Here is a 144,179-nt window from a genome sequence, read left to right as displayed (position 1 = left end):
GAAATGTAGAAAATGTTTTAATTGCAGGAAGTGTTTTAATCTGAATTTCACAGCTATGTGTTTAACAAGTCTGACCTTTGGCTGGGTTTTGTTTCTGGACCTTTTCCTGAAGAAGAGTTAGATATTTAAAACCTATTAGCTCCTTTTCAAAAATAAATTAAACACTTAAACAGAATTTTGAGATGAAGCTTTGGCATCTGTTCATTGAATCAAGTGAATATTAAAAAATTCCTAGCTAAACCACAAATAGTTACATGAGAAATACTGAAAAGAAAAGCAGCTGAAATGCTTCCAAACACATTTTTAAAATTTAAATTTGTTTTTATTTTGCAGCTTCCTTCAGAAGTCTTCAGTACAGGTTATGCTCAGTGTTCAAATCCAATTAAGTTATTTGGATTTTTTTGTTTGTTTGTTTGTTTTATTTGCTCCTTGATTTTTAAAGATTCAATGAATATAAAAATTGTATTGAATATTTGTGGTATTATTATTTAACACAGCTTAGATGTGGCAACCACCGATACCGATGAGACCGAAGTTTATGATTCGAGTCAGCTGCCTGCCGTCGTGCATCAGGACCTGTGTAGTCACACACACATCGCAGGCACGGACGCAAGCTGCAGTTTGTTAGCAGCGTAACCTCATGGTTTCAGTAATGAGTACAGATGCTTTGCAGACGATAGTCTTGGAAGGGGCTAGGGGACCGTCGCCCTTTTGCTCTCCGCTTCCTCTCCTCTCTCACACCCTCGGCCTTTACGCTGGGAGGCTCTGCCAATATTTCTCAGCTCCCTCCTACTCTCTGGGGTTGCAGTCAGCCTGAGAGCTGGCAGGTTTATTGCTGATGTTTCTTTTTTTCCAAGCTAATTACAAACAGCCTCATTAGTATCTTGTTCTGCGACTATGTCAGATTGTTACTTTTTTATTCAGAAAGGTACTGTTTCAGAGGCCTTCTTTAGGCACTGATCTCCCAGCATTAAGGTGACTTTGAGCAGAGATTCAGGTTGTGCTGTATTCCTGAGAATTTGGAAATAGTCCTGACTTCTAAAGTATGGGAAAAAACTATTTTAGTGGTATTTGTTTATGCTAATACTGCAGTCAGCACACACCTTGTTTTGTTTACTAAATATCTTCTGAAGACTTCAGATTTTGTTTGTTTTGATTGTGAGAAATGTAAGTGTTAGTCCCTGGGAGGTTGCTCTGTGAATTTGCAAACTGATAAAACCTGTAAAATGTGTTAGCTGGGGAGATCATCTCGTCTGTTAAATTGTTGGTTGTATTTAGCTGTTGAATGAATGCAAATCAACAGTAAGAAGACTTAAAAGCCTTTTATGTAGATAGATATAAAAATGATAGATTGTAGATAAATTTAAAAAAATATTTTTGTGTATAAGGCCATCAAGAAGTTATGTAAGATCTAGCAATGACTTGGAGAAACCCAGTTGTTTATAATAAAATGGATATTACCAGGAAAACCTTTGTTTGATTTTTTTCCCATCTGGTCACTCCTGTTACTACAAGGGGAAGGAGCAAAGGGATTTGTTTGTTTTAGGGCACTTGAAAGAAGCTGCAAATCTCAACCTTCTTGCCCTGCGTGGGAGTTACTAGCTGCAGACGGTAGCACCTTCTTTAATGCTTGTACAGAAATGGTCTGCAAATAGCTGAACTGGTTAAGACACAGTTAGTTCCCTATTGAGAACTGAATGGCTTAGTTTTTACTAATCTTAATACAAGTTGGGATGGTTTTTATTACCTTGGGATCAAATACCATGTGCCTAACTGAAAATGAATGAGAAAGCAAACTGGAAGCTCAAGAGATATTTAACAAGACGTTAGTTTCCACTCCTGAGTGGAAATACTTATTTTCTATTCTTAGCGTAGAAAACTGGAGAAACCAGAGGAAATACTGTAATAGCAAGAGTGAGACAATCAAAAATGAGAAGATAGGTGGTACGTGGTTGGCAATAGCAAACCAGAGGTGTTTGAAGAAGGTCACAGCAATGTCAGTGAAGATAAAGGGATCACGAGCTCGCATTAGGAATAGACTGAAATAAACTTCGCATTTTCACTTTTAGTTTTATCTCCTCCACACAGTATTGTCACAGTTCATCTAAATGCATCAGCTTGGATTTCTGTTGTTTCTATTTGTTGGGTTTTCTCCTCGTTATCCACATGTGGTTTATTTCATAAGAATAAATTACAAGCATTACGGGTGCTGTGTGATCATGTGGGTCACTGACTGTGCCTGGACAAGTCTTTAAAAAGACCTTGCCTTTCATCTTACTAAGCACCTCTGCTCGGCTTGCTCAACTTTGCGAGGGTTATCTTGCAAATTGTTATAGAAGAAACAAATGGCAGATTTGGGCATCTAGATGTAGTGGCCTGCTTCTACTTATGGGTCTGCAGAAGACATCACCGTCTGTCGGTGATGTAGCGTATTTGTTATTTAATTTGCCTGTTCAGTATCACTTTTTAATTTTGGCTTTAGACAGGGCCATTCCATCTTCCCTTGCTATTCGAAGCCAAAAAGAATGCCACTGAAATAAGAAAATACATGGTCATTTAATCTGAAGCTTGTCTCTACAGAATCCTGCTTCAGTTCCTCTAACAAGTGGCCAAAATTGGTCCTATTGTACATGGTTAAGCCAGAGAGGAGGGGGTAGAAAATGGCATGACTGAATCATGGAGAGGATGTGGGTTTGTGGAGCAGCTCAAGAGGCAGTTCAGACCTGGGTGGAGGGGTGCTAAACAGTACTCAAAACCCAGCTTCAGTTGTCTAAGTGTTCATTTGCATGTGCTGTCTGGTTTAAATTGTAAACCCTGCTACGTAAAAACAAAGTTTTAAAGCAATGGATCTGGTTTTAACCTAGTAACCAAAGACCGCAAAGTAACTTAACTTTTATTAGTCTTGGAGAAAATTCTAGTGCTTGCTGGCTTGTGGTTTGGATGCGAAACATACAAAAATAGTATTATTTTTTTCTGATGTTGAATCTGGTTTTTTCATATTAATAGACGTCCAATTTTGTTCCATTATATAATGATTCTTCAGACAGACAGTAAGGAGATGCAATTAACTCTTGAGACATAGTTATTTAATTTGATAATTTTGTACTAATGCAAATGCCTTTGCATTACACAGTGTGAGTTCACCAAGGTAAAAATGAAGTAACTCAAATGAGTTGTGAGGCCTCTTGTGTTCCTGGAGTTTGGATGAACGTGAGTTTTGTAATTTTTTGAGACAGCAGCTGTGCTTTTATGTAGGAGTTAACCTGCATCAAAAGGACTTACATGTAGCTCCTAATGGATAAAGTACTTTCTGTCTGCAGCGTCATTTTTATCCTCATGTGCCTTCTCTTATTTTTACCCAAGTCAAACTTTGAGAAAGCAGAGAAAAATCATGCACAGACTTCATCTGAAAGTGATATACACAAAACGTATGGGATGCAATGCTATATAATCAAGGCACCTAGCACTGCTTGCCCATCTCATCCTCCTGCCCCCTTGCCTCCACCATCCACCATGTGTTGAGGCAGCAGGAAGATTAAGTTTCTCTCTTTTAACATCCCTTTATTAAATTCCTTTGTTCCCACATAAGTGTTTGTGCTACTAAACATTTGTACCTGCTGGTGGTGTGTGATTGAGGAAAAATATCTCTTTTTATTGCTAAGGGTAAAAATCGCTGATGTTTTGAACGGTAGAGTGTGATGAGTATAAACAAGTAGCACTTCAGGCTAATTGGGAGAAAATTTCTAGCAGTTTAAATTTTAAAGTGTGGAGTCAGAGTGCAGAGTATGCAAAACAGTACAGAAGCACTGGACTTAAAATTATTTGGCCAACCTTTGCAGTGTATGGTAAAAACAGATGGTTGGAGAGTGTGCTGGTATTCCTGTTTCGGCTAAAACGAGCCAGCTCATACTCAGATACCTGGTGCCTCTTGTCACGTAAAAAACCAGCAATGGCAGGATTGATACCAGAAGAAAAATTAGCTTTAAGACAGATTAACTGGCATAGCTAAATCAGGTGGTGGTTGCAAATGTATCAGCACATCAGTCTTGGCATAATAACATTGGTTTTCCAGCAGTCTCTCCAACTCCATATAAACCTTTTCATATTCTGCTGAGCAGTCTGCCCCTAGTCATGGAGTGATAAATTAGGAAGCATATTCAGAAACTGGATTGACTGAGATGAAACTGTCTAAATTTCAGTGAGGTGTCAACTGATGCTTTTGTAGCAAATAAGCCTGTGTCGGTTGCTTTTTTTGTGTTTTTCTTTTTCCCCTCTCATGGGAAGTCTTAAACACTTGCCCTTAATTCCAGATGACAGGTTGTTATCAGACAGCTGTTCCTGGTAGCTTGCCGTAGGTGACTGCTTCTTCCAGCTTAAGCTGGGCAATATTTAGCACGAGGGGTTTAGAATTTGCACCTATTAGAGTCAGGTGATTGCAAGAGATACTTTTAATTTTAGCTAGGTAGAAAGCAGCTTTGGGTTCTTCCTGAGTTTCGCTTTTAAAACATCACAGAGGTTATCATCTTAGATTTTAATATGGCTTTGGTGCACTTGGAGACTGTCAGGATTGAAAAACTGTATGAGCGTGTGAACTCAGCAACAAAGCTCCTGCTGTCATGCAAATACCTTTTCACATTAAAAAACAAGTGAAGAGAAATAGAATTTCCTCTAAGTGCATGCCTTCTCAAAAGAATGTTGTGAGGTGTTGTCCAAAAAATTTTGGCTGATACACAGAATATCTGTATTATTTAAATACATTGTAGTGGGGGGTTTTATTTTGGGAGGGGGAGTGTTGTGGTGAGGTTTTTTTGTTTTGGTTTGGTTGGTTTTTTTCATGTTGTCGATGATTTTGCTTGTAGATTAGGCAGGTATTCCTGTTCTGACAGTTCTGGTTCATTTTCCTGTTTACAAGACAGTAGTGTTGTTCCATGGTTAGAAGTACAATATTACTGATGAGTGCCACATAACATTGTCAATACCCAGGTGCTTTTTCATAAGAACGGGGAAAGTTGTTGATACTTATTTGCCTTTAATTTCATCTACTATTTGTATGATATGTGAAATTTGAAAACAACTTATTTAGGAAAGTAACTTAAACTTTATTTCCCTTTTTATGTAGTCATATGTTGAATGAATGAATCGTTTCAAGATATCTGGACTTTTATTTATATCAGATTTGAAGGAGGTTGCTCAGTGTACACAAGTATCGGGAGGTACATGGAAAACCAATGTGTTGATAAAGAACCTCAATCAATCATGCTTTTTCCTCTCATTTTGACAGCTGAAAGTTGTGAATTAATCAAGTAATTCTGAAAAGTGCTTTGCAGTCCAACGGTGATAATATTTAAGTATATTTTTCAATGTTGAGTCCTGCCGATGCTTCATGTTTAAAGTAGCATTTGAGTTGCCCTGTTGGCATGAGTGAGGTACTCCGGATTGGTGGCATGAGGGAAGCATGAAAATGTTCACAGGACAGGTCTGATTGTGCCGGGGAAGCAGCCAGCTCGAAAGACTTCTTGGAATTGTAGAAATGTAGCAAATGTTTTGAAACTTGCAGTTCTTACTGTTTAGATTGGAAATGTTAAGCATGTTTTTAATAGGCTCCTTTTCCACTATTAAAGCATTACGGTGAAATAATTACATTCCTTGCAATCCATTTTAGACTTTACATGGTTTCCACTAACAGTAAAAATAGAAGTAACAGCAATTAAAATAGTTGTCGGGTTTTCTTCTCTCTTCAGGAATTTATTTACTACAAGGCTAAATTGACAAATTTTGTTGAAGGCAAATTTCTTTTATTCCTCTGTCTGTATTTGAACCAGATGTTTAATCTAATTGTTCCTAGTATTTGTTTCACCCAGCAATAAACAGGGAAGAGAAAGCGTGCTAGTGCAGCTCATTGATTTGATAATGAGAGGTTGCTCATTCTGTGCCTTCCTCCTTGGTCAGGTCAGTCATGGCTTTAGCGCTGATGCTTCTGGAGCTGTCGCTGCTGGTGTGCTGCATAACGGATGAGCCTGAACTGATGGAGGCAGCAGGTGCTCTAGCAGTAGAAAAGAGCAGTGTTTGTTATTGTTGTAAGCATCATCAATCCTCTTCCCTTGCTCCCACTGTTCTCAATGTCCTCCAAACAAAGACTCCCTGTATCTGCAGCAGCAGGGGAGAAAATAGCAACAACCCACCCTGTGTAACATTGCCGTTTTGTGTCTCAGGGGCAACCTTGTAAACAGGTCTTGATTTGATGCTCTGGATCTGTAAGTGACGTGTGTATCATTGCAGGGGACAGCAATACTGATTTATGAATTCCATTTAGCAGAAAACTCTATCAGTACCTACGTGTAACTGCCCTATTCCAGCTAAATAGGATGAATGAAAAATGGCTTTCAATTGTAGTGTTCATTATGCACGGCAAGATTGCTAGCTCTTGTGGGAGCAATCTGCTGAAAGATAGGTCTAAACATTCTTCAGTTGGGGACAAATGTAATTTGGGGAGGTTGGGAGGAGGAAGGGAGAGAAGTCAATATTGCAGAAAGGGGAAAAAAAGAATAGGAGGTTCTTTTCCTCAGTTTTATCTAAGCTGATGCCTGCTCTTAGAAGTGCCTTTTCAAGAATAGGCTGTGATTTGAAATCTTACAGAAGTACTTTCTTTTCTATTTAAAGGCAGTCAAATCTACCACTATATCAAGTCCACTTGCTCTAAAACATCAGTTGATTCTAGCTGTTCTTAAGAGTTTCTCTTGTCTGGAGCACTAATGGCAGCCACTCTTTCCTTCTGCAGGGCTATTGCCTCTTCTTCAGGGCTTGGGACATGGGAGGCCTGGAGCAGTGTCGGGGAGAACAGAAAACCAGTTTACTCCAGTAGAGGCTGCAGTAGGCTTTCTACTCTGCTTGTAATGTCATCATAATTTAGAGAGAAGTAGTTGTTCTGTTTCAACATATCTTCCTATTTCTTTTCTGGTTTTGCTTCTTCCCCTTACGGCAGCATTCTCTTTGTGGATGTGTTATCCTCTCCAGCTCTCATGCAAGATGTGAGGGGAGAAGAAAGTGGTTCTTCCATTGCCATAAGTTGGGTGAAGTGAATCAGAGTGTCATTGAGAACCAGTAGTTGTCGTGGATTACAGGGGTATGACCAATTCTGTTGGTATCTGCAGGTCTGGAGTATCTGGTAGCAGAGATGGCATTTGCAGAGCGAGCCTTCTGGATGCTCATTCTGTTTCTTGCTCCTTGGTCAGGTTTGTCATGGTTTCAGAGCTGGTGCTTCTGGAGATGTTGCTGCTGGTGTGCAGCATAATGCTGTGGGTACCTTGTCTCCTGGATGGACCCCTTTGTCGTGGTTTAACCCCAGCCTGCAACTAAGCACCACACAGCTGCTTGTCCACTCCCCCCAGTGGGATGGGGAAGAGAATCAGAAGAGTAAAAGTGAGAAAACTCGTGGGTTGAGATAAAGACAGTTTAATAGGTAAAGCAAAAGCTGCGCATGCAAGCAAAGCAAAACAAGGAGCTCATTCACTACTTCCCATCGGCAGGCAGGTGTTCAGCCATCTCCAGGAAAGTGGGGCTCCATCATGCGTAACGGTTACTTGGGAAGACAAATAGCATCACTCTGAACTTCCCCCCCTTCCTTCTTCTTCCCCTAGCTTTATATGCCGAGCATGACGTCATATGGTATGGAATACCCCTTTGGTCAGTTGGGGTCAGCTGTCCCAGCTGTGTCCCCTCCCAGCCTACTTGCTGGTGGGGTGACGTGAGAAGCAGAAAAGGCCTTGACTCTGTGTAAGCACTGCTCAGCAATAACGAAAACACCCCTGTGTTACCAACACTGTTTCCAGCACAAATCCAAACCATAGCCCCATACTAGCTACTATGAAGAAAATTATCCCAGCCAAAACCAGTACACCCTTGTACGTACATTGTAGGTTGTTGTGGTGGGTTGACCCTGGCTGGATGCCAGATGCCCACCAAAGCCACTCTATCACTTTGCTTCTCAACAGGACAGGGGACAGAAAATATAACAAAAAGCTCATGGGTCAAGAGAAGGACAGGGAGAGATCACTCAGCAATTACCATCACGGGCAAAACAGGCTCGACTTTGGGAAATCAGTTTCATGTATTACCAATCAAATCAGAGCAGGGTAATGAGAAATAAAACCAACTCTTAAAACACCTTCCCCTCACCCCTCCCTTCTTCCCGGGCTCAACTTCACTCCCAATTTTCTCTACCTCCTCCCCCTGAGCAGCACAGAAGGACAGGGATTGGGGGTTGTGGTCAGTTCATCACTCGTTGTCTCTGCCGCTCCTTCCTCCTCCGGGGGAGGACTCCTCACACTTCCCCTGCTCCAGCGTGGGGTCCCTCCCACAGGAGACAGTCCTCCATGAACTTCTCCAGCGTGGGTCCTTCCCACAGTTCTTCACGAACTGCTCCAGTGTGGGTCCCTTTCAGGGGGTGCAGTCCTTCAGGAACAGAGTGCTCCGGCGTGGGTCCCCCACGGGGTCACAAGTCCTGCCAGCAAACCTGCTCAGTGTGGGCTCCTCTCTCCATGGTCCACAGGTCCTGCCAGGAGCCTGCTCCAGCACGGGCTTCCCACAGGGTCACAGCCTCCTTTGGGTGCATCCACTTGCTCCGGCGTTGGGTTGTCCACGGGCTGCAGGTGGATATCTGCTCCACCGTGGACCTCCATGGGCTGCAGGGGGACAGCCTGCCTCACCATGGTCTTCACCACGGGCTGCAGGTGAATCTCTGCTCCGGTGCCTGGATCACCTCCTCCCCCTCCTTTTTCACTGACCTTGGTGTCTGCAGAGTTGTTCCTCTCGCATATTCTCACTCCCCTCACCGGCTGCAGTTGTGCAGGTTTGGGTTTTTTTTTTCCTTCCCTTCTTAAATAAGTTATCCCAGAGGCGCTACCACCATTGCTGATGGGCTCCACCTTGGCCAGCAGTGGGTCCAGCTTAGAGCCAGCTGGCATTGGCTCTATCGGACAGAGGGGGGGCTTCTAGCAGCTTCTCACAGAAGCCACCGCTGTAGTCCCCCCACTCCCAAAACCTTGCCACACAAACCCAATACAGTTGTGTCCATTCCTTGTCTTTGGTCCTGGCTCCTGGATGAGCTTTGGACCCATGTTGTAGCCTTGTTTCCAGTTCTCTCTCTGGCCCCATCTCCTTTTGCTGGACTCCCTGGACAGAGTGCAGACCCAGTTCATCACTTTGCCACGTCTGATGCCATGGATGGACCTTGTTACCAATACCTGGCTTTACCTGCCAGTTCATGCCCTGTGCAACTGTCCCCCAGCCATGAGGACACAGCCTGTGCTGGGGCCACTCTCATCTCCTGGCTCGCCTGCCTTTAGGGAGCAGATGGCCCTTGCTGCTCCCTGGCAGCGCTATAAATGCAGCTCCACCCTGGCTTGGTGGCCAAATGGTGTTTAAAAACTGGCTTAGCTGGAAAAGCATTCAGAGTGTGAATGCTTTTCCTTAATTCTGTCTCTATAGAGGCAGGAACAAAATAGATCTACTTCCAAAGAGTTATTAATGAAGGCCTCAAAAGTATATGACTGAATTAAGGTTAGCCTTCTTTCTGCAGGAAAGTGGATCATTTTTCTTCATTCTGTGATTTTTGAAATGCACATTTTTTCCTGTTTAGAAGCTGGTAGTTCTGCGGTTTGTTTGCAAGTGACTGCAAAGCTGTGGCACGCAGCTCTGTTCCTGCTAGAGAATGTGCCAAGTGACGATCCAGAGTTCAGAGGGAACATCCAAGGAGCTTGGATATTGCTCTCAGAACTGTTGGGTTTTTTCCTCTTTCCCTTTTGTTTGAAAGGAGCAAAGTTTAGCAGAATTATATTGACAGTAGATAGAATTATGCTTTTCACCGGTGTCAATATGAAGTGACTTATTCCCCATAGGCAGTTTCCTGCTTTGCTTGCTCTGGGCTTCCAGGCTTATTGTCTGGAGAACCAGGTCTTAAAATGCCTTGCTGAGCTATACTTCTTTATAAATATAATTTAAATTGTACAGACTGTAAATGTGACACTTACATATGGACTTGTCTTGATATGACTTGATGACATTAAATTTAAAAGCTTCAAGGTAGACTGGTGCCTAGTGATGCTCATCATTGGCATTTCAGAGGCTCCACTGAGACCTAAGTGTCATCCTTAAACGGCTGGTTAAATTCAGTAATGGTTTGGTCAAGTGAACACCTAATTTCTTCAAAAAGGGAAGCTGGTGTCTCCTAGCAGACATTTTTCATTGCAAAAGCTCAGTAATTATTGAGCTTTGGTAGTCTCTCTGTTGACAGTGGTTAATGACAAGCTGAAGTGCTTCTAGTGTTGAGCCTCTCTAACTTGGAGCTTCTTGGATGTTTGTATTTCTGTCTCTGTCCAGCTTTAAATGCGTGCAGTTTTAAAGTTGTCTGCCAAGATGCGCATTCCTGGCAAAAAGCAACGCGCTGGTGTCAAAAATTTGCTCATCCAAGAAGTAGTGGTGCAGTGGTCTTGTAAAATACAAATGCAGCGATAATGTAAAATAGGTTAGAGCAGTGTGAAGTGGGGATTAACGAATCTAGATACTGCAGCGATCCCATCATCTCCTACAGAGCTGTTGATCTCTTCATTGCTCTGAGGGTGAGACAAGACGTTGGGCTCAATGAGGAGTCTGCTGCCTGTGTTTTGCTCTGCCTCTGCAGCTGTAATTAGTTGACAGAGCTTTAAACACTTCTGATTCAGGACTGTCTAAACTTTCTAAAGCTGGAGGAGAGAAAATAGAGGGTTTTATTAGCAGATGCGTTGGTTTCAATATGTAGATGATGCAATGTAGCATATATTTTGGAGGAACAGTTTTTTGAGACTGTGGGATACTGCAACTAGAAAAAAGGAGTTAAAGGATAAAACAATGTCTGTTCTAATTCTTTGCTCTTTTAGAGATGGCCAGAAACCCAATTTCCTGTTTTGCTTGATAGTTGCTAGTGTAATCAACATGAGGCAAAGGAAAAAAATTTTCCTGGCCTTTGCTAAAAAAGCTTTGGCTTGGTGATAAAACATGAGGCTGACATGTATTGGTCTGACAGCTACTCTGAGTTCAGTAGCCAGAGCTTGAGTTATCTCCCTCTTCAAGAAGCATCACGTTAGGGAGTTAATAAGGGCTAAATCAACAGTTACTGCTTTTGAGAGTATTTCCCTGTATACGTTTTTTTTTCTGCAGGCAGCTGAAGAGGGACAATGGAAGGCAGTGCAGGTGCTTCTCTGCCCGTGGCAAGCCCCAGGGGATCACATTAAAGAAGTTGGAAAATTCATAATAACTTTAATCAGCCTTTAATTTTTCAATAAGCAGACTGCTTGTTTAGCCTGGTTGGGTAAGAAAGTTAAGACCTTGGGAAAAGGTGTTCATGATAGCTAGTAATTACTAGTCATCTGCTCCTCTTCCCTTCAAAGGCGCAGGAACTACCATTAAGTACTGGTTCACCCTGAACTGGGGTAGGTTGTGCAGTAGTAAAAGGCATAGCCGAACAAGGAGCTTTCTCCAGACGGTGCAGAGGAGCAAGGCCAGGCTCTCCAGATGGCCAGGACTAGATTGAACGAGGGCCTCGGATTGAGGAGGTGCATTCTGTGCTCTTGCCTTCTGGTTCGTTGTACTAGTTGGCTCCACATTGTACATGCTAATCCTGATCTCTGCTCCTCTGACCATCTGCATGGGGTCTTGTTACAGAAAAGAGTACAAAGCTAAAGAACATATCATTATGGTAAGATGTAGCTTCCATCAAATACAAGTTATTTTCCTGAAATAATGCTTTCTTCCTCCTTCTCCCCAGTCAAGGAGGAGGATGAATACTTGACTGATAAATCTATGGCAGGAGCCTACAACCCCCTCTTCTTTAAGTCACATTAAAACTAACAAAGGATGATGAATCCCACAGTACAGGAAATAAGTTTTTCTCATAGAGTCCTTTTTTTTCCTTTTCTCTTTTTTTTTTTTTTGTTTTAGCAATAAAAAGAACCCTAAATTGAACCACTGATTAAAACTGGGTATCTTAGGGTGTTCTGTCATGTCTGTCATCTGGTATCGAATTTTGATAGTACTGCTTGAAGTACAGATAGGAAGTTGGCTACCCATAAAACAACGATGGTATACCAATTTACTGACTGTCAAATACAAATTTGATGTAACAGATGACCTGCTGCTAGGTGAAGCTTTCAGGGCTTGCGCTACAGCCGGGAGAAGCATGACAGAAGTTGCTTCTAAGTTCTCTCTCGCTGCTCTTTGCTCTCTTTCTCCACAAAATGTTCAACCTTGAATGAAACATTTTCTGCCCCACCCCGCCCCAAAGGGAAGGCTGCAATGTTTGGCAATGCACCTGGGAATGTATACAAACGCCATTAGGGAAGGGAGATGAAAAAGGAGGCTGATTTTACTCTATCATGAAATTTTAACGCTCCTTAGCAGCTTGCCAGCCAAGCGGGATTATACTACCAGATGCCCTGGCAGAAATCTGCGCAGCTCTCCGAGATCATAAATCCAAACAATGTATGGCAACCCTGTGTGTATAATAACTACTGTTAGCAATGCAGAATTTCAGTGTGGAAAGCTCTGGTGACGGGCAGGATTAGTAAGGACAAAACTTTCCCAGGCTTACCTTTAAAGCCTTAGTAATAGCTGGTGATGGCGGCAGTACGTTAGTGGGAAAAGGAGGAATACAGTGATGCCTGTGCTTTATCAGCAGCAATAAGCCTCCTTTGCTTGCAGTTGTCTTTTCCCATCATGTCTTGGCCTTTCAGCAGGCAGAACTGTAGTGCAGGTGCTCGGAGGCTGATCTCTCTGTTGGTGTATACGAAAGCACTGAGGGCTTGTTGTCAGAGACCTGCTAAACTCGAGGCCTGAGTTGCCAGAGCAGCGCTGCTCTGTAGCAGTTCCGAGTTGGCTTGTGGTTTGTCTTGAGTGTCAGTGGGGCTCTGTTGTCTTCATGTTACTAAATTCTTGTTTAATAGGAATAATGGGGATGGTGGAGGCCTGGTGTGGAAGTTTGTGTCTGGTGCATTTGTTTTACTCTTATTTCTGTGTTTCTTTTGTCATGTTTCCTAAATGGAGTACTGACTGAACCTGTTCTTTTAGTCTACACATTAAATATGAATGCATGTGTCCATTCATAGGATCATTTCCTCACTAAACTATGCAAAGAATTGGAAAAAATCAGCTGTTGTGGTTTTTTTTTTTTTAGTTGTCTCTTCCTTCATGGAAAAGAAAAGGCAGTCACTGGTATCCTATAGCAAAGAAATAATGTGTTTGGTGAAGACTTAAAATTGGGTCCAGCAAAGCTGTTGGGAGTATGTTTGCATCAGTGGGTACAGTTGTCGCATGCTATATGTTGACACCAAACTGTCAGCTAACCCAACTGACAGTGTGGCAGACGGAAATTTAAAGCCAATGGAGGAGAATATGCTATCCCCTATTTTATTTTGTTGTTGCTAGAAAAAAATTGAGTTCCTATGAAGTGTGAAAAAGAGCAAGTCAACTCCCTGGCTCTTTAAAGAATAGTACAGGGGTGAATAGCCAGAGGAAAAGAACAAAGGGGACTTCAGCATGGCTAGTTAACTTTGCAAATTGCAGTTAAACTTAAGTGACCAGAAAGTGGAAGATCTAAAAATAAATAATGTTAAGTGCTTTCTTTGCAGATTAATCTTGCTACCCAAGTGTGAAATCTTCCCCCCTTCCTCCCATGCATTCTTTAAATTTTCACGTTCCATACCACAGAATTTCAGGTGGTTCATTGCTGGCTACATTAGTCATTCTGAGCTCATGCTGGTTTTGTCCTTGAGAGTAGAAATACATATCAAAGATATTTAAGTTGTTTGACCTTTTATTGATTTTAGTAGTAAATTACCTCAATACTTTAATGCCTTGGAAGGCTTTGTGCAGAGTGCTTGTTATCATTCAGCTTTCCTGGAAGATAGGTACACCCAGACCGGTGCTTGTTGCTCTTAGGAAGCTCCATTCATGCATTCTTCACGTTTGTCTGTGCTAAATCAACTAGCTTCCTAATATTTGTAGTAAAGCTGTTTAGGACTGGCTTATATTGCTCTAATTTTAGCAATTTAAATCCCTCTGCTGTGGAGTAAGAGGGAGGGAGCTCATGCCTAGATGATGTGTTCTGTCCACTTTTGCAGACAGAGCAAAGCCTTGCATGTGCAGGACATGGCAGAACCAGGAGCCGGTGAAGGGTTTCCAAGTCCCATTGCGCTGCCATAGCAACGTGGTACAATTCTGGTCTGCAAATGTAAAGCTGGCTTTAAATTTGTCAGTATTGTTTAGTTCAGAATTTTCTTGTCTATGCTACATGAAAAAGGAATTTAACTTGCATATTCATCTTCTTAGTTCAAATGGTATGTCAGAGATAGGGAAGTAGGAATTCATTACTCTAGAGGCACCAAATTCTGATGCCCTACAAACTCTTATGCTTCTTTTGGTGATTTATGTTCCCTGCTGCTTATATGATCCAGTGCTTTCTATTTAGATACCCATGATTATTACAGTTTAGGCCTTACTTTCACATCTCCCTGAAGTAAAAGCAGTATGTTTTCTAGTTAAGTAGCAGGGTGGGCTTTTTTCATTTAAGTAAAAAAAATTATATAGGGAAAAACAGTGGTTGTACAAAATTGAAATGCAGCGTACCCATGTACAAAGACATGAACAACCTCCCAAACTTTTTGAAAATCTTTCTTTCCCTACTGTCATGCTTCACAAGCTCTCCAAAATGTGTAATGAGCAACAAAGACCCCTCCCTGCTGTGTCTATATTTTTGTTCGCTGCTTTACATGCTGTTTTCAGATGTGTACATAGAAAATGAAGCTAACTATTTTCAAAGTGTTGTCCCTGATGACTTAGTGTTTATTCAACTACTTACGTCTTGTTGGCCAAGATAAATTTCACCTGAGGCCAGCATCTGCTCACTAATTTGTCACCTTTTCTTTTTCATGCCCTTAAGCTGTTTTGACACCAGAGGCTTTGCAAGCTCCATCTCAGGAAGCACCAGCAGCAATGCAAAATGCAAGGAAAACAATGTGAACCGAAGCTTAGTGAAAATAGAGTTGTGTAATATGGCACTGGTTAGTGGCTGGATGACAGCCATCCTCGATGACATAAATTTAGTGGCATGCGTAACTGCGAAGAACAAAGGAGTTAATCAGCAGCAATACTGTATATAAGAAGTGTTACTGTGTGTAAATACATATTAAAGTTGTTGCCATAAGCTTGTGATAGAGAGTCAGTGTGCTGTGGTTTAATCTCCTAATATTCCTTTTGGAAAAACCTTTATTATTCATTTTAGGTTTGTTTTCCGAGTTGTTAAGTGTCAGGAAAACCGAGAAACGCGTCCGGCAGTCAAGTAATTGCCCTGGTTGAAAACACTTGCAGCTTTTTACAGAGAAGAAAATATCATCCAGATGATGAACAAAACCAACTCCTCCTCACATAAATGAAGCATAACAATAAATTTATATTATGTTTTGCTTCTGTTCTCTATTTTTTAAGATACAATATGATATAGAAAGGCAGCTCTTTTCCTCTCGGCGTTATAGAACTTATGAAAGAAGTGGCAGGCTTTTTTTAGTAATGATTACCAGGATATAGCTTGCGTTTTGCCTGTAAGGTGCTTCGTTCTAACTTTTGTACCCCTGCGCTGCGGAGAATTACAATGTGCTGGCATTGCAGCAGTGACTAGGGAACTCGTCCATGTATCCTGCTTCCTCCTGTATTGGCCAAGCGTGCTGCTCTGTACCTTTGACCTGGGGGTTTCATCCAGCAGTCAAACTGGAGGCTTTTTTCCAGAGATGGAAGAAGATAAGCTAGTAGGAACAGACCAGTGCTTAGATTAACAACATGAACGCAATCCTGTGACACCTGCAATGGTTTTGGGATACGGTGGCTAACGCACGTGCTTTACTTTTTACACGGGTTTGGGCAAACGTTAGTATGCGCTTAGCTATGCAGGACTCTGTTTGCAAATATGAGAGTGCTAATCCTTTTGCCTCAAGTCACTTTAAATCCTCGTTCCTCCCGCTGTCAGTGCGCAGAGCAAAGGTTATCTCGGCCATGCGTAGGAGGCCGGCCCGTGGGCCTGCTGTAGTTGTTCTTGAGGGTATGGCCCAAAGCGGCCTCCTGCAGACAGCGGGGGGGTGTGTGTGTGCACGTGCATGTGCATGTGTGTGCATACGCCAAGAAACTGAGCTCTGATTTCCTCTGGAAAAGGTGGACCCAGCTTCTTGCTCCTCTCAGTCCCCTTTTGGGTTATCTTTGTAATTTATAATTTCATTTTCATGCTTATTTTTAGTTTCTAGCCTTTCTCTGTTGAACTGTTCTTACATTTTAATTGGCTAAATCATGAGACTTGTAGCTGATTAATGTTTCCCCTCTGCAGCTGGATCATCTAGAATAGGCATAAACCTTTCCATGCCTCATTTGCTTCCAGTTCCTTTTCAAACAGACAGGCACTGTTCCTTGACCTTCCCATCTTTCCTCACCTGCTGTCAGTTTTTGTTGTACCTCTTGCTGGATGAATTGTTGTTCCAGCTGTGAATTTGCATTTCATTATTTTATTTGTGTGGCCAGAAATTATGTATGAAACCTTCCTACATCAGCAGTAATGACAGCAATACTCAGGTGACAGCTTTTGGCAGGTAGATTCTTACCTGAATTGTGTTAACAGTTTCATTACTGCTCCCTGCTGAATGAGGGTTTTCAACAAACACATAAAAAGATTGACTTCCATAGCTGGAATTTTTGATGTTGAGGAGTGAAAAAAGAGACTCTTCCCCCCCCCCCCCCCCCCCCCGCATAGATTAAAAACCCACTACTAGTCAGGCTGTTATGAAATAGCTCTTCCTAGTCCTTTCTGTACTGTGCTTTATTCTATGGATGAAATAAAAGTCAGTTTTGATGTGCTCCGTCTATCATTCATCCCAAATGCTAATGGTTTTATTGTCATGATTTCCCTCTGTCCCAGCAGATCAAGATTAGAGATGATTTACTATGATTAGAGATAGTTTAAATGATTAGAGGTCATTTACTACTGGAAATTGCATCTGGTTTCCTCTGAGGTATGAGGGCAACACAGTGCCTTGTTCTACTTTATGCATTTCCATAAGATATGATTGTCAACTGATGTATTTATGATACACTTTTCAGAGTATGGAGTGTTAAAGTTTGCACACTGTCATACCAGTTTGCTGGGAGAAGATCCTTCACATTGAAAAAAAAAAAATGTTTATAATCAAGTAGGGGATTAGGTTTTAGGCTTTGCATTTGCACTTCAATTCAAAACAAGAGTTGTTCTCTAAGACTGTGTGTAGCTATAACCAGCATTTGTGAAGCCGATGCATTCACTAATCCCATGGGAAAGTGCCAAACTTGTCAGTTTTTATAAATTGCTGTCTTTATGACAGGAAACTGGGAGGGGAAGGGTCTTGTATCTGAATGGAACAGCGAGGAGAAAATGGGGACGTAAGGACAGATGTGTCCCCAAGTCACTATTCTCTATGGTGGAAGCAACACCCAGAGCAAGGGTCTTGCTGAAAGATTGGATGCAAGCCATGAGAACTCTATAAGCATCCGGTAAATGTTTTGGCTGGGTGAGGAGAAGACCTCCTGAAGGACAATTAAAAACTAGGCAGGCTTTTTTTGCTTTGTTTTGTTTCTGTTCAGCACTCTCTAAACATAGCAACTATTTTTATATATTTGTTGGTGGTACTAAAAAGTATTCTTTACTTTTAACTGAACACGTCATCTGTTGAGAGTGATTTGAGGATGAATGGCAAGCCATTGTCAACATGGTAGTGAGTCATAAATGGGGGTTCAGTCATGCTTGTAGCATCTGGCACCCTCAGGCAAGATTGGGATTCCTAGACAGTTCCTAGGTGGTCCATCCCTAAGCAGCACAGACTGGCTTAACAGCTCATCATGCAAAATGTACCTCCTGGTCCGAGCATCCCTGACAGGCTGCGGACTGTGAGTAGGTGCCTAAACCTTAGCTTCCACTGAGTTTGTATTCATGCTCACAGCTGACTTCATGATGTGAAGTATCATTTACTGTCACCAGGAGTATCGGGGCATGTGTCTAAAGGGCTGTAACTCATATCAGTGCTTCCAATTGCCTTTGCTGATTCTATAAAGGTGATAGGTTAAAGGCCAAAAGTTCAAGCCCAGTGCAAGATTTTTAACATGACGCAAAAACAGCAGTAAAAATACGTAGTTTGTCTAAATACAATCGTTTTAAAATTCAAAATGCTATAGAATAAAATTTTAAAAATATTCTGAAGGTTATGTTGTAGTTTTTGGTTTGTAGTTTTTGGTTTTTACTTCTAGAAAACAGCTCAATTATAATCTGTAATTGCATTGGCCATTGTTCTATGTGTTAAATAGCTCAATGGAATGGGAAGGAGAAAACTGGTTGATGGACACAACTTAGTCCTTTGGCAAGGCCTGTAAAGCTCAGATGTTTCCTATGCAGCAGATGCTTTAACTGAATGTTATGAATTGCTCTTGTAAAGTATACCTTCTAATAGATCTCTCTCTTCTGTTTCCCCCTACTTTTGCAGCAAGTGACGGGCAGAAGTTTTGGCGAGAAAGATTTTCGTTCTGGATTAGAAAACGGCATTCTTCTGTGTGAGTAAGTAACACTTACAGTTTTGAGCCTTGAATACAACCTTGACTAAAATGGAAATGAACTTTAACTAGTATGTCCAATTGTTGGTTTCCTTCTGCAAGTTTTGACAATTGTGCACACGGGTATTTCACTGCAGCATCATTTCAGTGCCAAAGCTATTGTTATGGTGAGGACTGAAATGTGGCTTAAAGAAAACAGGTTTTGCAAAGTGCTTCCCTTACTCTACCCCAGCTCCTTAGTTGAGTTAGGTAAAGTAAAAATGATGTTTGCTTTTGGGTTTCCTTTTATTTGAAGATGTTAACCACAGATTGGCAAATGGTGTTCCACACCTGCCTGCGGACATCTCTGCTACAAGTGAGGTGTTTTGGACCAACTCCAGGTCTGAGCACTGTCAAGAGTTAGCCATCTGAATACCATCAATACTCAGCTGCTTTTATAGTTTCTGGAAAGGTTAGGCAGCCTCTAAATTTTACCTAAAGGTGTATTTGAATGATGTGTTTTGTAATTTTTGGACAAGAGACACAAGTTAGCTTTTGCACGTTTCTCTCTGGTTTTAATAGCTAGTTTTTAGGCAGAGTCTTCCAGAAGCATGTTGTGGGCTTAGGTGCCAAAGCTGGTGACTTCTAAGAGCAATTTGGAAGTGTGCCGTAATGCCCGTAGTCCTTTGAAAATCCCATGCAGGGTGTCAGGAGTTTGGGATCTGAATCACCTTTATGGACCAGTTTCTTTCCCTGGGCATGCAGGGTTGTCACTGAAGTTGGTACAAGCTGTCTTTGCACACCAGAAGGATGAAGCTTGTGCAGAACTGAATGCACATTGAACTTTAGAAATGAGATCTCCTGAGGTGTTTAGCTGGACTATTGCAGTTATTGGTTAAGTTTTATACTATGAAAGGTACTGGAACTTGAAAACTGTTTTCAGCAGTAGAGTTGTTAATATCCTGTAACTCAGCTCTTAGGTAGCTTACGATAGCTTTGAAACCTACCTGTGTAAACACTGCTGTATATCTCACTGGTGTCATTAATCAGGCAGCTTGAACTTTAGCTGTTAAAGGGGAGAAAAACATAAAGGAAATGATATGATCTGGTTTGATTGTAGTTGCATGTCTTTGCTGAGGAGTGGCTTTGGGAGGAGGGAAGTAGTTGTTATTGTTGATTGAAAGTTGTGTAACTCGGAAGGAGCATGTAGTTTACCTCTTTGTATTTAAGGGTTGCCTCTTGCACAAGGTCTCTCTGTGCATTCAAGGGAAGTACTGTGTGCTGAATCATTTCACAGTGCTCTTAAGGTTGAATTGTGTTGCATGAAAAATAAGGAATGTGTGCTTCGAGATTAGATTGTAATCTTATCTGCAAGTAAGCAGAGGTAGTCTGATTTAAGTGCTGTAAATCTTTAAGATGTAAAGCCTAACTAACTAATGCTTTGCTAATGAAATGCATAAATATGTGTTTCTTAAGAGGCTGTGAGCTCCAGTAATAAGCAGGTCAAGGGACACCACTTGGTTATACTACTAAATTGCTCTGTGATGTTGGGCAAATTGCTTGTCTTTGTTTACCACCTGTGGATCAGTGCAAACCAATCTGAAGGGATCTGTCTCCTCAACCTCAAATCTGAGAGGCGGTGGTGTTTGTGTTGCATCCCTCTCCTGGCAGCTGTGCCTAGTGGATAAAACCCTGTAGGCTACAGAGCATTAACCAGAGAGCTACCAGTTTGGCCTTCAAGTTTGGCTTTCTGATGATGAACAAATTATGAGGTCAATAATAGAAGCATGCTCCTCGCTGGTTCTGAGTCCACTGTAAAATACAGAACTCAACAGAAATTTGGGGTGTAACACTGAGAGCTCTTAATGTATCTTCAAAAAGCACAGGTTTCAGCAGGTGGAGCATCGATAGCTAATTTTTTATCTCTTGCTCAGTGAAGAAGTGCTAGTGAAGCTGCCACAGGCAATATTGTCTCTGTGGACAGGAGTTTTTTGGTTTATCACAGACCTACCTGGGTACCTCATGAACAAAATCTAGCAGTATTCTCTCTCAGACTCTTTCCAATCTGTTGTGCTTGCATCGCAGCTGACCTCAACAAGTAGATGACAATCTGATCTCAAAGTCTCTGATAAGCTACTGAAGGCAAGGAAGAAATTATAGCTGTCTTAAGTTTCTGAAGATGTAAGAATTCATTGCCTTTGGTCTGGTTTATCTGATTTGTTGAAATTTTAGGGAGAAGCTAAACTTGCCTCAGTTTAGCTCCACAGGACAGTACTCACTGCTAGTGTCATTAACTGGCAACTCATAGCCAGACACTTGTGTGGGTGATGTCCCTGTGAGCATGGAATGGTGCTTACTTCCACATGGCTGTTTCAGTGTTTTCCTTGCCTGTTGTATTTTGTGATCAGGCCTGAAGGCGAACTCGGGTCCTGAGCGATCCCAGCATCGAGGACTGGAAACTGATGTCAGGAATGGGGACACAGCCAGTATGCTCCGAGACTTCCAAACATGTCTCAAGCCACCCTCTGACTTTGCAGGCATTTTGCAGAAGGGAGGGGATGGGGGGGTAGCCACCATGCCAGAGTCCATTCCCCAGTCAGACAAGCCATGTGCAAAATGGCACAGGCGAAATCTTTCTCTATGTCTAGAGCAGGACTGTTGGAGCTTTAGGCACGGCAATGCCAGGCCTCCGTCCAGTTGATCCCGATGTCTACGGCCTACACATCCTGCAGACTCGGGCAGACATCACTACACCGTGATTCATTCACATCTAACAACTATCCACGTATTTTAATAAATGAAAACTAATACAACTGTGCGATGCCAAAAGCTTGGACTCTTGGGAGGGATGTGTTGCAGACCACCAGCCTGACTAGCAGAGCAGCTCTGCACGCGTGTGCTAGCCACAGGCACCCGCAAGCCTCGTGCCTGCCTCTCTGGTAGCGCTCACACTGCGGATGGCATCTAGATCTGGCCTTGCTATGACACTTTTATAGCTTGCTGCGCTCAACTCGGGAGCTGAGGAGCATATTTAAACAATGCAGGATGCCATAAAGTGGCAAGCTGCCAGATGAGAGTAACACAAGCCCTTCCTTCTTTCTGGATATTTGAAAGCCCCCTTGTGCAGTTGCCCTGACAGTGTCGGCTCTACTTGTTCACCCAGCTGTGCTGAGAAGCCAGTGACTACGACTTCTGTTTGTCTGAAATGAGTTCATTCATGGCTTTTTAGCATAGCTGTCTGACATCAGTGCAGATGGTGATTTCAGCAAGGGACATCATCGCTAGGTGAAGGCAATTCTTGCTCTGTTCTCACTTTGTGTATTAAATTTTCATATGCGAATACGGAGGAGTTTCCTGGCTACACTTCTGCATGGGTGGGCAAATGTGCCCTCCTGGGGACATGGTGGAAAGCTATATGAAGCAGGAATACAACATCAGTAGCAGGAAATATCACTAGAAATCCCCAATTTCCGCTCCAGCACATGTTCTTTTTTTTTCTTCTAACATAGCTTTAACATTTAGGTTTGACCCAGATATCATAAGAAGCTAGAGGATTAATCAGGAATAAATTAGATCTGTTTGTTGCAATGCTTAGGTGCTCCTATTCTACGGATTCAGACATTTGAATGAAGGTTGGCTGCAAAAGCAAAAGTATATGCTGTCTCCATCCACCTGCCCCACTGATTTGGGTAGTTCTGTTGCTTTTCTGAAACAGCAGATAAGGCAGTTGAAGTTGCTTTTATTTCTAACCATGCAACTATTGCTATTAATAAGTTTAAAAATTACTACATGAAGACAAAAATGCATACGTCTTCCTGCAACCTTGCCCAGTTGCTACTGCTCTAATATTCTTGCAAGTGTGGTTTTAAGGTGAGTAGTTCTTTTCCGTTCTCTTTGCCATCCACCTCCCCTTGCCCAGCATTTCTACTGCAGGATTCCTTCTTTCACATTGGGCATTCGGCAGTTAGAGAGGTCTCTGTGGGGATGTGAGACTTGGCAAATCCAAATTATTTACTTGCTTTGCTATGACTATCTAAGGGTGATATAGATCCAATATATCTGTAAGCATTTCTGACATGCAGTTGGGATCATATTTTTCTCTCAAGCTTTCTCTGGAATTGAGCAGTGTTAGGAGTCCAGCCACCCTGAAAGTTTGTATTACTGGTAATGAGAGTCTAATGTCAGGAATAGGACCAAACCACAAAGAAGAGTAACAACAACAGTTGGGACATGGATCCTGGGCAAAGGACTTTAAACAACAAACTCAAATTGATTTAGGTATTAGCAGAAATGATTTGGCTTTGCATTGGAGTCCAACAGCATCATGATTGTCTGTAAGACCTTGGGTTCTGTACGTAGAACAGTTTAGCTGCATGTCTGGTTTATGTATGTATGTCTATCAATTTATAGCAGTAAATGCAGGTGTAATAAATCTTTGATTTTTCTCAAGCTTGAAAGTTCCAACGAATATTTCACTGCATACCTTGAGAAGTCATGGCATAAACATAAAAGTGAAGGAGGAATAACCATATGTGGTTAAAGATGGATGTCACTTGCATATACAATTCTGGATACCAACTTACGAGCATTTTCCCAAACTTTTTTTTGCTTCTTAGAGACACTTATTTTGTATATTAGCACATGGTGTTATGTAACTTAGTAAGATGAGCAGAAACTGTGCTTATTGTTTGAAAGCAGGATTCTTTGACTCTGTAACTTTATCTTTTGAAAGAGCAGATTCAAAGGTATTTTATTACTTTTAAGTGATCTTGGTAAAATTGGGTATGTACAGTGAATTAAGGAAAAAGCTTCACACTTTTTCTCATGTAGGACAATATCTAGGAAAGGCAGTTCCCTTCAGTTGTGCATGTTAGGAATATGTGCTCTGAAAAAGTACAAGAAATTTTTTAGGCTTTACTTTTAAATAATAAAAAGTGAGAAGTTAGTCATTCACATAGATTATTTTAATAGTATTTAAAAAAAATGAAGTGTGGCCATAAGTCTGAGTGAGCTGAAAGTGATTGTGATCAAGAATTACTTAATAGAATTTATCGTTTATTCTGTCATGAGAATGATTTTCTTTTATAAATAAGAAATCTCCTTAGCTTGTGTTCTTCATGTCACTGGTGATGAATGAGCTGCTTTTTCTCAGAGAGCAGAGTTTCTTTGGTCTTGCATCATGGTTATAGTGCATCTGACCAAGCTTTGGGCTGACATGAATGCTGTTTTCAGCAAGGGCTGGATATGTGCCAGATTGGTGCAAGTGTAATGCTATGGAATAGTAAAACTTTGTCTTCCGAGTCAGTGGTACCATTAGGAATGGAGAGCAGCCTTCACTGTGTATATGGTGTTTCAGTTGTTTGGCTGTTTAAAAATCAAGTAGTTCTCGCAAGTTAATGTCACTTATGTAAAATTGCCATGCCACTTATGGAGACCTGGTGGGGGAAAACAAATACTCAGTCATGTTTGTAGGATTTTGCAGATATGTTATTCTACTCGTCTGTCAGTGGTATAGGCCTGGCATCAGTTCAGCACTTGGCTGTGTAGCGTACGGTGCAGAGACTCTTGTCTTGCCAGATACCTCACCGGAGAAGTCAGTGGATGCCCAGCCCTTACACTTAATTAGGCTTTTGCTTGAATTTCCTATTCCTGGAAACTAAGACGGTATCGAGTTTCATAGGCATACTTGAAGTTTTGAATGTGACCCATGCCTTGAGGTGAGAAAGGATTGGTGTTCTCCTGCGGTTTTCAGGCTCTGCGCTGTAAAGCCAAAACATTATCAGCATCATGGATTTGGCATGTCTCCAGTTTAGAGAGTTGGGCCCCAAGGCTCATTAAGCATTAAGATTTAGGTTCATGTGAGGACATTTGAAACAGTTTTATATGAATCCAGAGTTTTTAATCTTTAAGTTTTATTGCCGTGTTATAATGAAGAGCTATTTATTAGTACAGTTTAGGTGAGGGGTCAAAGGTAACATAAACCATAATGCTTAGCTGTGTGCATGAGAAGAGGAGAATAGCCATTGAGGGGCATGCTTGAGTACACCCAGAATGGCCTGTCTTTGTATTTATGTTAAAAAAAAAAATGCATCTCAGCAGACTAAATAGTAGAGGTTTTTTCAGTGGAGCTTGGTAATTGACAGGGCAAGAGACTGTGGAACACTGACCCATTCAAATGGAGTGTTGCTCAAGTGCAAAGCAAGGTAATCCTGTGAGAGGTTTCAGCTTTCCAAGAGTGTATGTTTAAGAAATTATATTGGATACGTACTTTGGGCAATTATGCGTGGCCATTGCTACTCAGTGTAAAACTATGTGTAAACTGTAAATCTATAGGTGCATGGGATGCTCTTCATGTCAGTCTTTGTGGTGGTAGGTTCTGTATAAATAGCTTGTGAAGGCATTTACACAATCTTCCCTGTTCTCTTTCTTGAGCTGTTTTGCAGGGCCTCTATCTTGTTCATGTTTTTAGTCTTTGGCAGAGCAAGACCCATGCTGTCCTGTGTTTGGCACACTTGTTTTCTCAATCCTACGCATTTCCATATTCGCCTTTTACTTATCAGACTGGACTGTGAGCCCTTTATAGGACAAAGTCAGTTCTGTCCTGCTTGTTAAAAAAGCACCTTGTTCATCTGATCCTAAATAAATAATGTCAGAGGCATCATTAGCAATCACTTAAGAGTGTTTTCCCAAAAATATTTTTGTGACCTTAAGAACATCTCTATATTTTGAAACTTCTTTACCACTTTCTTTGCAACAAAATATTTTGACTTTTCATTGTCTGCTGTTTTAATGTGATTTGCTCATCTGTAAGACTAACAGTGTTTTTTTCTCTCCTTTTCAACTATTTGCGGGCATTTTGGAGCTGCCACTAGAGCACAAGTTTAAAATATGTGGATACTGCAGCTGTCTGGGCTAATAATTATCAAGTGCTGAAAGGCTGCTTGTTAGAATGTAAATCTGTAAACTTTAATTTAAAAAGAGAAATGTCTCCGTGAAGGTTTACTGTGGATAGAATTTCCTGAACTCTCAAATATGAAATGCCCTTTTACTTTAAGATCAGGTCATTAGTCAGCTTTTCTTTTTAGGAATATGATCTGTTATTTGAGCAAAGGGCTCTGTTGGATACCTATCCATCCAGCCTGGATTGATCTGTGAACACACATCACTTCAACCTTTCTTTTTTTCTGTTTCTGAAGCTCATTCTCTGAAAGTGCTTCTCCTCCATTTCCTCTTAGAAACAAGGTCTTTTTGGAGGCTGGGTTTTGGCAGCCATCCTCTGAATATTTTCTTAACTGACGCTTTCTTGCAAGAATTTCATGGGCAGTTGTCTTGGTGCTTTTCATTAGATCTTTTATCAGCTGTTGCCTGAAACGCCTTCTTTTCCTGGAAGAAGTTTTTCAAATTCTTAACTGGTGATAAACAACCCCAGGAAGGTCTAATAAGTTAGTCACACAGTGGCTAGTACTGATTTCAGCTTGTCTGTCCTGCTGTGGAGATACCTTATCTCCTGGAATTCCAAGCCTTGGGGACTGCACCAAATAGAGCAATTGATTCTTCCCATACCTATCAGAGCTGGTTTTTATCGGGGGAAGGAAATGACCTAGCTTCTCCCCGTAAGAGTAGGGATGGAGCAGCTTTCCACTTCCATTGTGCCCTGTCGTTTCCATAAGGTAAGGCAGCTGTAAGGTTTTAGCTTCTATGCACTGTCTTACTGTGCTGCTTCTAGCAGCTAACTATGGAAGAGTCCAAGCCAGCACCTGGCGCAGGGGAAAGGGAGGCTGGGTGTGTCGAGGTTGGACTGAAAGTGGCAGGAAGACTTTGAGAAGTGAAGAACAGAGGATCGTCCTGACTCAGGACAGGTGCATAAATGCAGGGTTGGTGGGCAGAAATCCCAGCCGAGAGCCTGAAGGGTCTGGAGAACAGGTCAGGTGTGAGTATAGAAACTCAAGTTTTGTGGATGGAGCCTAAAGAGGCTTGGATTTATCTGGTTTTGCGTTATTGTCTTTTGGGTGTTTGGTGGGATTGTTGGGGTTTTTTGCCTTCATCATATTTTGTTTGAATTCTTTCAGAACTATTTTATCTATATTTCTTTTTTTCATGCCTTGGCTCCCTTTACTGTTAAAAAGTTCTTTGAGATTTCATTATTGTATCTTCCTTCTGATCGTGTCAGAGAAACACTGGTCATACCAGGTACGAGAAAGCCTCAAGTATTATAGTCCTTATATTTCCGTTCTTTCTTTTTTTCCTCCCCATGTCATTTAACTTCTTGCATAAGTAGCTGCTAATACTCCAGAATGATTTCTGTGAGAAACAAGTTGGCTGAGAGCTAAAGTTTTAAAAAGTCCTCCCTAAACTTGTTTTGCCAGTCATCTCCAAAATGGCTGCTGGTCACCAACCCCAGCTACCAAAAAGGTCAAGCTTGGGGAATGTACCTACATTCTCCTTTTGAAAACAGTACTGAAGGATATTGTTTTATGGTTTGTTTCAACCACTATTGAAACCACTGTGTGGTGTCAGACCTTAAATTACCAGTGTCTTACTGGAGGGGAAGGAAAAAGGAGAAAATAATGGAAGATTTCAGATCATCCTGTTTTGTTATTTCTCAAGACTGCTTAGTTGGACTTGTCCCATAGACATCTGCTTTCCTAGATGCAGAATTATGAAAAATAGTATCAATACCTTAAAAGCAAAACAAAAAACCCCCCAACAAACCCAACACTTATATTCCAGCTTTGACACTTCCACTCCCTGACCATTTATACAGTAGCTCACCAACCTTGGTGTAGCAGAATGTGGTACACAGTGATACAAAGGCTTTGCTTTGTTCTTTAGAAGATGCACATCCACTTGAGGATTTTCTGTGTTTGAAGAACACAGCTGTCTAAAAACCTGAACTAAAGTTGTGTTGGGAAAACTTGGGCTTGCAACTCATGGTAGTTTGGGGCAAGAGTGGGGTCTGACATTTACATTAGGAGTGAGCAGTGTGTCTACTCTCGACACCCTTGCAAGGATGAATATAGTTGAGCCCAACAATTTTTTACTGCACGAGAAAACGGACTGCTTCCTTGGAGGAAAGAGTTAGTATCAGACAGGGTCAGCAGGAACTGGGGGATACTCAGAGAAACGAGTGATCATTCGAAGTCTCAGTACAACTCAGGACCTGCTAGGCTTCAACCCTTTGTCTGAAGCTGCCAGTAGGGACCTTAGTGCCTTCCTTAGACTGTATTAGTATTGCTAAACTGGCCAGACAGATCAGATGTCTGAGGTAGAGGACCTTAATGTGCCATCAACTAGGTGTGGTTTTTAAGCAAGTGCCTTCAAGTGTCTTCCTGCTGCAAGAATGGGTGATGGAAGTAACTTGTCTAACATGATCTGGGGATAGGGCCTTAAACGTATGTTGTAGCACGGCTTATGTTGATTGCCTGCCCTCTGTGACTTGGTATGAAGGTGATATGGTTAACCTTTGTAATGGAAGTAAATGTTGGGAAAATAAAGCACTGAACAATGTGTGTGTGTTTCAGGTGATGTAGAAGCTGATGGGTTCTACATTGCTCCCGTAACACTTGTCCCGCCACTGTGTTTTCCGTACCTTTCTCAGGGATTGCTGCAATACAAATATATTTTTAAAGATTTAGTTTAATGTCCTAGAATGATCCATTCAGCAGGATTTCTGATGCTTTTTTAAGCTATCAAATTTGTGATTCCAGAAGAATTTGAAGTTGTTTTGTCTTTTTTTGGGGGTTGGAGTAATGTGATGCCATACAAAATTTTCAGAGATAACCATGAGGTTGGACAACAGATGCTGGAATTGTTTCCCTGTCCATAGATGCCTACAGTTGCAGGTATCTAGACTTGCTGTGCAGCTAAGTGCAGAAAAAATGCTGCTTCTGGTTATGGTCATGTCGATGACTGCCTGATGTCTGACCTTTCTGCTGTCTGCACTGCAGTAGGCAGGACAGTACTCTGCCATGTACTGGTTGCCAAGGTTTCTGAATAGTAACCGGTGGGCTTTTGTTTTACAAAATCTTTTTTTTGAGTGGTACAGAAAAATAACAATGATAACAGGTCACCACACACTCTTATGGTCAGGTTTAGGGCTGGGAGAGTGCCAAACACCAGAGCTGTAACTGTGGTGGGGCTGGAAATGGGGCCAGTGTAGTGGGGCCAGAGGAAAGCTTAGGATGCAAACGTTTTCTCCTCTGTGAACCTGGTCACTGGGTTCATGTCTGAGTGTCTTCACCTCAGAATGAGCCAAGGGTTAGGGTTAGGATTAGGACTGGGGGAGGGACAAAGGCTAGAGCTGTAGATGCAGTGGGGCTGCCAGAGGAAGGTGTGCACTGCAAGTTCTCTTCCTTGCAAATGCTTTAACCTGAGACATGGCTGGGGACCTGAGGCCCCGGGCAGCCCAGTCCTTTGGTTAGGGTCGGCAGGGCAAGAAAGTGTGGGACTGCAGTTGTAGGGGGCTGCCAGGGGAAGGCGTGGGTTAGGAAGTGTTTTCTCCCCTGCAGACTTTTTCCCCCCTGTGCAAAATGGTTAGGGTTTTTGTTTGCCTCGTATTTGAACAGAAACCTGCCAGAGCTGATAAAACTTTACCTATCAAGACAGATGCTCTATACAAGTCTGAATAGGCACAAAAAATTTAGTTTGTGTGTACTGACCTGTGTGGGAAGAGGTGTATTCAGTGGCTTTTTCGAGAAGCAGGAACAGACAGTAACTGTGTGACTGAAGGCGACCATTGAGACACTGCCTAAACAGTACGGCTTTTCAGCCAGGTTGGTGGCCGAGCAAGCTTAAGTCACTTGATATTTTGGCATCTGGACTGTTGCTCTAGATGAGGCAATAATTTAGAAGCAGCCAGTCTGCTCTGGAAGAAATCTCCCTTTGGCACATTCTGCAGTGAGCAAGTTCTGGGGTTTTGGTGCCAGACTGTTTAGAGATGTTTCCAACAGGAGGTAAACATTTCAATAATAGAGACCTTTCTTCCTCAGGCTTTTCCATCTTGCTCCATCCCATTTTGTCCCCCTTCAGACTCCAAATGCTGATCTAAAATGTTGTTTATTCCCTGCTTCTTTCCCTCCTCTCATTTTATCCTTCTCCCATATTTCACAGGGAAGCCTGTACAAGCCATTTTGAAGATTTATTTCAAATGGGCTTTGGCATTTGAGGTTTCCATGAAGACCTCTTTATTTTACTTTCTATTACTGTCTGTGGCTTTTGATCTGCACCTGCAATATTGGTTGTGGTGCCTAATGTATTCATGTTTGAGTAATAAAGAAAATGGGATGCTTTAGCTAATATATCCTTTTTTACCTGAGACAGAATAGGCAGATTGAAGGTGGAAATCACAACAGAGCTGGAGTATTTGGAAAAAAGTGCTCTGATGACCAAAAAAAATGGAAAATAATAGTTTATAGGATTGCTGCTGTGCAAGTCTGAAAGGCTTGTGCCTTTTTGGGGAAAAAAAAGTGATGCTTGTTTGTCATCTGTGAAATAAAATGATGATAATAGGAAGTGAGGTGTGTGGTTCTTTCCTTGCCATTCTCTGCATCAAGGCAGGGGGAAGTGAATTGTTTGTATATAAAAGTATGTTCTTTAATAGCACAGCAATCTGTATGAGCTTGGGTTACAAAGTTTTTAACTGCAAGAAGATCAAGAAAATACCCCCAACTCCCAAAAATGTCATTTGCATTGGGTTTGTTGCCACTCCTGATTATGGTGGTGTTGGAGATGTGGGGATCACAAGTGTTTACTAACACAAATACAGTTTAGGACAGGTCGGACAGAAGCTTTAGTAACTATGATCATAGAGAACATTTAGATTAGCATCTGCCCCTCAGCTCCCCTGTTCTCTCCAAGTGATTGCAGAGACACAACCTATATACCGTTTCAGGGGAAAAAAAAAAAAAGGTGAGGAAAAAGAATCATTTCAGTGTTAACAAAGCCAGGTATCCACCCCTGGGAGGGATGGACTCCTTAATGAGCTTGCTAACTGCCACAGTCCTAAGAAGGAATCAAAAAGTAAATAACGTGACAATATGGACAGATGGCTCTTGGAGGAGCCTATAAGAGTGGCACATCCCATGTTATCTTAGCTCAGAAGAGGGCAGTTGGAAACAATCACAGACTGTTAGTTTTTAGTTGAGAGGAACATTCTTTTAGTTAGGATAAACTTCTTAGCCAGACCTCTCAAATCTTAAATATTAATATTTTTACCACCACAGTAGGCTGCTAGAAGAGTCACTTCTTGAACGGAGACAGTGTCAGCGCAAAGTGAGATTCCTCTCTTCCATAGTGGGTATTCTAATTTTTAGAGAGTTTACATTATCATAGGCATCTTTGTTTCTCTTCAAAGATCTTGAATTTGAAGTGGGTGTCTTGACCTGATGGTTTTCTTCCCAGTGGATGGACTGGTTGAATTTTATTCCTTTAGATAAAAAGCATAAGGGTGTTCTCTTGGGGGGAGGGTGGTAAAGAAACAGTGTTTGTTGCAACAGGATTTTATAATTAAAATTCCCTACATTTAGAGGCTTGGTCGTTTTTTGGAATATTCTAGCAATGAGCCATGTCAGCACTTCTCATAGCATGTTCATGGGTGGTGGGGAACTTTGTTTGGGGGAGTTGCTAATCTTCGGATCCTGAACAGTGTTGAAGTCTGGTATCACTGGCCTAATGATGTTTTCATTAGGTGGGGTTTTTTTACTCCCTTTTTGTTTGTCTTCTCACGTTTACGTTTTATGGGGACCTCCGTTCTCCACAACATATGCAAGGATGGCATTTAATTTCAAGTACAGATGCAGAAAAATAGACAGGGCACCCATAAAGTGTACGTCCTTCCTCACTTCCCTGCAGTGCAGAAACTGGTGGACTGTTCTTCCCAAGCTGTGGCAATACCTGGATGCCTTCTGGGTTTCTGCTCTCAGGCCCTTCTAGGCATGTCTTGCCTCTAGGCAATGGAGGCAGACTGATGTGACGAAATTCACCCACAGCCTGTGAAGAGTGATGTGATCTAGATACATTTAGGGTATAAAAGAAATATTGTGGTGTACTGTGCTGTGGCTACTTCTCCTCCTAGTTTTTCTTCACTTCAGTGATGGGTCTTTGGGTACACACATGTGTTTTCAGGAGGCAGAGAAAGGGGAACATCTTCCTTTCCAGCCATACTGAAATCCTTATGTGCTGGGGACAAGTGTTTGATAATTTGGATTTTGTGACTTACCACTCATAAATGCTCCTTTCTCGTAACAGGTTGCTGAATGCAATAAAGCCGGGATTGGTAAAAAAGATCAATAGACTACCGACCCCAATTGCAGGTTTGGTGAGTATGTCAAATGGAGAAAAACTCTTTCCGTGATGCTTTTTGCACCTTGATTTTATGACTGTGTGATTTAGATAGCAATTATTTTTGTAATTTGAACTTTTCTAACCTACGAAACTCAGACAGTCCCTCTGAAATTTGAACTCTCGGTGTAGTCAACTTAAGACCTTCCAGTCTTTTTTTTTTCAGAAGTGGGCAGTATTCAAGAGGCAGAGTATATTTTTAGAGGAAGAATATCTTCTTGGTAATATGTCATCTTCCAGTTGTGGTGCTAGCTTTAGAAAGACTGGAATGTATGCGTTAGAAGCCGTCACCACAAAAAGATAGCTTTTTGGAAAGAAAGAAAAATGTACTTGTATATTTTGTCTCATTTTCTCTTTTCCCAAAATACCACAGTCTGCAGATAACATTCATTGCAGGACTATCTAGGGAACTGTTTTATGTTGACTTTAAGGGTAGAGTAAAAGTTGGCCATAATCTGTTATAAGCAAGGAAGACCACAGAGGACGTGCTGACAGCCCGTGGGCTCTCAGGAGCGCCGGGTGCTCAGGAGGTCACCTCAAGGGGTGGCACAGTCCTGTGCCTGCTGTTGGGGAGGAAGGTGGGGGTATGAGCGGGTGTTGGGTCTAACAGGATTAGCCACATAGAAATATGGCTGTATTGATTTTACCTTGAGATGTGGCTGGGAATAAAAGGGCCCCTGAGCATGTGGAAGGTGGCCATCCTTGATTTAGACTAATGATGTAGTTATATACGTGGTTCCTTTCTGTTCTGGCACTACTCACATTGTAGTTTAGTTGCGCAAGATTTGGCACGTATTACTTGTTGATAGCTGCGGTTACTGTTCCTTTATATAGAGTGCATTAAAAAGTTTCAGTGTATTAGAAACCATGCTACATTCATTTTTAAATTGGTTCTATAATGTAATTACATAGCCTTTGAGGCTGGGTCCTTCAGCCTGTAGATTGACAAGCATATTTCTGCATGAATACTGCCTAGTTTTAGGATTTAATCTGTGAACCCCACCACCCTTTCTCTAAAGTTTTCTTGTGTGCCTTTCTTTTGCCTCTAAAACCCATCTAGTTTTATTCCTACGCAGTCCTATTTGAAAGGAATATTTGATATAAACAGCTGCAAAAGATACCAGTAGCGCAGTTTTCTTTTCCTTGGCTCCCTTTCAGGAAAGACTCAATTTTTGTTGTGACTGTTTTAAGAGGATGATATTGAATTACATTGGGTTTTTTTCTTATTCATATGTAAAATCCCAGAGGTAAGGTGGTTGTAGTAGGAGGGACACAGAAAAAGTCTATATGTGTGTCTATTTTTCTCATTCCTTGGGATAAATCTCTCTTGCAAGATGTATACCTTCAAAGCATTACCAAAAAAGTGGTTTTCAGGCTATTAATGATACAGCAGATCTTTTTTGTGTTGGAAGGTGACTTTTTTTACCTCTGTACCTGTGTCCTCTACTTACCTTTAGTAATTACTTTTCTAAATATTTTTTCTAATACACAATTAGGCTTTTAAAAAAATTCAATGATGCTTCTGGCTTCTTGAATATTACCAATGGGTGTTTTTATCTACTGTTCTCTGAAGAAATTGCTCCAAACAAAGCAAGCCATCCAAATGTCCCCTTGCTTTTGAAGGTGTTTAGTTCCATACCTGCTGATTGTTGCTGCCATTTTTACTTACAGTGGTGAGTAAGTGCCTGTTTTAAGGACTGCACGTGAACTTAAATGATCAAGTGTTCTAGTCTGTTACGCATATTTATGGTGTATTATTTTAAAGTACAGACATCAGGAGTATATTTGAGCGCAAGGTGTGTCTTTTTCTTTTCTCTTACCTGTACCATGTCTGTGTGTCTGAAAAGAAATTAAAATACTGACAGTATAGTCCAGAAGCAGCTATACCTCACAGTTAGTTGACCACATATGAGGGACATTCCTTTATTTATTGCCAATTTTCCTTTATTATCTTAGCCTTGGTTGGCTTCACCTAGTATATAGTTACTTCTTTCCAGTTTTTTCACCCCAGTGAGTGTGATTTCCTCCAGTACACATAGAAATGCTGTGAAACCTTCAGTACCTTTTCTGCCTTGTGAGATACATGTTTTTGAACTCCTAGATACTGCTTCTGCCTAAAAAGTAAAACTTACTCATTCTAACAGAATTAATGAATTAATTTCTTCCCAATAGCTGATAGAATAAGTATTTAGCTCACTAGTAGAGACAATAGGTAGGTTTTCTTTTTTACAGAGTTGGAGCTAAAACTTATGAGTAATTGTGAAGTACTTAAAGTGCCTTTTGTTTCATTTTTAACCTCCAGAGATACAGTCATATATTATGTAGCTCTACAAAATGTCTACTTGAGTCTAATTCTCCAGATGATACTCTATTTTTCTCCTTTGTTATTGTAAAGACAAAAGAAGAAGTATGCTTTATTAAAGGAAAGTAACAGTAAACTTGAAGCCTATATCAGAGACATGCTGAGATTGTCATCTGGGAGTATTATCAGGTGTAAAAATTTGGCCTATATTTTGTGTTTGAGCAATTTCTCATAACACTACTATGAAGTATTATGTATAACTGGTCTGGTGTCGACAGACTGCATTCTTCAAACTTTTCCTGGTGTTTAAAGCTAGATGAATCTGCAGTTACTGTGAATTCTTACCAGTGACTTGCTCATGTGGTTTAAGAGGGAATGGCTTATTTGCAGATCTTTTGTATACCAGAACACCAATCATGTAAGCAAAATTTATTGGTTATGGTGTTGTAGTGTTAAAGTAAGGACTCGAGGATCTGCACACCACCGTACTAAGGACAGGCCATATAAATACACAAAGATGATCTTTGTCTCGTTGCAAGTCTAAGTCAGGATGTGGATTGCATGCAGCATTGCATATGGAATTACATATGTTCAGCTTGGCAGGCTTGTTTGTAGTTGGCTTTGATCTCCAGAAGTGTCGACTGCTTCTGTTATCACAGCAGAAATGATACATTGCTGTAATGAAATAAAACGTAGGACCAATGGTTTGGTATTCAGACTTACAGTGAGTATTACATTTGATGAAATGCTTTCTCATTCCTGTTCCGTATTCATTAATCCAGAAAGCTAATGTTCCCATGAAAAAGCAAATTCACGAAACATCCAAAGAACATACTAAACCTAGGTAGGAATAACAGGCTTTTCTGAAAGAGCCATGTTGCCAGAAGACATTTTCTCATGTGAGAAATTGATACTGAATATCTTTGTTTTAAGACTGTCAGCTTTCCAGAAGCATCATTTCATGTATTTAGTTGTGCAAAGCTGGGAAAGTATTTTGGCTGAATTATTAATTAAAAGACCGTGTGAAGCTGCAGAAGTCTTACAAAGATGGATTATTAGGGTACAATGAATATAATTAACGTATAAGTGATTTTTACAAACCCAGCAATTTTTTCAGTGAGTTGCTGTTGGTTTCTTTCATTCTGTATGACGTTCAGAGTGGGCACAACTAATTTTTAAGGTTTCTACTAATTGCAATTTTGTACAGCTATGCTTTATGATATATTTAGTTCTATAAAAATAAAAATTTTCCATCATCATTGTAGATAAGCTTTGCTTTAAAATGCTAACCACTGTATGTTGACTATCTTTTTTCCTTAAAAAATTTTCTAGTTTTTACTTCCTGTTCCTGAATAATGTCACTCTGTGAGAAAAGAAAAGGCTTCTGCCTTATCTTTTGTTTGACAGGGTTTAGGAGAGTTTATAGTATTACTTCAGTTCCTTGAACAATCCCCACAGGAGCTCAGACACTTACTTCAGAGGCTGTGTGAAAGAATCTCACATATAATAGTAGGAAGTAGTCAAGACAAAGTTGGAGGGCTGAACTTTAGCTTGGATCTTGGCTCGTATTTCAGCACTACTGAATAAAAATCTGTTTACTGTGGCATCCAGGTTTCAGCTTGTGTACAGTCCTCATCTTTGTGACATTTGTATGACTTAGCAGTGGAAAAAATAGCTCTGCAAAAGTCACCTGGTTGCATGGTTATTGCACCAAGACGAACAGAACTGTAACGTGCTGTTTAAAAAAGTTTGTTCCTTTGCAAACAAGTCGGGTTTTTTTTCTCTCATTATTTTCCTAGGAAGTTTCTCTTGGCAAAGTGTTCTCTGGGAACTTGCTATGAACTTTATTAAGAATAGCTACCTGTCTGCTGGTGCTGGTAATTTGCTCTTATGCTGTACTGTTGCATAAATTCCGGTATTTTTTTGATGTAATATGATGCCCCAAAGAAATTTCAGCATTGTATTAGCTTTCAGGAGTTTGTGCTTCTAATTAAGTTCAGCAAATGAGACCTTTCTTCTTCATGCAGCTATGAACCTGAAAATAAAATAACAAGACCCAAATATAGTGGTGTGTTTCACAGAATTAAAAATACTTAGAGGAGGTAGAGAAATACATGGAACTTTAACTGATGTGCATTATTTTTATCACTCTCTCCACTCGTACTTCAGTGTTACTATATGTTTTTTTTCCTTAAAAAATTATCTTCTTGTTCTTCTTTTTAATTTCTCATTCTCCCTTTAATTCTTTGTAGTACATTCTGGAAAGAGCCTGTTCCTATCTAGATTCATAATACATGATAATTTCTGTTTCCTTATTTTGTATTACTTCTTGCTGCTGGACAAATTCATTTGCCAGCACAATTGTATCCATAAAAAATTCTTGCTGTGTAAGTTGTGGTACATGTGAAGTAAACAGAAGCAAAATTTCCTAACTGTCTAAAAAGAGTAAGTTCTTTGCACTCACATCCCAAAAGCATTTTTGTGAATGTTGATGGAAAGCAAAGTGTCAACATCATAGGAAAATGCTGTGCAAACCATTCTGCTATGGTTTCTGTGGAGCTTCCTTCCTAAATGGTAATTTACATTGTATCTACATTGTAGATTACAAATGGTAATCTACACCTTCTGTGCCTGCCTTCAGTTCCAATATCTGAATATTTGACTAAAACAATACTTGGAGTCTGACCAGTGGTTTGGAGCAGCACTGTGTGCTTTGGCTCATCACATACTATAATATATACTGAATCCCCTCACTAAAACAACCGTATCCTTAAAAAAAAAAAACAAAAAACTATTTGCATCATTGTGTCCTTGTAAGCTTGTGTTTGGTGGTTTGTTGTTTTGTTTTTTTTTTTACCCCCCAGGCTTTCTAGACTCTGCCTTCAAATTAATTTTTCATTTAAATTTTCCTGCCTATTTGTTTTGGTGTCATCTGAGCCAGACAGAGCTACCTTATAAAATTCCTGTTTAATGAATTTAGCCATATGCTGTACTCACAAACACTTCTAAGTTTCATGAAGAGTACAAAAGTAAACTAACAGGTGTTTCTTAACCAGGCTGTTTGTAAACAGAGTCTGTGTGGAACAATCTACAGTGATGCTGTAGTTAATTCATCACAGAAGAGGAAAACAGCCATCAATTCAAATTTGGCAGGAAGCATGGATGGGGAAAAGATGAGATGCAAACCAATAAAAACTAAAACTTTACATTGAAATTCAGCTGTTTTTTTTAGACTGGATTGAAGGTTTTTATTGCGCCCGATTAACAATGCAAATGCTTTCCAGAAAGGATTGCTCTTCTCCCATGTAGACAGAAACTAGTGAGTCAAGTGCAAAACACAATGCTGGCATCTCATCTAGTATTTTATTGGTTGAAATGGATGTGCTGGCTATGGTTGGCTTTGGCTCCAAAACTCTCATAGTTTTGATGCTGGAAACTAATCATCGATCTGACAGTAGCATATGTGCTGGAGATGTATTCCACTGCTGCACTTGGGTTCAGCCTGTGTTGCCCAGGCTTCCAAGTTTGAACTTCAACCTGATGTGTGGGTGTAAGAGAAGCTGAAATAATAGGAAATTAATAAAATACATGAACCATCAAAAAAACCCAAGGGAGGTAAATGACCCTGCCTTGTTTATTTGCTTTTGATGTTCTGAGCTGTGTTCAGCTATAAAGTGCACCCTCAGAGAAGCGTGAGTTCAGCCAGCTCTTAGTAGTCTTCATGTCCATCATCCCACTCTGGCTCATCAGCTGTCCCTAACATCCATGAGCAGTCCCTTCTGTCCTCACCTACCAGCTGGAATGTTGCGTTTAGGATGGCTGAAGGCAAAACTTGAAGTGAGTGACACCGTGTTCTGAATTGGCCATTACGAGTCAGGCTTCCTGCACCACTGGCCCTAGCCAGCACTCAGCCAAGGCTTCTGCAGACCAACTTCATTGCTGGCCTTAAAGTCCCTTCTTCTGGATGCTTCCTTGGCTGCAGTGCTTACAGTGCACTCAGTGAACTAAGCTGTTTGTTGGCTGGGACGAGTACTCCTCATGCTAAGGATACCATCCCTTCCTGCCAGTGTCCAGGAATTTGTCCCTTGTTACAAGCCGAAGTCTCTCATTCAGCACCCAGAGCGCCCTGAACAGTCTCCTTGTTGGGTCAGGATGGCGCCAGCCAAGATGGGTAAAGGTTTGTAGGGCACACGTGAAGGACAGCTGTGAACCACAGCTACTGTGGACAGATGCAAACTTTGTCATGTCGCTGAGGCCCGTTCCCAAACTAGACTGGTTAGGATTCAAAGGTGCAGCAGTTTCACAGTCAGCTTAAGCTGTGCCCTGCGCATGCGGAGCCCCGCTGCTGAGAATGTCATGCCTTGGTTTGGCCAAATGCTAATAATGTGTGTAAGCTCTTTGTGGCAAGGATCATCTGCTAGTCTGTTTCTGTCTAACACCTCACCCCATGAGTCCTGCTCAGTGGCCAGGACTCCTAGACAGTATGTTAATACAAATAATAAATAACACTTACAAAAATATCACAGGCATTCCTGTGTCATTCACAGTCTGTTTTTAGACTGCTGTCCCAGCTTGAGTCTTCAACCATGGCTTTAAGCAATAGGTTTATAATTAGCTTTATTCACATTGAATAATTTAAAATGTTAATATGCAAATTTAGAGGTAAGGAGAGCTTTTCTGTGTTAAAACCAAGAGAGGATGGTCACTGCAGAGGAGCTCCCTTTTGAATTCTTTCGGTTTTGTTTTACACAGAGACCGTTTTATTGCCCAGCCTTGAGAAGGGAAAGCCAACTACCACGCTTTAGAAAAAAGTGCTTGATTAAAAGCAAAGAGTCTACCTGTTTTGGGGCTGTCAAGCAACTTCACAAAGATGTTATTTATAAAACTATATAGATAAAGGCTTAGTGTAATGGTTGTTTACTTTTTTTTTGGACGTAGGAGGTTTAATAAAGTGAAGGATTCCAGGGATAACATTTGAAAATGGCAAAAAGAAAAGCATTGCTGCTGCTGAAGCCCTAGTGCTAGGCAGCTGAAATGTGAACTTGCCCTTACCATGGCATTAACCTTTACTATAAATGACAGAGTCTTTCCTCGGGCTGGGGGGGGCAGCTGGCTTCCAGGAGGAGCTCATCTTGTACCCGTGGAAAATGCAGGTTGCCCACTGGATTAATTTTTAGATTGGTTTTCAGATCCTAAATTGTCCTTCTAAAAGTTCAGCCATGTATTACATTACATTGGTTTACTGACTCTGGTTGAGTGAGTATTTCAGAAATGGCAAGCTTTTGAAGAACACTCTCTAAGTATCTATAAGTATCAGAAAAAATGATAGTTTAACAGACAAAATACTGTTCACTGTGTAGCTTAGGGCTGCACTAAATGGAGTGAAGAATCCAGTGACTTCCTCAAGCTGTTGTCTTAGAAATGAAAGGCCTCCTGAGCAAAATGACTTAACTCTTCAGGACAAAGCCCACTGTTGAAGCTTGTGACTTCTCTTAATAGCTGGGCAAATGCCATGTGCTCTGGAGGCATGTACCATCTTCAGGAGTTTTCAGTGGAGGAGAATCTGTGAATGTGTCGCCCATGCCCAGCGATGAATGCAGCACTGTTGGAGCTGCAATCTTTGGGTGACTTCTGTTGCAAAATTGATTAGTTTGCCAAGCAGGATATAAAAAGAAGCACTGAGCTGGTGTGCTGCATGTGTGTAGGCCAGCACACATAAAATAAGTAGAGCTGCAACTATGCATGTCTTGAGGCAAAAACAAGTATCAGCTTTTGTCTTTAACAAGAAAACTAGACCTGAGGCTATGGGTGCTTTCAGCTGTTCTAAAGTTGACTTTCCTACACCCTCTGCTATGCCAGCACTAGCACTCATATGGCTATTAGCTGGAGTGGGCAGCTGATCTGGGTGGAAAATACCCTTTTCCTTCACCTTATAGCGTGCAACTGCATGGGCAGAAGGGAAGGAACAGGCTTGCTGTGTTAGAGAACACAGGTATCATTCGATTAGCTTCATGTAGTTGCAAAGCTGCAGCTAGGGAGTTTAAACTTAGATGCAGTCCTTAAGTTATTGGCCAAAATCGAAGGACAGAGGGACCTGGGAAAGTCAAGTCTCGTCCCGAAATCCCCATTTTAAAATGTGTTTAAAACTATACTTAGTAGCACTCTCACTCCCTAATTCTGGAAAGCCTCTCACAGGTTGGAGTCTGTAGGTCTGCACTATAAATACCATCTCTGATCCTCAACTGTCTTTTTCAGTGACATCTAGCCTCTGCTGTAGGGAACAGCTAGACGCCAGTATTTATTTGAGAGAGTGAGAGCTAAATTCATTGTAAATGAGGTTGACCAGAGTAAGAATATTTGCTGTATTTGCTGCTACACTGCATTCTCACAGCATCCAAGAGGCAATTGCTGCTGCCCATAAAATTCACGTGATATGTTCTGGAGAATGTTGATAACGGGGTAACAGTAGCACTGGAGATGTGAAAGGGGAGCGTACCTTCCAAAGAGCTCTTAACCTGACCAGTCCCCGGGAGGCAAGCGGGAGCAAAAGTTTCCACAGTGTGGTCAGACCGACAGCTCTGCTGCCTCAAAATGGGCCAGGGAGGCTCAAGCTTCCTATTACCTCCTCCCCCTGTGCAAAGGGGGCAAGCGTGAGTTAGCAACCGTCTGTTGTGACCCCGGCCTTTAGGCTGAAGATGGTGGCAGAAGAATGCTGTCTCTAATCCCCTTCTTGGCTGCGAATCAACTCAGTGAAGTCTGTTGCAGTTTACGTCTGCTAGCAACTGTTCGTACTGTTTCTATGCTGAAAACCTTTCCGGGCGCTGTAAGTGGATTTCTGTCAGATGATGTGCATGTCGCTAGCAGGAGCCTACGTGCTGAATGCAGATGATGGAACGTGTCTCGCTCCAAAGATCACATTGCAGTTGTTTCCCTGGCTTAAAGCAAACAGGCAAAAAGGCAAACTAGTGGAAAGCTAGTGCCTTAAAGATCTGTGTGCAGGGACTTCTTTGGTTTAAGAGCCCCATAAAATTCTGCAGTCTGGTGCTGTGGTCAAGAGTTCACAGAGGCTGAAATATCTGACACCGAAGTCTCCTTGCCTTCTGCATTCCTCAGTGCTCCTGGATTAAAGCCACTCGCTTCCTGCTTGGCACAGTACTTTCCAATTGTACTGCGCTTCCTCTTAAATGTCCAGAGGTCTAATGATACTATTGTAAACCTGTTAAAATGAATGCTGCAGAGGAAGCAGCTTAGTTAATTGCTTGTGCAAAAATATGGTGGTAGGCTGAACTATCTGACTGAGGGACATCAAAGCCATTAACTATTAACCTTTTAAAAGCTGAATAGCCTTGTGATACTACTTGGAAATCTGTCCCACAGCTTACAGCAACGAAACACATTTGTTTCTGGACAAGCAATATATCTAACGGTCTAGAAAATTAACATTGCAGTACAGAGGCAATCCTCAGCTATTTGAAGTGGTGTCCTTCTGTTAAAGGCCTTTCTATTGCCACTTCTTTGTTTGCTTCTGCCTCCTCATCTTCATGCGGGAAGCACTGTTACTCAGATGGAGAATGTCTGTTTCTGTTTGGGGCAGTAGTGTGCACTGATTTATTACTGTGAAACGTGTGAAAGGGAGTTCTCTTTTCAGACTTTTCAAGAGAGTATTGAGCTTGCTAAATGTGTGCATGCATCCAAGTGCATACTGAGTTCAACTCTGCTTTTTTGAGTCCATTCTGTATGCTCCTTCATCACCTCAGCTTTCCTCTTTGAATTGTACTAGTTCTCATACACAATTTAGAATCAAGCTTGTGTTTCCCCATAAGGCCAATGGTAAACAATTATACTTTTCCCCACTTCCCCATTCTTTTCTTTTTTAGTTGTAACGTTGGTATTATTTACTCTCCTTTTACTGCAACAGCTAGAGGGATCTTACTCGGTGTGTTGGGAGGCATGTTGGACTGAGTGCCAGATGTGAGTCTCATCCTTGCACCTGTTGTGGGGCAACAGATTCGGGCCTTAAACTGATAGCCCGGGCTGCTGGTGCTCTCCTAGCTTCTTGCCTTTTATAACTGTTGGGTTGGTTGGGTGCCGTGCAGCTTGGCTGAACAACCAACAAATCCCATGGGTGTCTCCAGGCATTCCTGGATGTTTCTAATACCTTCGCTTAACGAAAGCTGCCTTGTTGCTGTTGTCCTTTGAATACCGTTTCTAGTTTGGTTGGAAGGAGGCTTGCTGTTTTTTCCAAAACCAATCCTAACTTTACCACTCCTGCCTAGCAACAGCATTAGGGATCTTAGAGCTAATGCCTGGCACTGGCTGAATGCATGAGTTGCCAGTAGGTCTTTGCATCCTCATCTTCGCGTTCAAGCTCCAATCACGCAGTCGTAGAGGTTCCTGTGAAGCTGCTTGGTGAGTGCCTTCAGGGACGAGCTGCAGGCCTGATTGCCCAGTGATGGGCACAAGGAGATGGAGCCCGGTAACCACAACTGTAAAAGTTCAAGTGTCAGTGGGATGTATACTTAACCGTGCAGGCATCAGCGTGTCTTTGGCTGACTATGGGGGGGATCCAAGGTCATTTTGTCAACTAGGGAGGACTGAACTGTGAAGCAGCTGTGTTTCCTTGGCCAGCAGTGCGTGGATCAGGAATGCTGGTCAGTGGTTTTTGGTTTTAACCTTCCTGTCCTTCCTACCTCCTATCTCCCCCCACCCTGCAGCCCATGGCAGTGAGTAGGACCATGTTATAAATGCTCTCTGCCTTTTGAGCCTGGTTTTCAGTCCCCAGCTGACACGCCTGCTAGATAAGAAGTGTGACGTTTATGTATTAATTTCTGGAGTTACAGGGATCAGCCACAAAGTGTTAACACCACTATACAGTATGTCCCCTGTTATTTAAGAGGGAGGACAGTGAATAGGTTCAGTTATTTCAGGTTTCAAGTAATCCAGGGCAATTTTCAGTGTAACTAATACATGTCAGGAATTTGACCCTTGTTGGGATAACAAGAAGTTCTGGATAACTGAGGTGATACTGTAAACAAGTAGTGAAAATTGTGCCAGAAAACTGTCTGCACAGGTCAGTAGCACAAGCTAATAAAATCTCTCAACTTCCGATCTAGAAAAATAAGTTATACAGCTTTTACTTGACATATGCAGAAGTAGAAAAAAACTTTTCTTTTTGTACAATTCTCGGATGTTTTCTTTCATTAAGTTTCTCCTGTTACCCCTAAAGAGGTCAGACAGTAGTTGCTTCTTAAGCCACAACTGCTTGAAAAGCATAACTTGAAATGTCCTGAGTGCCACATGCATCAGACACAGACACGCTCCTTTGATGTGCTCTTTATTTTCAAAGAAAATACAAGCAAATTAAAAAAAAAAAAAGACACTACCCTATTACTACAGGCTTGATACCATGTATTGGAAACAATGTATATTCTGACATTTCATAAAACAAATTATGAACAAATGCAGGAATTGCATCAATCATTGGCAAAACTAGTTGCAAACTGGTAAATCAAATGGAATCGTCCCCAGAGAGCGCTGTCAGAGCTTTTATAAAAGCCTATAAAGAGGCAAAGAGAGGTAAATAAATAAATAAATAAATAAATGCCGTGCACCAAAAGAACACATAAAATTTGTTACAAAAGTCAGTGTTTAGTAACAGACTTATGTAAAGAAGAAACATGACTAAGTTTGTCATAGGAGGCTGGGTTTTGGTTTGTTCTGGGTTTTTTGAGAAACAGAGCCAAGCTAGCTTGATCTCCCTTCTTAGTGTGCACGCCTGTATTTTATTTTTACAGTGCTGAATAGTGGCTGGGTGGAATCTGATATGTCAGTGAACTAGAATTTTAGACAAGGAAGAAGCAAGATAATTACATCCTCTCAGAGAAGTGTTGCAGTCAAACAAAAATTGAGTAAGTAAGGTATTAGCAGAATTATATTAGAATGGGTGATACTTTATCTGCAGCAATATCACACCAGTTGTTACTTGTTCTTTCATTCTCTCTAAAACAACCAAAAGAGCAAAAGTCAATCCAATATTATGAATAGTTTGAAGGGAGTTTAGAGGACCTGTACCTTCAGATATGCCTGGCCTCAGTTTCTCAGCGTCTCAGATCTTTGAATGATAGTCAGCAATGATCAAAATCTATTTTCCTGCAAAGTAAGTATCAAGCTTACTGGTATGAGTTTCTGCCTTCAGAAGTTTGTAATTAAGAAACAACACATAGATACAGTTAGAAAGGAAGCAAGAAACAAGTTATTTGTCAGCACAGTGTTATCAGCAAACCTGGGATCTAACTGCTGTTGGCTCTTTGTAGGCATTCAACTGTAATGCAGAATTTTGGGGAGGATAATGGAGTAGTTCTAGTGAAATTTAGAGGAGGCTACTCATAAGCCTGAGGACTGTGCACGAGAAAATACAAAATCCCAAATCTGCCTAGAGTCAGCACCCACAGTATTAGACTAAGTTGGCTCGTTTCCAGGAGTGTTTGAGACCTTAAATGCTCTTTAGTCCTTACCCTTTGGTTGATCAGAGATTAATCACTTGCTTTTTCAAATACTATTACCCAATCTCTTGAGCCACCCAATCCTGATTAAAATTTACTTTCTAAAATATGATCTTAGAGAACTGAAACTCCTTGGATTCCAGACTTTTGCATAATTTTTGAAGAACTGTGAGTTCTTGGTGTTCTCGCAGTACTTGCATCAAAAATTCTTGCAGTTAGTTTATCTTCCCAAGAGTAGTTCACCTTGCTTATTCTAATTTTTTGGCTGAAATTTGATGAGCGATATTAGAAATCCAGCACTTAAGCCTGCGTACAAACTATTAAGTAGGCAAATTGCAGACGAAGAACTTCAAAGATTGTGGTCAGTATTCTCCATCACAGATTCCAGTATGGTTTATTCTCTTTGTATAACAGCGTACAAATATTCTTGTCCTTTATAACTTTACAATACAAGTTGGAGGAATGAAAGTGCCACACTAAGGTTAGGAAGTGGATGGTAAATCAATAAAAGGAAAAACAGTCAAGTGCTCTATTCAGGATAATGGAAGGTGGAGTTTGGGACACACCAGAGAATGGAAAACCCTGGATAACCTCTGTGTTGTGGGTGTGGGCAGCTCACTGAACAGCCCGCTTGGGCTCGGCAGCGGCATCTATCACCCAGGCTCAGCACAGCCACAGGACGGCTCTTGCAGGAGAGCTGCATGACGCCAGCGCCTTTCCCGTTCAGGGGCAAGGGGCCCAAAGGCATGATATCAGCCTAGCAGTGCAGCAGAGCATATTTAGGGATTTCCAGGTAGCCAAAAAGCCCCAGAAAGTGGGCACTGCTCACATGCCAGCTGACTCTCCGGGCTCTCTGCAGTCATACGCAGAGCACGGGGCATGCTGAAGCCCCTGAGCAGCTCTGGGCTAGCTGGCGCGTACATGCACAGGTACAGAGAACATGCGTGCCCAGGGTCTGGCACCTCCGGGGAGGCTGGGCTCCCTGTGCTGCAGTTTGGGCAGTGTTCCGGCTGCCACCTAAGGTGGGGCTACACAACTTTGTAACCCCTGTATTTGGATGGGGCTACATCTGTTGACCTTGTAAACCGCAGGTAGCTCTTCATAGGGTATCCAGATTTAAGGGCTGATTACCTTCAGCACAGTGCTGAGCCTTAGCTGGGTCCACGCATTCAAGCAAGGCAGTACTGTGTCTGATGAATATTCCCCAGTCGCTAGGAAGGGCAGTGTAGAGGTGCTTGCCAAAGCCAATAAGTCCTGCTGGCCTTGAGCTGATTTTGGGTAGCCATGTGTAACATTTGCGTTCTCCAGAAATCTGCGTCTGCGGGAGTAGTTTGGAGACATGTGAGCTGGCTGGGGACTGGGGCTCTGCAGTGCTTTAAATCAGCTAAATTGCTGGCGGCTTCTTGTTGGCTCTGGAGCTAGTACAGCTGCTTTCATGGCCCATGAAGCCTGGCCTAATAATCTTGCTGGACTCTACTGGTTCTTCTGTCTAGATACACCTCTCTGATCAACCAACTGAACTCTGAGTCCCTCTGTTGAGGAAAGGAAGAAAACCATATTTGTTTTAAATTTACCCTTTTCCTTTATATGCTCTCATCAGCTAAGTTTTACCTCGATCTATATAATGTGGCTTTAAATTGCAAAGGTTTTCAGAAGTAGCGGGTGAGGATTTGGAAGCTTGTTGTTTGAGGGTGCATGAACATCTCTGCTAGCTTTACTTGTGACTGTTCTGAGCAGGAGCTGCTGGTTATACCCAGGTAAGCTGAATTATAAGTACAGTTGGCTGTTTTCCTCCACAAACAAAAGCTGATCTCAAGTCTGGCTAGGACAGAGGGTAGGGTATAATCTGAAGTTTTAGGAATAAATTGCCAGTGGTAGCTGATTTGCATCCCTTTTTTTTTCCCTCTGCCAACAAATCTGCCAAGCTGTTTCTGCCATCTCCACGCCTCAGTTCCTGTTCCTAAAGACTTGGTGTGATGCATGTATTCATAGAATCATAGAATCGTTTAGGTTGGAAGACCTTTAAGATCATCCAGTCCAACCATTAACCTAACACTACCAAGTCCACCACTAAACCAGTTAAGGGTAGAGTAGCAACCCCACCCCTTGCTTGGTGGCTGGATCATTTATGATGAAAGTAAAAACTAGGAATCATTAAGATTGGAAAGGATCTCTAAGATCATCAGTCCAATCATCAACCCAACACCACCATGCCCACTAAACCATGTCCCAAAGTGCCACGTCTACCTGTTTTTTGAACACTTCCAGGGATGGTGATTCCACCACCTCTCTGGGCAGCCTGTTCCAATGCTTCTTCCTACTCTTGTTGCTTTGTGCATTCCTAGGGGAGAGAGGGTGTCGCAGAAGTATGCCTCAAGTAGACCTCTAGTGTGTTGACAGAAAACTGAACAACAGGAATATCTGTCCTGTAGGAGGAAAATTCCTTTCCTGTCCTCTGTTCTGCTGCCCAGAGGAACCAGAAGCAAAGCATTGTGAAAGAGCTGGGAGAAAGCCTTGCAATAGGAATACACTGTATTAAAGAAGAGTTCCTTTCTTTCCCTCTTGTTTTAATCATTGATTTTATGCCCATTAATTTGAGGAAATTCTGCTTCTTAAATAGAGTATATTATTGTACTATTTTTATTTCTCCCGAAGGCTTAGTCTTCACAACTGCAAATGACTCTGGCATCCAGATGTAATCCATGAATCCTGCTTTCCAAATGGCCCTTCAAAGGCATATTTGCATGACCTCTGTAGACTTAATGAACAGTAGTAATTTAAGTTGGCTATTCTGCATAGTCCATCTACATTTGCAGCTACCATAGCTTCATGAATAATTGTGCCAGTTCCTGAATTATATCTTGGGAATGCTTTACTGATGCTTGAAAAGGGATGGAAAAGAAATCACTGCCAGACTATTGGGTAAGTCATCTGACATTGAATATTTACCGTAAAAAAAAAACCCCAAACTGGAGATACTCAAGATGACTGACAGTTACGGCCATGCTATCTAGACACCAAATGTATGTTTTCAAATCTGAGAAACAAACAACAGATACATGGATTGAGAGGTATTGTATTTAGTAATTCAGGCAGTCACACTATATATGGTCAAAGTTAAGAACGGGCACTGATTTACTTAGCATTTTTTTGCACAGATATTTTGGTTGTCTGTAAAATGCACTTGCAGCAAATTGAAAATCATTGATTTTCTTCCCCTTCCTTTTCCTCACTGAAATCATTCTAGACATCTAAATGTGAAAGCTTTATATTTATTTTTTTACTGGAAGTAAAAACAATAATGTAGGTTTTCCAAGCGGAATGTACTGGAACTTCATTCAGTACAAAAAGCCAATTAAAAAAAAAATAGTGTTTTTTGGACTTGAACAGCTTCTTTGAGAAGTATTTGCAAGGGAACTCCAACCTGTACATTAAAGAAGTCCAGTATGTTTTATGTAATGTTGGCATGAAAATGTAAAGCTACGAGTGGGGGGAAAATGTATGTCAGGTATCATGTAACAGCAGCAAAGAGATTTCTGATGTTTATCAAACCTTGAACACCACAGATTATTAAAACTTACTCCTTGGCAATAAAGAGTAGATGTTTAATTTGAAAGGAGAAATGGAATTTGTTGCTTTTTTTGCAGAGGTCACGAACTGAGCAGGAATGAGTCCTCCTTGGCGGTTTCACTATTTTGCTGTTTGCCTTGGGGAACAGAGATTTGGTCTGATTTTAACAGCTACTGCCAGGCCCCCGGCCCCCACAGGCAGCTTTCTTGCATCTTTTGAGGCCCACCTACAGCAGTTGTACTTAGACATTGGGATGCAGAGGCCCTCCAGCAGCTCTGACTGCATAGTGCCCTGATCCTTGTGTAGCGGATTGCCATCTTTGCTGAGAGAAGTCCCAGTGTTGGCCAAGTGTTACTATTTTTTGGCTTTAAATAGAAGACCGCTTTGCTTAATATACCAAGCAAAAGAGAACATACTGTGTAAAAGAAAGGGGCAAGAAAGTAAAGTCATGTTAGTAGTGAGTACTTGCTGCAATTAGAAGCAGCATTATGGGGCTGCCAGGCAGTGGTCATACATTCGCTTTCAGAGGTTTCATGTGAAATTGATTTTAATTTTAGGTACCAATTTCTTTTCTACCTTTACATTTTCAAACCTTAAAAATAAACTCTGCAAAATTTCAGCTCTTTGCTGGCCCTGGATGTTCAAAGCTTTGTGCTCAGCAAGTTCAATACAGCTGGATGCAGCAAAACTTCAAATGAGATTCATCATGCACATAGTTTCATAAACTCCTGTATTTTATGGGATTATACAACTAATGAAATCTGCTTCTGTGCCTGAGTGGGAAGACAGCTGATAAATTACATGGGGAAGGTAAGAATTGAGGCTATAAATCCAATATGGCTTTGTGTGTCTGATTAATTAGGTTCTTGTGTATCAGAGAAGCATCGGGTATAAATCTCACTATTGCTGATTTCCAGTTACTTTTTTTTGTCCTTGCCATCTGCTTTGGATGTAGTGAGAAAGGAAAACTACAAACAGTCTGTAGTTATCACAGGTCAAGAAGTACTTTTTCACATAGTCATCTCTGAACATGCATGCAGATGCACTGATTATGCTCTAAGTTACCTGTACTGGTTTATAATAGATTATGCCGGTCAGGTAATCAATGACCCTCAGACACACTTCTTCAGGTGGAGAGGCTCATGATGCACAGGATTTTTCCTCATTTTCTTCTCTGCTAACCCCACTCTGTCCCAAAGGTCCTGTGGCGAGTTGCATCTGTCAGTTCCCTGGAGCTGGGTCCCTTGAATAGTCAACACTGCACTTCCTGGAAAACAAGGTTATTTTCTCTACAGTCAAGTCAAAATATAGAAAGCAGGCATTGGGTAACAGTGCCCTGAGATATCAAATGTTATCAAAGGAATCCCATGAAGCTTTGAATCTGTAGGCAGAGAAAGGAAGGCAGGGTATGGGGAAAAAAATCTTTTAGTAGACCTGCTAATATAATTAATGAAAATATGGAATACATTTTAGCATGTAGATTTGCTTTGCATAGGTAATCTTCATTACCACCATAGTACAATATCTTAGCAGGAACACATAAATAACTTTTAAAAAGCATCTCTTGTGCCATGGCTTAACACATGATTGCCCTGACGGCAGTCAGGAAAGGCAAAGGTTTGTTCAGCAGTGTTTGGCTGTAGTTGATGGCTGTACAGAACACGTAAAGGGCTTATTTGTGTTGGGGCTTAAGCTATTTGCAGTGTTCCTTTGCATTACCCCAGGGCCATACTTTTTGGGTATATCACTCAGGAGGTAATTCAACTTTATTCATCTATGAATTTTCTTTTGTTTTTTTTTTTTAATGCAGGGTGATAAGCTTTTAACAGTACATCTAGTGAAAAACCATATTCTCCCATATTTAATGCTCAGGTTAGTTTCTGTGGTGGTCCCATTGCTTGGAGCCCCCTGACTTATAGACTGGTTTTGTTTTCACAATATCTGTTGTAGTAGTTCTTATGACCTATAACTCTAGATTTAAAGTTTATGTATTTTTTTTTGTTTACTTTAAGCAGTTTGTTTGGGATAGGTGCCTTTGAGATCTTCTAAATCCGTAGTCAGACCATGCACTTTCCTTAATGCTTTGTCATGTCCTGATAATTACACAAAAATAAACCAAACTTAGAAAACAGCATGTTCTCCTTAGTTCTGAATTTCTTGCCTGTTTTTATATTTTGCTGTAGAGCTTGGTCGTGGGGGCAGCAGCCACAGGGATGTGCTGAGAACGGAGAGTGTCCACTTTGCCCAAGAGGATGTCCTGAGGGGAAGCATTGTGGCGCTAGCCGTGGTTTCAGGGTTCCTTGAAATCTGTGTTTAGGTTAGTCATACTCCTAGCACTCATAATATGAGTGCAAATAAAGGTCAAATTTGTCTTCATGACCTTTTTTTCCCCTCCTTCAGATAGAGAGCACAACCATTGCCAGGAGGATGGGTAAGAAGGGGTAGATGCCACAGATGCTGAGCTCCAGTTGCACTGAGAACATTGGTGTTGTGATGTTTCTTTCCTTCTTGTCTGCCTTGTAGCTCTTTCCCCAACCCACTCTGCGGTAAGCTTTGTACTGACCCACTTCACAGCCCAACCAACAAGGCAGAGCAAGGTAAATAACAGTCCTTTCCATCACAGCAGAAGAAACCATGCTTTGCTTTTTTGGTGGTGTCTCGCCTGTCCTTGTGTTTTTACCCATCTGACTCTGGATTTGCAAGGTGAATTCCCAGCAGCTTCTAGGAGTGGTTCACTGTACATGAGCTTGTTTTTAACCCTGCTCTTCGTGAGCTTTATTCATCAAAAATGTGAAAAGTGGGTAACAGAAGAAGTCATGAAACTGAGGTCCAAACCCTCACAACAAGCCAAGTACTATCATCTGGTACTAAAAAGCTGCGGACAGGGGATGGAAAGGAATTGTCCTCTTCCTTGGCCATAGCATGGCTGTTACCATAGCATATGGCATCAGATAGGCACCCCCTCTCCAAGACTGGGTGAAATCTGACATCTGGCTGACATCTGGCTGTGATTTCATCAGCATCGGAGACAGTGAATAGCCTGGAAATGCTTTGGGCTTTTTTCCTTGCCTGCCTATGTTCTGTCTTCATGGTTGTAAATAAAGCCATCTTACTCAGGGTGTATCTTGGGTTTGGCAAATCTGAGGGAATGCACATCATCTGATTGCTCTCTCCCCCAAAGACAAGGATGTTGACTGAGCCCCCATTTGTTTAAATGTTTTCTTTGTGCCTTCAGGGATAATGACCTGATGCAGCAAGGAGAAGTATCAGGACCTACTTGATTAGTGAAGTCATAGGGTCAGCCTTGTGCTCACGCTGTGTGCACCCCTCCCACCCCCCCGTGGTTTGCTTTTGCCTCTTGAGTTGAAGGCTGCTCTTGCTCATGTTCTTTCGTATGGTCCCCTCCCATTATTTTCTTCTCTCTGTCCCTGTTATCCTTCTCCTTTCCTGTCCACAGTGTCTCTTCCCTCCTTTTACATCATACCACGCTGCAGGGATTTTAAGTTCATTTTAAAAATTTGCAGAAGAAAGACACGCCATCCATTCTGTACCCAGCATGAAATTTTCACTACCTGCCCAGGACCTGCAGTGCCATTTTATATTCTGAACTCCTTGCATTTGCCTTTCATTATACACAATGTGGCCATTCCTGCTTGGGGACTTCAGTTATAACCATTGTACACATGATAGTAATACACTGCGTCGCCTAAAAGGCTTATAAATGTAGTTGAAATTTGTTACAGGGCAAAGATCTTAAAAAGCAAATAATCTGATGGTGAAGGACAGATTGAGGAAAATGTCAAAGACAATGTCTTGAGTAGTGCTGCTATAGTTCTGATTTTCTTAAAGAATTGCAAGCTTTTAATTTTAAGCATTGTGCTTTCTGATATCTGGAGGACAAGTGTACTCACGATTTGATTTGCTTAACATTTAGTTTATTTTGGGCTTGTTTTTTATAGCTCCCCCCCCCCGTCAATTCTCATGGCGTGATTTTGAGGTTTTGTTGCTGTTGCTTATTTTCAGTTTATTAACGTAGATTGAATGTGCTCATGTTTTATATGAGACTAATGATTAGAACGATTAGCAAAAGCTTTTGCTGGATGCCAAAAATGCTAAGAGCAGCTCTCTGAAAAGATAAACGGAGTACGTTCTTTCCTTTGCCCAGCTTTCCGTCACCCCATCAGAGGAGGGTAAGTTTTACACTACCAAAGCAGTGGTATCAAAGTTGCGCGCTATCTCCTTGCTCGAGGCACTCACACTTTTCTGACGGAATGAGCCTGGTTGGAAGCAGCAGGATCTAAGCACCTTGGTAGGAATTTGGCACTTCCAGCTAGATCTTCAGGGTCTGGTACTGAACGTCTTCTGGCAGCCTTCGGTATTAGCTGAAGACTGCTTAGAGCCACGTTTTGGGGTTTCTGCTGCGTTTTGTGTAGTTGCAGTATGCTCCCATTTTCTTCACAGAGTTTTTAAGGTGGTTTTTGCCTTTTTGTTAAGGGAGCGGGGGCTGTTGCGTGAGGAGACGCATCTTCTCCTTGCTGACTGCCCAGAAAGAAGCCGGAGAAGGCTTGGCTCTCTTCGCGAAGGCAGCCTTCGCCCTCGCCTCTGCTGAGCTCTTCGAGGTGCTGCTCGTCAGGCGCCGTGGCCTGCCGGGGCTGCCGGCTCGCCTGCGCCTTCCCCGTGCCGTTCCTGCCGCCCTGCCCTCGGGGCGCCGCCGCTTCACTCCGGCCGCCCCGCTGGCTACCCCGGGGACCCGCGTTTGGCCTGCGGGGCCGGCGGGACCCCGCGCAGGCCGCCCGCTCCGCCCGCAGGCGGGAGGTGCCGCCCCGCCGCCTCCCTCACGGCCCGCGGGCCGGTGTGCGGGCCCCGCTGCCCGCTCGGCGGCTCCGGCGATGGCGGTGGGTGGAGTTTGGGGCTCGCAGCCCCCGCCAGCGGCAGCTGCGCGGCTCCCGGCCGCTCCGGCTGTCGCTGCTGCCGCGCCGGAGGGCCGCTGCGCTTTGGGAGGCGAGGGCCGGGTCATGCCGAGGGGCCGGTAAGTCCTGCTCTCCCTCCCCGCTCCCACGGCCGCTCGCCTTCTCTTGGCCCCCGTGTAGCGCTTAATTCTCGTGAGGTGAGGTGAGGTGAGGTGAGGTGAGGTGAGGTGAGGTGAGGTGAGGTGAGGTGAGGTGAGGTGAGGTGAGGTGAGGTGAGGTGAGGCGGCGGGGCGCCGGCATCCTTTTGGGGGGGTCCGCGGCCTTGTCTCCCCGTCCTGCTGTGGCGGGGCTTGCCTTCAGCACCGGAGTGCTCTCATCCTTCATCTTCTGCAGGGCGAGCATCCCGAGTGACCGCGTCCTGACTGCGAGCGAGTGGCTTCCAAATCTATTGATCTGGAACCTGTCACAGAAAACAGAGTTTTGTGAAAGTGTAGTTTTGCTGTATATACAGTAAAGCATACTGTATGAGCGGTAAAACATATACAGCAAAGCATAGTGGATAAATAATGAAACCTGCATACGTGTGTGTGTGTGTGTGTATATATATATATATATATGAAAATATGAAAAGTTCCCAGCCTCTCATAAAAGTTCTCTCCTGGTGGTCTTGAACTGAATATTTCAGTGTTTCCTTTCCGTCTGCTTGTGAATCAATCAAGAGCCATTGCTTTTATATAACTGAATTATCACCACTAATTATTTATATAAAATGGAAAAATGAAGGAATTAGAAGGAGATGAGAGTAAACAAAAGGCTTTTAAGAGTCTGTTTTGGAAATGGCTCAGAAAAGCAGTTTGGAAATACATTTTTATACATACATATATATATAAAAAAAACCATATATTTTTAGAAATCTTCCAATTTATTCTGGAACAGGGAAAATTTCAGCGTTCCAGAAATGAAAAAGGCCACCTGTTTGCCTGCAGCTGTCCTGCAAAACAGCGTGGTGCTACTGGCAACTAATAATATCTCCAACTTGCAGAAGTGGCATGCACTTGGCATTTTATTCAGCGTTCTCTGCAGACACACAGCTTGGCTTGCTTTTGTTTTCCCCGAGTTTATCTGTATATCTCATCCAGGCCACGTAGTAGCACATCTGACAAACGATGGTTCCACAGCGATAAGCTGCAGGTCCCATTTGCAGCGTGGATACAGTGAGAATATTTTGTATACTATTGTGGCAGATGAAAGGAATGGAAGTGGGCCAAATTCAAGCTGTTCGCCATTGCATCTGATCAGCAGATCCTATGGAGAGAATTTGCCTGCTGTGAATATTTGATTCTCGCAAGCCTGAGCTATCTTGTGTGTTGGCAGTGCTACTGTGTGAATTTGCGGTGGCTTTCCAGGGTGCCTGTCCTGCACAACTGCCAATTTCTGGGCTTTTTTTTTTACCGGGTTCAGCATTTTGTGCTCTGCTTCATGTGTGAGGAAAATGACCTAATGCTATACAGTGAACATTTTTTCATATTTGTAGCACATGGGTTATCAAGTCTTTTAAAAACAGGGGGGGGGGCGGGGAAGTTTACCGGTGAGCAGTGTATTATTTCTTCCTCCCTCCCTCCACCTTCCTGGAGGGGTGACCCCTCTGCCTCCCATTCTCTCTGCATTACCTGCAGGTGGTTGTCACGGCAAAGTGATTTTGTAGAGGTGAGTCGTGCAGGTTACACACCAGAAAGGATGAAGAGGTGACGGTGCTGAAATGCAGTTGTGAGAGCAGGGGCAGCTTTACAGTCCCTTCCTTCCCATGCACCCTCTCACTCAGGACCCGAGTCAGTGCCCCATGCACCTGTTCGTCCTTCCCTGCTCCTCCCCAGCCCTTCTTGCTGGTTCCTGGCTGCCTTTGCCCGAGAATGGGTAATGGTTCGTGTGTTGGTTAATTTTTCTGTTCTGAAATTTGGCATAGCAAAACATTTACATTAGTAGCTTTTGCATTTCTAATGCTTTAAAGTACGTGACATTGCTTACAGTGCTGATCTAATGGTAACTGGCAGGACTCTGCTTAGGCAAGCAGAAAAGAAAAGGGTTGGGGTTTAACCTGTCCGTGTATCCTGTGCTTGTGTCCTCTGTCTGTCACCACACTGAAGCATTTGTCTTCTGTAGGCAGCCTGTTTAGAGTTTATGTCATTTTATAGAGAAAACATAGATGAAATTTTATAGATACCTATAGATATCTGTCAATTATAGATTTATAGATAGAAAATTTTGTAGTCAAAAAATAGGTAAATTTTTTTGGGGGGGTCTGGAGCACAGGCCTTATGAGGAGCGGCGGAGGGAACTGGGGTTATTTAGTCTGGAGAAGAGGAGGCTGAGGGGAGACCTTATCGCTCTCTACAACTACCTGAAAGGAGGTTGTAGTGAGGTGGGTGTTGGTCTCTTCTCCCAAGTAGTTAGCGATAGGACGAGAGGAAATGGGCTCAAGCTGCGCCAGGGGAGGTTTAGGTTGGAAATTAGGAAAAATTTCTTTACGGAAAGGGTGGTCAAGCATGGGAACAGGCTGCCCAGAGAGGTGGTGGAGTCACCATCCCTGGGAGTGTTCATAAAGCGGGTAGATGTGGCACTTCGGGCCATGGTTTAGTCTAGTCTACCCTTGATTGGCTTAGAGTAGACTTGGTAGCGTAGGTTAATGTTTGGACTGGATGATCTTAAAGGTGTTTTCCAACCTAAACGATTCTATGATTCTATGAAAATTTGCAAAAGAAATTTAGACTGTAATCTGTAAGCTCGCTCTTTCTCTGGATATACAAGGACAAAAAGCAGAAGAAGGGTTTTGATGGAATAGCGGTGCGGACTTGGTGAAACCAAGAGGAGCCAGCAGCAGACAGCTGCAGGTCCTCTGGGGCTGTAGGAAATGACGTGCTGACCGAGTGACCCATCCTCCGTCTGCTCCAGTTTTGCAACTGCAGCAAGTAACCGCTCAGAGAAAGGCAATATCATCTCCATTTAATGTATCGAGGAAATTGTGTGTTGCTGCCTTGTAGGGGCTGCCAGAGGGACTGAATTCTGGTTGTGTATCTCCTGAGACCACTGTAAAAGATGCTGCCCTGTTAACTCAGGCACGGCAGCTGGCCGCGCTGCGATCCTTGCCATTGGAAGTGTGACCCATTTGCGCGACCTATTTAACTCTGCCAAGTTGTAAGGAGCTGGACATGCCCATTAGGAGTGTGTTTTCAGTCTCTTATTTAAGGTAGGGATGTTTTATATATGTTGCTGCTTGTAAACATTTCTTGGCTCTTTTTTTTTTTTTAAGTTTCTTCAACAGCAAGAAAGAAGTGGCACTTTAGAATACACGACTAAAAAAATTGTGTAGTTACAGCTAGCAGATACGGAACTATAATTTCTCTCAAAAACTATAAGCAAAATTTTTTGAGAATTGAAGAAACTGGGAATTGGCCAGTGCAAGGTGTAGTAATCCCTCTGGATTACTTTCCTGGGAGCTGGGTCTTCATGATAAGACTCCTTTCTGCTTTTAGTGGCTTAGGAGTGGTGTTCTCCAGGGTCTCAACAGACCTAACAGATACAAATTTCAACTGTACTGAAGCAAACCAGGAAAACTTTAGTTCTGCAGTAGTGTGAGATACATTTTTGGCTTGGGGATGTGCAGCCTAGGCAGGTTTACCTGAACATCTGTCACTTGAAAACAATTTGTTGCCTTTTTTTTTTTTTTTTAATCCTTTTAAACAAATTGCCATTTTTAGGACCATTGAGGAATAAAACTATGAGATTGTTAATAGAAGCAAAAACTTTCAGTGCTGACTGATTGCATCTTGTTGACGTGCATGGTTGTTTATGCCCATATAAGATATCTGCTTTCTGAGGAATTGTTTGGGTGATGGTGTTAGTGACTGTTGGCAAACGTTATTCTTATGATGACCATCAAAACAAAAGCGTGTATGAAAACAGGCATAGGGTGGTGAGACTTTTTTTTTGAGAAGTAGGCATTTGTTCATCAACAGAAGAACCGAGTTTCCAAACTACAAGGCTGCCAAATGGCTGATATTTTTGTTACTGCTTATCGTAACTTGGATGTGAACTTTTGGCATAAAGACGGGTGCAATTAGTTATCCCTGGAGTTCCCCCTCCTTTGATTGTTTTCTAAACCTATTAGGTTACTGGGTCCTGTATGTCCTGTATGTTTTTGTTGGGAAATATTGTTAGGAACGTGGTTTTTTAATGCTCTTGCATTTTTATTAGCTTTACACATTGCTCCACCCACCATTTGGAAGTGACCAGAGCTGTCCTCCATCAAAGGCTAAACACAAGAGTTATTCACGTTGCAGTTGGAAAAATTATAATGCAAACACTAAGCCAGATGGGGAATTTTACAAGCATCTTTTCATGTCATGAATGATGCTGGCTTTCTGGGCTATGGGCTCTCTGCTCTCTCGACTGCTGCTCCTTTCCCCCGCCTCCCCTCCCGAGCTGGTAGGTTTCAGCCAGGGAAGAAAGGGAGATTTGGGCTCCTCTGAATTTCCAAGTCCGTATTTGTTTGTGGTGTGGCTGGTGACAGCGCGCTTTGTGTGCGAGAGCGTTGGCATGCAGAGAGCCGCAGCGATTAGCATGCTGCTTGCTGCGCCCCGACAGAACAAGCGGGGCTGCTCTCGCCGAGCTGTGGCCGTGCCACCCAAACAAAAGCCTGGGAGCAGATGCGGGGAGAGCCCCGCTCGCGGGTCCTGCTCTGTCACGCGGGGTCGGCAAGAGCTGAACGCTGCCCTGCCTCCTCTGCTTCCCAGTTTTTACAGAAACGGAGGTCTCTGCCCCACGCTGTGGTTCTGCTCCTCCGTAGCTCTTCACATGGCAGCTTACCTCCAGTTAGAGGTTTGAGATGAGAGGCCTCGGAGAGTATCAAGCTGTACATTTTATCCTTACTCGTCCGCACATCTACTATTGCAGTTGCTGATCCAGCAATGTGTATATCTAAAAACTTGTTCTCTACTGACCTTCAAGATTTATCTGCATAAGAAAGATTCACTGGTTCTATAATAGGGTGGTGGTGTGCATGCATGTGTGTAAGTTAGTATAAAACATATACTAAATGTATATGCATATACATACAGGTTTAATCCCCTCAGTGCAAACCCATGTGTCATCACTTGTATTTAGTTTCAAAGAGGCTTGTATCAGTTTGTGCTTAATCTTAGTTATTGATTTTTATTTTTTACGCTCTGAAAAGTGTAAATCCTCCTTAAAAAGTGTTATAAAATTAGTGGTGTTTCTTCTTACAGACAGAGGTCATGTAAAGTGTAGCTTCAAGCATTTTATTTGGGGAGAAGGCACCTACCTCTCTTCCCAGTGGCTTCTGGCTGGTTAAGGTTGGAGAGGCAAGAGACTGGTTGTGTTAACTGGGAGTAACTGGCTTGTTCATATCAACATGCAAAATGTTTTCTGAACAAACTGCTTGCCTAAATGGTGGTGGGCTGTTTCATATCTACCCTTCCTGCTCCCTTCAGAAATCCAGCCTTTTCTTTTCTGCCCCGTAACACGCTGAAGCTGTGTTGGCAGCCTACAGCAGTAGGTGGGGAAATCAGCAGGGCTTTTTCAGTTAAAGAAGTTGCCAACATCTGGGTTTGGAAAGAGAAAAGTCAACAAGCTTGTTGCAGTTACATATTTAAAATAAAAAAAAAAAAAAGAAAAAAAGTTTTGTTTCGTATTTATCTGGTTTTCAAACAAAACATGTACTGACTTCTTAAATGATGTGACTGGAAATGTCTTTGGTTCTTCATGTAACTAATGATAGAACTGTTTGTGAGCTGTTACTGAGTCCCGGAGAGGTTGGTTCAGTGGGATTTTTTTTTTTTTTTCAATGAAGAAGAGTTAAAAGGGGTTTTTTTTTTCCTCATTTCAGGATAATATCATCTTGTTCTTAAGAGGCTGCAAAGAGCTGGGACTTAAAGAATCTCAGCTTTTTGATCCTGGTGATCTGCAGGACACATCAAACAGAGTAACCGTCAAGTAAGTACAACAGCAGTTTGCAATTAGCATGTTGCAGATGCATGTGATGCAATAGTAAATATTTAAGGATGAGCAAAAAGGCTATAGAATTGTCATTTGTATAAAGCAAATAGGAAGCTGAGGTTTGGGAAACCTTCAGCGCTGGGAACAATACATTGTTCCCTTCAACAGGCTTTCTCCTAAGGGCTGTTATTTTTCCCAGAGAGATCAACCACAGCTCTTTTAAAATACTGTTTTAGTTACGCAATGACATTCTGTGGGACTTAGGGGTTTTCCTGAGTCTAAATTGATGGCATTCTTTTTTGTCTGTCCAACTAATGAACTGTATAGGCTGGGGGGAAAAAAATGACAGCTCTCTTATTTCAGATTAAACTGTTTTGAAGATGCATTGTAGGACATTTATAGGCCTCTCAGACTCTACAAGGTGCAGACATGAGCACAGTCTGTTTATTTTCTAAAAAGAACTATAAGCTGGGCCACGATATTTGGGCAGAGGATGTCTATGTGAACTGTGTGGACTGGAAATGCCACAGTTTAGAGACTTTTTCACCAAAGCCACACACCTACTACCACATGAATTACTACAGGCATATTAAGAGGTTCTGCTTCCTAATAGCTAATTCATGTTTTTTGTGGGGTGAAGTGATTTTTTTTAAAAATCTCCTTTTAATCAACAGCTTTTTAGCCATGGTATGTGCATGTCCCTCACTGCAAGGAGTACTAGGTGCTTAGACTCCAGTGCTTGTATTTTCAGCATTTCACTGCGCAAAGTGATTTAAAATACAGATGTGAAACTGGCACAGGAAAAATTACTGACTTGCCTAAGGTCACACAGAGCAGGCTTGAATCAAAGTCCATATAGCCATAGATTGAGGTCTTAAATAGCAACTGTTGTCCCTTTCAGAGAAGACACTGTCATCGTGGACTAGAGGAACAGAAGCAGTCAAACTGTATTTTTCTCTTGTTTATATGAACGGCAATCAAGCTCCCCACCCCGCAAAAGCAAGAGCACCCCACACTTTCTTAAAATTAACAAAATTTGTAGCTGGTGTTATTTAGAAGTTTTCCTGAAATTTTGGGGTCTGTCATGTACTATTAAAAGTTATTGCTCTACAGACAAGCAAATACTGCTGAGTTGATTGAATGGCCTTGTTTCATTTGGCTAAAAAGATTTGGCCAAAAAGATCCCTAATGAAATCCTGGTCAGACATATCCATTTTAGAAAAGTATATGGAAACAATTTACTAAATTTCAGCGGCATTCTATTTTCTTTCCCTTCTGGCAGTGGAAGCTGGGCAAGTTTTCATGGTGTTCAAGCACTGTCTGGGAAAATTCGAAGGTTCTGAAAATTGAATTGGCCACTTTCCTTGTTTTAAGGAACAGTCTCCCACTTTTTGCTCCCTTCCAAGTTTCTGGCTGTAATATGAGGTTCTTCTTGCCTGTACATACCAGTGAGAGTGGGCTATGTTACATATTTCTTCTAAATCTAGTAATATTGCAATGAAGGAAGTTCTTCACGACATCCTGTAAAATCATGACAGTGGACAGAGTCGCAAAGCAATCCCTAACCTCCATACAAAACCAGAGAGAAAGGGTCTTTCTGATAAGAAGCTTGATCTTTTGGGGTTGAGAGTGGTGGAGTACCTCGGAGGAGGCAGGTTGAGAGGCTGGGACTAGCATGGAGCTCCAAGGAGAGCTGTCCAGCACGTAAGCAAGTTAAACCAGGAGTAATAAACTCTGCGGAGCTGGCTTGGCCCTCCACTGAATGTGATGCTAGGTAGATGTGAAGTGTCTCCCTGGCATGGATTTTTCTCCCCATCGACTCTTCAGAGAAAGCAGCTGTGGAAATGAGCCAAATGTTTTCCTAGCACCGTCCAAGTTCACGCTGAGTAACTGAGTTGAGGTGTATAAGCCAAGTCCATGACTGTTGTAGAGAAATATGTTCAAGACTGTCTTCTGCTAGCTAGTTCCCAAAGCATGAAGGTGATTTTTTTTTTTCCTCCCTCTTAGAAGACTTTTGGGGTTTCTTAAAGATGGTAGAAATAGTATTTGTTCTGTTGTAAAGGATGAATATGACATTATTGCACATGATTAAGATAATGACATTTTAAACCATTTTTTTCACATAGATGTTAATTGAAATATGCATTAGGTCTATTTTTTTTGGAACATTCAGCTTATAAAAGTTATGAGCTAATGCTGTAAAGAATTTCTTCTTGACTTGTTAAACAAGACTCTTTTCCACTGCTATTTTATTAAGAAAAAAAATAGGACTGTTTTATTTTTCTTAGTATGTGGGTATTGGTGGATAGAATTTTGGCTTAAAAAAGATGTTAAAAAAGATGTTATCAAAAATACTTTGGTTTAGTATTGCCTATATTTAGGCTTTTGTTGTTCTCACAGATTTAAGTACATTTATTTTTGTTTTTATCAGGTAACCTTTAATGCTGGAGTGGACTTTCTGTTACCGTAGAAGGCAATTCCATTATAAATAGTCAGGAGACAATCTGTACTAAATCTGAAGTGCTCTTATTTATTTTTCAGCACCTAAATGTGATACACATTTCCTCCATTCTTTTTTTAATGGTTTCTTTGCTGAATTTTGAAATGTTGTTTATGTTTGTGCAAACTTTGTGCTTTGTTGTTTCTAACATAAAACTTCCCCTCTTTGAACATTGGTGAAAAACTAAATTGAGAAGGATGCCAACATCTGAGTGCTTGAATATACATTCAAAAAATAAATATGTTTTCCGCAGCAGGTTCTGTTGCAAGTGGTAGGATCTTTGTTGCTTCACCCATCTACTTTGTTCTTTGTGGGGCTTGTTTCCACAGAAGCACCTGCTCCATTTCCTTAATGTTTAGTGATGAATTCCTTGGTCTCCTATGCATGTTCAGTTGCTTCCAGAATCTGTAAGGGTTGCGTGATTTATCACAGAGCAGAATCTGACTGTTGGATTACTGCAGAACGCATTTTAGCAGTGAGGACTTTGGTCTTCTTTTTTGAAGAAATCAGCAATACTGTTTAAAGGAAATATTTCTGGCACTGTCCTACTTTACTGTGGGACCATTATAAACACATTTTCTTTTTGTACTTCCAGAATTCTAATTTAATGATTGAAATAATGGTGACAAAATACTCCCACGTTATGAATAAATGAATGTGTGAACTACATCTTCTTAGCTTTCATGTGTTTCCAGCCAGCAGAAGCATTCTGCAGGCTTTTGTTAGGGAAAACGTGATCTGCTGCGTACACGCTCTTGGAAAGTGTGTCTGCTTTCTGATTATTTTTTTTTTCCCTCTTTTTTGTGTGTGTGTGTGTGCAACCAGGAACATTGACTATAGTAGGAAGCTGAAAAATGTAAGTACATGACTTAGAGTATTTTTTTTTTTGGTCTGGTTAATCCTGTATTTGGCCTGAGCAACAATTATGTCAGTAAAAACTTAGTACAGATGAGTATTGCTGAAAAGTTCTTCTGAACGCAAACCTAACCAGGTTCTGCTGCAAACCTTAATAGAGCTGCTATGGCAAAGCAGCCTTTCGATACAAATACAATGGAGAATGTTTGTCTCTGCTTAATTAAGGGATAAAAGAATGTGATCTCTGTGCTGTCCATCATGGTTTGCACTGGGAATGGTCTGACTCACCCATGGAGCTACTCTTTTGTAGCCTTTCATGAACATATAGGCATAAAGCAAATTTGCACAAAGTATTTAAAATGAAGCAAAATGATCATTAGATCTAGATGCAAGTCTTTACTGTCAGATTTGCTAGCTTTCTCGTTGTTCTTCCAAATAAATGAGTGTTTTTCCAGAAAGACTAATTCCATTTAACTTTAATTTCATGTTGATTTAAACTAATAGCAATGATAATGGTTCCTGTAATTGCTAAGAAGAAAAGAAAATGGCTAAACTTCGCTGGTCTCAGGGTTAGTTATTATCCTAAAGCCTAGCAAGCTGTCTGTCCTTAGTGAACTGTAAACTGTTATAAATTCATTTTATATTTGGCTCATATCCCTGTAAACTGCTAGGAAATGCCAAGACCTTTTCCTAATAACTTTGCAAGCCAGTAATCATGACTACAGGTAAAAAAAAAAAAATAACAAAAGCAAAAACATTTAAAAAACCCCAAATCATTTCATCCTGTCTTTCCTATCATCATTAGAGTAATATCTTCTGCACCCAGCACGCAAAGTTGCGGGGGAGGAGTTCAGCTTTGGCATTTTAGCACCCTTGTGGGCATTGGCTAAATATCTTTGTACCAACAATATCTTGTATTGTTTTAAAGGTAAAGTTTCAAACGTATCCTCCACAATGTGCTTGTGGGCAATATACGCTTTCCAGGTGCATGATCCTGCAACCTCGGCTGGCAGCCAGTCGGAATTGCGTGCAAATGTGACATTGGGGCGGGGAGGAGTGGATGAAGAAAGGAAGAAGAGAGAAAGTGATCAAATGCTAGCAGAAATAAATAAAAATCCCACAACCTTCATCAGAGAACTGAATGGCAAAATGAATTGGACAGTTTCCTGGTTGCTAGGAATAGTATATTTGCAAGTGTTTTCACTTAACTTGAGAACATGTACCATAAGAATTTTTTACATAAATTTGTTCAGTAGTGCTGGTTGAAGGAAAACAGCTCAGATAAAGGTTGTTTCAAGACAAAAAAAATCAGTATTGGCAAAACCACCTCCTTTCCCTCAGCACAGTAGTATCAATTTGGATGTAATTTTAAAAACAAGGAGAAAATTTCTGAACTTTATTAAAAATGTTATTCGGTTATTTCATGGCAGGTATATTATTTATAAACTAAAGGAAAATATAATCTGTATTTATATATAAAATATATTTTGCATGATGCACCATAGTTGTTTTTAAACGGGGGATCTGTATGACACATGCTGTATCCTTTTCTGGCAGGGCCTCAGCTGGAGTGCTGTGTGTGATTTTGGACATCACACTTAAATGAAAAATGGGGATGTTAGAGAAAGTTGATGAGAAAAGGCTAGTCAGAAGTCTAGCATATGTGACTGAGGAGGAAGCACTGAAGCAATGTGGGTGCATGTTTTAGGGAAGAAGAGTCTGACAGAGATGTCTGTCCCCAATGACCCCCTGGGATTTCTCCTAGTTCTGTTTTCTTTAGGTCACTATATAGTATGAATTATATGGCCCTGTCCCATCAAAACACAAAATACTATGTTTCAGTTCATTTAACTGTTTTGAGACAGTTAATGGCAACTATTATTTATTATTGGTTGCACATCTTTTCCACATCAAAATATTTCCTGTTTGTTCTGCAGTTAAATACTTTGCAATGTCATGGAATATGCAGAAATAACGAGCATTAAATGAGAAAAAGCCCTAAGTTCTGAGGTGATGGTTTGGCATTTTTAACCAGTGCAAAACATTGAACTGAATTGCCTTTGACGATTGGTTTCCAGTCCAAATTGCAACTGCACAGGTACCATTAAAGACATTGCTTTAAGTGGAGACATATGTGGGTGCAGAGAAGGACTGTTTGCTTTCCCTGCATGATATAAAAATATCAGTGTTTTTGGACGTGTTGGATTTGACCATCCTGAGCATCTTAATTTCTCCTTTCCTAAAACAAGTGCGGCACCAGCAGCGTCAGATCAGATTTCTTTGCTAACTAAAGGAGTGAGAGGGTATATAAACATTTGCAAGAGCAATTCTTGGTTTTTTTTCTGTGCTAGTTTTGAAGTGACTTTTGAGTTATGGGGAGACATCAAGTCAGAACTTGAATGAAACCACTAACTCTTTTCACTTCAGTCTGATAGAAACAACCAGATGCTCATGGCTTTTGATTAATCTTGGGCTACACATTTCTTAAGCTAGCAGAAGCCTGGAAGTAAATGTTCCCATGTCATCTGGTTAATTACATTAAGATGATTAAAAATGGAGCTACCTTTTCTGTCCTTGAAATAGGCAGGCACACGTTTCAGATGTTTTATTTATTCCATTAGCCTTAACGGTTTTAATTAATGACCACTAGTATTAGTACTCTCTAGGGATTTTTTTTCCTATTGGATTTACAAACAGATATATTTATAAGTGTGTTTTGTAGACAGTTTCAAATATCTTGCCTAGTTTTTCTATTCAGATTTATTTTTGCTGTTTATTTTCCAGGCAGACATGACAGTTTAATTTTTTTATAAAAATACCAGCAAGATAATGTGTCAAGTTACATATTCTGTAGGACTGTTTAAATTTTCGTAGTTGCTCGATGTATTTCTGTTTAACCACTGACAGACACTTCGTTTCAATTCTGATTTATAACAAAATCTTGTGCTGCTGTGCAGTTTAGAATAAATGAGAGATGCTGAAGGGAAGTGAATTTAGCTAAGTGACTGTGTAGATGGCTTCAATTAATTCTTATTAACTTCTGCAGGTATTAGTCACCATTTATTGGCTAGGGAAAGCGGCAAACAGCTGCACGTCATATAGTGGATCAACCCTGAACCTGAAGGAGTTTGAAGGTTTGCTGGCACAAATGAGAAAGGTATCTTTTTGTTATGTTTTTGGGATGGAAATTTCATTCAAATTGTTACTCCCATAAATAACCTGTTTGTTGCTAAATATGAGAGAAGTAGGGGGCTGGAGTACAAACTACTTAGTAAATCCCTATCTCCTTTGGAAATGTTTCCGACTCTACCAAGCTGTGAACACAACTTTCTTTGGCAGCCAGCTTTGTACTGATATTGGTGATGCAGCATGTGATGTCAAACAGGGCTTTAGAATTGTCATGTGGCTTTGTCGTCTTCATTTCCATAGGTCTTGGTTTGAATTATTTTCATTTATGACACAGAGTTTCAGCTAGAAGAGCTGAGACTTAGAAGTAAGGTGACAGGACTCACAGGAGCGGAGATTTTTCTTCTTTAAAACATTCAGTCTCGTGGGCAGCTCTTTTGTTTTTAAGTTGCAACGTAAAGCATCAAACCAAAGTATCTAAATAAAGCTGAAGGGCAGGAGGAGGAGGTTATGTTTCACCAAGGTTATAGTTATGATGAATCTGTGTTTTGCCAAGCTCTAAATTCTGGCTGAAATCATATTTGGTGGTTTATGATGAGCTGAGCTCTGTCAGAAAAGAAAAGTTGTGCTTGTTGTAGGGTGGTTTGGAGACTTTTGGTTGAGCGCTCCAGCATGCCCTGAACCTCGACATGAGACACTTAGCCTCAGTAATGGTTAGTGTTGATATCCAAGCACACATTTAATGGGGATGGAAGGGGCAAGGAGCAGGCGTGTAAGAAGATGGCAGGACCCAGTGCTAGCACTGCGTGTATTGGACATACTGCTCATGAAACGCCATGCAGATATGTTCCGCAGCCCACAGAGAGCTTCGTGCCTGCTACTCCCTCCCCATCTGATGTAACAGCCAAGACACGACAGGCAGTAGGGTTTGGGGACCATGGGAGACTCTGCTTTTTACTCTTGAGTTCCGCACCAGCTGCAGCTCTTCATTCTGGGATCTCAGAGGGCCAGCACTGGATTGCCACTGGAGAGGCAGAAATACTGGGCTGACTGATAGCAGTTCCTACACCCTAGTGTGACTGGAGAGCCTTAACTAGACGGGTAAAATCCCTGCTTGTGAGGCCAGTTCCTGTGAACAAGCAGGAGAAATAGAGAGGAAAAGAGAACATCCTGCTTCTCAGCAGAGGTTTATTTTGGTCTTTATTCAAAATGAGCGGCGCTAATCGCTCGGGACTTTCCCACTCATAAGTGATATGACTGAGAGCAAGCAATAAAGAAATGAAGTTAGTATTTGAGTTGTTTCCAAATAGAAGATGCAGGGAAGGAGCAGTCCCCACTCCAAAGAGTCTGAAAGGTGAAACAAAGATGGACAAGGGAGCTAGCACAGAAAAATTGCCGAAGTGCAGGTTGTTATAATGTTAGTGATGCATGGTATTGTGGTTTATTTTTTAATGTTTAATCACACAGCATGAGGCTCCTCTTCTTCCATGTGATGTTTACCCATCAGACTAATCATCAGAGCATTTTGGAGGTCCCATCTTGAGCCCTTTTGTGGGATGAAGTAGGCTGGGACTGAAAGGCAGTGTTCTCCAGGGAGCTTGATGGTCGTGGAGCGCCTGGCTGGGCAGTGCAGAGCACTGCAGGTCGAAGACAAAAGCAAGAGTCTGGGACTTGATTCATTGCAGATGTTGGAGCTGGGAGCAGAGTAGAGCTCATAAAAGCTGAAAGCTAGGTATTCCTTTAATGTAAAAACAGAACACTTTGCAGTCCTGAAAAGCCTTGTTTAGGTGGTGCTGCGATGAGGGCCACTGGTGTCTTATGTTAAGGTCACCTCCCTACTCCTGTACCCCTGCAGTATTTCCCACTGACAATTGTGCGCTTGTCTGTTACTGAATTTGAAGAGGATTTCGTTGTAAAATAGAACATGTTAATCACGCTGTGCAATGCTCTGATGTTCTTTATAGCTGAGCTTGAGTGATGAAAAGACACTTTATCACATTCTCTACTGGCATTTTTTTCCACTGGATTTAATAATTAAGTCGACCATAAATTCAGTCTGGTTTAGCTTTTTGTTATAAATCCTCTCTGCCCTCCTTTTTTAATAAGCAAATCAAAAGACAGCTCAGACGTAAGTTGTCTCGGACTCATCTTTTTCTACTTCTCATACTGAAAGGGCTATTCATTTCTAATTTTATTCAGGCTACTCTGTTTTTAATTTCATTAACTATTTGGATATGCATTCTTGTTTACTAGAAACTCCCATTGACAAAACATCCATGGCTTTTTGATTATATTTAGTGGGTGGAACTTCCTGGAGAAATACATCTTATATTTGGCAATCATGCTTTTACTACCACTCAGTGACATACTGTGTTTTTAGTTAGATAATACGAAAGACTAATGTGCTATTGTGTGTTGTGTTATGGTGTTATCAGTCCTGCAGATAACCACTTTCTTTTTCCCATTGATAACATTTGGGAGATGACGTTTTGCTCAAAGCAGGACAAGTACCCATCTGTGAGACGGCAGTTGGGCTGGGAGAATAGCTTTGCCAAAGGGGAAGGCTGTAAAGAGCATGTTTACAGAAGTCTAGGATCCCATCCTGGTGCCTGCCTCCTAATTCCTGGTGAGCGGCATGCAAAACTAACATCAGCAGGCCTTTGAAAGTAGGGTCTGCAGAACTCATTAGTTCACAGTTGGACTGTTTTCAAACTCTGGGAGATAGTGAATGCAGGATGGGGCTTTTTGCCTGTGTTTAAGTCCCTGTAGCTGCTGAGCAGTTCTATGTCATTCAAATACAGTAACGTAGGAAAATGGCAATGTGCCTGAGGATTGAGAATAGCTGATTGGTATGAAGGGACGAGGGGATTTAGGGTATTTTGAATTTTAGAAAGATCTTTGGATCATGTCACAAATAGAATTTTGATAGGATTTTTAGATTTGTTTTTGGATGTGTGTAACTCATGCAGATTTCAGGGAGACAGATCTTTCTTGTCTAGTGTTTCTATCAGTATTTTAGTTCACTAAGCAGGACTGGGGAAGGAAATTACATAGGATCCAACTACTACTTTGTTAGCTGAATTTTATTTGTTTTTCGAAAATACTTTCACTTCAGATTGCAGTGAGGTTACTTACTGACATTACCACAGTTTAGCTTGGCCTTAGGGGACCTTTGCTGCTGCCCTTAATGTGGTATTTTGGCAGCATAATAGTGAGTGGCACTAATTAAGCCTTCTTCCTGAAAAGTCTGCAGGACGTCGGGTCTGATCTCTCTGTCTCGCTTTGAGCCTCCCTCTTTTCCAGCACGGAAGCTTTGGTGTGTTTCTGCAGGGCTCTCCTCCATCACTTCTACAGCAAACCCACTTTCTTGTGGAGGTAGCCCACCATAGCGTACTGTGATGTTCTTGATTGATCTTCTCATTGGCGATACTAGTAACGGGTAAAAGTTTAGCAGTCATGGACAGTGGGAGCTGTGCTCAACATAGCCATTGTGCTCCAGCTAGTGGTAAGCAGGGGGTGCTTCTTAATTAGGAATTAATATTCAAATGCTTCTGGGGAAAAAAAAAGAAAAAGTAAAAAAATCACATTCCAACCTCTTTGGGTCACAAAATGTCAGTCTGATAATGGCACCCACATCTCTGACTTTACTTACTGTCGGGGGAGAAAAAAACAGATTTATCTTTGCATAAAAGTAGTTAGTTTTGTTTTTTCTCGGCCTGTGCGGTTGTAATTAATGTTAAGACGCTCTCTGAAACAAGGGATTTATTATAATGCAAGGGTGAGGATGGCTTCTATTGACCTTTTCCTCTGCTGGAGTTTCAGTGTTTTAGTATGTGCTGGTTGCACTGGAAAGAATTTATAATCACAGGGCTGTCAAAGACAACCATTGTTCTCCCGGCTCTGAACATGTGGGTCAGCTACAAGTGCTTTCATATCCCCCAGAGCCAGGAGCTGGCAAAGAGTAAAGAGCACAACTGAATTCTTCTGAGGCATCAGGAAAAGCATTTTGCATATTTTTCATTGCTGATTGCTTCAGAAAGACATCCCTCTTTCATAACAGGAATTTCTCTTTAAGGTAGAGGGAGGCTGGGGCACACTGCTTCATTATTTTGCTGAGCTGAAGCAGCAACAACAAATGCTGTCTGCTGGTGTCCTGGCCAGATACAATAGATGGACAAGGGGAGGGGGGGATCTTTTGGAAAGCAGCAGACTTAAACCTGATGCAGGCACGATGTTAAAATTGTAGTGCCTTTGCCTGTGCTATGGACTATGGACGACAAGTCAAGTTTCAGGTTGCTTTCAGTTTTGATCTGTTTATTAACTTGCCTATTGCAACTTTTTCTTAGTTCATCGTACTAATCTAATGAGTGGGGTTTCCTCTTAATCAGCATAAAATTGGGGTTTATTGCAAGCTTGCACTTCTGTTTTGAAGGGGAGAAGGGGTAGAAAACAAGGAAACCCTTTTTTGGGGAGGAAATTTTTAGTATTTGGGAAGATGCTTTGTTGTCTGATGTGTAATGGATCTCACGGGTACGTCAGTGGCTTCTTTATGAAGAGGTACCTGCTGTACTTCCATGTAGGAAACGGAAGAAATTGAGAGCCCAAAGCGCAGCATTCGTGACAGCGGCTATATAGACTGCTGGGACTCTGAACGCAGCGATTCCCTCTCCCCACCTCGCCACGGCAGAGATGATTCCTTTGACAGTCTGGACTCCTTTGGCTCCCGCTCGCAGCAGACACCGTCTCCAGATGTAGTGCTCAGAGGGAGTAGCGATGGTAAGTACCGGTCACGGTGCGGCACATGCATAACGTTGTGATATATAAGTAACATTTCTGGAGCAAATGTGCCATTCAGAAGCTAGACACAGCCTCTGAATTGTGCTAATCTGGTGGGAGAACTTCTCTGTGAATGCTGATTTGTGCTCCCTGAGGTTTAGATGCCGTTGCCAACAACTTACTTGAAGTCTGTCTCGGTTAGGATAGCGTAGCGTTGGAAAATGAGTTACATCATTGCAGCGTAATTTTATGATGGGAAGAGTGCTTTTCTGGGTTATGGTGTAAGAGGATGTTATGCAGACTCATTTTAAGTTATAAACTAGGCTGGAGCAAGAAATAAAAGCTCAGGAACAAGGGAAATATTGAAGTGAATAAAATGTTTACCTAAGTAAGCCCTGGGCAGATAAATGACATAGAAATATCTCGGAAATGTCTGATACTTGACAGAGTTTTGAAGTCTGTTGTACAGCATTTTACGAAATGTCATATTTGTTTTCATGGTATTTAGAAAATTGGGTACATTAATAGCTCCGGCATCAATGCTGTGGCCATCTTCGTACACCTTTGAGTGAGGACATGCAGCTCTAGGCTTACGGAAGGGGTGCTGCTTCTCTGCCTTTCTTGTCTGATTCCCAGAGGCTCCCAGAGGCTTCCAGAGGCTTGTGTTGTGGTTTAGCCCCAGTCAGTAACTAAGCACCACACAGCTGCTCGCTCACCCTCCCTCCCAGTGGCATGGGGGAGAGAATCGGAAGAGCAAAATTAAGAAAACTTGATGGTTGACATAAGAATAGTTCAATAATTGAAATTAAAAAAATAATAAATGTAACGAAAAGGAAAACAATAAGAGAGAGAAACAAAACCCAGGAAAAACACATGATGCGACTGCTCACCACCTGCTGACCGATACCCAGGCAGTCCTCGAGCAGCGATCGCTGCCCCCCAGCCAAATCCCCCCAGTTTCTATACTGAGCATGACGTCATATGGTATGGAATGGCCCTTTGGTCAGTTTGGATCAACTCTTCTGGCTGTGCCCCCTCCCAGCTTCTTGTGCACCTGGCAGAGCATGGGAAGCTGAAAAAGCCCTTGACTGGTGTAAGCAGCACTTAGCAACAACTAAAACATCAGTGTGTTATCAGCATTATTCTCATACTAAATCCAAAACACAGCACCATGCCAGCTACTAGGAAGAAAATTAACTCTCTCCCAGCTGAAACCAGGACAGCTTGTGAACACAGCATGCTCAATGAGGAAGGATTTGCTAGGGGTAGGTGTGGAGCATGCATTTAGGTTACCTGTCATGAGCAGGATTCTGGTTCAGACCAAAAAGATGCTTGATTGAGGCTCCCTCTGCATGGTTATGTTCCCGATGAATGGATGAATCAGTCAAACTTCATCATCAGATGAAGTTATGTTCCACACATGAATCACTTCTCCTTAGTAATGTTATTTATTTAATAAAAAAAGGAAGGGCAGAAAGGCTTTTTCGTAGGAACCAGATGTTCATACTGTTTTTGGCAGTGTGAAAGAAACTGGTGCTAATCATAACCGGACACATTAGAGAGTTCCTGAGGTGATGGGGAACTTCTTAAAACTGAAAAGCTGGCAGGGAGAGCTGGTGTCATAGCTGAATTATGAAAGAGCTGTGGGGAAAGCAGGGCTAAGATCTGCTCTGCTGTTTTGAGTGGCCCGTGGTATTGGGGCTGTTGCTGGTTGATCATTCAGAACCAGCTACTGGGGCTGATTCCCTGAAAGAGTCTCATGCCCCCTCAGACACTGAACAGAGCACAGTTTCCACATGATAAAACATTTTTCTGCCTTCCCAAATGAGACAAAAGTGTGGTGTTGGCAAATAGGAACACCTCACATGTCCTAATCAAGAAGTGTTGCTCCATCCTGGGTGCTCAAGCAGTGTCCAGTGTCCCTGCCTACTTGGAGCTTGTGGACAGCCAGTTACATATGTCCTGTAGCTGCTTTCTGTATACTTCTGCTGTATTAGCAGATTTTAGTAAGGTTCTGTGGTTGGTTGGTTGCCACAGCTAAGACATACTATCTTGTCACATTCTTGAGCCCATAACAAACAGAAAATAAGATGCACGCATACAAAGCTTGTTCTTAAAAATTAGTCTTTAACAATATCCAGACCCAGGGTGCATGCAGATGCTGTGTGCACATGTGTGACTTGTCCAGCCAGCCCTTTCTAATATGTCCCATTTTCCCTGCTTGCTGCTGCCGTAACTTCACAGCTGTCTCCTCCAAGAGTTGCAGGTGAAGTGTAGCTTGGCTGACCTCTTTTCTGTTGAACCTCTTCCTGTGGTGCCAGCAGGCCACTGTTTCACTCAGCTGCATGTAGTTTTTGATAGAAATAATGTATATGCAAAGCTGGATGGAAGGAAAAGGTTCTCTTTGCATTACTCCATTCAGATAGGAGCTTGATAAACCCAATAATATGATAGTGAAATAAAACTATGATTCCTTCCACTCCTAGAAAAAAAATTAATGAATGTGGATCATTTAAGTGATGCTAAGGTGATGATTAGTTTAGGTGGAAGCAATAAGTAATTTTACTCAAAACTTTACGAATGCCATCTGTGATTAGCTCCACCGTTTAGGAACCGCTCTGGTGTCTTATGCGGTCCCTGTCCCTTGGCAAAAAGCAAACAAAACCAGTGGTAGAGCAGAACAGTTTGTTCAAAATACAGTAGAACTGCAGACTGACTGGCCCGTAGAGTTGCTAATGTACTCAAGAATGAATAAAATCCTCTGCTTGGCTGGCAGTTGTGCATGGATCCTTGTATGAAGGATCTGTGCATGGCTGTGGTGTCTAACTGCTTGTTACGGCTTCTGGAAACTGGCTGCTGCTTCTTCTTCTGCTTGGAAACACAGAACAACAAAGTTAAGGTTATAAATGTAGATCATGGCTGCATCTTCCATTCGGTGCTTTGCCTTCAAGTGCTTTTTTTGCAAATTTGAGCTGAGAATAATTTCACGAGTAAAATATGAATAATTAAGGAAGCCGTTTGTCTTTGAAGTACTCAACTTGGGGATGCTGGTAGGCACATCAGTAATGAGGGAGAGGAGTCTGTTCTAACTCCTCTGCTACTGTGGTTTTCTATTCCAGCATTTCTGTCTGCTGGTTCAAGACTGTTTTTCATGTGATACAAAAGTAAACACCAGAACAAAGTCAAGAGCAAACAGAATAGCAAATAACAGTAAGGGATCTTTCCATTTGCTGTCAGCTCCTCTGTGGCCCTGCTCAGTCTAATGATATTACACTCTTCAAACCTCAGCTGTCCTCAGACACCTAGGATTCTGTGGTCGTGTCTCCACTTTTTGTGTAGACACAGACTTAGGTTGCTAATCATGGTGCTGGTTATTATACGCTCTTAACCAAAATTGTTGAAGCAAAAGATAACTGGCAAAAAGTCCATGGTGATTTTTGTCTAACTAGCTCATTGCCATTGTGTCTTGTCTTTTCTTACTGTTCCCTCTCGCTCTCCTTCAGCTCTCTCCAAGCAAACATTGAATAACTCATTCTGCTGCAAAAGCTCTTTGCAAATAACATTCCTAGCATATTTAGACCTCTTTTCCTTCCCCCACTTTGAATTATACACAAGCTACTTGTGATTTTTATGACTTCATTGTTTTCAGTTGTTCGTTAGGTAGCTCACTGAATTAGCTAGTGATTTACTAGTGTGGTGAATTAGCAAGTGGACACAACCTGGGTGGCTTCCCCTCACCCCAAAGAGGGGAACAGCTATTGCATATGCAAGTGTTGCAAAGGGGCCAAGGGCCAGAGACATCCAACGCTCCAAAGCTGGGAGAAGGTTTGAATGCTGGTGGGAGAAATGGCTGAATATGCTCCATTTCACTCATCAAACCAGGGCCTGTGGTGATGTTATGCTGCTGGGAGAGAACTATTTACATAGCTTCTTTGTGAATTACTTTAAAAAGCTCATGATGGTGCAGGGAATCTAGCAAATGTCTATGAAGTGGCTTCCAAAATGGCTATGAGGGCAGTTCCACTGCAAATGCTCTTTAAAGTATTTGTCCTACCATTTGGGAGTTCTGTTTTCAAGTTAGTAAGGTCTTGCCTAAATTTCTGTGTTTTAAATGGGTTGTAAATATCAGGAAACTTAGTTCATTTGAACAAAATTAAGTAGTCACTCAGCTCTGTTGATCTCCCATCTTTATTCTCTGTAACTCGATTTTTCTCTCTCACCTTATTTCTTTTCTTTGCCAGCAAGTATTCTTCAGTCTTTGCTGTACTGATCTAACCTCTAAATCCTGAGATCCCTTCCCTCTCTCCTTGCACCTTCCCATCTGAGCATCAAGTCTCTGTATCTATTTTGCAGTGTGCCAGACTGGTTGACCAGGCAACACATGAGACTAGAGAGAGACTATCTGAGTCTTCTGTTTCATAGCAGCTGATGCTTATTCTCAGATTTTGATCAAAGCTGATGCTGTATGCGTTCAAATTGCAGTTAGAATTTGAAAAATTAGAAGATTCCTGCCATTCTGTAAATATAGAGCATGCAGTCCTTTTTTGCTTGAGCTTCTGCTATGCACATGCAAGTCTAGATTCAAGAGAGTGAATCAGGTCAAACGTACCCATATGTACAGCTAGGAGTGATTTGGGCTTTAGTCAGGTAAGCTTCTATAGCTGCCCTGTGTGATTGACAAGTCTGGCTTAATCTGACCCTGAGTTTTTTGATGTGACCGGTGGCTGAAGATGAGTTTTTCAGGGGCAGAAAATAAGGGTTCATGGAAAAAAATGTTTACTGTCTGTCTAGATATTATGGCTACTACCTTCAGTGACTGATTTTAAAATATAAGTACAGGTAAAAGTGGCCTCACTTTTTGGTGCTCACATGTAAATGTAATTTTTTGGTGGTGTCTTCTCTGATTTATAATTTAAAAAAACAAAACAAAACAAAACCAAAACCAAAACCTGGATGAAAGTGAAAAAAAGAGGGATTTTTTTTCTCTTTCCTCACTAGGGAGAGGAAGTGACTCGGAAACTGACCTGCCACACCGAAAGATGCCAGATGTAAAAAAAGATGATATGTTGGCAAGGCGGACCTCACACGGTGAACCTAAATCAGCTGTGCCTTTTAACCAGTACCTCCCTAACAAGAGTAATCAGACTTTCTATGTACCCGCTCCACTTCGGAAAAAGAAAGCTGAACGAGAAGAGTACCGAAAGAGCTGGAGCACGGCAACTTCACCGCTAGGAGACAGACCTTTCAGGTAAGATCAGCCTGTCCAACTTCTCCCTTCCTCAGTGATGATACTTTAACACTTGCCTAGTTTTCGTTCTTTTCATAAGATGTATGAAGCGCCTTGTGCTGTAGTAAATCTCTTGCTCAGATGGTACTGATAAATTGTTTGTAGCAATTGGCAAAGGTGGTAGAAAAGCAATGAGTGGAAAATCATTGTCTTGATGTCATTATTTACCATACAATGCAATGTATAGCTTGTGTTTGACAAGATGTTGGTTAATATAAGTACCATGGATGTTGATTCAAACCCAAAGCTGGACAAAAATGTTCTGGGTGGTCTGTCTCAGTTCTCAAGACAGTTATGCACTAATAAATGGTACTTATAAGTAACATTTGATGTATTCAGTCAAAGTAGGTAATATTTTTGCTGTGTTTTATTAAAATCAATTTATTTGTATGTTTGATTCTATACACCAGTACAGTTTATATAACTGTGACTATGTGTTTCTGCATGCCGCTTTTGTCAACTGATGTTTCACTTTTGATTTGGCCTAAGAAGCAACTCCTATTAAAGAGCATAATTATCTTCCGGATCGTTCATCAGAATATCCTTCGGCATCTTGATATCAACAAAATGTGCTTATAATAAATAAGTGTATATGTTTCAGGCACAGCATACATTAAACTACCTTGTATAATTCAATAGCAAACCCCACCCTGAAACCATAGAAGAAGAACAGAATGAAACATCAGGATTGTGTGAAAAGGAGAAGGTGGGCTCCATGGCTCCTGAGGCAAGCTCCCTTAAAAATCAAGTAGGTTTGAATCAAAACGAAGGAAACTCCATAGACAAGTCTCCTTCATGTAGTGCAAAAGAACCATCAGCACCCAAGGGGAAAGATGCAGAGGAGATCAGAAAGTTAAGAAGACTCGAACAAGCTGGCATTAAGGTCATGTCAGCAGCCCAGCGCTATGGCAGGTTAGCCCAACGGTGTGGGAAATTGTGCACGCTTCACATTTTTAGGATTGGCTGAAGTGTGGGTTTCCTCAGTCCGCTGTGATTTCACTTCTCCTAACAAAAATCCCGTCTGCTAAGCACTCACAATTGCTAGTGAAGGTCTTGGTCAGAAAAGGCTTGTGATGTGGCAACTGTGGATTGCAGAGTTGTATGATGCTAACTGCATTTGTGTTGAGAAATTGTATCGTCTTACAGCATAATGTAAACAGACTGCAGGAAAACTACTACACAGAGTACTTGTCACCTTCCACCTAATGCTTTCTTGCATTTAATAAAAAATACATAAAAATGTACATTAAAAATGCCTTGTTTAGGCAAAAGCTTCAGAAACTTTACTTGTTGCCGATGGTATGGTTTAGTTTACTGAACCACGCTTTTTAGGTAGTTAATATTTTTAGCTGTGTTAGTAAATGATGCGTTTATTTTTAATGGCAGGAACTATAAAAGTACGGTGCTTGTTAACACATCTACCAGTTAAAGCATGGAGGCATAGTTCAGCAATTGTAATTTGACTGACTTTGGCATGGAGTATCAGTAGTTATTCACTTATTACCTGTGTTATTAATTTTTGGATGTTGTTCAACTTGGTTATTTCCTGTTCTTTAACTCGAGAGCTGAATGATGGCTAGGCTCACTGCCCACACCTTTCCATCATCTGATTCTCATGAAAAATCTCTCTTTCTCATGGGGATGGCCCACAAAGCAGAGTTTTAACCAGCATGTCAGAAGACTAGGCTCTTATAAATGATCAAAATGGTTTGGCTAAAGGGTAAGTGTTCAAATGTCCTCCTGTCTAAAACATTTTATTTTGGATTGTGGGGTGAAATCCTGACAGTGAGTAGTTTAGCAGATGCTGGTCTACAGTCTGGGCTTTGAAGTGTAGCAGTAAAAAGTACAGCTGTTATGTGATACAGCCTGTTTATAGGTACAGTGGAGCTTGTCTGCGGCCATATACAGATGTGCCATATACGGATGTGCCATATACAGTTAAAACAGTCACAGTATATATGCTGTCATATGTCCTCTTCTCAGGTTTGCTTCACTGTTGTCAAGCTGTAATGAGCCAGTGTTTATGTGTGGTTGTGGGGTACTACTTTAACAAAGCCGAATACTAACAAAGAGGAACTATCAGTCATAAATTAGTCCTTCAGGCTGAGTTAGTGTGCTAGTTGATCAGGAATCCATAAACCAGTAGGACAATCCGAGGCTGTAGCATTAATGTTAGTAATGTAGTAATATGTAGTAAAACATAGTAATAGCTTGTGTTTAGCAGTGCTGTGCACAACAAATAACACTTTGCATTTGCATTTGCATTTGGAGGATGCTCACTGTGTTATCCGAGAGTCCCTTTTCTAGCCCTGTGCTCGATCTGCTGGCTTGGTCTCCAGGAAAGAAGCACATGTGAATCAAATGTGTGGTTCTCTGGCATGAAATCAGGTCTCCTCTTTCCTTGGACAATCTGTTGTCCTGACAGGGCTGAAGGAGAAGGTAACAGAAATAACAAGCCATTTTCCCCCCTTGCTCTCCTTTCTCCCCCTTGCTGGAATTTGGCAGCTGGAAGAAGGAGGTGCTGCTGCTGGTTTTCTGCCCCAGCTGAGGGTCAAAGAGCAGAGCTTTGTAGCCCAAGCTTCACCATAGTGAAGTAGGGGCCTGCTCCTGGGGATTGTAGGAAGACACAGCAGAAGAGGCACTGGGGTCAGAGGTCTGTTAAGAAAAAATATTTGTATGTGTAAGTGAAAGGATAGTGGGTGAGGAGAAGGGAAGAGTTCAGTAGTGACACTTTAGGATACTGGGGAGCATTTGTTCATCTCTCTTAATGTCTCATTCTCGTGCCCTGTTCTTTGAACCTCTCAAATTTCTCTCCTTGGCATCAAATTCAAATTTCTGTGCACTAATGGCACCGAGCAATTCTCAATCCCTCTTGTTTCTGTATTCTGATCTTTTTTTTTTTTTCGCCCTTCTTACTCCCTCACCTTTCTATGAAGCCAGCCTCTCTTTTTTCTGCCTGAGGTTGTCAGTTGTCTTCCACTTGCTCCAAGTTGTTTACAGGCTGTTTCCTCTCAACATTCTGACCTCTGGAGGACACCCACTGTGACTTCAAGTTCTACAAGGCATCTAATTGTTCCTAAAGCTGACACTCAGTTGGGGACCTTTCTGGGTCCGGCACAGGAAGGATTTGAACCTGTATGCAAATGCATTTTTTGCTTGGTATCTAAGTACTTATCTCCATTGCTGTAACATGTTCTAGGAAAGGACTCCATTGAACTAGATGCTATACAAATACTTGCGAGCGTTCCCCCTTCCCAAAGGAGCATATTGTCTCTTTATAGCACATTGTTTTATTGATCTGTGATCCTCCTTGCTTGCTTGTTGTCTGCATCTGTGTCTTATTTACACTATTGTATCTGAGAGATAAGGATCAGATTCATGGAGACTCCCTAAAAAGAAAAGGAGAATTAAGTCTGTTTTAATAAGTGATGGAGAGGGGGAGGGTAAGAGAGAAATGTGAGCAAATGGAGAATTCTTGGCATGTTTGTTGCAAACAGGACATGGACTGTTATCTTGACAGTGCATAAGTATGCAAAACCCTTTCATTGTTCTGAAATGCAACAGAAGGATCCACAAACCTGTATGAGACCGTGCTTCAGCAAATGCAAACATCCGCAGTCTGACACTTTGGAAGCACATGCTGTACCAGCGTGGACCCGTGTGTTGTTTCTGCAAGGGCTGGAGCTGGGTATGCAAGAGTGATTTGCAAATCTGCAGGGAATTCTGATCCATTGCAAGCTTCAAATCTACAGTCTTCACTATCTCTATGGTGAAGTGACCTTAAAAGGTACTTTTGAGACCTCACAAACTGATTCAGGAGACCCCCAAATGTCACAGCTGATCTCTGATTCCATTAAAAACAAAATGTAAATGGAAAATATTCTTAACTTAGAAACTGATTGCTGATGTCTAGTTACTTACTAAAAGCTGTAAGTTCTTCAGTTGTTCATTACAATGACTCATAGTTATTCTTTTGAATATTATAACTCCATGTGTTTTTGTTGCCAAAAACACCCTTCTCAGAAATGCTACATTTGTTGCTCTCAAGCTTCAGGAGCATTGGGAGACACGAGACTGAAAAATCCAGTAGTTTTTACTGAATAAACACTTCGTTATACATAGCTCTTAAAAGCTAAAAGCATAAAACAATACCCCCAACCTAACCAGCTGAATAAATACTCATCTTACTGATCTTCATTTAAAAAGTAAATATAAAGAAGATTTAATGGAGTATTATGTGATTTTATACATGCCCTTTATGTCCAGGGTTCTGAAAATTATTTCCAAATTATTAGATTTCAAAAAAAGGGTAATGGTACCAGTAGTAAAGTCTGATTAAAAAATGAAGTTAGTCATATGTACCCTGGTTTATTTGGGAGAACAAGTTCCAGTGTATATGACTTTTAGATAATTGTTTTCGTTTGTGCCTAAAATGTTAGGCACCATATCTACTTTAGATCGGTTTATTTTCTCTAAAGTTTTCAAATTCTTGTACTGGGGAAAGAAAAGATGTCTTGGGAAACCATAAATGGAGAATCAGACTCTTTCCATGGCGATCATCTTGAACTTACTGTATTGCAGGTTTAAAAACCCAGTTGGATTTGGGCAAATTACACTAGTGTATTGACAACCTGTGATTTAGAATTGAGTGATGTAATATGCCTGTTCAGCAGTGAAATTTGAACCTGAAGATGACCTTGTAGGCCTGTTGATTTTTGTATGCACAAGAGTCAGCATCCTTAGAAAACTTCTTACCATATTATTTTAAGGAAGAAAGAGTCAAAATTCTTGTTATGAGTGGAAGCTAAAGGATAGGACAGTACTTGCTGATGGAGGGTTAGAAACGTGGAGCACTGCAAAGCATACAGCAGCTCAGAGCTGTCTGTTCCAGCTGTTTCTGAAGCTGTTGTGAACAGAGATGCTCGTGAGGGAGAGGGACAGCAGCTCCCTTTGGAGCGCTGTCTGCCAGTGATGTCTATTGCCTTAAATGAAATCTTGATCCTTCAGAGAGATCTAAGGAAAAAGTTGCCTTTGGCTAATTTGAGGGCACGTTCTCCACATCGCTAACGGGGGGTCCTGTGCGCTGCAGTGTAACAAGGCGAAGGCAGGCAGTTTTGTATTACTTCTCTGTTGTCCAAGGCCTCAGCCAGGCTGACCTGTCAGGGACAGTTTATGGCTTCCCCATAACTTTTTCTCCAGCAACTTTGTTGAGCAGTACTTTGAAAGGGCAGCTGGGGCTGTAAAATGTGGCTTGCAAATAATAGTAAATTGTAAATAGTGGGCTTGCAGGGCTTCAAAATGTTTTAGAAAAGCGGCTAATTATAGCACTACAGTTTTCTTAAATAGAAGAGAAGCTCGAAGCAGCCCCTGAGCTGTTTAGATTTGCTTTCTTAATGTCACTCTGTTTAATCCTTTGTGATACCCTCTTTTTTCCCTTTGTGTAGCAAGGTGTGCTATCTGAAGGAGGAAGTGCAAGATATTTGCGGCCTACAAAAGTTCTGCATGGAACAGTCTGCTACTTGATAGCCAGCTTTCTAAAATATCAATAAATACAATTTGATTTTTAAATGGGAGAGTCGCATGGCTCTTGCCATCTGTCTTACCAGTTTGCTTAAGACTGTTGACCATTACAAGTTAAAATAAGCTTAATCTTTCTGGGTACCAGCTGTCAAGGGTCTTTATTGTCGCAGTCTTCAGTAACAACAAGGCTGTGTTGGTATCAGTCTCGTTTGTGACCAAGGAAGATGGCAGTGTGTTCCAGCATGCCAGTATCACTGGCATGCTGGTGCTATCATTGTAGCTATGTATGTCAGCATTAGCTTATTCTGGGGCAAAGGGAAGATTATTTAGAGAATCAAGCGTGGATATGTGTGAGAAGAAAAGCAGTTAAGAGTATTAGGGCAAGCACGCTCAGTGATTACTCAGGTCGTAAAAAATAATAGAGCCATTAAGAAGAAAAACTGTCAAATATCTGGTAGTTCAGGATTCAGCAATGGTGGCCAAGGACCAGGTATTTCTTCTCCCAAGTAGTTAGCGATAGGATGAGAGGAAATGGTCTCAAGCTGTGCCAGGGGATATTTAGATTGGATATTAGGAAAAAATTTCTTCACGGAAAGGGTAGTCAAGCATTGGAACAGGCTGCCCAGAGAGGTGGTGGGGTCACCATCCCTGGAAGAGTTCAAAAAATGGGTAGACATGGCACTTTGTGACATGGTTTAGTGGGCATGGTGGTGTTGGGTTGATGGTTGGACTGATGATCTTAGAGATCCTTTCCAATCTTAATGATTCCTAGTTTTTACTTTCATTAAAAACAATCCAGCCACCAAGCCAGGAAACATGAAATTGCTACTCTACCCTTAACTGGTTTAGTGGTGGACTTGGTAATGTTAGGTTAATAGTTGGACTAGATGATCTTAAAGGTCTTATCCAACCTAAACGATCCTATGATTCTATGATTCTATTTGCATCAAATCTCTTTGTTTGAAGTGTTCGAGAAGTTTAATACTGTAGTTTACAGTACTACCTTCACCGCACCTAGTAAGTTAAACTAGTTCTTACTGATACTTCTAGCTATAGCTAAAATAAGTAAAGATCCAACACTACTGATTTTCTGTGTGAAGTCCTTGTGGATTTCTTACCTGTATATGGTAAGTTTTATTTATAACGAGGCTTTGCCCAATCTAACAGCAACCTGGAGCATATTTTATTAACTGTGCCTGTTTTATGACCTGGAGATGAGTGCTGCTGCTCCCTTCTCCTCCCCTGGTGCATCAAGAGCTTTCTTTAATTTTGCTCTGTGTTAGTAAAAAGCCAACATGTGAAGACAACGGAAGCACCCCAGACATCATCCTTCGCAGGGACAACCCGTTCATGACACATTACCAAGGGAAGGATTCTGGTTCAGAAGATGAAGCAGCCAGCAGAGTTCCTGACTTAGAAAAGGATGACTTTGCCACCCGGAGAGCCAGAATGAATCAACCCAAACACATAGTTCCATTTAACTCCTTTTTAATTGGACCCTATACAAGTAAAGATAAAGGTAAACTGGAAGACATTAAAAAGCCATTGCAGATGGAAAAGCAGGAACATGCAAGGTGTGCATTCATGGTCTTTTTCTTTCTATTATAATGCTTAATTTCACATGGCTTATTGCTGTGTAGGACTAAAGCTGTCTTGGCTACAAAAAACTTACAGGGTAAAGTAAATGCAAATGCTTTATCATAAAGTGAACAAAAAGAGATGTAGATTACTTACTGTAATTTTTTGTTAGAGTATTAGGACCAGGAGCTTAAACTGACTATGAGTGTAAATAACATAAAGACTAGACACTTCTGTTATCTAAGCTCATGAGACAGCTCATGAGCATAAGTAGTGGAGAATAAACTCAGAAGATAAGTTTTACATCTCCACTCTTTTGCTGAGTATTTTCAGTGCACATTTTTGGATGCATTTTTTTCATATAGTCCTAATGTTTCTTATATAGCATTGTTTTTGGAAGCAGAGCATGGCTTACAAGGTTGCAGCCTAGAAAATCTCTTCTGTCTTCAGTTCAGTGATACAGACCTTTAAGAAGTTGCTGAACACACATAACTGCTAGGCACACGTCTTCTTCAGGAAACAAGTATATTTGTTTTATTTGTGCAAAGAGAAGTGACCCTCTAGATAAAACCACCATATACACATTACAGTGGACCTTAACTGTACTAACTGATACATTCAGAAAACTTCTCTGAATATCTAGTCGCTCTTTTCAGTAATGCAAAATGTGCCTTTCAGCTGCTGGTAATTTGATTATATAAACATTTTCTAATGAGTAGTTTGGCAGGGCATCTGAAGAGCACATAACCAAATTTTAATATTCTAATGCTATTGACATGACTCTAAGATCAAAGAAATTCTGTAGTAAGTTTGTGAGCAAAACTTGAATTCACTTTGCTAATAATATGAAAATGAGATATTTGTAACTGTCTACGAGAAAGCTTATTGCAGAAATACTGAATACAGTACTAATTTCAAGACTTTTCTTGCTTGAGCTAGGAGTAGAAGTCATGTGATGAAGTGGTCTCAATAGTGCATGGGTGGGGTAGCATAGCTGAGAGATTTCAACTTCAAATGATTCCATGTTTACTTCCTAAAATTAATGTAAAATTAATCTGCTCATAAATTCAGTTTTATCTTCTTGCGCTCTGAACCTCTTCTATTGACACTGATTTATCATTGCTCCCTCGAAATATCTTTTCTTGCTGAACTTGAATGTGCATTAAATTAGAAGACGACGGGTGCACATGGCATCAGCAAGGCAAATAGTGACAAGCAAAGAGAACCCACTTCTGCAGACTGAGAAGACTGAGTCAGAGGAGAAAGAGCAGGTAAAAGTGCCTGATACAGAGAGAGAGGATTTGGCTAAACGGAAATCTCAAAGTACCCTTCCTCAGCTACAAGAAGATGCGATTTTTGTGAATGCTTCTATAACAAAAGCAGATCTGGAGACCTGGAAAATGTTGAAACTGTCAGGGAAGCCCAGGTACGGTTTCTGCCTGTGGACAGGATTGGCACCCTAGGAAGCATGTTTAGTATGTCACGATCCACTGTGTGTGCTTGTGGTTTTAAACTTGAAGAATGCCTTGATGACAACCAGTCTTCACCTGTTTAAATTTTCAGGAGTGGTCCAAAATTTGTACAGGGATGCTCTCTATCTATCATGAAATAAAAGTGTGTCCATCATTTAGAACTACTATAGTAGTTTCACGGTCACTCCCTCCGTGGACACTCTTAAAGGTCCCTCTTGTCTTGTGGATCAACCCGCTTTGAAGCTGGTCTAAGTTGAATAACGCAAAGGTCCATGTGGCACCACTAACTCAGTAGCACTGTGTTGCTGCTATCCAAGCTATCTTCAGGACTTGGGGCATTATACCTTGGTATGAACTGAGGATCAGCATCTCTTTGCGTTAGTGTGGCTATACTGCTTTGGAGACCTGAGCTAATACATTTGCATGGCATTGTACACCAGTGCTGAGTAAATACACCAGCACTGTTTGTCACTGCAGCAGGAGTTCAGGAGCCTAGTCATATGGTGTAGACATGCTCTTATTGTAAACTAGACCTCCACAAAGGGAGCCAGTATAAAGCAGTTATTCTAAGCTATTTCCCTGTGGAGGTGGGCTATAATGTATGCAGGTGATTTGTGACTCCAGTAGGAAAGGATAACAACTCCTAGCCTTCCTGTTTACATGCATGCCATTTTCCAATTAAACCTGGCCATCTGTTCAGGCATTCTTCTAACAATGTGGTTACTGTGTGTAATTTTAGTTCTAATACAAACCATCAAAACTCAATCATTCTCTCGTCTCAAAGATACTACTACTCTCTCTATTACTTTTGAAGTGATTTATTAAAATCAAGATTCAGTCCCCTTGGTTTAGGATAAGTGAATTGCCCTTCCTAATGCTCTCATGCCACTGGAACTCCCTCATGACAAGGTGGGTGTGCTGGTGCTTGCGCGGTCCCATGTAACACATGGCCCAGGTCTACGTGAGCAGATAATAGAACTATGGCTTTGTTAGGGTGAAGAACTGAGCCTGGAATGGGCCATATGCTACGTTTCTTCCTCTAAGGAAGGGCTTGCATGGATGTGCTCCCAGAGTTTCCCCAGCAGGTCTGCAGTATCTTCGGATTTTATCTGTCATTCGGGCCTCAGTATACCACAGCTGTTTGTACCTGTGTCCCTGAATTTTAAAATAAAAACCCTCCAAAACCCTAGGAGCATTTAATTTGCTTTATTCTGGAGTCTCATTTGGGGGGGATTCTTTTATTCCTCATTCATACTAGTGAAGAAGATTTCAAATGTCCCAGTGACACTCTGCCACCAGCTGAAACCACGGTGAAAGCAGCAGCCCACGATTATTTTGCTGTCCGCAAAGCCAGAGCAAACAAAAAACCTGGTAGCCCCAAGCAGAAGTTTGTGCATTTTGGGCCAGTAACAGAGATTGATCAACAGAAATGGGACAAGCTCGTTATCGGGAGAGCTTCATCCAAGAGTGGAACAGAAGAGGAAAGCAAGAAAGACAGTGTGGAGAGTCACTCTGGTCTTGAAAGCTCTCCTTCAACCAGTGTTGGCAGTCTTGGGTTTGCTGAACACAGCGATGAAGTATCTAAGCCACAGAATGAGTCCAGGTATTTGGTGTGGCTTAAGAAGCGCTGCTGAGCTGGAAATGAGACCTGTTCTTGCCAGATGCTGATCTGCATGGGGGTGGACCGCAGCATAGACCTAAGAGCTGTTTATGTGCACGGCCTTGTTCAGAAGTCATCTGACACCTTCACAGTTTCTTAACATGTTTAGGGTTACGCAAAACAATGCTGTGCAAAGGTCTTCTGAGAGCTTGCCTGAGAATTTCTGATGAGCAGTGAAATCACTGGTATCTCAGAGTCTGAGCTACCATTCAAGCTTTTTCTGCTTCTTGAATTCCAGCGGCTTTGCTCTGCCTGCTTTCAGCACAGTAGGAATTTGTCCTTCAGCTTGCTGGCCTTACTGATGTTCAAAAAATGCTTTCTTCAAACCTAATGGATTTACTTTCTTTTTGAAGATGTAATGCTGAAGCCAAGGTGTGTTGGTGCTCTGTGTTTCTGGCATTTATTTAGAGGAGAATTTACAGCTCTGGGAAGTTAACGTATTAACAGAGCTTACACTTATTTGGCTTTTCTTTAATTGCTTAGTCTGTGGCCATAGCAAGAATTTTTAATGAATGCTTTTAGCAAGCAATTAGTTCAGCTAAGTTTGTGTGTTTATAAAACATTTGCAAACTGAATGGGAAGATTCCTCTTCTTACCTTTCACTTGACCTGAGAATGTTCTGTCTATCTCACCCCTCCTCTCAGTCGCATCGCTAGTGAGGTAGTCAAGTCAGGTACAGATGACTCTTGCAGGAGAATGCTGTCACCTGTCCCGGCTTTTGGCATCGTCTCTGAGAAACAAACCCTGCACGGTTTGAACAAACGGCAAGAAAGCACCGAGGAAGACTGCGTCGGGCATTTACCAGACATTGAGAGAGATGATATGTTGGTTAGAAGGTTGGGAACTTTTCAGAGGCGTACCACTAGCCCCGTTCCCGTACATTGTCCTCCCCTGTCAGTAGTTCCTCGTCTGCTGCAGCAGCAGCAAGGGGAGGCAGTAGCTCGTGAGAAGGATTTGAAGACTCCACGGGAAGCAGAAAGGTCAGAGAACAGAAACAGATCCCTCTGAGCCTCGTGCCTGGTTTGTGTGTGGTGTTAGCTTGGATCAGTCAGCAATGTTGTTCCATTCTTCACACGGCCTTTAAAGATGTGTTTTACTCATTCATCATGGCATGTGTTCTGTTTTATGAAATTACTTACAAGAATGTATGCTATAAACATAAAACAGTCCGTTTTCTTTAATAGTATTTAAGTACTTCAGTTGTTAATTGCTGTTCAGCATGAAAACAGTCTTTCATCTTTTGGGGAGATTTTCTTTTGCAATCCATGGTGCTTTGTCCAGACTATTATGCCAGCTTCCAAGTGAATATTTCCTTGCATATATTTTTATGCAATCCCCAGCTTCTAACGTATCGCCTACATAAGTGTGGCATTCAACATCGTTTCCTCTTGCTCTCACTCCCTGCGCTGTAGCTAAAGATGCCTAGCTGTCCATCACTCTGCAACTGTGTTTTGAGTAACAGTACCCCACGTTGCCTCAGCAGCCACTTGCCTTTGGGCTGCACAAGTGAGCATTATCATGGAACAGTGTCACTTGTCTCTCTGAGCAGTATGGTCACACGAGAAGAGAGCCAAGAACAGCTTGAAATCCCTCAGCAGCAGAGCGGTGGAACAGAAAACAAAGTGAAATTTCCAGACCCACAAAGAGATGACATGTTGGCCAGAAGAACTGGAGCTTTCCTAAAACAGCCTGGGCCCAGTGTTAAGCAGTTCCTTCCCATGCCATTTTCAAAGCAGCAGAATAAACAGGGCACAGCTAGAGAACTTGAGAAGAAAACTGCAAGGTAAGAAAGTTGTGCTTCTCTCTTCCCCTTGCAACTGGCCCTGTGGGCTGTTTGTCAAGGTCTCTTGATCTGGAAGAGTTGCTGTTGGCCCAGCAGCTGTTTCTTTTGTACTTGTCCTCAACTGTGTGCCAACTCTTTCTGCTCAAAAGAAGGCAATGCAGGGTTTCTGGCCGTTTTCGTAGAGCCCTGTAAAGACTTGGAGCAGGGCTCTACCAGATGCAAAATTCTAACAGCATGTGGAAATGGATATGCATAGCAAGATTGTATTACATTTGCAAAGGTTTCTGGTTAAATATGAGCTAATCATTACAAATGTTTCTAGCTAGAAATAGAGGTGCTGGGTATGGTAAGTTAGATGCTTGTCTATGGCTTAGCTGGTGCCAGTGACTTCCAAACAGGAAATTTAGAGATCCCTCGATCCCTCCTGATAATGCTCGGTGTCTTTCTAAGCACTTTTGTTCAGGTGCGTGAGGCTATGTGGGGAAGTTGGCAGTTTAAGCCTTTGAACAGAGTTATCATTGGCTGGTTAAGCCACGTGCAAGCGTGAGTGGAAAGGTTCTTATTAATCAACCTCTTCAAAGTACATGAGGAGAAGGATATGCATGCGTCTGTGCATACATAGATGAAAAACTAGTGTACAGCTCAGCCAGGAGAAGAAAACCTGTCATAGAATTAAACAGTGGTTTAGTGTTGAGAAGACCTTAAGTTGAATAGCTTAGTTAAAATATGTACTTAATACTTTAATCTTTGGCGGTGTCCAGGACAGTTTGTGTTTCTGACTTAGAGGAATGGAAGTAAAAGCATTTAATTCTCTTTAAAATTGTGTTTTGTGCATCTCACTTAGCTTGTTACCTATCAGCTATTTGGGGTTGGGGGGGTGTTAACTTACAGTTATGCTTTTCATTATGTGTATGTGATTTTTCAACTGTTGCTTAATACGTCTCTTTGCACTGCTGCCTTTGGCTCACTCAGGCCTGAAAAATGTCCACAAGTCTGCATTAATAGCTCTGGAAAACCTGTAGTACAACCACCAAAGGAACAGCAGCAAGGGCAGGAAAAATGCAATCTCCCTCCTGCAGGACAAGATGAGACTATTTGTACTGCCCAAGTGGGTGAAGGTAGCCCTAATGAAGTTCACCTTGGTCAAACGTCTAAGCTTCAGGAGGTTCCTGAGGAAAACAAAACAGAAACATTGTCGTCCAAGGATGAGCATCTGCAAACGTGAGCTCTATATGGTGTGAATCACGCAGCTTGTACGCCCCTGTGTGCACACTTCAGAATTCAGATTGTGCATTGCCTGGTGTGTTTTCAGTCCAGACTAAAATACTGTATGTCAGTAATACACTTTTTATAAACAGAGTAGTTGTGTAATGTATTTTGAAATATTGAAATGAAAGCTAATTGAAAGGAAATATTTGATTACAGTATACATGTTGAATTGCAAAAATGGTATATGAATAGCAGAGGTTCAACTGAACTCTGCTTTTTTAGAGGTGTGTATCTTGCTTTTCCATGATTAGAAAATGTTGCAGTGTCAACTTTTGTACTTGATGTTCTTTTATGATAAATCCCAGATACAAATATGTGGTTTGCATGGCTCTAAACAAGACACTCACTTTAGTGAATGATACTGACTTGTGTATTACCGGTACCTTTTTTCAGCTACACCCCCTACACCTCCCCCCCCCCCCAAAAAAAAAAAAAAAAAACCACAACAACAACAACAACAAAAAGGAAATGCTGTGGCTAACTTTCTGCCTGTAATATTTGTCTCTTCCGTGCTTCAGTAATGGTGATTCTGAGCACTGCTGTGGAATGTAACTGTTAAGTTGTGTCTCCATTCATCGCATGTGGCACTTAATGTAAATGTTAGTATATTGTCTATTATCAATAACTATTTTCTACACCCATTTTAGGTATACTTCAGCAGATTTTTGTAATGGTGGCATTAGTATGGGGTCAGGGAGGGATGGGGGTTGTTCTTACGTAGTTTGACCTCCAGATGATTAGGTAAGTTTTGTTTGCTGACTACATGATCCCTGAACAGTGTGATTCTTTTTTGGTCGGCTTTACTAGTACATGTTGGATGGTCAAGTGACAGTTACCCAAATTGTATGGGTCCAGTTGCAATTACTACTTAATGTATTTATCAACGCTCTAATATTATATTTGGTCTTGTAGATTCGGCCCCAGAACTGCTGTGTCTGATGACGCAGAGTAAGTTGTCTTGTGTTCACAAGATTCTATTTTAAGCAACTTACACTGCATGCTTTCCCGTCTTTCTACTAATTTAAAATGCAGTTGATGCCTCATTATTATTTTGCAGTGTTCCAGCAAATAAATTTTTCAGAAAAGCACTGAAAAATGGAATGCACTATGGCTTACATTGCAGCTAAAAATAACTTTTATATAAAAGCCCATAAAAACTGAGCGTAACACTAATGTCCAGCTGTTGCTTAAAGTATTGTTTATCTTTTTTTTCCTTTCCTTTTCTTTGGTTTTTCTTCTGAATTTCCATTGCCTCTAATCAGCTACAGGTAAAGAGGGTTGGGTTGAATCTGGGCTGGGTGTTGAGGAAAAAAATGAAGTATGACCTATGCAGGAAGAAAAAAGAAATCCCAAAATAAAATAAAATCTATTGTGATCTTCAGAATAATTACCAGGAAAACACATCATCAGCTGTTCCTTTATTGTCTTTTAAAAACTCTCTCTTGAATCCCTTCTAGGTTGGGTTTAATTTAATAATGTACTAAACTTCATTTTTTTAAGCTCTTCACCTCGATGCTTTACTTTTGGCAAAAGGGAATAGGACTGTGACATTTATTGCACTCAAACATATTTTAATTGTGTGTATGCATGTAAACTGCATTTCAGAATAGTATGCAATGTCGTTTGGAAAGCTCTGTGAAAGTAGTAGCTATACTTACAAAGTGCAGGCATTTAGAAGCAAAGAAATAGTTGGGAACTACCCACGTAATAATGTCCTTAATATCCTTCTGTTCACAGAAATGCACATGACCTTCTCTGTCTCCCAGATTAAATCACAAAATAGAAAGAGCATGGAGGTTTTTTTATAACAAGTATATACAGAGACTCGTATATAATTTTTCACCCTTTCCTCTAATGATAAAGGCTAGAATCATGGACTTAATATTCTTTACAAGATCTGTAATACCTTTATGCTGAGCAAAGCCTGTGTCCTCTGACCACAGAGTAAATGTGATCATTTTCAAGCAGCAGAAATCTGTTCAATCAAGTAAAGAGATGAGATAAAAAGAGCATAACAACACGGGAGTGTTATACTTAACAATGGAGACTTCCCTGCCATTTCAGAAAGCCTACCTATCTGATTGCTTTGTTCATTTGTTTTCCCACATTTTTGCATGTCTGTATTAAATGCAAACATGAGAGAAGGTACATGGAGATGCCTTCAAAGAGGCATTGCAATGCGTTTGGTTGTGTAATGTGAGAGTAGCAGAGATGAATAAATCATATCGTTTATTCCACATTGATTCTGATTTTGTTTTAAAAGGCAAAACAATAAATGTTAAAGCCTTGTCGTCATCCTTTCCAGATGTGGCACAGTTTCAGAGCAACTGTTTTCTTAAACTGTCTTTTAAGTTCTTATAAACGTAAGATTGTGTTTTTCCTTCTGAAGTTGAAGTACTTATGAAGAATCTAATAAAATTTGGCTCTCGAGTAGGAAAAAGAAATTGAACTGACATTTAAAACGCTTCCAAAATGTTTGTCAAGCCTCCTTTGAAAACTGTGTAACGTGAATTCAGTCTTAGACTAGGTGCTGTTTATTCCAGCAGCAAAACTAGAAACTCCTTTATTAGACTGACAAAGGTCCCTTTGCTGGTTAGTGAATGCTAGATATTGTCATCAGGCTGGTCTGTCTCAAGGTGCAGAAAAGGCTGATCAGCCCCATTCCCATCTCCCGAAGAGATGGGGCTGAATTGTGGTGGTAGTGTGACAGTCCAGCATGAGTTTAGGCTTATGCTTTATACTTAAGCCTGACAAGCAAATAATAGTGAGCTGAGATTTTTTTGAGTATTTGTTTACTGTAGTCTGATTCTTTAGCCAGCCTGTCACTTTTTATGTTTTGTTGGGGTTTCTTAAATCTTAGTATGCCTGAAAAATGGTAGTGCAGCCACATAATAAATGCCTTGCATAAGGATTTTTAACATGTTCTCGTAAAAAAGTTTTTTACCTTATTTCTCACTTTCAAATTAAATAGTCTGAACACTCTAGTCCTTGAGGACTTCTTTAATCCAACACTTGTTCAGACCTGTTTAAAAAAAAAAAAATTGCTGCATGATACCACTGACAAGAACAACTGTAATTTGCAAGAATAAAGTAGTGTAACTCATCCCAAAGATCTAGAGCACACTGTTGGTCTGCACAGTGTTTTTTCCCAGATCTTTGTTAGAACAGCAGGTCTGGTACACTGGTCAGCAGAAAGGCCTCTTGCTTCCAGACAGGGTTTGGATACAATCCCCAGAGCTTTGCTAACGGCAGAAAATTCATGAACGTGAATTCGGTACAGTTACATCTCCCCTATCTACTTGCATGCTCTGTGCCTGCTGGCCATGGTTGAAGGAATAAGTAAATTTAGTTCTGTTCATGCAGGTGCTAGTGATGGGCTGGAGCTATTTGTAGTTTATGTAAGAAAGAAATTGGACAAAATTATGTGGGACTCATAGTGAAAGTGTCTTTTGGCAGAAGCTCAGACTTTTGGCCTCTTTGATTCTTTTCTAAGGATGAACTTGTGAGGCAGAGAAGTTGATGTAGACCTTTCAGTTGGCCTTGTCCATGTATTCAGGAAAGTAGGTGGTTCTCCTTAGTGGTTAATACATGTTGGTTAGAGCAGAGCGCAGTGCTTCAAGATCTTCAGATTGCTCTCTTGGGAAGATACATTTGCACAATAACATGTTGCTGCGGAGTTGATGTTTGAACCTACCTGGTTGCTTATCCATGGCAATGAAGGCCCAGCAGCAGGAGGTGACAATTAGAGTAGAAGGTGCATGTGGGGTTGTAGTGTATAGTTTGATTCCTGGCCTAGGCTGAAGCCTTTTCCAGAGTACCTTTTTTATTGCTTTGTCAATAGCCATAAAACGTTTGGTTTTGCTGTCGCTGTGCACCCTGAGAGACCCGAGTAAATGCAGGGAATAAATATGAGCCTTTCATTAGGACATCAGCGGACTCTTGGTAGAGAGTATTTTTATTTTCCCATCCCAAATGGCAGAGGGTGAGTACTCGTGCATTCTACTAGAACCAGTTACCACCATTTCAGGTCTTCTGTTTTCTTCTACTGTATGTGAATGAAAAATTCTCTGATGTGAGGGAGGGGTACAAGAAAGGAGCTACGCAACCAGTTTGACACAGTAGGCACAAGGTGACAAATACTTAACACTAAACGCTTTCCTTAATGTGAGTTTCAAAAGCTCTTGAAATGGAATAAACCCTTTAAGGGTGCCTCTATTACAAGTTAAGCACCTCCCAACCTAACTCACCAGTCTGCAAAACACGACTGATATTTACATGTTCCAGAGTAGGTGCTATGCCTTTAGTTTTAAAAACAACAAAACTTGCCATCGCTTTAGGTTCGGTTGTTTAGGAGTGCTCCAATCCAATCCTGAGCAATGCAACCCTTAAACTACCCACAGAGAAACCCAAATTAGCGTATCCCTCATTACTCTTTAAGGGGTGAAGCATGTTAATATGCTAACCTCACTGTTTGTGCTTAAAGGCGATAGGATGTGTATTCTGTCCTTCATTTCTGAGTAAATACCCACAAACAGGATGGGATCTGTGCATGTCCTTTTCCATCCACTGTCCAGACCTTTCAGTTTTCCCTTGAGAGTGATTCATTCCCATCTTTGCTTGCCTGAATACAAATGTTGGCTAAATATGTATATGCACAGCTTTCTGTGTCTATTCACTATGATTACTGTGGACACAGTCGCCTACTATTTTATCTTCATTGGGTGCTGCTTCTGCTAGTTGGCTCGTTGGCTCACCTAAAGCTACAGATGATCATTTGAAGACTGCTGTGAAATCACTTCATGTGGAACTGCATGGCTTTCTTTTTTTTGCTTTTTGCTTTTAATGGCACAACTGAGGTCATGTTTTACTAATAATAGGTAGTAGGGGGGAGTAGTAAGTACGTTATCTTCATGTGAAGATCTTTACGTAATATGAATGAATGTATAATATCAAACCATGACCTTTTTGTCCTTTAACTCTCCAAAGGTCGGGGGCAGAAATAGAACATGTAGAAAGAAACTGTTTTGTCCTGAACGTCAGCTTTTCCTTGTTAGGTTAGCTGTATTAATAAGTTGGTGCTGATAGCATTGAGTGTCTTTGAGGTAGGGAGGGGAGAGGAGGAAGTACCATGCTCTTTGCGCTGCATGTACTTCTCTGGGCAGGCTCTCCCTGGTTTTGTAGCAATAGCATTTAGCCAGCCATGCTGCCCCTAATATACTTCTCAAGCCTCTCTTGTTTTACACTGAAGTGGAAACTTCTGTCTGTGGTGTTAATTGGAGGGGTCTTGAAAACTCACTGGGAAACAAATCTTCAGAAAGTAAAATGTTCTGAACTCTGCTCTGAATAGAGTGATTTTAATAAGAGCTATTGATGGAGGTGTAATGTTAGTAATGCTTCTTAGTGAGAAGCAAAGTTGCAGTCAACTAAGAAAAACAAGAGAAAGTTGAGGAGTATAATGCCTGAAGTACTGTGTGGGAGCCATAGGGATGCTAACTGGTCCTTCTAGGGGACAGCTGCTTTGGGAGCTTCATAACGGTGCAGGTGTCTGATTCTGCTGTAGCACCCTCATGTGGCTTTAGCTCTAACAAGCTGAGGAAATACAGGCCTCTGAATAATGCTGCATTTCTTCTTATTTCCCCCTTGCTTAGGAGCATGAGCATGTTTGACATGAGATGTGAAGAAGAAGCTGTGACTCAGCCTCATAGCAAAGCTCGCCATGAGAAACTGCAGAACGTACACAACCAGCTGAAAGAGGATGAGACCAGATGGCAGGACGTGAGTATGCAACATTGTCTGCAGTGCTGGCATTGAGGCCAGCTAGCTAGGCAAAAAAGCGCAACCCGCTAAATCCACAGTTGTTCTCTAGCACTAAAATAATCAGGAGCTTTTTTCCTTTTTTTTTTTTTTCCCCAGTAGATTGTTGCTAAAAGCATAAAAGTTCATAATTTCATGTAAATTACAGAATACCAGGTCTTCTGGTCTTCTGGTGCCTCTGCCTGTGCACCATGTATTTTGTTTTTTAAAAAAATGTAATTAAACTGTGATTAGGTAAAAATGGAAGCAGAACAGCTTCTAACTGCTGATTTCTCTTTTATAATTAGTAAATGCCTAAAGCGACAAAATACAAGACTAAGCAGGACAGTGAATAAATAGGTTGGACTTGGCTTTAATAAATTTGCGTAGATACAGAAAACACTAACATTTTCCATCTTGTCCAAGCAAACAAGTTACCCTTCAAGTTAGCTACACCCTGCTTGGGTTACAAGTCCTTTCCAAACCCTATTTCCTCAATGTTTTTTCTAAGCTGTCCTGGCATTTGGCATTATCTTCAGCAAATTAGTAAGGACAGAAAAAGATGATTTGCAGGTAAGTTAGTATCAGGAGTTTTAGTATCAATCCTGTTCATTCCTAAAGACTGATTTTAAATGAGGAATTTGGGGCATTTTTTTTAATTTAAAAAAAACCACAACACATGTCTTCAAGCAGCTAGTACAGTAATTTCCCATTATAAGGACAGCTACTGTGAAACATCTCAGAGAGAGTTTTTGGCAGAAAATTCAAGGAAAAGTCCAATAAAGAACAGTATATACAACTAAGAAATAACTTCTCTTAGAGGAACAATGAAGGATTTCAGCTGAGAGGTCTGTATGTGTGGGAAGCCATAATTTCCCAGCAGAGATAAGAATGAGTCCAAAGGCATTCAAGAGGTTTGAGAATTCTTTGCTGTTGAATGGAGAATCCCCTGAGCTAAAATGCATAAGTTTTCCAGGCCCTCAGCACCTTCAGAACACAAAGTTCTGAAGAGCCACTAAAAATGCCCTTACTGGAATGTCCTTGGCACTCAGAGGGCTTTATGGAGACGACACTGCATGCGTGGTCAGATATTTTTTATATGCCCATGCTGTAAATTTGCCAACAATTAACAGTTTTATGGCTTTTTTTTTATTATTGTTATTCGAAAGCATCAGAGCTGGAAAAGATAAACATGACTGGTTTTTATTTATAAAAAAAGGAGGAGGATTTATGTTATGAAATTTGCTAATGAAAAACTAATTTCCAAACAATAGGCAATAGTGGGAGTAGCTGAATAAAGAAATGCTTTGGTACTTCAATGAGAATAATTAGTAACTGAGGAAAATGAAAGGCCTGTGTTTCAAGAAGGGGATTATAGACTGATATATGTAGGTCATGTGAAGAAATACTTTAACAAGCATTCCCTTGAGTGTAACGTCAATAATTTGTGGTTTTAAGCTAAATTAAAAGTGACAAGGTTTGTTCCTGGTTTTAATAAAATAAGTTATGCTTGCAGTACCTTCTGCTGTTTACCAATAAAAATGCAATTAAAATATTTGGAAAACCATGTAATTAATGAAATAGCCTTTGAACTGAGTATTTTATTAAATAAACTGAGTTTTTTATTAAAACCAGAATTCGTAGAGTGCATGAAATATAATCTGTATATTAATCTCCTGATGTTGTAAAGTTAATGACAAATGTGCCCCTACAGTTTCCTAGGAAGTTATTTTTCTTTGCAGAAGGTCTTCAGAGGTTATTTTTTATACGTAAAATTTTGCTCCTTTACTAGTCGGCTGCAAAGAAGTTTTACAGCTTAGGAAAATTCTTTACTGCAGTACTTTTACTGTGAGAAAGATAGTGTTTCTGTACCCTCCAGGACTTGTGAATTCATAACCCAAGCAGGATGCAAGACATAGGTGCCTGTAACAGGTATCTTCTGTGGCTCTCTGTTTTAGCGTCAGGCTGCTTTTGCAAGAAAGGTAAAGAACCAGAATCAGTGGATCTTCTGGACAATTTTGGGCAGACAGATTCCAAAAAGAATAAGATCATTACTTCAACAAGGACATATCTATATAGCTGGATACAAACCATAGACTTTTTGCTCTGTCATGTCTCACACCAACCAGGTGTGATCCACTTTAGTCCCTAACCTGTGTTGCTCAGATCTGGGTCCAAAATATTGGAGGGTGCCCGTGAGGAAGAATTTAAGTTTGGATGCTGCACTGGATTTTTCTGTCAAAAAAATCCAAACCAACCCATGGGTCAACCACGCTTGCATGTAGTTGGCTGATAGCATGGGCAAAGTATGGGACTATCAGCTCTCCAAGGCACACTATCAGTGCAGCTGTAGTTAATGGTGAAACAACATCCCTTCGTCCAATGAACTCCTGCCTCCCACACATCTGATTATTAAAATTCTTCACCAAACATAATTTTTCTGCTTCATCTTCCTGGGGAATCAGGTTTTGTCCCTAATGTTGGCCCAAGTGAAAATGAGTGCCCTGACTGGTCCTTTTAGGCCAAATTTCCTGGTGTTATTACCTAGCATGCTTCTGCAGCACTACAAAGCCAAAAAGAAAATACACCAGTGGAGCTATGAAATCCTTACTGGACCCTGCCGTTAGGAGAAAAGTCAGTCAGGCTGCATCTTCATTTTATGGCATAATCTCCTTTTCTCTTCAAACTAAACATCACTGCCTGCAGGTGATGGGAGCCTGGTCCACAGCCAGGAACAAGCACTGCAAAGTGGCTGACTGGGTTCATTGGTTTCTGTGGCCAGTTTTTAGCTATTTGCAACTCTGCATTCAGGTGCCTTCCTTCTCTCGCAGGACCTGGCTCGGTGGAAGAGTCGTCGAAGGAGCGCTTCACAGGATTTAATAAAAAAAGAAGCTGAGAGAAAGAAAATGGAAAGGTTATTGTCTGGAGATGGAACTAATGAGCGCAGAAAAAGCATCAAAACCTACCGAGAAATTGTGGAAGAGAAGTACGTTGTTTTACTGAAGTGCAGTGGCGTGTCTGAAAATGCTGTGTGCTCCATAGGTGATAGGTAACTGTGGGCAGCTATGCCTGCAGGCCTGGGGTGAAGGAGAGGGAATGATGTTGATGGAGCAGAGGAAATAGGAGTGATTTCCAGCGTTAATCTTAATGCAGTGGTCTCTCTTGTGTCGCCTCCCTTGCAGAGAGAGAAGAGAGCGGGAGCTTCATGAGGCATACAAGAATGCAAAGTCACAGGAGGAGGCTGAGAGCATACTCCAGCAGTACATCGAAAGATTCACTATCAGTGAAGCTGTCCTTGAGCGTTTGCAGATGCCAAAAATTCTGGAAAGAAGCCATTCAGTGGAGCCAAATTCCCCACTGAAAGACCCAAATCCTCTGAGATATTTAAGGCAACAGTCGCTGCCTGCTCCAAAATTCACTGCCACCATTGAAGCAACTATTGTTCCCACCGCTGAACTAGAGCCCAGCAGTTCAACAGGCTGCACATCTCCCAGCAAAAGCGTTGTCTCCAAGGCTGTGCCTGTGCTGACACCCAAGCCTTACTCACAACCCAAAAATACACAGGAAGTTTTAAAGAACTTTAAGGTAGGATACATTGCACTCCCCAAAGTCAATCAGGAGGGAAAGAGAACCTGACTAAATCATCTGAACATACAAATGTTTCATGCAATTAAGTAGAAAATGGTTGCAGCATTCTGATGTTAAAAACTCAGCTTTGTGCTCTGTGCTGCTCAGTCTAGTGTTCTCTTCTAGGTTACCAACCTTCTTAGAAACTTGACCTGTTCAGACTGGAATATTTGTGCTGGTCATTTTTCCTCAGGCTAAATTTGGGGAAAGACAGGGAAAGGGGGGCCTCTAAGAAAAAAGCAAGACATTTTCTGAGAAAGAGGTTAAGAAAGAGTATGTTGTCATGTTTTTTTGTTTTTAAACAAAAGGGAAGGGGCAGGGAGCATGGAGGCCCTGACTTTTGGAGCAAGACCTGAACTGGCTTTTGTGTCAGGGGTCTGATTTTTGCCATACCCAAACAAGTCTGTCCCATTCAGCCAAGTCATAAGCCTTTGAAACACTGTAGCATTCATGTATTCAGTGTGGAGGGTCCCTACTCCTTCAGAGTCAAGAGCCAGCTTGCCCAAAGATACTCTCTGTCCTAAACATGCTTCTCACCAGGGATGAAAGCTGCTTCACTGGCATAAAGAGGAGATATAGGCTGTCCATGCAGGTTTAGGGAAAGAGATTGGTACTGGGGCAGCAGTGTAACTGGGGATTGCTGGTGAGAGAGGGGGAGTGACTGCATTGGGTTGCAAGAACTATGCAAAGATTATGGGAATAAAAGAAGTAAAAGAGCTTAGATAAAAGCAGGGCTGTCTGGAATAAGGAGCCAGCTATGAGATTTGTGGGGTGAGGGGACAGGAGAAGAGACTGAAAACTGGGATAGAAAACCTGAGGAGTATATCTTTGGATTGGGTGGGTGTGGAGAATGGGAGTAAGATACTGAACCAACGATGTAAAAAGGAAAGAACTGCGGCGTGTTAGAGAGAACAGGCCAGAATAAGTCAAGTTTGAAGAAATCTTCTTCTCACAGTGCCTATACCAAAACTGGAGTTGCCCCAAGTCTCATTGTAGACTTGTTGTAAGCAGTGTGAAGCCTACTGGCATGGGTGTCCCCAGCCTGTAGAGTTCGTGTCCCCTTGTGTCTGCCGTTGCTATCTGATACTTCGCTAGTGGCATGCAGGGGTCCCTGCAGCCCTGATGATGTCCCAGTACCATTGTTACCATGTGTATTCAGGTGGTTTACTTTTAAAAAATAAGTCCGCTTGGTATAAAGCTGGTATAAAGCATCAAAAGAAGCATAGCCAGCACATCAAAAGAAGCGTGGCCAGCAGGTCGAGGGAGGTGATTCTGCCCCTCTGCTCTGCTCTGGTGAGACCTCACCTGGAGCACTGCGTCCAGCTCTGGGGCCCTCAGCACAAGAAGGACATGGACCTGTTGGAGCGGGTCCAGAAGAGGGCCACCAAAATGATCCGAGGGCTGGAGCACCTCTCCTATGAGGCCAGGCTGAGAGAGTTGGGGTTGTTCAGCCTGGAGAAGAGAAGGCTGCGGGGAGACCTTATTGCGACCTTTCAGTACTTAAAGGGGGCCTACAGGAAGGATGGGGACAATCTTTTTAGCAAGGCCTGTTGTGACAGGACAAGGAATAATGGATTTAAACTAAAGAAGAATAGATTTAGACTAGACATAAGAAAGAAATTTTTTACAATGAGGGTGGTGAAGCACTGGAACAGGTTGCCCAGAGAGGTGGTAGAGGCCCCATCCCTGGCAACATTCCAGGTCAGGTTGGGTGGGGCTGTGAGCAACCTGATCTGGTTAAAGCTGTCCCTGCTCACTGCAGGGGGGTTGGGCTAGATGACCTCTAAAGGTCCCTTCCAACCCAAAGCATTCTAGGATTCTGTGATTCTATGATGCTATGATTCTATGGTACAGATAGTGAAAAAGCATGTTGTGATGTCTGTAATTTCTTGAAGTCTGTCCCAGCTCTTGTGGAAACCCCCCCACCACATTTCCTAGTTGAAATGTGAAACTGTTGGTTCCTATTTCTCCTATACCTCAGTTGGTATTCCCCTAGAGTTTACCTTTTAGTCATCAGTGAATCATGTGTCTTTGGGTTTTTTCTGATCCATGCCACTTTTTTCCTCAGAGGACCAAGATATATGTGTGTATCACCTTCATGTTAATGCATATATAGTTCACGTGGGGTGAAACTAACCCATAGATGCTTCTACCCCCCACCAACCACCACTGAAAGTCTGTCTAGATCTTGTTTGCTTGATGTGGAAGAATGTGATTTGTCTCAGTAGGAATCATTCCCTAGCACATGTAGCTGTAGCATTATTTTCCCTTGAAACACTAGTCTGTCGATGATTCTTGTCTCTGGTGACAATGTGTTGACTTGCTCCAGATCAGGAGGAAAGGAGTATGTTTGTTTAACTCTGCAGCCAGGGCATCTGTCCTGATCATTCAAACATTTGGTTTTCCTCCCTAATATAAATAGAGAAACGTCTTAGTCTAAACAGAGACACTAAAATGTATGGTGCGGCCTGCCAGTGTTTTCCTGGCTTTTTTATTTCTGAGATCTTTCATGACCTGCCTCTCTAGTAGATAATCCAGCACACAGTCCTGGAAGACCTGGGGCTCAGCATCTGCTCACACTTGCATTTGGAAATAAACCCTAAGAGTGGTACTGTGTTGAGTGGATAATAGCAGTGAGGAAAGGGAGGGAACCTTTTCATCTGAAAAGCAGTCAGAAGGGGTGCAGCCACTTGCGGAGCCAGGCTGTTTCTCCTCTGCCTGGGAGCTGATTGTGTGAGGTGCTAACTGCCTTCACCTCCCTGCACGTCCGTAAGAGCTGAAGATGCCCAGCACCTCGGAGATGGTCCCTTAGTTAATCACCCTCAGACAGAGAACAGATCTCTGGATGCGTGTACACAAGAAGTCAATGGGAGGAGTTTGCCCTCAACTTAGCACTGATGACATATACTAAGTTGGAGTGCCGCTCTTGAGGTATCCAAGCTGTTTACTCAAGAAGTAAAGTACTGAAGATACATAAATGGTGAAATAAGGAGTGGGCCAGGGAGCATGAGATGGGAAGAACTTTGTTTTCTTAAACTGTATTTCAGTTTGATAAAGCAGTTTTGACACTTGTTGCATCAGTTTTCAGTAACAGTGAAATAAGTGAAAAGTTCCCATGGAATGGCTTACCTCTGAGCTTGTTTTTACATGTGTTTTTTGTTTATGCAGTACCCGTGGAGAAACCTGAAATGACTAATCACCATATATATCCCAGATAGTTTCTCTAAGAAATCACTGATCTATGCTATTATTTCCCCAAAGTCCAATGACTAGCAGAGAAGAGCCTGTCTGTATTTACTCCCTCACCTTTGCGTTGTCTCCCGTGATGACTGTTTTGCAAGGAAGGATCTCTGTGCGCAGAGTAGTAAAGCCCTGCTTCAAATCTATTTAAAACTCACCCCTGCTGACAAGCCTATAAACATCTGTGCTGTAGCTAGGCAGGAACAATATTGTGTTACTGATACCTGGTCCTCTCCTGGTCTCTCTCCAGCTGGGCCCTCTTATGGTGAATAGCTTGTGAGTTCTTTGTAGTAAGACTTTTTTCAGGTATACCACGGCTTCTACAAACAGCTCTCCAAATTAAAGGAAGAAGTCTTTACATGCCACCTCCATTCAGAACATAATTACGAAGTATTAAAGTCCCGAGAGGAAGCTGTATCAGTGCAAAGGAAGAAGCTAGAGATTATTTTGTGTTTTCTTCCTTTTTTAAGGGTTCCTTAGTGGGAATATGTGCCCACCAAGGAGCTAGCTTGACCCTGAGAACAAAGTAGTTAAACTGTTTCTGTGCTCTCCTTTTCATGGAGACTTCATAAAATCATTTTCTGGGAAAGCAGCTGTTTATTTTATCGCCTCATGGAGAAGGTGGAATGCCCAGGTTTATTTGTTGGTTCCTTGGTTCCCTGTTACGAAGAGTAAAACAAGTGGATGAACTCTGCTGCTCCTGACCCTTCAAAGTTCACATGGCAGTGCTTCACGAAGCGCAGAATACTAATACTGTGGTGAGGTTGTCAGGGTACATAGCAGTTCATCAGTATAATTAGTCCTGGAGAACCTGCTTGTGTCTTGCATGAGGCAATACAAAACCCAGCAGTTTTGGTCTAAATTTAACATAAATCTTCGTTGTTCTTTTAAAATCCATTGATCTGTGATGCACACAAAGGGTATCTGTATGTTACTGAGAGAAAAAAATGTGGGAAACCAGGGAATCCAGAAAAATTATTACCTTCTGTCTGTATTTTGTTTATGACTCCCCCTGGAATAGGGTTTTCTTCTATCTTGGCCTGTTGAATGAAATGCGTGCTTGGCTCTGTCCTTCAGTGATGGCACAGACTGTGTTAACAATTGTAATATCATGTTGAAGTCCTGATTTCCTAAATTCCTTTGAACACTAATTGCCTCAGCATATTTATTTATCTGTATTCTACAGGTAGATGGAAAAGTCAGCATGAATGGAGAAAATTTCAACGGCATGGAAGAGAAGGATAAAGAGTGTACAACAGTAATATTTACTCCTTCGCCAAGCAGATCTCTGACATCTGACGGAGTAGCCAGAGGGAACAGGCCCTCAGTAGAGTTGAAGAAGGACCCCACAAGTGTTGAGCTCAGTTTACAGAGGCCTGCCACTCAGAGTGTGCACAAAGAGCCAACAGTAAGACCAACATGAACAAACCAGCCTTGCTTTCTCTGCCAATTTTCTGCCTCATAATGTATTTAATCACTAACTAATGAAACCCGAGTGCTTATGTTTGCTTTATTTCAAGAGGGTGTGCCTGGACCAGTTAAAAGAAAGCTCAAATCCTTTTGTAAATTAAAGGCTTCTTTCTTTGGGACGTGGGTAGAGAAATAGGAAGGGAAGATTCAAAAAACTTTTTGCAGCCAGCCTCTCTTTTTTTTTGGATGTCATGCAGCCGATAAGCATGCTTTAAATGTGCTGGGCCAGGGAGAAATCGACTCTGTCTCCCAGCTATTGTGCAGATTTATTCAGCGCTTCTCCTGATGTTAGCTGATTAGATCAGCAACATAATTGGACTGTGCGAGCCATCGTAATTAGTCTCAGTTTTCAATTTTCAAAGAGGAGGATGTGGCTGTGCTGGCAGTTTTGAGCATTCAGCTTTCATTCCCCTCAGAAATATTAGAAAAGGGAATAAGCTATTGAAATGCTCAGAGGGGCCAACATGCTTCTTAACTGCCTTATCAAAGAAACAAATTAATTTTACCTTTTCATCTTTCTCTCCCCCTCTTCCCCAGAGAAAAAGGCAGGAATAAAACTAGAGCATATCACAGCAGGAATCTAGATGCTACGAAACTGTAATAAAAGTAGATAGTAAAAACAAAACAAGAAATAAGGACCGGACTGCAAATAAAGCATGTAAAAAGGTTGCAAACAAGTGGCAGGAGAGAGAATTCTCACCGTTCTTTTCTGTGTAACAACAAAAAGAATCAGAGATGTGGTGAGAGTTGGAGTATGGTAATTTTTTGCTTTCATCTCAGATTTCATCCAAACATTGGCCAGATGGATAACAGGGACCGGGCAGGGATGTGTCCCAGGGAGTAATGGTTCATTCATGCCAAAGGGCTTGTGTCTTATCTTACTCCCCTGCTTCATGCCAGTCTCTGGCCATGGACAACCAGGCCATAGAGCCTGCAGCAAGCATGGGAGCTGGGATGGGCTGTGAGCACAGACTTGATCCTGTCAGAGGGAACTGGTACCGAGTTAAAAGTGAATGATTTGCAGGAAAGCAGGCAGGGATGGCAGAGCAGAGGCTGCTTCTGTCAGAATGAATTGGCTGTAAGGGAAAAGCCACGTAAGCATTGTGTCTGATACAGGAGAGCTGGTAATGGGAATATTTGGAGGACAGAGAAGAGCCTCAGCTTGCTGCAGGTTAGAAGCACAATGGCAATCAGAAAAGTAGCCAAATGAAAGTGTTACTGTCTCCTTTTTTAGGATTTCCAGACCAGTATAGCTGTGGAAGAGTTGAGAAGAAATTCAGCAACAGAAACCACTGTTAGAGCTTGGGGGTGTTTGTACCTGTTTGATGCCCTCTCATCCTTCCCTTTCTGCAGCTTTGAGGATGATGTGACCAGCTGAACGCAGATTTTTCTGTGTCTGGTTTCTGCTTCCAGTGTCTTAGCCCTCGTGGTGATATTGGCAAAGGAGGCAGCTGCATCTGAATTCTCAGATTCCTTGTGACTGACATTTGCAGAATACCTCCCGGTTTGTAGGCTTCAGTGCACTTAATGATGAAGCCTTCTAGAGAGAACGAGTGTGCACCCAAATGGTGCTATTGACAGAGTTTCTCTGCTCTAACCAAGGATTTTATATCGCTAGCTTCACAGTTTCATCAGTAATGTGACTGGGTAGTGCAAATCATTGTAATTACTCCTGGCGCTTCAGCTTCAAGCAAAGGCATGTGTGTCAAGCATGTCAAGGGCAGAGCAAGGAGAGAAGACTGCTTTGAGAGGGATCTTACATGGGGAAACAAGTGGAATGCACTGAGGGTGATGGGGGAAAGAGAGGGAGACCTGCCTGTGGCTGGAAGGGAGTTTGCCAGACTAAGATAAGATTACAGGTTCTGTTCCTTCTAGATGTTTGCTTCTCTTTACCCAAGTGCTGTGTTTTAATTTTCCAGGTCTCCATGCCTTAGACTAAGACATGGGCAGTAATTTAGCTATAGGCTTGGGGAAGAGTGGCTGGAAAGCTGCCTGGCCAAAAAGGACCTGGGGGTGCTGGTTGACAGCCGGCTGAACATGAGCCAGCAGTGTGCCCAGGTGGCCAAGGCAGCCAACAGCATTCTGGCTTGTATCAGGAATAGTGTGGCCAGCAGGAGCAGGGAGGTGATTGTGCCCCTGTACTCGGCACTGGTGAGGCTGCACCTTGAATACTGTGTCCAGTTTTGGGCCCCTCAGTACAAGAAAGACATTGAGGTGCTGGAGCGTGTCCAGAGAAGGGCAACGAAGCTGGTGAAGGGTCTGGAGCACAGGCCTTATGAGGAGCGGCTGAGGGAACTGGGGTTGTTTAGCTTAGAGAAGAGGAGGCTGAGGGGAGACCTTATTGCTTTCTACAACTCCCTGAAAGGAGGTTGAGTGAGGTGGGTGTTGGTCTCTTCTCCCAAGTAGATAACAATAGGACAAGAGGAAATGGGCTCAAGCTGCACCAGGGGAGGTTTAGGTTGGATATTAGGAAAAATTTCTTTACAGAAAGGGTAGTCAAGCATTGGAACAGGCTGCCCAGAGAGGTGGTGGAGTCACCATCTCTGGAAGAGTTAAAAAAACGGGTAGACGTGACACTTTGGGACGCAGTTTAGTGGACATGGTGGTGTTGGGTTGATGGTTGGACTGATGATCTTAGAGATCCTTTCCAATCTTAATGATTCCTAGTTTTTGCTTTCATTATAAATGATCCAGCCACCAAGCGAGGGGTGGGGTTGCTACTCTACCCTTAACTGGTTTAGTGGTGGACTTGGTAATGTTAGGTTAATAGTTGGACTGGATGATCTTAAAGGTCTTTTCCAACCTAAACAATTCTATGATTCTGTGACTCTATTGAGCATACAGGAGGGCCCTGGTTCATGGATGGGAAGGGCTTAGATGCCACATTACAGAGATGGGGCATGACATTGACGCTTCGCTTCTTCACTGTGTGTGTTGGGGCACAGACCAGCACTGCTATGGGCAGCCTGATATGGATGTGATCAGTCTGGGGTCTTATCTCTGAGAATTAGGCAGCTACGCTAGACTCACTTCAGTCAGCCTTCTCCCTGTACCTATTTTACTTCAGTTTCTGGACAACTAACACAGTGATGTCAGCCTGCATCTGCAGAGCCTGAAACACTAAACTCCTCTCTGAAGGTATAACACCTCCTAGGAAGGTTGGGAATCCAAATTAGGAAAGAAAAGAGCCTCTGGGCTTGTCCCGCTCCTCATAAGTGTGGCTGGGTAGGATGCTGAATAACTCTAGCTGTCACTGTGAGCCCTCCAGAAGGGAAGAAGGGGTTTGCTTTTTGCCCCAGCAGGACGGGGCTTCCAAGCTACACATTCTTGGAAGAAAGCAAGCCTTGTGAAGCTGCCACTGTATCATCTGCCATGAGGAGAAACCAGGGCTATAGTTTTTGTCTGATGCTTAACCCTACTGAATTTTTAGGAGAGGAGGAGAAGATGACAGAAACAGGGATAGAAAAGCAGCTGAGATGAAGAAGCAGAGCTGTCTGGAGCAGAAGAAAAAACTCTGTTTCTTTTGCCTTGAGAAAACTTTTACAAATTGAGCAAGTTTTCAAAGCCTTTTCTGAACTTGCTTTCACTGCCTTTATTTGTATACTTTCCTTTATTGATACAGTTCTTGTTAGCTATGTTCTTCCCAGGCTTTGAATAAGATTCACAGGCACTAGTTCCTCTGCCTGTTAAGTGATGCTGTTTCTAGGGTTTTTTTCCCTCTAGTTGCTCTGAGATTTGTTTTGGGTTTGTATTTTATTCATTCATTTTCTGCCCTGAGTCTCTTTTGTGAAGTATATATTCCTTTTCATATATACATTACCTTTGGCCCTCCTGTCCTCCCCTTCTGATTCTCCTGTTCTTTGTGTACCCCTTCCTCCTCCTCTGTCCCTCTTACGGCTGCTGCCCTGCTGTTTCAGTTCAGTTGTCAAATGGACTAGTCCTGTCTTCTCTCTGCCTGGCAGGCTTCCCTTTGAAGCTCTGTAGCCCTGCTCTAAATCTGTCCGGCTGGCCTCAGGCGTTGTCTGCAATACGGGAAGATGCTGTGCAGCTGTACTTCAGCAGCTCTGTTGGCCTGAAGTTTGGAAAACAGTTTAGTCAAGTTGCCCCGCTTAAAACGCTAATATGATTGAGGTTTTGGGGGAGCTAGAGAAGTGCAGGGATGATTTCATATGGGTGAGACCTCAGTGTCGGTTGTCTTTTTGATAGAGAAGAACCCCATCTATAGGTGAATCGAATAACAATTGGACATCAGAGACTGATTGGGAAACATATGTAACTCCTGCCTAAATCTACTATGAAATGAAATGCAAAAAGCTGCAGCAGGTAGGAAGGATGATAAAGAAAAATACTATCAAGGAAATATACTTGTGTCTGTAGTGTATAGGTAGAGTGCTTAGATTTTTGAGGGCAGATTTTACAAGAGACTTACCTTTGCTCCAAGTCGTTTATGAAATTTTGCCTGTGATTTAAGACTAGAAGGGATAAATTTGGCCTATAAGCAAGACCAAAATATCCCACTGGTGTTTGTGGAGCGATGTGCTGCTAAGAGAGGTGGTAGGTAAAGCACACCTTTCTTATTGAAGCTGGAAAAACTGGGGCAAAGGCCCAAAGACTGACTGATCAGTCAGTGGCAATGCCAGCAATAATGTGAGAATCGTCTCCTCACCGCAGTCCTACCAGTCAGCCATTAGGTCGTGTTTTCTTTCCATTATACAGAACAGTTGAGCACATTACAAATGCTGAGAAGTTGTATCCTCTAGCTCTTTGAATCAGAAGTTGGCAAAGTAAATGTTTTGTTTTAAAACAATATTTGTGCAGATTTCAATATAGGGGGATTAATTTGTCAGTGAGTAACATCACTTTATTTTAACCAATCTTTGAGCATTTAGAAATTATTGGCTTGTTATAGCTCTAATTATACCTTTGCTCTGATCAGCCAACAAAAAAAAAATACAGACAGCAACTTTAAAAAGATCAGGGCGAGGTGGTGACGGTGGGGAGAGATTTTGGCTTTGTTTTAATTTTTCACTAGCTAGCTTAAACTTGTCCATTTCTACTCACTGCATGCTTGGCACAAAATAAACTTTTTTTCTAAATCCAAGTAACACTTTCCTTCATCTTCAAAAACCCACTGATTGAACTGAGATTAAAGTGTAAGCTTTCTTGTGGTTGAGGGTTGTTGGCCAAGCTACAGGAGAGCAGGGTTAAACTTCTGATTTGTACATATCTGGTAGGACAAGTCTTTGTTCTTTGATTTATTACAAGAAACACTTGTAGAGTAAGGACGTCTGTTCCAGATTGACAGCCTTGCCTTGAACCACACATGGAAGGAGGGGCTAGACTACCTGAAGGGAAAAAGGCTTAGGGTGAGAAGTGAGAGCAGCAAAGCTTCAAAGCAGCTAGAAGGGAACTCTGCTCGGGATGTGGTTACAAATCTAGTGTCCGTGTCTCCCATCCTCCAGACACCCATGCACTTTTCAGTGTCTGTGAGTGACGGGAGCTTATTTTACATCCCAAATGAGCAGTAATAACTCTAGAAAAATGACTAGCAGGAATACTTAACACTATTTCTTGCAACACTTCCAAGGTTTCTCTGACAGTTACTGATCCACCCTGATATTTGGTTGTAATAGCTGGCTCGAGTATAGCATTATATAGCTGCCAGATGAGGCAGATGACTTAACGTGTCAGAACAGTGTTCTGGCTGTAGTACTATGCTGGCATAGCATGCAAGGCACTTAGCTGTGGCAGCCCAAGGTCATGCCACCATTACCACTCACAACAACAGAAAACGCTAGCTTTGATGAGGAAATCATTGTATGAAAATTTTAAAGTCAATGATACGTGTACAATTTCAGTCATGGAAGTTTGAAAGATGTGTCAGGCAATTTCTACATGTGGCTATTGATGCTGCAACCAATTTCATTCTTGAGTGATTTTACAGAATTTAAACTCTAGTTCTAACCTGATTCTTCCCGATATCTCTGCATTCTTGCTGGTTCCAGACAGCTTGTTTTGTCACGTTTTCATAGAAAATACAGTCACGATATTTCACGTGATTTTGTGTACAAGTAGTGTTAACTGGCCTACATTTTGATTTAATTTACCAGAAGGGTCAATAAACTTCTACTGTAACTTCCTTTGGAGTTTGAATTCTTGTAGTAGTTGTGATGTTCTGTGTTTTAGGAGTTCCTAGTTATTGTATTTTTAGGGTTTGGTAGGGCTCTAAGGTTCTGCCACAGCAGAACACAGAAATAGGCAATGTGGCTAGTTCTGGCTTGTATGGTCCTAATTAAAGACATACTTGGACTGATATCCTAGTTTATGAGATAAAAATCCTGTCTGCCACAAACTGAACTAATTTATTTTCGTGCCTAATAGGTGTTTGATAACACTATATAGTCAGCTGCACTTGTGTCTTCGTTAAATGGATACCTTGGTTAGCAGAAATGAGGTCTTGCTTTGTCCTCTGTTACTGATGTGCTCATAACTGCAACTGCAATCACAATATTTAACTTTCCATCATGGACTAAGGCTTCTAAATCCCAAATGGGGAAGTTCACTTTAAGTCCTGGGTAGCTAGACGCATGGGGTAATAAAAACACCAATGCAAGTAGACAGCATTCTTCAGTTTTCAGGAGTTAACGAGACAGAGTCTTCACACCAGCCTGGATCTGGGGACAGAGATAACCACAGCCCCTACACAGCAAGGTTTTTCCCTACTTCCCTTGAAGGCTTCATTGCCTGTGGCGGTGGACCAGCAGGTGCTGTGTGACCTTCCCTTGTAGGCACCTGCAGCAGAGCCAGCACATGGAGAGGCTCTGTGGTCCTGCAGAAAGACACCTCTGCCCACACGAATGCATGTGGCTGCAGCAGGATGGTGCCGAGAGGCTATGTGGGTCCCGTCCTTCATCCCAAAGCATGAGAGCTCCTCTGAAACACCTCAGAAATGTCACTCACCGGGTTGTTCAGTTTTTCCGTGTCTGTGTCAAAATATGATCCTCTTGGGTACAATGAAATGCTTGTATGCTTTTTTCGTGTTCAGTGATAACATCATCATTTGATCACAAAATATTTATGAAAAGTGAATGATGGTAGTCTGTGGTAGAAGAGACATTTTATCAGCTGTATCAGTACAAGAATTTTCTTAAATGTATCATATACCTGTGAATATTGGTATTATAAATAGAATTAGATATACTGGGAATGACAGAGTTCCCTAGTGAAGTTGTCTTAATTTTTTTATAAATTACTTACTAATCAATTTTGTATTTTTAGCTGTATGTCGCTAGCATTTAATTGCTCAGCAGAGGGAGTAGGAAGAGTCAAGTCTCGTGAGCAGTAACGGAACTTCTGCAGCATGCCATTGCAAAATTCAATTTTCCTGCAGCAAGTAGTAGCGCTCGCTCTTTTTTTTTTTACTCCTCTTTGAAAGAGTTTCTATAAATAACATCTATGTCTATACCTGGTTCAATCCCCTGGATATAGGTTATGGGCAGTTTTAGTTATTGCACTTGTGCAGGATAGCTACATGACACAGCACTGTGTTTAGGTTTCTGAGGTAACTCTAGACCCAGAGGTGATAAAAGTGCATCGTGTCTGTGCATTCGCGGAGCTTTTTAAACCCTCTGAGAGGCCAGTGCGGTTGTGCTCTTTCCCCAGCTCTGGCTGCCACTGGGACTTGACTTCCCTGGGTGCATGTAATGCTGTTTAACACTTTTTGTATTGGCCCCAGTTTATCACTGTTTATAGCTCTAAAGCCTCTGAGATTGAAATGAAAGTGAATTTCTTCTTTTTTTTTTTTTTTTTTTAATTTTTCCATTTGGACCGTTGCTTTTGGAGAGTGCAGGGTGAGTTACATTGCTTTACCGAAAATAATAACAATATCAACATTAATAATTGAAATTTGCAACAATTTCTTTGGAAGAAGTCATGCTTTGGAGCAGCGGGTAGAGTTGTCGGGTAGGTGCCTCTTGCTTTTCCAGTTAAAATCTACCTTGTTTAGGGCAAACCCTGTGCTCTCAATAATAGCTATTTGTTTGGGTTTAACGGAGGTTTGTAGGTTGTAGAATGACGGAATAATTCAGGTTGTAGGTCTCTAGCTGAGTCTTCTGCTCAAAGCAGGATCAGGCATGAGATCAGACTGGGTTGCTAAGGGCTTGACCATTTGACTCTTGAAAACCTCCGAGGATGGAGATGGCACAGCCTGTCTGGGCAGCCTGTTATGCTGCCTGGCTGTCCTCATGGAGGAAAGAAATACTTATTTCTGCATTGAACAAGGTTGGGAAGTGTTTCCAGTAGCTTCTCCCCTGGCTGCTGTCATGTCAGGAGCCAGAACTGAGGCTGAAGGAGACATTTTCTTTAGTAGCAGTGTTCTGCTGGGGCTTTCAGTGAGAAAGCTCTCATTGACACACAGGCTGGCTTGAGGATGGGGTGGGGAAGGGAGAGGTGGGTTGTATGGGAGAAATGGCAAGGGGCAAATCTCTGGGGCACAGGACTTGCAGTCTTTGGAACCTTTTTCTGGCGCCTGTTTTTCAGCCTGCGCCTCATCTCCAGTGACCATCCCTCCTTGGAGCATGTGATGCATAGAGGGGGAGCTCCGTGCCTTGTTTGTTCTTGGTATAGGCATGCTCACAGGTGGACGTGGTGGAGAGGAGGTCCTCAGACTTTCCATGCTGCCTTTTTGGAGTGTGTATTTCACCCTCTGCCTCATCCAGTTTGAGAACTGCTTTTAGGCAGGAGGGGGATGTGTCCAAAGAACAACGAAGCTGGTGAAAGGTCTAGAGAGCAAGTCCTTTGAGGAGCGGCTGAGGGAACTGGCGTTGTTTAGTCTGGAGAAGAGGAGGCTGAGGGAAGACCTTATGGCTCTCTACAACTACCTGGAAGGAGGTTGTAGTGAGGTGGGTGTTGGTCTCTTCTCCCAAGTAGTTAGCGATAGGATGAGAGGAAATGGCCTCAAGCTGCGCCAGGGAAGGTTTAGATTGGATATTAGGAAAAATTTCTTCACTGAAAAGGTTATCAAGCATTGGAACAGGCTGCCCAGGGAAGTGGTTGAGTCCCCATCCCTGGAGGTATTTAAACAACGTGTAGACGTGGTGCTCAGGGACATGGTTTAGTGGTGGAGTTGGCAGTGTTAGGTTAACGGTTGGACTCGATGATCTCAAGGGTATTTTCCAACCTAAATGGTTCTGTGTGTCCCCGTGCCTTGCCTGGGGCAGAGGATTCGGGTGGGCGGAGGTGAGGGTGCAGTGGAGAGCGCCAGGCGATGCGGAGGACGGCGGGCAGCCAGCCCCAGCAGGCGCCGGAGGAGACACGCTGCCACTTCCAGCGGCTCGTGGCTGTGATCTGGCGCCCATCCTGCTGCGAGGTGGCGGCACGGCCCTTGGCAGCCGGGGGCTCCTTCTGTTGTTCCCGGCACTGCTCGCTGCCCGCTGGGCTTGCCTGGGTTGCTGCCCCTGGCCACGGCCCCATACCAGTCCCCACCATTTCCTCGCAGGGCATCTTCCCAGATGTGTTCCCTGCCTCTCTCTGGAGCATGCCTCCCTCCAGAGAGGAGAAGAGAGGCAGGGATTCCCGAACACTGCCGACAGCAAAGCTCTCCGGAGCCAAAGTGTGTCCCCAGGTGTTGGTGTCGTGTTGGCACTGCCAGCGGACGTCCCCGATGACCGAGCTGTGAGAGCCCAGGTCTCCTCTTCATGGGGCATGGATGGATGAGGGGCTATAGGCTCATGTGGGTCTGCAGGGATGGGAGACAGGATCCATGCAGAAGGTGGGTGTCCAAATCCTGCTCCCAGAAAAGAGGAAATTTCATCAGATTTCCTCCCTTGCAGCTGTTTGTAAGATGGAGGGGTGGGAGGAGGACAGGAAAACAAATTTACAATAGACTACTTCTGAAATATGTTACTTTTTATGTCTAAAAGCAGTCTGCTTTTTTTTATTTTCCTCTGTTGAATGTGCCATTTTCTAGATCTTTCATGCATTAGAAGCAGTGTACAGTGGCTGATCAGTTTGCTGCAGATTTTTCTTGATTTGCTTGCTAGGAAAGTGGATGTGTGGTGGAAGCTGCTAAATAGATCAGCTGAAGTGCTACCCTTATTTTGACAGTGTGGTTTTAGCTGTGCCACAGCTTTGTCCTGGGTCAGGAAGCTGGCTTTTCAAAGGGATTTGGATTATTGGCTTGATATGCTCTCACCATATTTTTTCAATCCTCTCTTAATAGTGCTTCAAGTATTTCATTACCTTTAATACTGACTCTGGCTTTTCCCTTCAGATAACAGATTGTTTAGACAACCATGAAATAAAGGAAATATTTAATTACTTTGCCACTTCTAAAACCCTAGTATGTGCTATGTATTCACTAATGCATACGTTTTTGTGTTATTCTGGAAGAGGAAACTAGGGGCAAAAGGTACGCTTATCTCCAGCTAACACCATCCGAGATACCGTACAATTTTAAAAGCTTATAGGAGCTATTCCAAACCCAACTGCATGATGGTTGCTGATGAGCAGTTTGAAAAGGAGATTAAAGCCCACTGATTTAACACCTGAGTGGCATATATTGCTCCGAAACGTACTCCGCAGCTCTCTGCTGAGCTCTGAACCAGTCTGGTTCAAACACATTACAAAGAAGCAGCAAGTCCTGCCTTGAGGAATTAATGCATACTTTTATTTCCACCGTACTCACTGTGTTTCTACTATATCGTTCTCTGCAGGCCTCCCCAGTGGAAGCAGATAGAGCCACCAGCAAGCAGGTCGAGGCTAGCCCTGGAAGTGCCGGACCTGCGAGCCCAGCGTGCCCGTCCCCAGGTGGGTTGTTGGGGTTGTTGCTGCTGCCCTGGCCCCTGCCCTTGCCCACCCTGGGCTGGGGTTTAGGCCCAGCCTGCAGCAGGAGTCCAATGAGCTGCAGCGGCACCAAGAGGGTTTACTAGAAAATGCAGAAGAGGTCAGAAATCTTGACGTAAGAAAGAAATTTTTTACAGTAATAACGATCATTCAGTGCAACCACCTCCCTAGGGATATGGTGGAGTCCCGGTGGCTGGAGGTTTTCAAGGTGTGACTGAACAGAGTGCTAGATAATCTCATCCGGGCTCCCTTTCCCACGAAAGGTGGGACCAGATGATCTTTTGAGGTCCCTTCCAACCTGGGTTGTTCTGTCATTCTGTGGTTGAAATGACACACCTGACTGCACATTGCCTGGGATGCGAGTTGTCTGCTTTGCCATTTGTGTGCATGAAAAGCTGGTGCCACAGTGTGCTGTAAGCACAGAGCAATCAGGGCAGAATCTATCAGTCAGTAATAGCTTCTGTTTAACACTTTTTTTTTTCCCCCAAGACATTAAGAAGTGGGGAAGGAGAATAAGAAGGGGTGCTTAGTCCTCGTAGGGGCTTTAAATGGACAATATTGTGCACAGTCCTGATTTTCTGCTTTAAAGCCTTTATGCATGATTCCTAACCTGGAGAAAGGAATTTGCTGGTAAAATTTGAAGCTATTTTCCTCAAAAGGATTTTTCTGAAACGTTACCTTTGAGTAGGCATTTTAGCTACTGCCTGCTATCATACTAAGTTCATGGCCTTTTTTTGTTGTTCATTTTTTAAAATGGGTCTATCAAAGTTCAGCTTGGTATGGGTAAGTAAAAAGTACTATTTGAAGTAGGTATTTAAATGAGACCTCTGGCTGTAGTTGGCTTATAAGTATAATGCTCCTATTTGTTTAGGATAAATGTGACTTAAACAATTAAGCTTTGCCCTCAAACATCAATGGGGTACCATTCCCCCAAGATGAGAAGTGTATCCAGCGTTTTCCTGATGTGCTGCAAGACTCTGAAGCACATGGGCTGTTAGCAAGGGCTCATCAGCTGACTTAATTACTTTGGCTCGTAGATGCCAAAGCACAGAGGTTAACAATCTTGAATTGCACCTGGCAGGTAATGTAGAAGCTGCAGTCTTGTGGTGAACCAACCAAATTCTCCTCTCAAGAGTCAGCAGTGATGAGCTGGTGATATTTGTCTACAAATCACAAAGCCACCTTGTGTCAGGCTCCACACCTGTAAGAAATGCTAAGCATTAAGTATTGATAGCAAAGTTTAATATTGGCTGGCAAGGAAAACTGAGATGGCATTGCAAAAATTGAAATGGTAAAGGAACATGGGTTTTCATTATGTCTGCTTTGGAGGGATAGATGTAGTCCAAACTGTGTGACCTTCTTGTAGAATAAGAAACCTCCTCTGCTGTTCAGTACAAGCCAGATACTTCCATGCTGTGACCCCTGTGCCACTAATGGTGTGGCAGCTGCCTCAGAGTGGTGTGCATCTGCCTGGCAGCAGGAGCAACTCTTTGCTCACGTGGACATTCTTAGTGGACCCTTGAGGTGCATCTCTTTCTTGGCTCACTTTCATAGCCAGTCAACGAGGTACATTTGGAAGCTGCCCCTGCTGCCGTGGTTGGAGAGGGGATGGGATCTGAAGCTGAGATTCTGCTTTAGGAGGCTAGAGAGATGTCTGGGTGCTTGTGCTCTGCCTAAGATGCTGGAAACTGCTGTGCTTCCAATGGTGGTACCAGCTGAGAGTAGTTTAGCTGTCACAATCCTCAGCTCTAGGCCTGTGTGCTCCTGGTCCCTTCTCCTGTAAACCAGCATCAACTTGTTCGGTTTTTTTAAGGACTGAATGACAACTTGGCTATTCCAGTCCAAGGCTTCCTGATAGCACAATTTGCTGTCTGATGCTTGACTGCCATGGTTTAGTGGGAACAGGCAAGCTGGAATGTCCTCCAGTGCTGACAGTGAGACCATATTAATTGTGGTATAGCTACTTGTCTGGGTAGCATCTTAGGATAAGATTCATCACATGACTTCAGTAAAGAGATCTATACCTCAGTAGGCACGTTGTAGGTTACAGCTCATCTCAGCCAAAGAGGAGTGTCTGAAGTAGTTTAGGTGACTCTTCCCCAAGAACTTCCTCTCTGTCTCTGTTAACCATGAAGGGTGTCCCATGATGCCCAAGTCAAGTGTAAATACCTACATTTTGTCAGGTGAATTTCACCCTTAAAGCCTTGTCTTCTCTGAGAGATTAATTTTGCCTGTGTTGAAGAAAGATTTTTTTTTCCACAACATCCAGTTTGTGGGCTCACAGTATATCCAGTGAGAAATCGGATTGTAAGAAATAGGCCTACATTGTATTTGAAAAGATGTCTTAACCTTGCAACATTATTTCTTGTATGTGTGGATTAGGTTCAGATCAAAAGCAATTCAAGTCAACTGCAGCTTGTGCCAGCCCTGTTGTGAAGAGATTAGAATTTCTTCCCAGTCCTGTCCCTTCAGAGGAAGCTGCTTCAAGTGAGAAAGATGTGAAGAAACTTGAAATGGAGCAGCAGAAGGAAGCAGAGCCTGCTGCTACACCAGAGGTATGTACAGGCAAGAAAGGGAGGGAGTGGAAAACAAAACAAAAAAGAAAGGTCTCACATGGAAATGTTTATTGTGCAAATTGGTATTTTTCTCTATATAGAGGTATATATTGGTATTTTTCTCTATACAGAGGAAATGGGCTCAAGCTGCGCCAGGGGAGGTTTAGGTTGGAAATTAGGAAAAATTTCTTTACGGAAAGGGTGGTCAAGCATGGGAACAGGCTGCCCAGAGAGGTGGTGGAGTCACCATCCCTGGAAGTGTTCAAAAAATGGGTAGATGTGGCACTTCGGGCCATGGTTTAGTCTAGTCTACCCTTGATTGGCTTAGAGTAGACTTGGTAGTGTAGGTTAATGTTTGGACTGGATGATCTTAAAGGTGTTTTCCAACCTAAACGATTCTATGATTCTATGATTCTATAATGTCACTTCACGTGTTCATTCAAAACAATCTGCCAGGGAATGACCCTGGAGGATGGTTTCTGTGGCAAATCCTATGGTTATCAGAGAGTTCCCCCTCCAAAGGAACTCTCTAGAGTCTGCTTGTAGCGTTTGAACCTGTAAACTGGCTGGAGCAGAAATGAGAAGTTAACCTGCAAACCCCAGTCCCACCGTGTGTTGGGAGGGCAGGGTATCCAGGTGTAGACAGTGGAGCTTACCCTCTTAGTCCTCTTGAAGTGCTGAAGAAGTGCAGGTGGTGGCAGAGGTAACAAATGGCCATGACCATACTGCTCTGTCAGGTAAGTTAGATGTTGGTCCTGGGTTAGGATCAGCTTTGGTGTGCAGGGCAGTGTGAATGTCAACAACCAACAGCTACTGGTTATTTCCAGGACTACAGTACTGCAACTCCATGTTGTAATTCTGGAGATAGAGGCTTCATCTTTGATAATGTTGATTCAGAAAATAAGTAGAAAGGGTTTAAGTTAACCTTTGATTGAACCTGCTGACTTTTGAATGCTGTTTTCTCTCCCACATGTCTTAACAGGTGATGAAGCCAAAAGGCCTGGAGCAAGAGGGGAGTGTAGTATTACCATTTTTAAAGAAACTACCTGAGACCAGCCAAGTTACTCTGCAGAATTCTGGTCTACAAGGTGAGCAAAGAGCATTTGGAGAACTCAGCTGGACGGTAACTGGATATGTGTGTGTGGTGTTCAGGGAGAAGTGCCTAATCAATGACCTGGATGGTTTTGGAGCTAAAATGGTTATTTTCTAGTTGCATCTGACTGATACTGGTAGTGTGGGTTCTGTGATGCAAAGGACTCTTCTGGCTGTTCCCCTTAAACACAACAGCAGAATTGTGACACAGCAGAGGGGGACAGGGAGAGCCCTATCTTGCACTTACATGGCCTAGCAATAAAAGCTGTATTATGTCAATGAGTATTATATTTTATTAGTACTGCTACTCACAGATGAAAATGGCTTAGCAATTGGTTTTTATCTCACAATAAAAACTTCTGGAGATAAATTCTGCACTCAGCTGCTCATGTGGAGCTGCTTTTCATAGATGAACAATACACGTATCTGGCCACATCCCTCATTTTGACCTGTGCCCATCACGAGTTCTTGCAAAGTAGAATTTTTTTTTTTTTTTTTGCCTTCATGACAAAGTTTTGCTTGAGATTGATAATGTTTAGTAGTTTGATTTACATTTGGTTTAGAGACGCATATACATAGGTATTGTGAAAGAAAGAGAGAGAGAAAAATCACCTGAAGTTTTCTTCCCCCTGAGAACTTACTAGGTTGTTAGTTTATGTATAGGTAATATACTGATTATCCTAGTGTTTTCAAGATTGAACCTACTGAAGGTGATCCACTGTAGAAAACAGGATTGTCTGAAAAGGAATAGATGTCTCACTTGTTTTAAGTGGGGTGTTGCTTTCCAAACAGGCTTTGAGAATAACATCATTTTATGTTAGCCATGAATAAATGTGAACATAAGTAACATTGTGGGTCTCTCACCTATTTTCCGAGTGATGCTGAAACGCTTGGCTGCTCTCTAGTGTTCACAGCACGTAAAGTGCTGAAAGGATCACGTAATCCTTTAAAATGTGTATCTGCAATAGGAATGAATGCAAGCACCATGCAAAAACTTGAAGGGGTGGCTGCCCGTGACTAGCATTGGTTTGCTGGAGCTCTCACATGAGGTTAGGTCCATGTTTCAACAGTAGCATTTATATACGGGCAGTCCATGTGATCTACAGGTCTGTTGTAAACTAGCTGCGATGGGCCAAAGCAATTGTAGTCAAAATCCCTCTCGTGGCCGAGGCAGCTCGGGTCTGAGAGTCTCATCGCCTTTTGACCGCGCTGTGTTTCTTGTTTTGTCTCCGTGCCGTTGCCTGCAGAGCCGCCCCGCGGGGCCACGGTTCCGCTTAGGGTTCGCAACAACTGGCGGCGCTCACAGTTTTTCTCGCAGTCAGGTAAATGCGGCGCTAAGACCAGCTTCAGCCCTTCTGCTGCCTCCAGTCATAGGTGTCTTCAGATGTGGGGCTGGGGTGAAAGCTGATGATCACGGGGACTTGTTCTACCTCTCGCTTTTGTAGAAAGTGTCTATTCCTGCTGCACAGTTGACAAAGAGCTGTTGGGTTGCACGTTGTTGTGATGCTCTGGTTTCAGGCACCCACATGAAATCACTTGCCTGTAAATACCTTTTCCTCAATTTCTTTAAATCAACCTAATTCATAGATATTTGTATAGAAAATGGCAATGGTTCTTTTCGTAACTGTGGCTCTTGAATAGTGTAGTCCCATCCTTTTAGCTTTGCTGTGCTTTTTCCTTCCTTGCACTGAATCACGAAGGGAAAAGCAGATCAAAGTAGGTAACAAAGTCTGAACACTGCTAACGTCTGTGGCCAGAAGTAGATGGCATTAGCTAGTGGTAGAGTAGAACCTGATGTTAGTTAATATCGTGCTCCTCTATGCCCCGATGAAAAGTAGTTTTGTTGGTGATGGGTGTAATCTGTTTTTCTGGTTTATTTGCTTGCGATTCGTCCTTGCATTTGGTTGTGGGAGCAAATAGGAAACTAACATGAAGCTTTCTTATACAGATACAATGTAGCTTTAATTGCAGGCTAAGCACATTTTGCTGTGTTGAATTTAATTTTTCCTTTTTCTGTTTTTTTTAATAGCCGATTCTGATAGTGGTGACAAATCAAATGTGAGTACCTTTTTTGCATCATTGTTTTAGAGGTATGAATTTTTTACGAGAAGTGAATATTTTATGCAAACTGTGTTGTAACATCTCCAAATCAGAATAAGAATTCTTTTTCTCATGGAAATGAGAGAGAAAAAAATACAACCCAAGTCAAGACCTGGTCTGAATCTGGAATTTGTGTGTTCTTCCCTTGTCCAGAAGGAATGCTAGCTATACAGTACTGGTTTGCTGGAACCACTAAAGCTTCATAATCTCAAAATAATATGTAACTCCAAGTTATCCATTCTACTTTAAATGCATAGAAATTAGAGACCACAATTGAACTGTCTCCCCAATGAAAAAAAACCCCAAAACCCACGAACCACCACAAATGCCACACTGAATTACACAGTATTTAATATTCTGCTTGTCACTTAAAAATAGACATAATCTCTTCCTATTGGTTTCTAATACAACTCTTAGTGGAAAGGAGTATGACATCAAGTGTCTAAAATTGCCCTTGATTATAAGGATTTTAAACACGTAAACGTATCATGTAATGGGATCCTTACTGAAGCCTGAGATTTTATTTCATTATGGATAAAAATTTAAAACAAGGCTATAGGCTGTTGTGCTGGCAGCCATATGAAATGAGAGAATATATTTTACAATCACAAATTGCTTTGCATGTTGCGCAGAAGATTATAGAAAAGAAAAAATAGATATTTTCTTTAAATTTGAGTGCCTACAGATATGTTCAGTGCTGCTTAGAGCTTTCTTTAAGATCTTTTTCCTTTTTTTCCCCTCCAGTTGAAGTTTCCCAAGCCTTTCTTTGCAAACCAAATGATTATTTTATCATTTAGATACCTGTGTGCAATCCCAAGTGTCAATGAAGCTAAGAATATTATCTGCTAACTGAGAGAACCATTATCTAGTTCTCAATTTCCCATTTTAACATCACCACCGGGGGTGGGCCAGATGAAGTGCAGCTTTCTTGGTAGCCTGGTGAAGTACAGTGTTAAAGTCTAATAGCTTGGTTTTCCTTCACGCAAGCGTTTCAATTTCTGGTCCTGGGATCCAGAAGAAGAGCGAAAGCGCCAGGAGAGGTGGCAGCATGAGCAAGAACGCTTGCTTCAGGTAAGGAAGAAACTACATTTCTTCCACCATGTGGCTCAGCTGTTGAACTGTCTCTTTGGACAAAGGTTGGGCATTTCATGTCATGTCTTCCACATCCTCTGTGGATTCTTGAGTGCATTCTGTGGCAGATGAATAAGAACATGAGCATACCCACACATTCTCTGTGGATTGGGCACTGTTAACATCTCCCTTCCCCACTCTCTGGAAAGACCAGAAGGACTTAGTTCTGCATTCCAGGGCGGAGTTAAACCAAATGTTGATCCTCAACTATATTTAAAGTATGTTGAGGATAGACTGTGAGACTTAATTACTTGGAGCCTCTTTCTTAAGACTGGTATTTTGCTGACCCTGATGCCTGTGCAACTCTTCTTTAAAATGATGGTCTTAATAGATTTTTGTAGACTTCTGCTTTGTTCACAGGTTCTTCTTGGAAAACATCAAGCTAAATTTGGACACAAAGGGTTTGGGGTCTTTTCGTGAGGGGGGAAACCCTCTCAAAACAACCACTGGTTTTGCCTAGTGGTAGAGTAAGCTGTAAAAAGTCTGGTTTTGTGTCCTAGCTGGGAGAAGTGCAGCGGCCCTGAGAACTGGAATTTCCCCATCAGTCAGTAGTGTCTTTTGAATCTGTAATTAGGTTTGGTCCCAAATAAATCATATCTTCCCTTCATGTAACAGAAGAGCAAACAACTGTCAAAGGATGGAGAATAATAAAATGGAGCCTTTTCATCTTTTAAGAATGACTTATGTGTCTCTCTACTGCTTTCTTGAAATTCTTTCTTTTTAGCTAATATGGTTGTTTCCTCTTAAAATGATGTAAAATTCTCATAATTTTTTCTGGCTTATGTGGGTGTTCTCTCAATAGTGAACGCATCTCTTCTGGATTAGGCAGATGTGGTTTCTAATTTGAACAGAAGTTGGAACTGGTGTAAAAGGGATATGGAAGTCACCGTTCTTCCCCATATTCAAACCAGTTCTATCAAACAATTTTAAAGATCTCTTTGAGATAATTTTTCATGCAAAACTGTGTGAAAACAGTTCTGAAGGAATAATTCCATCAAGGAGGAAAATAAACTACTTAGCTAATTATAAGCTTACCCTCTTCAAACCTTTACACACTATTCATTTCTCTTTTAAACTTGCACAGGTATTCATCATTCATTAAACTGTGTTGCCATCTCTCTTAAATTAGTACCAGTATCTGCAAAACCTGCTTGTTTGTATGTTACTTTGCTAAAGTTATTAATGTAAAACCCACACCCAAGTGTTTAGAGGTGTGTGATAGCTTTTTGGAACTCTTAATACTGTGTAATAAACAAGGAATTATTGAAATTGTTGAGCATAAATTTCATTTCTAAGCAAAGATTTTAAAACTTCTAACAAATTAAACTTCTTATATGTTAAAGGTTCCTCGTGGTTTGAAGGTGTTAAATGTAAGTGCTAGAAACAAGCGGGGAGAGGAGGAAACAAAGCTTTTTTTGACACCCATGGATGTTTCAAATTTTTATCTTCCTACTTCATCCTATTTCTGATTAGACCACTCTTAGCAGGTCCATTTTCACTGTGGAGATACTGCAGAATTTACTTCTAATACAGAATGCTCTGAATTTACCTGTATTTGTATCCTCTTACAGGAGAAGTATCAGAAGGAGCAGGACAAGCTGAAAGAGGAATGGGAAAAGGCCCAGAGAGAAGTTGAAGAGGAGGAGCGTAGATACTATGAGGAGGTATAAGGCTCAAAAGAGGAGGTTGTTTATTGACTTTTTTTTGTATTTAAATGCACCCACTTAAGTAACTAAAAAAATCCCATACCTAGATTAATTAATGAAAAGCCTTCTCAAGGCTGAATTCTCAGGAGGATTGTTTCTCTTAAACACTACCATAGGCACTGAGGAAAAATATTTGAATATTTAGACAGGTATCCTCAGAACCTCCACATAGGTGGAGGTCTCTAATTGCTGAGCAAGTCAGGGTGAGTCAGTATGGTTGTGTCTGGGCACGCTCAGACTTCCCTCCGGAGGCAGCGCCTTGTGCATTTTGGCGTATACTTGGTGTCTGGACTTGGTGGAACTCCAGATGGAATTGTTGTCTGCCTTGGGCTTGATCATGTAGATGTTTTGTAAACTGGCCTTGTTTTTCAAAAATAATTCACAGGAAATGTTCAAAGCTTGCAGCTGTAGAATATTAACAATATAGAAGATAGTGTTTTTCTTCTGTCATATGTGGGTCATTATTGCAGGAAATTGGAAAATATTCATGTTTTCAGTTTGACTAGTTGTACATTATGTAAATTGATGTCTTATCATCTGTGCTTGAGGGCCATACTTGTGATCTGAACAAGAAATTTTTTTTCAACTTTCAGAAGTTTCTCATGTACCATATTTTTATATGAAATTAAATAGACTGGTGTTTTGAGAAACAGTGGTGCCATCCCAAGTGGAATGTTCTTTCCAGTTTTGGACATCCCATCCCAAAGATGGTAATGGTGAAAGGAAAGGGAGTGCAAAACCTTGACGCAAATTAAAAATTGAGGTGTTACCATTATTCCTGGTACCACAGGACCTTACCTAGCCATCTAACCATAAGTGTGTAGCCAAACTTCATGATTCTACTTTTTAAGCTCATAGTTGACATTCTGTATTTTTAACTCCTGCTCTCTCCTGATCCTCTTTTTTTTTAGGAACGTAAGATAATTGAGGATACTGTCGTTCCATTCATTGTTTCTTCAAACTCTGCTGAACTCCTCTCCTCCTCCTCTTCTACTGAAGGAAACAAGACAGCAGTGAGTTTCTCATGGATTAGTAAGGAATAAAGACAAAACTATCTGAAGTGCAAAGTTTCATTCTTTGCTAAAGGCTAACAAAGACTGGGAACAGTAAGAGTAAGAATGTTCCCTGGATCCTTTCCGTAGCTGGTGATACCTCGGAGTGCTGTAGCTTGTATATTTTTACAACTGAAGAGCCATACTCCCAAGCACACTGCTACTATCCTGTTTTGGGCTAGAGCAGAGGGTGATACTTCCTCTCTTTGCAGCTGCTTCTCTTCTTTAACTGGTGCTGTGGAAAAGCAATCACCTGTTTCTATTTGTTTTAACTACCTTCTCAAAGCCAACAAAATCTGAAGTGATTTCCCTGCATCCAAAATCTGGAGTGTAAGACAGTGCTGTAAGCATATCTGAGATGTGACTTAATCCTGCATCCCCACTTTTCCTTCTTTTCTCTCCCACCATCCCTCCTAGAAAGCAGCAAAACGAATGGAGGAATGTTCACTCTTTACTCTTTCAGCTTATGCGGCACAAAATGTTTAACTTGATGCATTTAGCATCTAATTAAATAAGTGTTTGCCAGAGATCAGAGAATGACACCCCAGGTGAGATCAATAGAATAAATGTGGGATTCCCAGACTTAATTTTCTCCTGCCTACAGCACCCAGACCAAAGAAAACATCTGCCTTTTTGCATTCAACTCCAGGATTAGGACTACTGTATCATCTGGTTCTCCTCTCATCCTTCCTGCCCCCTCTTATCACTCATCCCTGTGGCAGGGGCATCAGCCATGGTCCTTTTTCCACATGGCTGTGTAGTGGTAACTTCCTGGATGGAGTTGCTTATGCCATGTTCAGGGCAGTCCCTGCACCCAGAAGTGAAGGATCTCATGCCATGGCTTATCAAAGCTCCACCAGTCAGGTATGACCCACTCCAGTACCATTTTGAAGTAGTTCTGGTGTTGCCATTTGATAATGCCCAGAGCATGTGAGAAATGCTCTGCCTCCTGGCAGAGTTAAGAAGCTGAGGTCCCTCACAAAGTCTTTCCAGGTCCAATGGGAGACTGTCTAGACTCTCAAAGTCACTCAAGGATTTCTGCCAAAAATATGTAGTGGCAAGTTTTATTTTGTCATCCTGAACACCATCTCATAACTGGTCAGTCCTGCACTTTTTTGTTTCATGTTCAATTTAATACAATTAGTTGATTGGTTTAGATGAAGTCTTTGTTAAATCCAAAGTTAGCCTTACCAAGGTCAAATGACTCCACTGTATAATGTGAGGTGTTCTTTATGATAGTAAGGTGTGTCAACACGGTATATCTGGGGGCAGCTTGTGCTTTTCTCATGCATGTGCTGACGCCAAGTCCAAGGGAAGCTCTTTGTTCCCTCTCTGCTGTCTTCTAGAACACAACTGATTCAAACAGCTCTCCAGATGAAAGCAAACAAAAAGAAGGTACAAGGCAGAAAAAGCTGCTCTGGGAGCAGGACAGTATACCATCTCCGAAAAGCAAGGATAATGAACTCTGGCAAGAAAAGAGGAGGTATGTGTCAAGCCTAAGCGTTTCTTAGCCCTGTGGAGCTTTGTGTTCTGTAGAGTTCTGGGATGTTACATCTGCCCATGATTAACGCTGGAGCATCAGCATCTGGTGGCCTGGTGATAGGTATAATATATCCCGATCAATATTCACTTGCCACAGGCTTATGCATATATGGCAATGTGCAGTGCTAATTTTGCGTATCAGAAGGCTTGTCTTTTCAGTATATGGCTTTGCTGAAAGCCTGTCTCGTCAACCAGATCAGAACTTAGATAGCTCAGACATTTCTGTGTGGCACTGCACTGTGTCTTGTGTACAAGTTTCACAAGGCATTTGGAGGAATAAAGGAGCAGTAGCTATTTTCACTCAGAATCTTTATGAGATTGCCTGGCTATCTCGGAAGTGCCGTACCCAAACTTGCCAGATGGTGTTCAAAGTCCTGGTCTTTGCCCAACTGCTAATAACAGCTTTCACAAAGACAAGAAGCATCTGATGATGCTGAACACTGGATAGAAAACACTGAGAAAAGGTGTTTCTCTGACAAAGAAGGCATTTTCCACAAATCCAGAATGATCTTTAGTGCCTGTAAAGTGGCAGTGTGTGAGGGAAGTAGGAAGACTTGGCATGTTTGGAGACTTGTTAATTCATGACAGTTTATCCTCATTGTTTTGTCATTGCTGACACAATAACAAAAATCTTGTTGCAAAAAATAGACTGATATTCAAAAGTCTGGTTTTGCCATTATATTCTGGGTGGCATTTTTCCTGGTATTATTTATACAGTGTGACTTATTTTCATTGGCAGTGGAAATAAAGCGCTCTCAGGACACCCAGAGACAGGTGTCTTGAAAGGAGGTGAACAGGAGCACCAGGTGCCGGTGATGGAGCGCAGCTCGCCTGCCAGGCTGAATCTGCCGTTGACTCAGGGTGAGGGTCAAGACTCTTCATACGCATGTATTCTTTTCCAAATAGAAATCTCAGAGGTTATACAGAGGCTCAAAATCTAACTCAAAGAATTTTGCATAACAGTACACATATATCTTCAAAATTTGAATGTCTCAGATTCAAAAGTTATTTTCTGTTAGCAAAGATAAATATGTTAAAGTGAAATTTAAAATCTTGTTTTCATCAGAGATGAACATTTCAGCTGCAGGTAGGAATCTCATTTATAGGCCTGTGTGTTCACAGTAGTTATTAAACACAGTTATCTTCCATCTTTTGCATAACCTTACATACATATAGGATTTATCTTGATACAGAGAGCATATTTCCAACACTTCTTTCATGTTTTGATAGCTAATTAGATTCTTTATGTCCATTTCAGTCCAGTAAAAATCACTACCTGTGATGTGTAACTATTTCAAGCGAAGTCTAAAGTGACACCTCAATTTTGTCATTAGAAATGTCTGATGGCATTTAAAATTAATAAATTTTTTAAGCTCCCATAAATGCTGATGGTTTTTGAATGAAGGAATTTCCCCAAAACATTACTGTCAATAGGGTGACCCTAAAAAAAAAGGCAAATTCAGTAATTTAGCATCATTATCTAATGCAAGTGAACAGTGGTGAGTAAGTAAGTAGGACTAAAGATTTTGAAATTGAGTTTTAGATTTTTGTTTTCAGACTAGCATCAAAATTGATCATTCTAAAAAATGAAACGTCTATGTATAGAAAAGGTTTCAGTGTTATTACTTGCTCCAAATGTAAATTCAGTTTGTTAAACTTAGCAGGTTTGCTTTCCCTGTCCACAATTTTATTGTATTCTTAGTGCTTTGATAAAGGTTTCTCAAATAAAGAAAACAGAAGGTATTGCCCAGCAATCCATCCTTGTGGATTTGTAGCAGTGATTAAACAAACTTCAAAGATTTGACAATTTTTAACAACTTCTGCTAATCAGGCTTTTGCCTAGGTTCTCTTCAACAACTTGGTCCCCTACAAATATTCTGACAGCTTCTTTCTTGCCCCTTAATACATCCTTGCTCTCTCCTTAAGTCCCTAAATAGTCAGGACTAGGATTTTTTTTTGTCTTGGTATCAAAAATAGGTAATGGGCCTTTCGTAGGCTCCAGTGAAGTTTTTCTTCTCCTCTAAACTAGCTGGTTGGTGCACAACAGGGTAAGGCCCTCCCCAGCCTGCAAGTCACAAAATTCATCTGGAAGGATCCCAAGTAGTGTGCTCTGTCTCAAAGATGGGATGGTCGGCTGCCTGGGCATCACAGGTCATTGCTTATTGCTGGGAGGCTGTTATTGTCACTGAGCATTGTGCAACCATCTGAAACGCGGAAGGAAATTGCAAGGTGTCCTGGTTTCGGCTGGGATAGAGTTAATTTTCTTCCTAACAGCAGGCATAGTGCTGTGTTTTGGATTTAGTAGGAGAAGAATGTTGATAACAGGCTGATGTTTGTAGTTGTTGCTGAGTACTGCTTATGCTAGTCAAGGACTTTTTCAGCTTCCCATGCTCTGCCAGGCGCACAAGAAACTGGGAGGGGGCACAGCCAGAATAGTTGATCCAAACTGACCAAAGGGCTATTCCATACCATATGACGTCATGCTCAGTATATAAACTGGGGGGGGTTGGCCGGGGAGCAGCGATCGCTGCTCGGGAACTGTCTGGGTATCGGTCGGCGGGTGGTGAGCAATTGCATTGTGCATCACTTGCTTCGTGTATCATTATTATTATTATCATTATTATACTGTTACTATTAGCATTACTATTTTACTTTATTTCAATTATTAAATTGTTCTTATCTCAGCCCAGGAGTGTTTCTCACTCTTACTCCTCCAATTCTCTCCCCCATCCCATCGGGGTAGGGGGAGTGAGCGAGCGGCTGCGTGGTGCTTAGTTGCTGGCTGGGGCTAAACCACGACACAAGGGAAGAAATCTGTTTATCAGTAGGTTTATGGAGAGCAGTGACTACACCACCTTCCTCTTAACTCTTGCTATTGAGAAGTTTGGATCCCCAGGCATCACGGGAAGTTTCTGTCTCTCTGGTGCTTCCTTCCTTAGGACAGAAATACTTTATTTTCCCAAATGCTGTTTGTGGACAACTGTTTGACCTCTCCCTTTCCCCCTTCAGAAACTAAGATTCAGCAGCAGGGTAGGTCATGTGTATGTGAAGGTAATGTAAGGGGATGTTGTCACACAGAGGTCTTCTGGTGTAGCAGAGCCTGTCTCTGACTTTGTGTGGGTTTTCTGAGAACTTATTTTTAAGTAACAGTGTATATCATGTCTCCTTTATGGTGTGCCTACAAGCTATGCTGGTCTGTAAGTATTGACAAAAGCATTTTATCACAAGTATTGAGATTTCTCAACCTCCCACTGTAGACGTCTCCTGGAATCAGCAGTTGCTGACAAAGCAGTCCCCACATCGTGCAGAGGACAATCGGCAGAGACCATTCCTGGGCCAGAGTGCAGGACAACAGCCGAGCTCCACAGGAGAAACGAGGAGGTGAGAACGTAAAATAAAGATTATTGCAGAGGTTGAGAAATCCTGCTCACTCTGTTCTCCCTTATATTCCTACTCAGCATTCTTTATCGGTTAAGTTTCATGGGTAGTCCTGCACTGTGCAGACACCTTTGATTCCTGGCTTTCCCATCAAGACTGCTAACGTTTATCCACTTTGTTCCTCATTGCAGGTACCCCAGTAACTAGTTTCATTGGGGAGGACACCTCCTGCTAGCCATTCTGTGTCTTCTTCCTCCTTAGGTCTTTAAACACTCATCTGCATAACTGTTCATGTGCTTCATTTGTTTTAAGTCCCTAAGACAAACATTTATAGCTTTTAAAGAAAAAGTTCATAAAGAAAAGAAACATTTATGGGAATGTCAGGACAAGTCTGCCTCTTTGAAGTAGATATGAGAGCTTCATTGCCCAGCTTCTAAACACACATTGGTTGCTACTTTCTAGTTCTTTAAGGATTATAGCTTTTGAAAGAAGATATATGGAGATTAGTATTTTCTTTCTGCTATAAATTTGGTGATATTTTTTTTCTTCTCTGATGCTTTGCCTTGTGTTTTTGAGTGAGCGTTACTAAAAAGTAACACCAGTTCTTTCAGTAAACAAGGGATATCTTTACCTAATATTTGCAAAAAGTGTATCTCAGTAATGAGAAAGGAACACCTGTTTTCATTAGCATATATATGAACAGTCTCCCGCAAGATATGTGTTACCTCTATGAAGCTTGTGCCCAGTCAAAACTAATGTAGATTGAGGTTTGATTGCCTATTCCTCATAACAAACTGCTTGTGTATGTTTGAGAAAATTGTTATTTAATCTGTAAACAGCTTTAAGCAGTGAGAGGTTGAATCGATCCTATGATTTCTGATAAGAAAAAACATCCATGGTTTTTCTCACCAAATTCTTGCAGGGTAGAATGGACACAAATAAGAATAAACCACTTTTCAGTCTTGGTAGCTTCCTTTTTACTCAGTAAGAGCACAGACCCTCCATCAACAATGCCACATCTGCTCTATCAGTGTGCTTCTGTGCACATCCCCTGGGGAGCAGAGAGTACAAGGTGGTGTGCCTTGGCTTAACCCTCCTTCGTCACGGTGTGAGCTGCGTTGGGTTGGAAGGTAGGTAGGAGCCTGCACATGGCTGATTACCTTGTGAGTTATCTGATTGAGCAATAGGAAGGAGACCAAGACTCAGAACCAAAAAATGTGTGCTATTTCTCATTGTATCAAAATGGCAGTGGACAGCAAATTTATACCTTGTTTTCCTTAGATAAAATCTTTAGAGCTGGGAATCCTGAAATCCATCAGCTGGCATTTCTCGGTACAAAACCTCTGGTTTAGTTGTTCTTCAGCTGTAGTAATGCATTTTCTCTCCTGTATTTTAGGGCAGGCTATCATGAGAACTTCCAATCTGGGCCATCATCTCCCTGCTCTCCTGCTGCTCAGAGTCAGTCACCCAACAGGTATAAAAGGTCAATAAGGAATTTTGCAGACCGCATACATCTTGTAGTCACTGGTGAACTGGCGCAGTGTAAATCACATTAGTATTATGTGGATGCACTACTGATTCTTCTAAATGTTGCGATTCATAACCGTGCATGGCACAAATGCATAACTCCCTCTCCAGTATTTTTTGCCTACTTCAGCGGTATTTTTATGTTTTCAAATAACACAGTTCAGAAGGCAGCTGTAGGACTCTGCTTGATCATTGAAATTTCAGTGAAATTGGAATGGGACAATATAAGCCCCAGTCAAAGTAAGCAGTAAAGCGTGAGTTCAGAGCACTTAAGCTGAAGGATGTTGTCTTCACTGTGAATAGTCACCCGCTCAGGAGCCAGGTATGCTCTAGATGTTGTTACCGACTGACATTTCAACACTTGCCGATTTAAAAATAAATCCTTCCCTTAATTTCCAACTTGAAACACATTTTGCTTTTTTGCTGGCTTTTTTTTAATTTTTCTGCATTTGTTCTAATCTCCTGGAGGTGCGATTCTCTCAGGCAATGAGCTGTGCAGCTTTTAGTGAGGTATGTGTACCAACTCTAAATAAATGTTAACCGTAGCCCGATAGAATCACTGATAATTTGGGATGTATTAAAATGAGTTGGCTTATTAAATAGGGTAAAGTAATACAACACAGAAAACATAGCAAGTTTTTGTTCTATTTAAATAACATTTTTCTTCACGTTTGATAGCAAAGCCCTCCTTCCAATGCCATTTGCATTGATGTGAAACTATTAGGATTTTTTATGTGAACAATTTCTTCTGGTTTTTTTCTAATTGTAACTGCAGCTTTGGTGGGATTGCAGAACATTTCTTGCTACGTGTAGCTAGCCATGATAACAACATCATATTATTTAGCAGCTGTATCCTGATCTGAGACCCTTTCCCAAGATCTTTTCTTGAAATAAATCTTAGTTTTGGAAACAATGGATGGTATGTAATTCATTGTTCCACTAAAAGATTAGAAATCTTTTTAAAAATTGCCCAAAGCACTTTATTCTTTGATCCAACACTTCAACTTGTCCTTGTAATAACTCTGATAGTGGAGAAGAAGTGAAAACAAACTCAACAATAACGTAGAGGGATGTGAGCAGAAGGCTTAAGGTTGTAGGGGAGGAGAAGAAACCAGGGAAGTTATTCTAAAAGGAATAATGAGAATGAATCAACAAGACAGTGATGTGCCTGTGCTGTCGGTGCACATGGTGGGATCCATTTTGGTCTCAAGTTCATCTCACTAGACAAACATCAGTTCTGGCAGGCTGGCAGACAGGTGAGAAGGGAAGAGCGTGAAACACATAGAAGCGTGCACCTGCACTGCCATTAAAACCATTATGAAAAAGGGTACCAGCTATTCCTTGGGCTCTGATCCCTCACCCAGCTGTCATCAAACAGCTGATTTACTAGAAAGGTCTAGACAGGAGTGAAGCTTAAGGAGAGAGTTGAAGTATTTTTGCATTGCAGATGGAGATCTGATTTCAGCTTTAACTAGTTGGAGTACTAACAGGCATGTAGCTGCAGCAGCATAAACTAAAATTAGTTAGCAAGTGCCTGATGCCTGGTCTGTGCTACTGCATTTACACTGCTACTGTTGACTTTGCCAGCTTATTCGGGTGTAAGAGCAGCATCCCTGCCTTCTGACTTGCAGTAAGCAAACCCATTTGCAAACAAATTGAAAAATTTCCAGGCTGAGAGTCTGACTCGGGTAATTTGTGTGAATATCTGCTTTGATTGCTGTGGCTTTGACTGGGTCTAGGTAATCCACAGGCATGGTTCCCTGCCATCTGGGTCTGTGTTAAGAGGCTTGCATCTCCCTTGATCTAGTACAACAGACTGGCAGGGAAAGGGATCCGAGCTGCTGTGCGTTCAAGCATTTTAAGTCCTCTGCTTGCTTGTCTGCGAGGCAGACATGCAGGCTGATCAGCAACATAGTTGAAGAGTCAATGTGTATTTATGTGACACTCCCCAACGCTCCTTCCTCCCATCTTGTCCCTCTCCAGAAGCCTGTGTAAACATTTGGCTATGTTTTAGCATCAGTTGCTGTTCTGTTTTCTTAAAGTCATGTTTGTCTCCTAGGTCTGTCAGCGGAAAGAAGCTCTGTTCTACCTGTGGGCTTCCTCTTGGAAAAGGAGCTGCCATGATTATTGAAACACTTGGTCTTTATTTCCATATTCAGTGCTTCAGGGTATGTCTCTTGCTATGTTAAGAAAAATCTCAAGTCATGCACAGTGTGAGGAGAGAGTATGTTGAGGGCTGTAGATGTGAAACTGAAAATTAGAGGACCAAAGGATTCACGTTTGTTATGTTGTTTATTTGTGTGTGTGTGTGTTTGTAGGTGTAGTGGAAGTAATGCAGCTAATGTGTTATTTTGTTGTCAGACATGCTAATTGTTAATTAAAATCTGTGATTTAGCAAGCAAATTTAGCTTCCTCACTTACAAAGGGAAGTATCATATAATTTCCCAGTTGTACTCATTGATTTAAATATAAAATTAGTTACCCTGTGATTTTTTTTCAAAAACCCGGTCAGTCCCAGAGCCATCTTTGGTCTGAGCCATGGTTGGAAAGCTTTGACTATGGAATGGGTGGTGTCTTCAGCCTTTCATCAGAGCTCTCAACAAAAATACTTCATGACTGTTCTTGAGTGTCTGCAGATAGTGTTTTCCAGAGAACTCAGAAAGTGTCCATTTCTATTATCTTTGGCCCAGTCGATTTTAGACATTCATTAAGCCTTTTTTGGTTTTAGACATTTACCCAAACGAAACCTCTGGCCTCTCTAAGCTTTGTCCAGAACAAGTGGGCTGGCTCCAGAATGCAACATCAAAATCAGATGTCCCTTAAAATCACTAGACTTCACTTCTGCATAAGTGGAGATGGCTGAAGTCCAGTCCTAAATACTGTTGGGTCTAAAATAAGCCTTTCGCTGATTTGCAGTGCTCCCTAGGAGTATGGGCTGGGTTCTGGGGTTTATATTTCTTCTCACTGTTCCAAGAACTGTTGAAACAAAAGTCAAAATTCAGGGAGAGTTGTGACAGATAGTAGGGCATGGTCTCTCTTACTTTCTCTGTTCTTCAATTGACAGTGTGGCATTTGCAAGGGGCAGCTAGGAGACGCAGCAAGTGGGACAGATGTCAGGATTAGAAATGGTCTTCTTAACTGCAACGATTGTTATATCCGATCCAGAAGTAAGTACCAAATCCTGTCCAAAGGACAGTGAACTCTAACAGTAGTCGCCATTATTTTAACTGATGAGTTTTTCTCCTCCTGGAAAAAATGTGTTCTCCCTTATGCCCTGTCCTGGTTTGGGCTGGGATAGAGTTAATTTTCTTCCTAGTAGCAGGCATACTGCTGAGTTTTGGATTTAGTAGGAGAAGAATGCTGATAACACACTGATGTTTTAGTTGTTGCTGAGTACTGCTTATGTTAGTCAAGGACTTTTCAGCTTCCCATGCTCTGCCAGGCACACAAGAAGCTGGGAGGGGGCACAGCCAGAATAGTTGATCCAAACTGCCCAAAGGGCTATTCCATACCATATGACGTCATGTTCAGTATATAAACTGGGGGGGGTTGGCCGGGGAGCAGCGATCGCTGCTCGGGAGCTGTCTGGGTATCGGTCAGCAGGTGGTGAGCAATTGCATTGTGCATCACTTGCTTTGTATATTATTATTATCATCATTATTATATTGTTATTATTATCATTACTATTTTACTTTATTTCAATTATTAAACTGTTCTTATCTCAACCCAGGAGTATTTCTCCCTCTTACTCCTCCGATTCTCTCCCCCATCCCACCGGGGTAGGGGGAGTGAGCGAGCGGCTGCGTGGTGCTTAGTTGCTGGCTGGGGCTAAACCACGACATGCCCAAATGGCTTTGCCACTCAGGCAGAGCTTTGCCATGGGAAGGGGAGCCTTCCCATGCTATTTTAATCATCCTCTTGTGTCGAAAAAGGTTTCCAAGCCCATTAAACCTTGCCCAGAGGATCTCTGCTCAGCAATATTAGACTTAAAGGCTGGTTTTGTGCATAAATATAAACTCCTACACTGTGCATACACATTGCATATCCTGAAGGCTTGGATCTGTCACATCACATGAGACGATGTAGATACTTCTACTAGGTCTAGGACCCTGAGCCTTGTTTGGAGAAGTTCCCGTTTCTTATGTCTCCAGGCCTCCATTTGCAGACAAAATGGTCAAGGAAAATATCAGGAACATTCTGTAACTCATAATGAATCCTTGTGGTGGTATCCCCAGATGTGTGCTAATGTGTTGCTTGCTGCAAGTTTTGAAGAATGAGCCAGACAATTACATGTCTGTCAGAAAAATACTTGATGCATTTTTCTGCCTTAGAGCAGGTCACTTGAATGTCCTTCCTAGTCCTGGATTTCAGTGACTGATACCAAATTGCTAGAGCATTTCAGCTTCACCCCGATGTCACCAGTGATATGGGATGAGCAGTGCTCATGCTGGCTTTCTGCTTTGTGGAAAACAGTAAGACACAGAAAAAAACCATGGGTGTAATTGTTGCCTTCCTGATACATGTTACTGTTCAGTATAGTCACTGCCTACACTCCTAACTGATAAGTGGAGATACAGAGCTCTTTTCACTTACTTTTTCCCTTCTCTCTCACAAACAGTGGCTGTAGAAATCCAGGAGTAGGAAAGGTACCTACCTACCTTTGCCAGCAGAAGAATAGGTATTTTTTTTCTCTGATGTTTCAGGAGAGATATTTCCCCATCGGCAGAGCTAGAGGGTGCTATTGTATAACCGTTTGTTTGGTGATATTTTTTTAAATTCTGCTAAGAAATGTTAGCAACTTTTTATTATTATTTATTTAACCTGACACATTCAGAAATAGCTTTTCCCCTTCAGGGTTGATACTATAAACCTTCCTCATGTGGATGAGGTCCTGACCCTTAAAACGCACATTTGCACATCCATCTTTACACAAAAAAGAGAGGAAGGTGATAAAAGTAATATTTTCCTTTTCTTCTTAATCTGTTTTGCTTAAATAAAAATTGAGGTCCCTTAAGGACAGATGAAGGCTCAAATAAATTATTTATCAGCTTATATACTGTAGAAATCACCCCCTCCATCATCATTTATACCGCAGCAGTGCTAGAAAAAGCAGTACAGAGCTGTGTACCGTGTTTTATGCAGTAAGGTTTTGCATTTGTACATACCTAGCACAACAGTAACCAGGTCCATGACAGAGGGAATAGGTTTTGAGGAAATGTATAGTTCCTGAAGAATAATAACGGCAAAGGTTTGTCTTTTTTCCTACAAATTGCCTTTTCCTGCTGTGTCCAGTCCTCATGCAAAATCTCAAAATATGAGTTAGTTGAATTTAAGTTACACGGGCTCTTGCTGACAGCTTCAAAGGGACTCATTTTGATAGAACTGCAAATATGGTTAGTTGCTCATTTTTAACTAGAATTTGACGGACTCCACATCTGAAATGAAGAACAAACTGATGCAATGTTAGCGTTTTGCCTTTCAGTTCTGGGAAGTCTGATGCTAAATATAAAATCAGTTGCCTGATTGCACAGCTCGTGCATTCCTCCCCGACGGCTACATCTGAAAACCTGCACAGCAGTGCGCACAACTGACTGTCTCTGGCCAACCCAGAATTAATAGTATTGTTTTGAGATGCTTATGGGCATCTCGTTGAAATATTTTGGCTGCCAGAAGCTTATTTGAAACTGTGGGTGATTCTGTTTCAAAATAAATTATCAAAAACTTTAAGAGAGAAAAGCATTAAAGATTATGTAGTGGTCCAGGGTCCAAAATATTTCGGATTTTTCAAATAAAAGTGGATGGTGTTTTATTGATAGGTTATTTCTCTACAACAAAACCTCACAAAGAAGGGAACTTGGTATTCAATGTCAAACACAGGGGATAGTTATAGGTTTGTTAGTGTCGAAGTCAAAGGCAAGAAGTAAATTCATGAGATTCCTTGTATGGCCAAATAACACAAGGGCTCTGTACTACCACGTAACACAAACCAGGCACGGCTACAGATAACTCATCAGTCCTTTGCTTTACTGTTTTGCCATTGCAAAGCCTGAAAGTAAATATACCCACAAGTACTTTGGGAGTAAAATGAAATAGAACTGCATGCAGAATGCATTTGTCCATGTGGCACGGCAAAATACATTTCCACTGGAGTTATGCTGCATCCTTCTTTGCAGTTAGTGCCCCAGCTTTGCAGGAAGAAAGAGAAGCAGGGCACAAATGATACATATTTCCAGATGCAGTTGCTTGAACTGTAGAGATAAGATGAGGAAAAGCCTATGTATGTTTGTTAAAACTTGTCAACTAATGACTTGGTGTCATTTTGTTTTATCCAGCGGCTGGACAGCCAACTACATTGTGACATGATTTTCAGTCCTAATAACCTTCAAGAAGGAACTCTCTTCTCATATGTATCGGCTGCCTCCAGACAATCACTTGTAAGAGCTTGAATCCATGGACATCATGGCTCTCATCTCATTTTGAAAAACTCATAAAAACGCTGCACCTGCTCCTTTAAATGCAATATGTTGGTTTTTCCCTTTCTTAAGAAATTTGCAAAATATGTATGACCATGTTTGGGAAGGCAAAGCCTAAGTACTATTAAAAAAAAAATCCCACCTTTCAGGTATGTTTAAGATTTCCAGTCTGTTACCTTGTTCTTTTGAAAGTAATAAGAAAATAAACATGCAATAAAGCTGTTTTGTTTTAATATTTCTAGGAATTAAAAAGTTTAAGTTTACAGAACCTTTATAGAATATGCCAACTTGAGCTGAGAAGTAATTTTAAGATAGTATCTAATCTGTGCATTTGAAAAACTAAACATCACAGCATGACTTCTCTGTTATAACTGAAGCTATAACTTTTTTTATACAGAGACTAGTTTGATAATACATCCTGTAATTCTGAAGCATTTTGTGTTTATATTACCTTCAGTGGAGGGTAGGAGTTATACAAATAAATTATTGCACCTTTAGTGATAGGATATGTTGTTTGTGTACCTCAAGTAATGTTCATGATTATAGCTTAATATTCTCTCCAATAAAGATTTCTTCATTAAACCTAAAGACTGTATACCGTTAACGATGGCAAGATTCCCATTAGGAGCAATCCTTCTTACTAAGTTCAGCAGCCTGTGTTGTTATTAAACCTGATGAAGGTGATGTGGGGGCGAGGCGGCTGCGTGGGCGGACACAGCTGAATCGTGAGTCTCCAAGCTGCGGTTTGATGCTAGGGCAAAGCTTTTCTCTTCGGCGTGTAACTTGCCCATTGATGGTCTGAGATCTGCGCGTTCACTTGCAAACATTGCAGTTGATTGAGATCTCATGCGGAGAAACACGTGGTTTGGGTGCCCTCCAGAGCAGGGAATTAAACAGCCTTGAGCCTGTGTTCCTCCATACACCACCCTAATAAAGTCAGCAAGACCTGGGAGTGCGGAAGGTGGGCAGGGAGGAAGCTAGCAGCAGTAGGCAAAAGACTTTAACTTGCCTGTGTTCGGGCCAGTTTTCCTTTGTGCTTTTTGATTAAGCATGTGCTCCTTACTAAAGTGATCCAGCAGCTCGTTGAAACAGGGGTCAGAGCTGCGTCACTTTATCTACAATACACAGACAAGGTTAGGGGATGTGTTGCAATTGTAAAATATCCTAGCACTTTTTGATAAACAGTTATTGGAAATATCCCATTTTAGCAGTTCACGGTGCAACTTAAAATGGAGGAAAAAAATCTACTTATTTTGCCTTAAAACCGTGATAAAACAAAATTAATAGAGATTTATTTTATCTATGTGCATATCCATTGTCTTTTGATGTGTTGGTAAATGGAAATGAAGTGGTTATTAGGGAAGCAATAATTTTGAGTTGTTCGATAGCTAGCAGCTATTTATTTAAACACTAGACAGTTGCTTGCATGTGAGTTGCGTACCCATGCAAAACTGCGTGTCATTGAAAACCCGTGTACGATGTTATCATTGGAGGACATTGTGACTATCTGCTGGAAAGTTACATGTTACTTCCTTAAAATTGTGCCTTAGAAAATGCAAAGCTGTTGCACACAGTCAGCGATGACTTATGGATGCAATAAATCCAAAAAGCTGAAGTCCTTTGTGGACTTCACCTGGGGAGTATTTTTAAAGAAAAAAAAAAAATCAGAAAAATGTTTTGGAAATAAAAGTGATGTCCAATATTTTGATTAACCATCTGCATGATTTACTGTTAAAGGGTTTTGATAACCAGGATGCTTACACTTTGCATGTGGTCATCATAACTTTTTCCAGCAAATAATGCGCAAGATGGAAATTCAAGAAGCACCTTTTTACAACCGACTTTGTACATCTGTGTAATTCCATGCGCTGCATTAAGGATATGTGAATATATGATGTCTGGGCGTGATTTTTAAACAAGACCGTGCATGCTTGTGCATCTATTTGGTATGAGTCACTACCACTGCTTCGCCCATGTGATAGAGTTTAGAAGTGCAAATCAGTCCCCAAGTGTATAAAAGGGGTTGGTTGTCACAGAGCTCAGATCTGCTTCTCATTCGCGTAGGGGTAGTGGTTGGGACTAAAATGCATGGGCAAGGGCTGGGGTGGGGGTATGCATCGCGCTGCAGACACACCACTGGATCTCTGAAGCTGCTTAGAAATTGATCCCAGTGTCTATCAGTTAGTTTCTTATATGCATGTTTTAGGCAAGTTTGATTGTATGTACAGCAAAATGAAGCGGCTTTCTCAGACGACGATTTTTTCACCCCCGTGAACATCTATTCACCAGCCCAGAATAATTTTCAACAGTTTTCCGAATTGTACTTGCCAACTGCTTATGTTTGGTTTTATATTTCCTTTGGAGTCTTACATGACAAATTCATTCAGGCTAAGATCCTTTTTTTGTCCTTTTTCTTTTCTCTTTTTTTTTTTTTCCCCTTCAGTTTAAGCACATAAATATGATACATTTCTTATCAGGAACTTTGAGCACAGAAAAAAATAACGCATTACTACAATTGAATTACAATGTAAATGTATTTGTTGCAAAAAATGATTTATTATTGCTAAGCAAGTACAATGTATGTAATGGGTTTTAGATGTTTCAGAATTTATTTAGCCTCTTACTACTTCAGAGAACCCGAACAGATGTCATAACCCATCTGTATTTCACAACCCCATTTTCCATGGTGTATTTTTTCCTTACTCTTGCTATGTAGTGTTACTGATGCAGTACATCTGTAGTTCTTGGTGAATGTCCTAAAGGTTGGTGAACCAGAAGGGGACCATCCTTATCTGCATGTCCATTCAAGGGCAAGGATTGCTGTCCTAGCTGGGGCTAATGTTGAGTACCAATTATGCTAATCTTTCCTTTATTTATTCTAAAATGCCTCTGGAAATTAGGAAAACTTGTCTAAAATGCAACAGCTTTTATAGTAAATGTATGTTTATAAATAAAATGTTGATTACCTTTCGTGGTGTTGATTTTGCTTATTATAACTAATTCCTCCTATTGCATGCGATGTGCCTGTGAAACTGGATTGCAGAGTGTGTACATCCCACTGGTAAAAGCTGCTGCTTGATTGGGGTAGGCTGAACCAAGCTATATTCCACAAAACTTAGTATGTGAGATGAGACAATAAAAAAGACCTACATGGGATGGGACGATACCCTGTGGATTGCTGCTGTAAGCTGTTTTTCCAGGAGCACATGTGGCTGTCATCGTAACAGACGAGCAGAGATGGCTTTCCGTGAGTCAACCCAAAGTCCTCAGAAGATCTTTCATTGATGTTGGTGGATTGTGGTTCAGACTTTGACTCAATAAAGCACTTTATGTACTGCAAAGCTAAATATGTGCTTGGTTAATTCCATTTCCACATAGCAAAGATCCTTCGGTTTGTGCTTAGTAACACATGTGCTGCAGTATCGCTGATTCTTGAATCGCAACGAGCATGTGGCTTCCCCAGTCACCAGCAAAAAGTTCACACAAAATTTTAAACTAATAACTGTGCCTTTTTTTTTTCTTTTTAATTGGGTCTTCGGTGGATGACAGGTTTGGTTTTGTGCCAGAAGCGCATCTTGGCTGTTAGATGAGTCAAGGGGAAGTACTGACAATTTAATTTTTTGAAAGCAGATTTTTATCCCGGTGCCTTAATGGAAGTGGTAGTGGTCTTACGTTATTTCTGCATGTACGTCTCTGGACAGAGGGCCAGCGTTGCTCTGTGGTGGAAGAGGTGCACTGGGGTTCCCCGGGGCGAGCAGCAGTGTCGTGTCTGCCGGAGCAGCTCGCTGCCGCTGGAGGTTGCTCTGAGGCTGGATTTGGAGGCGGTCGGGCAGCTATTTCTGCTTCAGCAGCTCTGCGCCAAGGTTGCTGGGCACCCTGACAAGTACAGTTTGGATGATTGTGACCCTTATGAGCCAAGTAAAATGGTGGAAATCCTTGTATGGTTTTTTCATTATTACTTTCTGGTGAATGTGACCTGGCAGCTCTGACCTAACCAGAGCCATTTATGATCCTAAAAGGGCACTGGTGGGGGTGCACTCCACCGGCACTGATTTAATGCCAAAATAATTCCACAAACCTTTAAAAGGGGAGTTGTGTCACCTGCTCACCTCACCAGCACCTCGGTAGCAAAGGCTGCCAGGAGACCCCCAAAGGAGACCACCCTGCTAACAGGGCCTCGGCGTGCCCTAGAAGAGGACAGCTTGCCGAGCAGTGGGCTGAAGCTAGGGACGTACGGAAGAAATAGGGGGTCGTGTGGGAGAGGAGGGGGCTGCAATGGCTGAAGCTTAGACATTGGGGCAGAGAATACCCCATGCAAAAGGGGATGTGTGCCAGGTCCCCCAGGAGAGCTCCGTGCCTCCTCCGCACCCCATCCAGGTGCGATGCATCTATCCCTCCCCTTTCCCCCATTGCAGCTGGGCAGGATGAGGGCTCTGTTTCTTCCTCTGTGCCCTTGCTCGGGGGTCCAGCTGCCCCCTTTGTTTTGTTGTTTGTTTTCTCTCTTTAGCAAGTGTTTTGGTGCAGAGATCATCAGTGAACACAGCCAGGTGCTGGTAGCTGTTGGAGGCTGTAGGCACAGGTAAGCAGTAGCTTGCTCATCTCCCGAGTATTGATCCTTATCCAGACAACTCTTCTGGGGGATAGTTAAAAACAGGCAGCTACCAGTTTTTTTAGAACATTAGCTTTAGGTACAGTTCTTGCTGCCCAACTTAGCAAAGATTTGGTCTCAGATGGATCCCCCCTTCCTGATAATGGGAAGCTGGTTAAGTACTTAATAAGCTTTGTGGAGAGGGGGCTCGCCCTGCTTTTCTCCCCACCTTGTCTCTGCTCTCCTGAGAAAAGGTTGGGTAACTGGGGAGCAAGATGACAAAATTCTCATTTTCAGAGACACATCTGCAGTGAAAATCTGAAGGGGTTGTGGACACTGGAATTGAGCAGATGACCACCAACTGGCTGGAAAAAAAAAGAAAACATGCCAGAAAAATACATCTCCTGTAAAGGCAAACAGGACTCCTATATACCTCTAAAAGCCTCCGGTAGGAATGTAATTTCATCTGAATTCCCTGATAAGGGGAAATGACTAAACTGGAAGCCGCTCAAGTTTTGCAGGCAATAAGAGCCCAAAACAGAGATAGAAAGTGCAGGGTGGACTGTGACTCTTCTCACAGTATGGTGTGGGATTAGTATTTTTGCGGGGGTCTGTTTCCTTGTTCATCTTTGTTATAAAGTGTAGCATGAGTTAAACATGCAAGAAGGATGCTTACCCCTCGGCAAGGCTAGAGCTGCTGCTCTGTAGACCTTACCGAATACCCCACGCTCTGCAAGAGTAGCTGTTGGAGCTCTCCTCCCCAAAACATATGGGGTTTTAAGCTATTTAGGGGGAAAAAAAAAAATCCATTATTTAAGACAATTTCATGAGTCACTGTTAACTCATCCGTAGAGTCCATCTGCTTCACTGCACGTGATGCACTGCAAATTCTCTTAGCTAATGCCACTCCCATAGTTCACAGATGCATTTTTTCTAAGCGGTTAACCTGCTGCTTAAAACATGCTGAAGAAACGAAACCAAAATTAACAGAAATGCAAATCTTTCCTTGAAATAACAAAATTTATCAAAGAGAAGAAAACAAGACAAAAATTCCTTTTGTCTATCACCTCTGATTATAGACACCGAACTACTCCAATGCCAAGCACAAGAACAGAAACATGCCAGCCACATCTCTAGAAACTACCTGGTAGCTTCCCGTGTTGAGTGTCAGAGCAGAGCGTTAGGACCTGTGGGACAGAAAATGTCTCGGATGGTTAGGTCAAACCTTTTCTTCCAAAAAGGTAAGCACCAGTATCGGATGGCAAATGATGCTTATTCTGTAACACGTGATGTAGCTCTTCAAAGTAATCTTGCCTAGTCTCTGGTTTGCAGGAGCTCGCTAGAACATACTTTTCATACAACACGCCTGGCATCTGACACATTTCTTGTGGAAGGGCAAAGAGGATCCCTGGCAACATTGCACCTCAAGCATGTGACACCCTGCGGGAAACCCTGTGCTCGCCACAGTGTACTCAGACTCTGAGACTCTCATAGAGAATTTTGCGTAACTCTAAGTATAGTTACCTACTTCTGATATTTGTATACCTCCTGCAAGGACTGGTTCCATTAGCCTTTAAAGAGCTTGCAAAAAAGCATCATAAAAATAACCAAACTATGTTTTCAGGGCATTCAGAAATACAAATTACTGGATAACGGGATGATCATTAAGTCTGTATTCCCAGAAACAAAATCACCGATGCAACAGGTATTAGCCAGTCATGCTATTCCTCTATAGGTTCAGCGGCATAAATGCTGAAGATCAACATTTTCTGCAAATGAGAAAATTTCCTGTATTCAATCCTAGCTGGAGTACTAAAATATGTCTTGGGAGAAGACTTTCATGACAATAAAATCACGTGCCTGTACCTGGCACCTGAGGGGATGGGATGTCGTGCCCCAGCACAGCGTGACACGATTGCTGTGTCTCGAAGCATCCTCAATCACTTAAAAGACTGATATTGATATGAATATGTACCTTTATGGAATATATACTTGGAAGGACCCCTCTCAGGTGCTAATGGGGATTAAAAGGTTACAAACATACCAGGAAGGTCTCAGAAACAGTCATCAAATCTTTTCCAGCTCAGAAAATGGATAGGATGTACCAGACAAATGAGCTGCTTCTGAAACAACTTGTGTTAATGGTAATGCCAGAGCTGCTGTTCCAGGGACCTGGACTCGGGTGCTTGCGACGGATATCCCCTCTTCCCTGTGGCCAAGTGCTCTTTGGTTGCCTTTGAGGTGGTTCATAAAACTCTGTGAAAGTGCACAAGGCTGAGGGGGAGGCGTTGCACTAATCCTCCTGTTTCTCAGTATGTCCCTATCACTCAGATTGGAGGTGTCACCTCCAAATGCACTTTCCTGGGACCACATCTAAACATTGCCATGTGAGAACAAAGCGGTTATTTTTCCAAAAGATATTAAATGTAAGGGGTTTTTTTTAGTCTAATTACAAACTTTTCTTAGGTAAAATGAGTTCTGGTGAGTAATTTGGCATCTGTATGTTCTATTAACTAATACTAATGAAATACTAGATTTCAGCATGGGCTTTCTGTGTTGGACTTTGTGCTACTATTCAAGTCTTAATTTAAAGCTTTTCCTGACTGACACGTGATGATAACACTCAGATCATCACCAACATGAGGGTGAAACTGAGCTCTCTGAACTGTTTCATGGACTGCCATTTTGGAGACTTTTTAAAAAAATATTTAGATTTGTTCATATTTGACATAGTTTTTTGGTGCCCTTCCTGGATCCATGGGTTCTTACTGGAAGGAACCACTTGGGCAGAGGGCAGTGCTCATGGTGTGCCCGTTCCCTGGAGAGAGGGAGGCACTGCTTACGGCGTTTGGCTGGGGAGAGCCACGCGCTGAAGCCACACGACTCCTGCAAACCCTCTTCACCCAGCCGTGTCCCAGTGAGGCTTTAGATAATTTAAGTGTGAAGAGAGCAATGTTAGATACAGGGCTGTGAATTGCATTC

The 144,179-nt window shown here is 41.8% G+C and overlaps 1 protein-coding gene across 1 annotated transcript; it reads left to right on the top strand.

Moving 5' to 3' along the window:
* Positions 1 to 65,743: 65,743 nt before the first annotated feature.
* On the top strand, positions 65,744 to 136,494 carry LIMCH1 (LIM and calponin homology domains 1). Its single transcript, XM_075709130.1, has 30 exons — positions 65,744 to 65,767; positions 70,317 to 70,512; positions 75,511 to 75,760; positions 76,439 to 76,711; positions 82,603 to 82,893; positions 84,069 to 84,323; positions 85,628 to 85,972; positions 86,686 to 87,009; positions 87,579 to 87,812; positions 88,785 to 89,033; positions 89,994 to 90,029; positions 94,730 to 94,856; positions 97,706 to 97,860; positions 98,057 to 98,459; positions 102,928 to 103,149; positions 113,924 to 114,017; positions 116,436 to 116,608; positions 117,591 to 117,696; positions 118,948 to 119,022; positions 119,730 to 119,758; positions 120,788 to 120,871; positions 122,503 to 122,595; positions 123,549 to 123,650; positions 125,036 to 125,172; positions 125,971 to 126,092; positions 128,489 to 128,612; positions 130,006 to 130,092; positions 132,196 to 132,304; positions 133,201 to 133,303; positions 136,469 to 136,494. Exons 1-30 carry the CDS (start codon positions 65,759 to 65,761, stop codon positions 136,492 to 136,494), a joined length of 4,833 nt encoding a protein of 1,610 aa, XP_075565245.1. The 5' UTR covers positions 65,744 to 65,758.
* The last annotated feature ends 7,685 nt before the right edge of the window (positions 136,495 to 144,179 follow it).

The sequence above is a fragment of the Pelecanus crispus genome, chromosome 4 (genome assembly GCF_030463565.1).
Source record: "Pelecanus crispus isolate bPelCri1 chromosome 4, bPelCri1.pri, whole genome shotgun sequence".
Taxonomy (NCBI): Eukaryota; Metazoa; Chordata; class Aves; order Pelecaniformes; family Pelecanidae; genus Pelecanus; species Pelecanus crispus.
This window is presented reverse-complemented; position numbering and strand designations above follow the sequence as displayed.

What these genes read in the sequence shown, in the direction of transcription:
- LIMCH1 (XM_075709130.1), top strand. An exon ending in CTAGGAGACAGACCTTTCAG is followed by an intron (nt 75,761 to 76,438) that starts GTAAGATCAGCC and finishes ATAATTCAATAG; the next exon opens with CAAACCCCACCCTGAAACCA. An exon ending in CTCTGGCAAGAAAAGAGGAG is followed by an intron (nt 125,173 to 125,970) that starts GTATGTGTCAAG and finishes TTTCATTGGCAG; the next exon opens with TGGAAATAAAGCGCTCTCAG.